Consider the following 144179-nt stretch of genomic DNA (forward strand, 5'->3'; position numbering starts at 1 on the left):
CATTAAAATGATACCTGGTGCTGATGTGTGTTTGCTGCTCAAGAATGTTGATGTAACACCTATCCGATGTTCTGTATGATTATTCTCTTGTGCAAAATAAAATAATAAAAAAAAATGATACCTGGTGATCCTGCTATGAAGCATAGCTCCCAGCTGTCCCTGATTTCGAGGGACTGTCCCTGATTTGGAGCAATGTCCCTCTGTCCCTCATTCCTCCTCATTTGTCCCTCATTTTGGTCTGATCTATATAGTTGTATATAAAATGCACTTTTTACCTTTCAGAAAGTGTTTCCCAGAGCTAAACTTTTCATCCAAATTCTAAATTGCTGCATTTGTACATTTTAAAAGCCAATATAAAGGAATAGTAGTGGTAAATAAAAGCCCTTGTGGATTTAATTAATCTTTTTGTTTGTTAATCCTCCTTTCAAGGGGGTGTGGCAGGGGGCGTGTCCTATGCCTACATACAGTTGTTAGTAGGTGTCCCTCATTCCCATCTCAAAATGTTGGGAGGTATGTATGAAGGCACTTCCTGATATGGGGTGACAACTGTCTCGGTTGTGCTCCTGTGTTGTCACCATGTCACATTCATCCCAGGTGGAGACACACATTGAGCAGACATGGTCCTCTGTTGTTCTATCTCATCGCTCTCAACTGTCCCTCATTTCTAACCCAATCTATGACCCTCTTTCTGCCGCAAGTCTCTCTCCCATAGATCTGTCACCCAGACCTGTATAGAGATTTGTTGTCCCCCTCAGCACACAGAAGGTATATAAATCAAAGCTTTACAAAAACTACGGTGAATGAAGAGCCAATTCCAATGTTTTGGGGTACATGCTATCCCCCCTTCTCAAGGAGTCCCTACCTAGGGGAAGAGGCTGCTGGAGCACCTTATGAAGATCATCCCCCGGCCGTTGATAGGGTAATGTGTACATCCATGACGGGGGTTATATATGCATACCTCCCAACTTTTTGAGATGGGAACGAGGGACACCTATTAGCAAAAGTATGTAGACATAGGACACACCCCCTGCCACACCCCTTAAAGAAGAATTATACAAAAAATTATTAGTTAAACCCACAAATGCTTTTTTTACCACTACTATTTCTTTATATTGGCTTTTGAAATTAGCAAATGCAGCAAATTAGAACTTGGGTGAAAGGTTTAGCACTGGGAAACATTATTTGAAAGATAAAAAAGTGCATTTTAAATACAAATATATAGATTAGACCAGAATGAGGGACAAATGAGTAGTAGGAATGAGGGACAGAGGGGCGTTGTTCCAAATCAGGGACAGTCCCTCGAAATCAGGAGCAGTTGGGAGCTATGTGTATGGGATCTGCGAGGTGGAAGTGAGATCACCCTTCTTTATTTAAAGCACCCTATTCAACTTTAAAATTGCTTTGTTTTACAATTTAGTACATGACAAAGGTCTTCAAAAACAATCTTTTTAGAACAAAGGAGTAAAGGAGACAGAAGAAAACATTGAAAAAGAACCAAAGTGCCACCTGCTGGCTCAAAAGAAGAATGCAAAATATGAATATGCAATATTTTCTATTTAGACTGCAAGGGCTACTAACTGCTCGTTTTGTCTAGGGAAGAGGATAAGTACTTTAACTTACGTGATCCTTCGCTCCTCTGTCAGATGGAGATGCCCATGTTCCTGCAGCGTCATTACAACAAGTACAGGGCTATGGACCCTGCTTTGTTCTTGATGAAGTCAGTACCTAAGACCAGTGGAGTGTAGGGAGAAGATGCTACAGGGACCAGTCTACCAACATGGAGGAGCGGTTAGGTGAATTTTTTTTAAAGAAGTCCCTTAGATAGAAATGTGTAATTAACCCTTGCAGTGCAGGGACAACCCCACTGCAAGGGATCATTTTTAAAGCTCAACTCCAGGCAAAAAAAAAAGTTTTTCCTTGCAGTGGGGTTGTGCCCGCAGTACAAGGGCTAACTGCTTGTTTTGTCCAGGGAAAAATAGACAGCCTATACTCACCTGATCCTTCGTTCCACTGGCGAACAGAGCTCCCCCATGATCCAAAGATGGACTGTTCCTGACGTTCCTGAGCAGGGCTATGGGCTTGATAAAGTCAGGAGCAGTCCACCATACAAGACCTTGCGGGGAACTGGTCTTGTGTGGGGAGGATCGGAGGATCAGGTAAGTATATGTCCCTTCTCCAGTTTCCTAGATATAAACTAGCAAAACTTTTTTTTTTTTGCCCAGAGTTATGCCCTGTACACACGGTCGGATTTTCTGATGGAAAATGTGTGATAGGACCTTGCTGTCGGAAATTCTGACAGTGTGTGGGCTCCATCACACATTTTCCATCGGAATTTCCGACACACAAAGTTTGAGAGCAGGCTATAAAATTTTCCGACAACAAAATCCGTTTTCAGAAATTCCGATCGTGTGTACACAAATCTGGCGCACAAAGTGCCACGCATGCTCAGAATAAATTAGGAGACGAAAGCTATTGGCTACTGCCCAGTTTATAGTCCCAACGTACGTGTTTTACGTCACCGCGTTCAGAACGATCGAATTTTCCAACAACTTTGTGTGACCGTGAGTATGCAAGACAAGTTTGAGCCAACATCCGTCGGAAAAAATACCATGGATTTTGTTGTCGGAAAATCCTATGGTGTGTACAGGGCATTAGACTTAAAACTTTCCAGAGTTGGTCATTAGCTACCAATATGCTGCCCATCATCTTTAATGGTCTTCTGACTCAATGGTTTTAATATTTTCACTAACGTCACACAAATACGCAGATCAGAAAAATCCTAAGAGCTTATCTGTATTTTATTTCAAGTCAGTGACGCAAAGTATTGAAAACAGAGATAGGAAAGGGACAAATATTTTCAGGGGCGGCCAGCAGTGGCAGTCTAAATGTTTCTCTCATGGAAGGTTTACTGTAATAAAAGGGATGTGGAGTCCGGGAATGAGGAATACTCAGTGTGATAATAAAGATGCAATTTGTCATGGCTGAGATCAGATTCTGGAGCCCCGGGGCCCTAGAAGAAAGTGATTGCAGCGTGCCAGATTGATTCTTTCTCAGAGATCTGACAATACATACACCTTACCTGACCGCTGTTGTACATTATTCCACATTCTCAATATTTCCCATTGCCAGCTTTTCCACCAGCATCTCTGTAATAGGATTGTTAAGATTAATAAGGGGACTCTAAAGTTTAATAATATTCTTCCTATATTACTAAGGAAGTTTCCAGACAGGAAGTGATAGGAAATCTTTTCAATGGGGACATGACGGAAGGCTTAGAACCTCTGACAATATTTTTATTGTCCCCATGCTGCCCATGCTGTACTGTCCCAATGACTGCTACTCCCTTCACTTCTTGTATGGGTGTCACAGGAACAGGAAGGGAGCAAAAAATCTACCTCATTCTATGCAGTCGGACTTTAAATTTATATATACAGTGTCTCACGAAAGTGAATACACCCCTCACTTTTTTGTAAATATTTTATTCTATCTTTTCATGTGACAACACTGAAGAAATGACACTTTGCTACAATGTAAAGTAGTGAGTGTACAGCTTGTATAACAGGGTAACAAAAGTGAGTACACCCCTAAGTGAAAATGTCCAAATTGGGCCCAAAGTGTCAATAATTTGTGTGGCCACCATTATTTCCCAGCACTGCCTTAACCCTCTTGGGCATGGAGTTCACCAGAGCTTCACAGGTTGCCACTGGAGTCCTCTTCCACTCCTTCATGATGACATCACAGAGCTGGTGGATGTTAGAGACCTTGCACCCCTCCACCTTCTGTTTGAGGATGCCCCACAGATGCTCAATAGGGTTTAGGTCTGGAGACATGCTTGGCCAGTCAATCACCTTTACCCTCAGTTTATTTAGCAAGGCAGTGGTCATCTTGGAGGTGTGTTTGGAGTCGTTATCATGTTGGAATACTGCCCTGCGGCCCAGTCTCCGAAGGGAGGGGATCATGCTCTGCTCCAGTATGTCACAGTACATGTTGGCATTCATGGTTCCCTCAATGAACTGGAGCTCCCCAGTGACACTCCCACCACCATGCTTGACTGTAGGCAAGACACACTTGTCTTTGTACTCCTCACCTGGTTGCCGCCACACACGTTTACCACCATCTGAACTAAATAAGTTTATCTTGGTCTCATCAGACCACAGATTATGGTTTCAGTAATCCATGTCCTTAGCTTGTTTGTCTTCAGAAAACTGTATGCGGGCTTTCTTGTGCATCATCTTTAGAAGAGGATTCCTTCTGGAATGACTGCCATGCAGACCAATTTGATGCAGTGTGCGGTGTATGGTCGGAGCACTGACAGGCTGACACCCACCCCTTCAACCTCTGCAGCAATGCTGGCAGCACTCATAAGTCTATTTCCCAAAGACAACCTCTGGATATGACGCTGAGCATGTGCACTCAACTTCTTTGTCCAACCATGGCGAAGCCTGTTCTGAGTGGACACTGTCCTATTAAACCGCTGTATGGTCTTGGCCACCATGCCGCAGCTCAGTTTCAGGGTCCTGGCAATCTTCTTATAGCTTAGGCCAGTGATGGCGAACCTTGGCACTCCAGAACTACATTTTCCATTATGCTCATGCACTCTGCAGTTTAGTTGAGCGTCATGGGAAATGTAGTTCCAAAACATCTGGGGTGCCAAGGTTTGCCATCACTGGCCTAGGCCATCTTTATGTAGAGCAACAATTCTTTTTTCAGTTCCTCAGAGAGTTCTTTGCCATGAGGTGCCATGTTGAACTTCCAGTGACCAGCATGAGAGAGTGAGAGCGATAACACCAAATTTAACACACCTGCTCCCCATTCACACCTGAGACCTTGTAACACTAACGAGTCACATGACACCGGGGAGGGAAAATGGCTAATTGGGCCCAATTTGGATATTTTCACTTAGAGGTGTACTCACTTTTGTTTCCAGCAGTTTAGATATTAATGGCTGTGTGTTGATATTTTGAGGGGACAGCAAATTTACACTGTTATACAAGCTGTACACTCACTACTTTACATTGTAGCAAAGTGTCATTTCTTCAGTGTTGTCACATGAAAAGATATAATAAATATTTACAAAAATGTGAGGGGTGTACTCACTTATGTGAGATACTGTGTATATATATATATATATATATATATATATATATATATATATATATATATATAATTTTTTTTTCTCATTTATGCCACCCGTATTTTATTAGGAAGAGTTCCCTTCGCTGTTCTGCTGACTCAACAGGAATAGAGAGGACATATTTTCAATGTGTAAATACTGTATATACACATGTAAGTGGGACTTTAACCATGCCTCCGATCCGAATATGCCTAGAGAATATGAATATACAAACCAGTCAACAGCATATTTAAAACTCCAACAATTTTTATTATGGAAAAACATAAAAATAGCCAAAGGGCATACTTAGAATTAGAACATTATCATTAATATACTGTACAATACAATGCGATGAGCATAATTTATTTATTATAAGTACTTATATATAGCGCCGTCAATTTACGCAGCGCTCTACATATATATTGTACATTCACATTAGTCTCTGCCCTCAAGGGGCTTAAAATGTAAGGTCCCTAAGGCTGCTTTCACACTGAGATGTCCTTTAAAAACTGCACTGCAAATGTGGTAAAATTGCTTAAACGTTTTTTGTGCAGATCAGTGTGAATATAGCCTGACTCACATTCATAAATATAGTAAGGCCAGTTTAGACAGGATCCAATTAACATACCAGCATGTTTTTGTAGTGTAGGAGGAAACCAAAGTGCCCAGGGGAAACCCACCCAGATACAGGGAGAACATGCAAACTCCAGGTGGTGCCGTAGTTGAAATTCAAATCTATGACCCCAGTGCTGCTAGGTGAAAGTGCTAACCACTTAGCCGCTGTGCTGCCTATATAATCAAGGGTATAGTGAGGTCAGTGGTCTACACGTTTTGCAGAACAACTCGCTTCATCAGGACCTTTCAAGCCTTAAGAATACTTTTAATGGTGGATATTGTACGCCTCTCCGGGGTGAGCACAGTCCAAAAAACAGGAAGTGGATAATGACTGAGCCCCCACCGGCCTGAGGGCGAGCCATTTTGGAAGTAAATACTAAATATAGCTGTTATAATGGCCAGAATGATATCTGATATTTGGGCTACTTTAATTGTATAGGGTCACTGCCTCTGACATTCTTGAGGGTATTCCCACTGGCCGGTGGGGGCTCATTATCCACTCCCTGTTTTTTGGACTGTACTCAAAAGTAGTCTTAAGTCTTGAAAGGTCCTGATGAAGCAAGTTGTTCTGAAAAACATGTAGACCACTGATCTGACTATACCTTTGATCAAGCTCATCACATTGTATTTTATTTTAAAGTGGAAGTTAACTTCCATGCATGACTTTTACCTATAGGAAAGCCTATAATAAGGCTTACCTATAGGTAATGCAATTATCTACTAAATGTGCACCATTTAGGAGATATTTACTTTCAAAATATTCTATTTTTAAAATACATAGAATATAGTACGATACATTTAATAATTATTTTAAATGTTCATTTTTAGGAGATATTTAGCGTACATTCAGCATTTCTTCAGAGCCCCGTGCCATGACCCGCGGCTCCCGTGGGCATGCGCGGGAGTGATGTCATCATGGCTTTGGTCAGTCACAGAGCCGGAGTCCGCGAACCCGGAAGCAAGTTGGGTGAACATGGAAGCGGCCTCCAGATCCGACTTACCTGAGAACAAAGCGCAGTAGGGCTTTGTTCTCAGGTAAGTTTACCATAATGTGCTAGTATGCGATGCATACTAGCACATTGTGCCTTTACCTTGCAGGGTAAAAAAAAAAAAATGTCCAGCGGTTTGCAACTGCTTTAATGTTATAATTCTAGATATGCCCTTTGACTATTTTTATGTATTTCTATGTAGCCAAATCCGGGCCTCTCCAGGCCCAATGGTGACCTCCAGAGTTAAGGACAGCTGAGCTTCTTCTGTGTAGAGTGGGTTACGAGGTATGATGGGTGCAAAGTAAAGTAGATTCGTGGGCGCCAGACACTTTTTGAATGCAAAGAGATTTATTTTCTCTTAAACAGAAATGTGGGAGAGGGGGTAAGGGCCAGGACACCCTTTAGTAGTTGCAATGTTAATTAGCAGACTCAGAGACTTCTATAGGTAGACATCCATGCAGGAATAGGCACCCAGCCAGACACCACATCTGCATGTGTAGACACACTGTCTCCTATGGCAACAATCTTGAACAGTTTCTAATAAAGGTTGTAATGAACTCTTTCACTTCCTCCACAATCTCCATTTTAGATCTTCACTCAACTGAGCTCCCAGTCTATCACTTAGACCCGCTGATCCACTGCCACTGGATCTCCTAAACTCTTCCAATCTCCTTACTGAGTATCTTCCTCAAGCGTCACCCCCGCCTCCCTGATGGGTCCCTAGCTTGGCATTCAGAGATACTCCTTAAGCGCTCCTTAACCCTTCTGGCCTGCTCGGTCCCTGGCTTGGCACCGGCTGAAGTTTTCCAATTCTTCACCTTTCCCGGTTCGTGAGAGTACTGCTCTGGTACTTGCTTCAGCTACTCACGGTGGTCCCTGGTAATAAGGTGGATGGTCCCTCAATAGCACAGCTTCCCCTCTACCTCCGACCACTTTTGGTTGGACTGCAAGCCGCAGTCCCAACCCTGCACTGCTTTCTCTTGCTTCTGGATAGGCCTTCAAACAGACTAGCAGCCAGATGTCCTCGGTCTAGCAGCCCGGGGCAGTACAACACACATCCACCCAGACAGCCGTCCAGGTGGCACAGAACAGAGATCACCTGACCTCACCCAAATAAATAGGCTATCCCAGCAGGCCAAGGGACCCAAGAAAATCCCTGCCCATTGGCTGAGACACTGCATCTATTCCTAATCTGTCCTTCTTAGTTGAAATGCATAGGGCGTTCCAGCTTCCCACGTTGCCACCATTTTAACTACTAGTGATCACTTTTTATTCTGTAAAGGCTTTTTATCCAATAAAATCCCTAATTTTTTTTGACCTACGCCATGTGGAGCCTTTTCTCTCTTTTTTCTCAATGACTTCATCCGCAATTGGTTTCTTTTGACCTTTTTTGGTCCCAGAATTGGAGAGTGTGCGAGTGAGCTGATAACCTCCACCTGTGACAACCCTGCCTATCGGTGATCGTGACCCAAGGGACAACACCTGGGTGGATTCCACGGGAGGTCACCTCCACAAGCTCTGATAGACGTACTGCTATATGGCAGATATGTCCTACAAGATCCGGTAAGAGTACCTAACCCTAGATGTCTATGACGTGTTCCCTGTGGTTGTCTTATATTACAGTCTTCAGTCAACATCCTTTGTTCAAGCATCTCCTCTGTTTGAGAAGACTTCTTTCATTTATATTTATGGACTCTGATTTCAGAGCATAGCACATTGCATTACAGACATTTGTGTATATTCCACAGGTTTTTGTATTGTGTTGATTCACAATTATTTATAGTTTTTTTAAGTCACAGATTTATTTTTGTTCCATACACGATTTCAGTTTTGGTTTGGGACTCTAGCGCTGCACTTGTTTTATATACACTTGCAATGCCCTTGTCTTATCTAATGCCACCAGATATGTGGCCATCTAGTAACAGAAGAGAGAAGTGCAGCAATTCCAGAATTAGTGTGAAATCAATTAATCTCCTATCAATTGGCCAAAGCAACTATGCTTGGCAGGTAAATTTACTAGCAACCCTGCCTAAACATCAGGGTGCTACATCTATAATAAAAATTGTTGGGGTTTTATTATATGCTGTTGGCTCTTTTGAATATTCACTATCGGAATCACGGTCAAAGTCCCATCGTATTTAGTTTGTTACGTGGGGATGATACCTCCTTTAGCGTGATTATAGGATAGCATCAATTCAACATTCCATCTATTGTTTGGAATCTTTATATATTTTCAATGTAAGGGATATCAATACGCCCCCCCCCGCCCCACAAGTCGTCACAGGAACAAGTGTCTCCATTATTTGATTTCCCCTCTATTCCCGTTTTGGTGGCAACTCAAAATTTTGGCTTTCCCATCTCTTTCACTCTTGGTGACATTGGTGTTTAAGACATTTAGAGAGAGTGATTCTGCCTAACATAACACAGACAGCAATAAAACCTGATAGTGATTCTAACCAGTGTTTATTATGTAGTAGAAAATATTTTTGTAGACTAAATTAACACTATTTTAGTCGACTAATATATGACTAAAACAATTCAGATAACTAAAATACAACTAAAACAAAACTAAATCAAAATTTGACGTCAAAATGAAAAGTCACTGCTTCTAATGCCCCGTACACACGGTCGGATTTTCCGATGGACATTGTCCGATCGGAGCGTGTTGTCGGAAATTCCGACCGTGTGTGGGCGCCATCGGACATTTTCCATCGGATTTTCCGACACACAAAGTTGGACAGCAGGAGATAAAATTTTCCGACAACAAAATCCGATCGCGTCAATTCCGACCGTGTGTGGCCTGTTCCGACGCACAAAGTGCCACGCATGCTCAGAAGAAATTCCGACACGGGACAGCTCGTTCTGGTAAACTTAGCGTTCGCAATGGATACAGCACTTTCATCACGCTGCAATGTAAAAAACGGTTTAATACAGCGCACTCTCTTCTTCTTTATAATGTGACAAGAATTAAGTAGTTTTGCTGCTCATATTCACACACACTTCTCACAAAGTTTTATTTGTGTTTTTTTAGTGGGATTCCCTCAATATATTGTTATTAGTTGTCACATCTGACAGTTTTATATTTTTTATGTTTTTTTTTTTGTTTTTAAGCCTTTTTTTTTCTTTAATGTTTGGATTTTTTCCAAGGCTGATCTTTGTTCAATGTTATTTTTATTTTTACTCCAGAATATTTTTGTGTGTGTTTTGTGTGGCAAGTTACCCCAACACCATTGATATCTTTTATTATTTAATCTCCATGAGATTTTTTGTTGTTGGTGTCCCTTGTTCATTTCACATTGTATATTAGAAATGTACCTGAATCCTCACAAACAAACCATCATTTTTGAAGTAAAACACATAGGAGAGTATAATTCAAAACAAAAATCCTTTATTAAGGGCTCAGAACCAAACAAAGAGGAAGGCAACACTGGATCAACAGGAGAAATTAGTGAAGCCTGGGACCCCCACGGCAGACATCAATTCTTAAACCTCAAAATTGGTGGCCTGAGGAGTCCATATGTAAGGGAGAGCAGTCTGGTCCGGGATTCACAGAGATCCGGATAGCAGCAGATGACATCAGTGTCCCCAGGCTGTGGTACCACAAGAGGCTGCATCTTTTGGCCGACCAGACTGGATCCAGGGTCCTCACTGTCTGGTCTTCCTTTCACACTTCCTTCCGGGCTGTGGCTATGCAGTTGGAGATGTGGCAGGAGGAGGAGTAGGACCTGGAGGAGGAGTAGGACCTGCAGGAGGAGGAGGAGGACCATCGCGAAGGTGTGTTTGAGGTGTAATTTGGCCCCTCATACCTTTCGCCAGAGCCTCTGATATGAGGGCCTCACACATGGCTTTTTGGCCCTCCTCCATCCTCTGCATTTTATAGGCTATGAATGCAGCAATGTTCTCCTGCCTGGTGTGGGGTGCTCCCAGGACCTCTGTAGCCCTACAAAAAAATCTGATAGCAGCCTCCTCTAGGGTACTCCTCCTACTGCCACTTTCTGTTTCCAGGGGGGGTGGAGGGACCTGCAGATCAGCCAGCTGGCTCGGCCCGGCCACCTCCTGGCTGAGACTTCCCTGTGTATGAAAAAGGGACATGGTTTTAGTTTTTGCATCATCAATCACAATCATAAATTAGTACTCCCAACTAACATATAGTTCACATCATTGATTGGACAAGCAGAAATATTTAGAGGAATGCTATACCTGGCTCAATCTGGGCTCCTCCACATGTTGCTGCCTGGAAGGCCCAGGTTGGGCGTCAGAAGCCTCAGCCGGGGGGGAAGGAAGCGTGGAAGGAAGACTGGAGAGTGATGACCTGGGTTCAGTCTGGCCTGCCAGAAAGTGCAGCCTGTCGTAGTACAACATCCTGGGGACATAGATGTCATCTGCTGCTCCGGATCTCTGTGAATCCAGGACTTTATTGCGCTCCCTCAGATATGTGCTCCTCAGGCCACCAATGAAAATCTTTAAAAAAGTGATGTCTGCCGTGGGGATCATCTGCTTCACAATTTCACACAATTGCTCCAGTGCTGCCTTCCTCTTTGCTTGGTTCTTGTAATGGGGGTGTTAATCTCCCACAGACAGGGCAGCTCCCTTAGCATCTCTATGAAGACTGAAATGAAGTCCTGATCTTTCAGTACCATATCCATGTTCACTGCAAGACACAACACAAGACAAAGCCTAATGTCACACCAAACTCTCCTAATCTTGTTACAATATAGGCCTCAATCTATAGAAGCAGTATAGGCCCAAGTTTGTCTCTTACCTTCGTTCTTACGATCGCCGCGTTCAATGCTCCTTCCTCCGCTCACAGATCAAACGTAATACGCACGCGTGTTACGCTTTATATACACTGCGCATGCGTGTAACTCCGCCCGCCCCTGACGTTCTTTCTAGTGTATTCCCCGCCCCTTTTCGTTCGGCGCAGTGGGGGAAGAGCATGATGGCGGACATACAGCAGGTGCGGGCTAATTGTAGCAACGAGGAGGAGGAGGAGGAGGAAAGGGCGGATCCAGGCACGTCCCTATCCAGAAGGAGACGTTTTAAGGCCACAAATATGTCGTTTGGGGAGATGTTGGAGATGGTCGACATCATGAGGAAGTCCGACTATGACGGAAAATATGGGCCTTACCCCAACCCCAATATCCGAAAGGCCAAAATCATGGCGAAAGTGGTCAGGAGTCTAGAGCGGAATTTCGGGGTACGAAGGTCTAAAGATCAGCTCAGGAAGCGGTGGTCGGACCTGAAGTTGAGAGAGCCAGAGCAGTACCGAAAGATCCGGAGAGTGCTGCAAAAAAGTAAGTAGTTGTGCTGTGTTCCTATTCTTTCTGTCTTTATTACTTTCGTTCTGCTCCATATGCTTTGATTAGTTGTAACGTTTCCAAAGGTCAACTTTAATGTTCATGGGCACATTATTAGTTCGTATCAAACATTTTTCTTTCGGCCTCTAGAACACCATTGTTTAGGCCATATGCATTTTCACACATTTTTGGGGGCCTACTTGGATGCCAAATATTTGTTTGTGTAGATGGGTTTGTTACTAGAATGAAATGCAAACTAGATTGTGTGTAAGGAGAGGACACTGAGCAGCTGTTTTCACATCTGGACACTGGAGCACTAGTGTGGGACACAAGAACACCATTTTTATTAGGGGGCCACACAGGTGCTCCAGTGTATACTATAGGGGGGTCTCCATCTGTGAAGCTTGTACCAAACAGGTAAAGTATTGCAGCTTGACAAAGGGCAATAAAAAATATACATCTTGGAACTCGGCTAAAATAGACAATTGTACCCCACTTCCAAGCAATGTTTCCTATTTCTATAGTTCTGCCATCAAATATCTGTGTGCTAAGTATACCATTTTTGTTTTACATAGGGGAGAAAAGACTCGGACACCCCTCATCCCAGGAGACCAGAGACCCCCCCTCTCTGGAAGAAGGGGAAATACCAACCCAAGAAGCTGAGCAGGAGGAAGAAGAAGACGTGGTGGAGATTGGCACCACAACAGGTGAGTGTCTGCGACCACAGACTCAGGTAAAAGAGATGGCTGGTGGCAGATTTTTGAGACCTTTTTTTTTGTTCTTTATCTCTTTTTAGGTGATCGTGATGTGAGGGATCCAGAACGCTTTACATCTGAAAGTGCCCAGATACTCATCGGGGAGATCATGGGGTGTAATCTCCAATTGCAAAACATACATCAACAAATCAGTGATGTTATTAAAAAAAATAATAACATCATTGATGTTTTGGGGCGAATTTAAACCCCACAAAATCACCTGTTTTATCGTACCAAACTTTTTTCAATGTTTAGAAAAGCCAAATTTGGAGGATGCACACAGTGTGCCAACATGTGCTATCTGCCATCACGGGAGATCAATGGACGCGTTTTGGGGGGGCAACCCCTTCCTCAATTATAAAGTAGCGTTGAGGAAGGGCTTGCTCCCCCCAAACACGTCCCTTGATCCTCCATGATGGCAGATAGCACATGTGGACATTTGTAAATTGGTGTGCATCTTCCAAATTTGGCTTTTCCAGGGGTGATTTCCCCCCATCTGAACGCTATATCAAACCCAGTTCCTAAATACTGATGTCTGATATAGCCTTCAGGTTTTACCTAATGTGAACTTTGTAAGTTCAAGTTTTTTGGCTTTCTTGTTGGTTTTACACAGGCCTGTTTTATCTGAAATGGATATTTTGATTTTTCATAATGCTACTGCAAACATTGTTATACAACAAACATGTTGGTTTGTTTTAAAAACCTTTGGTAAATGCGCATGTGATTGTGCAGGTATAAAAAAGTGCCTTACTCAAGAATGTGTGGATTATTGTCTCAACACTACAACACTTTTGGGGTGATGTAATTGTTGTTTTATGCACAAATGGGGGTTATTTCCTAAGGGCAAATCCTCTTTGCACTACAAGTGCAGGTTCAGTGCAGTTGCAAGTGCACTTGTAGTGAAATGTGTTTTTGCATTTAGGAAGTACCAGCCAACACTGTTTTTTATAAGGTTACCCAATCACGACATTTTCTGCACTCAACACATTTCTGTCAGGGTCAGCTAAAACAAACACAAGCAGTAAATGTCCACCAAGAATTTCTTTTGGTTGTTTTTTATTTGAAAAAGGTGTCACATATTGTCTGGCATATTGATAGCCCCCCTACCCGCAAAGAAATCCAGGTATCGTAACCGGACATCACGGGCATTCAGGGAGGGCAAGCCAGGACGGCCGCTTTCAAGTGCCGTCATTGTTGATGTATTTGGGATTCCGGCCTCAGGCCCAACTGAGCCAGCATAGTTGGCTGAATGTTTTCGTAGAAAATTATGGAGAACACAGAAGGCAAGTATTATATGGTTCAGTTTATACTCCGCCATATGGATGGGTGTCATAAATAATCGGAACCGGCTGGCCAGGATTCCAAATGTGTTCTCCACCACTCTTCGGGCTCTGGCCAGCCGGTAATTAAAAACCCTCTGTTCCGAGGTGAGGGTCCTCATCGGGAATGGCCGCATCAGGTGGTCCCCCAGCGCAAATGCTTCATCAGCAACGAACACAAATGGGAGACCTTCAACATTGTCCTCTGGAGGTGGCAAGTCCAAGCTGCCATTCTGGAGACGCCTGTAGAACTCTGTCTGGGCGATCACTCCACCATCGGACATCCGGCCATTCTTCCCCACGTCCACATACAAGAAGTCGTAATTAGCCGACACCACCGCCAACATCACTATACTATTAAACCCCTTGTAATTATAATAGTACGACCCCGAGTTGGGTGGTGGGACGATGTGGACGTGTTTCCCATCAATTGCCCCTCCGCAGTTAGGAAAGTCCCACCGCTGGGCAAAGTGGGAGGCCACAGTCTGCCATTCCTGTGGCGTGGAAGGAAACTGTTGAGGAAAAAACAATAAACATTACTATTTTTTCACAGAAACCTGGCAAGCAGATTAGACACAAACATTATGGGGCAACCTCCAGATAGCATTTATTAAGGGGAATTTAACAACAACAAAGTATAAGGTACACCTATCATATCCCCCCCCCCTCTCATGGGCCATTTCTAACATTATGGGGGGGGGGAACTCTTGGACAGGTAACCCTCTTCACTTCATTGAGAGATGAATGCCTAAATACAGGGTATTACTTGGAACAGCCCCTCCTTAGTTACACTATTGGCAGCCCACTGGACAGGTAAGAAGTGTCATAATACAAAGATATAAATATACACTGTACACATTTGAGCACATTTGGACATTCTGCTATTACCTATCAAGATCATAATAGGATACAAGAACTTTAAACAGTACCATTGGAAAGTATACAGGCAGGCCCTTGCACTACATGCTTTGGGGAATTCATCCATAAATCTGACCAGTAAAGAGGTGGGTATAGTGTGTATGGGTTTGGCAAAGTCAGCAGATAGATGATTGAGGATAGAGAATTGGGATCAGCTGACTTAGCAGTTGGGGGAGGGAGGGTTACAAAAAATTTGGGGACACCACAAAAAAAAGCCTCTGGCCCTCTGCCTGAATTTAAATCAAAAATAACATTTCAAAACATTTTAGGGGGTGTTTGGGGTAAAGCACTACTATGGAGCTGATAAAATACATTGTTAAGTAACTACATGAGGTGAATATAGGGCAGGAGACACCATGCTGGGGAGGTTATTGAAGGGCAAATATGTATGAAGGACCTAAAATAATAATTACATAAAAATCCAGCATGCATGAGGACAAAGGGGACATTCACAGCATAATACAATCATGGTAATTAGGGAATGAGGAAAGAAATACAATATATTATCAAACATTCAATACAATAAAATGTGATATAAAAGGATAAAAATCTTACCTTCATATACTCCTTCTGATGGCAGAACAGGTCTCTGGGATAATGATCCCCAGAGCCTGGGGGGAGATGCCTGTCGAGAACTTGAGGTCCTGCAGGCTTCTCCCTGTGGCCAAATACCGCAAGGTAGCGACCAACCTCTGCTCCGGAGTGATGGCTTGCCTCATGCAGGTATCCTGCCTGCTGATATAGGGGGTCAGCGAAGCCAACAAACGGTGAAATACGGGGTCCGTCATCCTGAGAAAGTTCCTGAAATCATCAGGATTATTCTCACGGATCTCACGGAGCAAAGACATATGACAGAACTGGTCACGCTGAAGCAACCAATTCTTGGTCCATGAACTCCTCCCCACCCTGTTCATGGACTGGACTTGTGTCAAGGTCAGGACCCCAACACCAAGCCCCTGCACAGCACGAACTCTACGAGGAGTACGCATACGCAACATGGCTAGAAAACGGTCGGCTGCTCAGAACGAAGTAACAGAACGCACTGAAGAACAGCAAGGCCTGTGAAGAGCGACCTGAAAAACAGCAACGAGCGGACAAGATCGCACAGAAAACTCCAATACGAACTGACTGCACGCACTGAAGAGCAGATACAAACCCACAAGCACAAACTGAACGGCAGAAAACGATCTGAAAGCCACGAGTCTGAAAAAGCACGAATCGTCTCTCACCAAACTTTTACTAACACGAGATTAGCAAAAGGAGCCCAAAGGGTGCCTCGCTTGGTTCTGAACTGGCCTTTTCTAGTCTCGTCGTACGTGCTTGACGTCACCGCGTTCTTGGCGATCGGAAATTCCGACAACTTTGTGCGACCGTGTGTAGGCAAAACAAGTTTGAGCCAACATCCGTCGGAAAAAATCCGAGGATTTTGTTGTCGGAATGTCCGAACAAAGTCCGACCGTGTGTACGGGGCATAACCCTTATTCATTTATCCAGCTTAGCTTAGCTTTTACTTACACTTTAATACTTTAAAAAAGAACTATAGACAAAACTTTTTTTTTCATTTTGTATAGAGTAAGGGAGGGTAATAACTAGAGGTGGTCTCACAATCGACTCGATTACGATTATCCTGTCAACGATTCGATTCACTTCCGCTATGCATCACGATTACTGCTCATGGTTTTCATCAAGATTCATGATCCATCTGACAGCAGTGATTGATGGTGGGTCTCCCCGTTGCTGGCAGGGGGGGCAGGAAGTGCCAACATAGAAGCCGCCATCTACAAGGGGGAGTGATTAATGAGCTTCACCTGTCTGGGGTCCCAGTAGGACTTTCACTGCTGCCAGCCCGGTGTCCTCTCCACAACCGTAACACCACCGCACGCCAGACCTTGAGCAGCGTCATCTTGGTGACGTCACTTTGGCATCTCTGAACGGCCACACCCCCCTCCGAATCACGTGACCTGCCGAGAGCCCCACAAATCCTATTATTTCATGCCGCTCATTGGTCCGGGGGGGAGTGTAACCATGTCCGCTCTAAATGGCTGGGGAGGTCGGAGCTCCCTGCTTGTTAAAGCATGCCACTGGGAAGGGGAGGAGCCGAGGCAGCTCCTCATGCAAGCGCAATTCATCTGTGTTCTGCATCGATGCGGAATCAGTTCAGGCTGAATTGTGATACATCGATGCACCGATTTATTTTCAACACTTTTTGTCACAATCCCCGCAAGATTTTTTTTTTCCACATCTGTTTCCCATTATAGGGATTTCCCTTAAATTCTTGTCCCATAGCCCAAAAGAAAGTGGGAGGAAATCCCTACAAATTAATGGAATCACTTGTGGACCTCCAGGTCACCAGAACTAGTGTCCCCATTGGACGATTTGCCCTCTATTACTTTTCTGGGGACAACCCAAAATGTGGGATTTTCTTTCCTTTCACTTTCAATGATAATGATCAGCAGCTCAAATAGGGTGAATCCCCTTAACAGGGGCACAGACAGCAATAAAAACTGACAGGGGTTCTAAAGCCTTTGATTATACTTTAACTAACAATCCTGAAACATTTTTTTAAATATAACTAGCATTAGTATTTGCAGCATGCTGCAGGCACATGTGCTGACACAAAACAAGTTGACAGGAGGAGAGAGCAGAGAGATGACTTCATCACTCTGCTGCTTCTCCTTCCCTGACTAATTACAGGCTGGGGGAGGAGTGCAGGACAGGCTGAAATAAATGCAAGGGATAAAATCAGGTCATGGTGCTGACTGTGCTGCGTGGCAGGACTGTGTAAATCTCCGCACTAATTCAAAATATAAACCCTTTGGCAGATAAATTCATTCCACAAAGGCGTTTGAAAAGTGTATTTAACTGTTTTCCTGAAGTTCAGCTTTAAGAACCGTCATACTTGCTAATTGGTGATTGCCAAAAATAGGTTAAGCTATGCATGTGGCAGAAAACCATGAACATATGTTTCTCCAAATAATAATTCATACCAAAAAAAAAAGATGAAAAATAAATTCTGTATATTTGTAGAGTGAGTGCTGAGGCCGCCTGTGTCTGCCATTTATTAAAGAACAAAAACATTCCAGATCATTAGGCAGTTCCTCATGCTGAATAAAGGCGGACAACCCAGCGATACTTTGTAAAAATGTATACCACCTCCTAACTAGAATTTCAAACACTGTCTGGGAGGGAAAGGATAGATTTTGTAACTGTTTAAAATATAGTTAAAAAGAAATTCTATTCAAGTATGTATTAATGTACAAATCTCCAAATCCCTTTTTTTTTTGTTTGCTGCTGTGATCTGTCTTCTTGCTAAAAGAGGGCTACATTCATTCTCCATGGTCTTACTGTGTGTAGAAACATGGGCACTCTCTCTTGCTATAGACCAGTGATGGCAAACCTTGGCACCCCTTATGTTTTGGAACTACATTTCCCATGAGGCTCATGCACTCTGCAGTGTAGGTGAGCATCATGGGTTCCCAAACATCTGGGGTGCCAAGGTTCACCATCACTGCTATAGACTAATAGACTATGGGATTTGTAGTTAGGGTTGCCACCTGTAGGGGAATGACCTAGGCAGTCCAGGTTTTGACATGCGTGCCCGGGTAACTGTCCTCCTGAAACCCGGACACAGCAGCATAACCTCCAGTCTCAGCCAGTGTGGGAAGTTGGGAACTCAGTGGGGTGTTCATACCTCCAGCCCCTCACCAGCATCAGTGCCACCACTCCTGCAGGACTTCTGATTTCTGGCTGTGGCCTCACCTCAGTGGTGAGCACTCCCCCCCCCCCCCCATCAATGTCCCACTAAGCAAATGCAGCCTGGTGATTAAAGGTAAATCCTATCTGAAAGACAGTAGGCAACTGATTACAGAGCTGAGAAATTTCAAAATAAACGAAGAAGACATACTTGACTATTGACATAAACTCCTTGTATACAAACATCATACAAACAGATGGCCTTAGTGGGGTAGAATGGGCATTACATCTACAAACTGATCTAAGAGAAGAACAAATTAAATATCTACTAGAAGGATTAGAATTGGCCATGAGCCATAATTACTTCTGGCATAAAGGGGACTTCTGCACTCAAGTAAAAGGCGTAGCCATGGGGGCCAAATATGCCCCCAGTGTAGCTAATTTGCTCCTCAATAAATGGGAAGAAGAACAAATCTATAGTATCAATAGGAAAAACATGAAACTATATCGACGATATATAGACGACATCGTCATAGTGTGGGGCTACAAGTCTTTTTCGATGAAATCAACCATAACATCTATGGACTCACTTTCTCTGGTAATTGGAGTAAACAAAATATAAACTACCTCGACCTACAGATATATAAGGATAACGGACATCTCAACACCAGAACGTTCTTTAAAATCACGGATAGGAATGGTTACATCCCAACCAGCAGCTGCCACCATCCACAGTGGATTGGGAACATTCCCAAGGGGCAACTTATGCGGATACGCAGAAATTGCAGTAACGAAAACGACTTTGAAGGACAAGCAGACATTCTAATCAATCGATTCATGGAAAAAGGGTACAAAAGGAGGGATTTAACATCATTGAAAGAAAAGGTGAAAAATATGGACAGGAATAGGCTAATAGAAGGAACACTGAAACCCCAAAAACAAGAAAGGAATAAAAACCTGAGTTTCGCCTTTCTAACAGGATATAATAGGCAATACAAAACCATGGAATCTATAATTAAGAAATACTGGCCTATCCTACAATCAGATAAAGTCCTAAATTCGGTATTACCAAAAAAAACCATTTTCATCTACAGGAAGGCTCCAACCCTTAGGAACAAACTAGTGCACAATGCCCTTGACCCTCCAAACAAACAACCTAAAAGGATTTTACAAATGTGGAAAATGCTTGCCATGTAGGGTCAGCAAAAAAACAAATAAGAGGATAACCAAATTCAGGTCGACGTCTAACGGAAATAAATACAACATTAGGGAACTAATAACGTGTAACAATACACATGTCACTTACGTACTAGAATGCCCGTGCTGCAAACAATACGTAGGACGAACAACTAGGCAGTTACATGTAAGGATCAGAGAACATATCACGAACATAAAAAACGGTTTCAATAAACACAGTGTCTCCAGACATTTTAGAGACTATCATAATAGAGACCCCACGGGCATGACATTCTACGCTATTGACAAAATCAAAGGACATTGGAGGGGTGACAACAAAAAAGTTAAAGGGGTTGTAAAGGTAAAAATTTTTTCACCTTAATGCATTCTATGCATTAAGGTGAAAAAACTTCTGACAATACCGCCGCCCCCAGCCCCCCCGTTTTACTTACCTGACGCCTCGAAAGTCAGCTTCGCGTTCCCGACATCTATTCCTCCGCTCACCCTGGCCGCTGATTGGCTACAGTGGATGGATTGGAAGCAGCGCAGCCATTGGCTCGCGCTGCTGTCAATCACATCCAATGACGCGGCGCGCTGGGGGGCGGGGCCGAGTGATACAGTGAGCGGCTATAGCCGCCGGCTGTATCACAGGAGCGCGCCCGCAAGCACTAAACACCATGCGAGGGAGCTCGCATTAAGGTGGTTAATGCTTGCGGGGAGGAGCTGAAACAGCCGCCGAGGGACCCCAGAAGACCAGGTTCGGGGCCACTCTGTGCAGAACGAGCTGCACAGTGAAGGTAAGTATAACATGTTTGTTATTTTTAAGAAAAAAAAAATTTACCTTTACAACCCCTTTAAGGTCTCTCAAAATGAAACCAGGTGGATTTTCCAGCTGAACACACTTCAACCAACAGGAATGAACATAGATGTCGACCTGAATTGTTTCCTTACCAATTTTTTAAACAGCATAAACGATCAAAAAACGCCCCTTCCGTCTCCTGAATAACATTTTTGTTCTTCCACTGTAAAAATTCCCTCTGCTAAAGGGGTTAAGTTGAGAAAGTCTAGCAAGATCCCCCCCCCCCCAACCAACCTCTTTCACTATCTGACCCAATTTTCAAACAATGGGCACACAATGATTTTTTGGAACTACCCCTAAGAGGTGTCCTCAATTAGCCGGGCATTGAAATGGGAATTCCAGTATTCTTACTATTAGAATATGTTCACCCCATTCTTAGGCAATTTATAAACATCTTTTGTCCCACAATCCAATCTCAATCTGGTTTCCTCATTTGGGTAGCCCCAACTAAAGTTCTCGATAATACTGCTCCCTACTGAATAGTTTACAGGATAATGTACACAAAAAACATAGTCCATTCCTTCCCTTACATAGTCCATTCCTTCCCTTACATAATAACCAAAGGGTATTAGTCAGCTCCATTTAAGTATAACAACTTACCACCAAAGTATTCCCTGGTACAAGTTTTTACATATATATTTTTACATATATTTTTATACAATTTTTTTATATAATTTTCTTTATTTTAATTTTATTTATTTTCGTTATTTTTTCTTTCTATTTCCTTTTTTTAATATATTTTTTATAGATTCTACTTTATTGATTAAAAAGATATATATATTTTTTGTGATTTTACCTTTTGAAATTGTAATTTTATGTGTATTGTTGTGTATAGCCGTCAGGTAACAAAAGTATCTGGTTATAATGTGCGGAATCGTAGTAGTCCATTATTTTTACCAAATAATATACCTATTACCTAGAGTAATGGTGACACAAATGCGTGCACCAAAATTGTTCTTGTGGAGTCACTAAATACGGCCATGTTCCGCAAACGTGCGGCAGAGATACGGCTTCGGTCTGCAATGTACATAGGCAATATGGCCGCCAGCAAACTTCGGTCTGCAAGAAACATAGGCAAAATGGCCGCCGAAGCTCTGTAAGCGCATGCGTGAAACGAACACAGCACAATATAAATGGATGGGAGGTGTAGCAAGGGTCATGCTCCCGTAGATGTCCTATGACGAAACGCGTAGAGTGTGGCCTAATCCTACGTCTTGCATCATCTCCCAGGGAACACAGGATTTGAATCTGATGGTTCTACTGATGACAATTTTTGCCTTATATGAGCTAGCAGTATGTGAGTACCGCTCTGTCATCTCTTTCAAATAAAACTTTTTAATAGTTTTACGCTATGGGCATTCCTTTTCTCTTTTATGTCTAAATGCCACCTCGATCCTGAAAGTGCCAAGGACTGCCACACAGTGGCATAGACTGTGACTGCTTGTCACCCCTGCAGGGGTAAAGGAAGCTGGTGAGTGTTTGCATAATAAGAGCACGAGATACAACCACTTGGTCACCACAGAAAATAAAGACTAGAAGATGTGTTTTGGATATACCTGTTTATCTTAAATGCCAGCAAAATTTATAAGGACTGTTTGAAATTACTATTGCTGCACTGAGCACAAGTCACTTTTTTATATATGCACTTTACGATTATTTTTAGCAACTACTTTCTATTTATATATATTTTTGGTTCACTTTTTCCCTGCATTTCCTCTCCCACCCCCTTCCTTCCCGCCTCCCCCCCATCCCTTTATGCATCTACCTACCCTGTTTCCCCGAAAATAAGACAGTGTCTTATATTAATTTTTGCTCCCAAAGGTGCGCTAGGTCTTATTTTCAGGGGATGTCTTATTTTTAAATGAAGAAGAATACGGTACACATTTTTTGTTGAACAAAAAAAAGTAAATTTATTACCTGTATACGGTACGGTAGTAGTGGTCATCACAAACCAGTATAACCAAACAAACGGTGAATCCTACGGTATCAAGAATTTCTTGTTACTACCATTTCCATGTACAACAATCTATGGTACATTTACTGATACTGATATTTAATGGTATGAACACAAAGTAAGATTTATTCAATGACAGTCATGTCATCATCTTCCAGAACATCATCATAACAATCCAAACCTTGAATTTCTTGGTGAATTTCTTGTGACTTCATTTCTTTCAGAATCAGTGGACCAAATCTCTCATGTTTAGCAATAGCACTGTCCTTAAATGAGTACTTCTTGTCAAGGTAGCCTGCTCGTAGTGCATTTGCAATGCAACTGTCAGTGATTTTCTCCCATGAATTCTTCACCCAAGTCACAACCTCTTGCAGTTTAGGTTTCACAAAGTTTCCACGCTGATTTCTCTCCATTCTATTTTCAATGTAGTCGTTAATTTCCATGCGCAAATTGTCCTTGAATGGCTTGTTTATTGCAATATCAAGAGTCTGGAGATAGGTCGTCATTCCTGCGGGAATCATTATTTGATCTATTTTTCTTTCGTGAAGAAATTTCTTCATGTCTTTAGCGCGGTGAGTGCTGGCTGCATCCCAGACTAGCAGACCTCTTTGGCTCCCTCGCATAACAAGCGGCAGCATTAAATCGACCCACTTCCTTATAACTGCTTGTGTGGCCCAGGCTTTTTCAGTTTCAAGAATAAAAATGCCCGAAACACGTTCAATCTTTTCCTTCTTGCCCTTAGAAATGATTAAAGGTGGGATTTTAGTGCCATCCAGACGAATTGCCAAAATACAGGTAACATGTGCACTTTCGTAAGCAGTGGAGGGAATGTACACTGAGGAGACACCCCGCTGTTCAATTGTTGTTTGAGATGATTGGCCCATAAACACTGCAGTTTCATCCATAGCAATCATGTTGGAAAGATTGTATTTAGAGAAGTCAGTATCATCAATAAAGGACTTGAATGCAAGTGCTCGCTGAATAACTTGAGCATCTTCCAGCCTAAACAGTGTTGTGGATCTTCTTAAAGACAGTTCACTTCGCTGAAGGAAATTATCCAGCCAGTGTTGTGATGCTTTGAAGTCTTCGGGGGCTATGTCAAACTGTGGTGCCATTGCAAGAGCAAATTCTTGAATCTGAGCCCTATTCACAACCAAAGCCTTTGCTCTCCTGTCAACAACACATTCACAGATCAGGTCTTCCAGCTCGGAAAATAATGGTTGCCGACCTGATCCCTTGTCCACTTGTTCAATGAGGTTACCGTACTCTGCTCGCCATTTTCGGACCAATCGAATATTCAACATCTTCTCTTTGCAGAAAGCAGTAAGATTTTGGCCCCAAGAGTCTTCCATGATTCCTTGCTTGTACTCCATGGAGTAGCTCTTTCTTTTTGCGCTCATGTCTAGGGGTAAAAATATACCAGCACTGTTTACCAGTATTTCTTGTATCAGCAGAAAAGCAGTCACCCCCTAAAGTGACACACTGGATCAGAGGGGGGATTGAAATGGGGGGATCACTTAAAATGACACAGGGGGGATCAGAGGGGGAGATCAATAAAAATGGCACAGGAGGATCAGAGGGGGGATTACCATTTTAGAACCTCCTGTGCCATTTTGATTCCCCCCTTCTGATCCTCCTGTGCCGATTTGATTCCCCCCCCTCAAATCCACCATGTGTCATTTTAAGTCATTTTAAGCCCCCCTCCCCCCACCCCTGTGCCAGTGGACAGTTTAGTCTCTCCCCCCTCCCACCTTCACCAGACATCCTCCCCACACCTCAGTCACCCCTGTGGCGGCGAGATTACACACAATGTGCCCGACTCCTGTGTCTGGCAGTGGCGGCGCGGGCTCTCTGACAGGCGACGTTCCCCTGCGCAACATCAGGGACGTCACTCGTCATCCAGAGAGCCTGCCGCAGCTCACTGATTTGAAGAGACCTCGCACTGCCTGAACAGCTGCGGCCAATCAGTGAGCTGCGCTGCGGTGCCTGCCGCTACGAGTCCAGAGTCAGATGCCTTATGTTCAGGGGATACCTTATGTTCGGTGGATGCCTTAATATCGGTGGATGCCTTATTATCGGGGGGTGCCTTATTATCGGGGAGGTCTTATTATCGGGGGGATGCCTTATATTACAACGAGAGGCAAAACTGGAAGTAGGCCTTATTTTCGGAGGATGTCTTATTTTCGGGGAAACACGGTATGTACGTTTTGGATATCATGTGTTAGAGTGGATTATATTAACTTCACGCATTATATATATTTTTCGTGCACTACTGTTGCAATAGCCTATTCGGATATGGCACCATTTCACATTTGTAATATGTAACTGGTTTTTCAATGGTATAGTTAGTTCACTATCACAGAGATAGCACATATACTAGATGATTTCATTCATATTTAAATCTATATTTGCACATGCGTTTTAATTAGGACAGCGCCACACCCACACATTAACATTTCTTTAGCCTGAATGCTGCAGCACACACTGAGTTTCCAACTTCCCACATTGGCTGGGACTGAAGGTATGCTGCTGTGTCTGGGTGTCAGGGATCTGTCAGCACCAGACCGGCGCATGTGCGTACGCCTATGCGCCGGCGCGCCCCTGTTCAGGCAATACAGCAATCTCCAGCTGTTACTGTGCATCAGCGCGGTGCTCGGGCACGCGCAGGTGCGCGGCGCGTGTGTGCGGGCGCGTGTGCGTGCGCGCACGGGCGCGCGCGCGTTTGCATTAGCGCCGTTTGGCGCCAAAAGGTGCATAAAAGTTCTCCTACTGCAGGGATGCGCTGCTGTTTCGTCTCAGCTCTGTGGATCTGCTTAACCTGTACCTGATTGATTGATTACCCCTTTGACCCGGCTTGTCTGACCATCCCTCCTTCTCCAATCCGACCCGGCCTGCCTGACCCTGCTTCTGCATCTACCAATACCGTTGCCGACCTCTGCCTGCCTACCGACTCTGCTTCTGCCTGCTGTATTAACCGCCTTGCTACCTGCTGATCCGGACTGTCTGACCCTGCCTGTGCCTGCCGTTTGCTGCTGTGCTGTTGCACCCTCAGCTCCTGCTCCAGGGACTTCTGCATCTGCATCCTCAGCGCTGCAACCTGCTGCTTCCTGTTACCACCTCACCTGCAGTCCAGCCATCCCTGGAGGGATCTCTACTCTGCTCCAGCATCAGAGCCTTTCATCTCAACAGGCACTCCTACCCCACTGTGCTCATGAGACCACTGTCCCCACTCCAGTGGCTCTTGAACCAGCGTTGTATGAGAGGTCTTCTCCTACAAGTCAGGCTTGCTACCAGGTACCTAACACCGGGTTTCAGGAGGACAGAAACCTGTCAGGGCTGGGCTCAGCCCTTCCTTCTCTGAGCTGGCTGCTCAGCTGTCAGCTAATTGCCAGCTCCTATCTCTCCACAGTTACTCAGCTGTTGATGATATCCTGCTCATCAGTCCTGCCTACTTAAGCCGTCCAGTCCAGCGGAGCTCTGCCTTCCCCTTGGTCAACATCACAGAAACTGAGACGCTCTCCTGCGATCCTCTTCAAGACTTGCTTTGCTGATGTCCCTTCTGGCTCCAGAACCTGCTTGCTGTTCCACTACATTGATCCCTGACTTCTGGCTTGGCTGACTATCCATTCCAGTTACTGAACTACGGTTATGTTTTGATTATATTTGTTCTTTTTACTTTTATTATTAAACAAGTGTGATTTAACTGTACTTTTGTCTCGGCCTGATTTCATGGTTTCTGACAAAACCCAGGCACAGCTATCAAAACCCAGATGGTCCGGGTCATTCTCGTAGAGGTGGCAACCCTATAGTGCGCATAGAGCGGTGTACATGATCACAATTAACGAGCATGGCTGGATCCAAACAAAGAAGAGTAAGGGGGAAAAGGAGAGGTTCAGGTGCTCATATTGTAAGGAAACAGAAAGAAACATTAAAGGAATTGTAAAGGCAGAAGGTTTTTTTATCTTAATGCATTAAGAGAAGAAACCTTCTGTGTGTAGCAGCCTCCCCAGTACCCCCTAGTTACTTACCTGAGCCCCATCTCTCTCCAGCAATGTCCACAAATATCTAAGCCGTTCAAGACACTCCTTCTGATTTGCCGAGACACAGCAGCAGTGCCATTGGCTCAAAGTCAGTCAGCCAATCAGGGGAGAGAGGGGATGGGGCTGGGTCGGGGCTCCGTGTCTGAACAGATACACGTAGCTCTTACTCGGCTCAGGTGCCCCCATTGAAAGCTGTGGACTGTGGGGGCACTTAACAGGAGGGAGGGGCCAGGAGCAGCAAAGAGGGACCCAAGAAGAGGAGGATTGGGGCTGCTCTGTGCAAAACCAACTGCACAGAGGAGGGAAATATAACATGTTTTTTTTTTTTTTTTTTAAACAAGAGTTTACAATCACTTTAAGAAATGATTTCCTGAAAAAAAGATTAACTAGTGGATGTTTTTGGATAATTAAAATAAGTATAATAAGGATTTTGTAGTAGAAGAGTCCAGGTGCTTAGCAGTTAGAATCCTTTATCAGGCAAGAATGGGGCAATATTCCTCTCCCAAAACTCCAGCGACTGGTCTCCTCTGTTCTCAGACATTTACAGAGTGTTACCACTTGACCTCTGGAAGGTTTTACCCCCTTCATGACCAGGGCATTTCTTTCTATTTGGCATTGTACTACTTTAACTGGCATTTGCACAGTCATGCAACACTGTACGCAAATTTAAATTATACAATTTTTTCACACAAATAGAGCTTTCTTTTGGTGGTATTTGATCACCACTGGGTTTTTTTACTTTTTATTATATAAATGAAAAAAGACTTACATTTTTGAAAAAAAAAAGTGTATATATATAATTTAGGCCAAAACTTATTCTTTTACATGTCTTAAAAAAAAAAAATTCAATAGGTATATGTTAAAGTGATATTAAAGACTTTTCTTATTCTTTTTTTTTTAATAACAAACATGTTATACTTACCTGCTCTGTGTAATGGTTTTGCACAGAGCAGCCACGATCCTCCTCTTCTCAGGTCCCTCGCCAAAGCTCTTGGCCCCTCCCTCCTGCTGAGTGCCCCACAGCAAACATCTTGCAATAGGGGCACCCAAGCAGGCTTGTTCCCAAGCCAGGGCTGTGCCTCTCCATTCTCACACAGCCGCTGCTCGCCCCCCCCCCCCCCCACCCTGTCTCTCCTTATTGGCTGACTGGCTGTGATTGACAGCAGTGGGAGCCAATGGTTCCCGCGGCTGTCTCCTCCATTGAGAAGGGAGAGTCCCTGGAGAGCCGAGGAAGATCGAGCTCAGGTAAGTTTTAGAGGGGGGCTGCTGCACAGAGACACTTTTTTACCTTCATGCATTCTATGTAAAAAACCTTGAGCCTTTAGAACCACTTTAATTGGTTTATGCAAAAATTATAGCATCTAAAAACCATGGTAGATATTAGAATGTATGCAGCTATAGATGCTATACTGTAATGGCTGTGATCAGCGACTTATAGTGGGACTGTTATAGGGTGGCGGACTATCTGATGATAACAGACACCGAGATTTTCAGTAACTGACACTGACGTCACTGGATTCTCTGTATCAACGAAAGCCTAACTCCATGTCCAGGAATACTATGACTTCTTGTCCCATTCCTGGAACAAAATCGAGTCGGAATGAGTGCTCCTCAGCAGTTCATAGGTGAATAAAAGTGGTTCTTAAGGCAGAAGGTTTTTTATCTAAATGCATGTGCATTAAGATAAAAAAATCCTTCTGTGAGTTGCAGCCCCCCTCAACCCCCTTAATACTTACTTGAGCCCCATCTCGATCCAGCGATGTTGCACAAAAGCCTCGGCTGCCTGGGACTCTTCCTTGTGATTGGCTGAGACACAGCAGCGGGCGCCATTGGCTCAGTCAGTGAGCCAATGAGGAGAGAGAGCAGGCGGGGCAGAGCAGCGGCTCAGTGTCTGAATGGACCCACAGAGCAGCGGCTTGGCTTGGGTGCCCCCATAGCAAGCTGCTTGCTGTGGGGGCACTCGGAAGGAGGGAGGGGCCAGGAGCACCGACGAGGGACCCAAGAAGAGGAGGATCCAGGCTGCTCTGTGCAAAACCACTGCACAGAGCAGGTAAGTATAACATATTTGTTTTTTTTTTTAACATAAAAAACAAGACTTTAATATCACTTTAATACAAGACTTCCTCTGACGTCACAATCTCCACCTCTAATCATAGGCAGCCCTGTATTCATTCATAAAAATACAAGGCTTCCTGTAAATGGCTCCCATTGAAGGAAGTCCCTGACTCACTGCTCTTTTTTCTGTATGTAGCTCATGCTACATACAGTTTACACGTCACTGACAGCCACTGCATTGATCAGTAAAGAAAATTGTTTATTTGGGCCAGTTTGGCCCAAATTACGTATTTAAAACTATAGTATTCTTGGATTAAGACTTTAAGAACATGATGATGTGGAGGCTGGCAGTAGGAACCACCAAAACCAATAGTTTGGTTCTGTTGATTTACAGGCTATTTAAATGACATGCTGGCATTTTTGCTTTCCAGGTGGTATGCTCCCATGATGGATCCTCAATGTGTTGGCAGGAGTATAGACAAAGAAATGGGGGGACTCTCATCATTGGACTTTTCAAGAGATACAAGAAGCCAGTTCATGATAAAACAGGACTTTTACAGCAATACAAATTCGACCACTATACAGTCTTACCACTACCAAAACCCCTTGGTGTCATTAGTATTGGGATGTCCAATAGACACTTACTGTATATAAGAATTTTACAGTGGTATAAACAACTGAATTATAGTTGTGATATTTACGTTTGTTTGTTTTGGGTGAGTTGCTTTTTGTGTAATCCAAAGAAAAAAAAAAAAGAAAAAGATCAGTAGACGACTATATTGTTTTATAAAATAACCAATCACATAATAATTAATTGTGTATTCACTTAGGCATATTACAATGACAAAATGATCTAAGACGATAATACAATAACATCTCAGTTAGCAGACCCTTTTCTTGCCAGGGTTTTATTTTAGATCCTTATCTCAGTTGCTGTGCATGTAGGTACCCCAGTAGGAGGCCACATAAATCTGTTTTGTAGGCTGTAAAAATCTGTTATGTAGGCTGTACAAATCTGCTCCATTTAGTCCTTTGTTTATGTACAATAACACGCATGCAGCTTTTGGGTTCTTTCATGTTCTTTTTGTATAGACCAAGAATCTTGAATCACCCACGTGCTTTTTTTTTCTGCACCCACTTGTCATAGTTACATCAGAAATCTATCTTCCACAATTGGTCCACCACAGATGTGTTGATAATAGCCAGTTGTTAATCTCCCTTATAAAAATCCAGCATACTGAAGCTCACAGTTAACTTCTTCATGTCAGTCTTGGAAGCAAAGCAGGACTCTCCTTTATCATTCCAAAGCATTTTGCAAAATTCACATAACATGCCGCCACATATGAATGTCATCGGGTTCAAAGGACTTGAGAAGCAGGAATAGAGATGGACTTTCTGTAGATCTTTGAGTCAATTACAGCTCCTGGATAAGGAGGTGGTGGAACCTCATTTGGGGAGACCATTGCCACAGCTTGTTCATAGGATGGTGGTGCATTTTCCACTGGTGGAGCAGTGGGATGCAGTGCAAGAAACTCGTCTCTTCTGGACCTGATGGAGATGCTTCGGCATTGATGTTGTTCATCTTCTGGTCTGTAGTGATGGAAATAAGTAGTTAATTAGTAAGTAATGTAGGAACATTTCAACAAGGGTGCATACAAGTGAAGTTACCAGGCAGATAAATGTTTCTTCTTGATAATACAGATAGATTGCAACCCACAATGCTAACCGTGAGCTACTGACTTCACCTGCAACCTTTCGGACCTCTGACCGGAGCAGCAAGAGCTACTGCAGAACCAAGCAAAGTCCTAGAATCCTCCTTGGCTCTGATGTGTCATGACATAGCCAAGGAGAAACCTAAGAGGATTTCCCTCACTTTTCGAGCACCACTGCTTCTGGTCTGGTTAGTGTATTTTACAGGGAGAGAGAGAGGAGAATTTATGAGGTGGGTAATTTTAGCTCAGGGGGGGTAAAAGTTTTTACCAAAAGAGGGGTATTTTTGAGTATATTTTTTTTGGGGGGGGGGGATGTTATGTACTACTGACCTCTACACTGTGCATTACATACGAATGACCTCTGCACTGTGTGTTAAATGTTACTGACTCCTGCATTCTGCGTTTCATATTACTGACCCTTGTACTCTGCGTTACATATTACTATATCCTTGTGTTCTGCGCTACATATTACTGACCCTTGTACTCCGTGTTACATACTGCTAATCCTTGCATTCTCTGTGTTACATAATACTGACCCTTGCACTCTTTGTTACATTTTAATGACCCTTGCACTCTACATTACATATTAATGACCCTTGTACTCTGTTACATATAACTGATCCTTGTGCTCTTCGTTACATATTACTGATCCTTGTCCTCTGCGCTACATATTACTGACCCTTGTACTCTGCGCTACATATTACTGACCCTTGTACTCTGCGCTACATATTACTGACCCTTGTACTCTGCACTACATATTACTGACCCTTGTACTCTGCGCTACATATTACTGACCCTTGTACTCTGCGCTACATATTACTGACCCTTGTACTCTGCACTACATATTACTGACCCTTGTACTCTGCACTACATATTACTGACCCTTGTACTCTGCGCTACATATTACTGACCCTTGTACTCTGCGCTACATATTACTGACCCTTGTACTCTGCGCTACATATTACTGACCCTTGTACTCTGCGCTACATATTACTGACCCTTGTACTCTGCGCTACATATTACTGACCCTTGTACTCTGCGTTACATACTACTAATCCTTGCACTCTGCAATACATATTACGGACCATTTTACTCTGTGTTACATAGTATTGATCCTTGCACTCTGCTTTACATGATACTGACCCCTGCAGTCTGCATTTCTTACTCTTGACCTCTGCATTGTAGCATTATCACTGGAAACATCTGAACTCAATCATTTTTTTTGGGGGGGGGGGTGTCCACATGATTATGGCTAAATAATGTAAAAGCTTTCATTGGTGACCATATGCTTAGAAGACATCCATGCAGTCAAGAATGCACTAAAATACACCAGGATCCAAGTTTAATGTATTCTATGTTCCTGGTCACAATTATGTATCTTAAATATGATAATCCGCTAAAAGTACAACTGCACTACAGACTAATATTTCACAGTTGGGTGGACACCAGTGGGAACTGACAGCTGTGTGAGCATGGGAGGACGTGGGCACTGTATTTTTTTTTATTATTATTAATTTATTTTAGTTATTTTTCACTGTTGCTTTAATTTTTTGTATCACTTTGTATCACTTTTATTGCTGTCACAAGGAATGTAAAGCAGGAATGCTTTAGATTTTAAAAAAATGGTGCGGATAGTTTTCAAGTAAACCGGAAGTGATGTCATGTCATCGGTTCCAGTTTACTGTTACAAACAGCCGATCCCGGCTTTGCTTGGCTGTCCAGCCGGCTAGTTGTTTGGGTCTTCCGGTGGGACTGTAGAGCCCAAGAGAGCTGCAGAAGGCGGGGGGGGGGGGGGGGGGGTGTCTCCTACCGCTACTTGTAATAGAAATCGAGTGGCTCGTAAGTCGCTCTGATGGCTATTACAAGAGAGCCAACCACTGGCTCTAAAAAACGATAATGTGTTGATGCCTGCAGCTGTAGGCATCATTCCGGTACAGGTGCTGCCCCCCTGAAGAATTATAGCAGAGTTGAATTCCACTTTGCATGTTACGTCCCTATTTATAAGATGTTTTTGTATGGTACTAAAAACCACTAATAAATGCGTTTTTCAAAATGAATAGCCCATTACCAGAGGAATTAACAAAACCAGCTTTTGCTGTAGAAATCTCTTTGAAAAGGTTTAAAAGGCAGCAGGTTTTTTTTACCTTCATGTAGTCTTAACGCACACGAGTGCCCCCATAGCAAGGGGCTTGCCTTGGAGAGGAGGGCACTCAGCAGGAGGGAGGAATCAGGAGCACTGTCGAGGGACCCAAGAAGAGGAGGATTAGGGCTGCTCTATGCAAAACTACTGCACGGAGCAGGTATGTATGAAATGTTTGTTATTTAAAAAAAAATTTTTTTCCCCTTTACAATCACTTTATTCCAGAGGTTTCCCCTGCAGTTCTTTCTTCTGCTGCTAGATGTCCTCAGTCTCATGGCCAGCATCATTCAACATACTTCCTCTGAGCCCAGTTTGTCCTGGACCCTCCCCAGCCTGTGACTAGACAGTGAAAGGAGAAGCAGCACAGTGATGAGCTCATCTCTCCGTTAACGTGTTCTCTTCTCCAATCAGCATGCTTCTTGTCAGCACATGAACTGATTGACTCTTTGTGTGTCTTTTTACTCTCATAGTCCATCCCTCTAGTACAGAGACTACAACGGGGTGAGACCAGTTTAACCACTTCCCGCCCGCCCACGTCATATGACGTCCTGGGCTTTGGGCGGGTATATCTGAATGATGCCTGTAGTTACAGACATCATTCAGATATTGCCGGTTTCAGCCGGCGAATCTCTACACCATAGGAACGATCATAGCGGCCGTTCCGCCGCTTGATCGTTCCTATGGGAGGCGAGAGGGGACGTCCCCCCCCTCCCGCCGCCCTCCGGTGCTTGCTCCGACTCACCGTTACGATCGGTGAGGCAAAGAGTGGATCCGCCGGCGTCGGATGTAGATCATAGAGATTTCCGGCGGACCAGATGGTCGCCGGAGTCTCTATGATAGTCGGAGGCCGGGCCCGATGTTATGACGTCACGCCCGGCCTCTCCATTCAAAAAAAGGGCGCCGCTTCGGCTGGGAAGCGGCGATCGTTTTAATTTTTTTTTTAATTTCAGGCTTCCCAGCCTAGTGGTGAGATATGGGGTGTTATTGACCCCATATCTCACTATTAAGAGCACCTGACATGTCATATTGCTATTACAATACATTGCTATTACTCGTTGGAGCGAGAGCAATAATTTTGGCCCTAGACCTCCTCTGTAACTCAAAACATGTAACCAGTAAAAAAATTTCAAGCGTCGCCTATGGGGGTTTTTAAGTACCGAACATTGGCGCCATTCCACGAGCGTGTGCAAGTTTGAAGCGTGACATGTTAGGTATCTATTTACTCGGCGTAACTTCATCTTTCACAAAATGCAAAAACATTGGGCTAACTTTACTGTTTTGCTTTTTTTTTAAACACAAAACTGTTTTTTTCCCCAAAAAAAAACGCGTTCGAAAAATTCCTGCGCAAATACTGTGTGAGTTAAAAAGTTGCAACAACCACCATTGTATTCTCTAGGGTCTTTGCTAAAAAAACATATATAATGTTTGGGGGTTCTATGTAATTTTCTAGCAAAAAAATGATGATTTTTACATGTAGGAGAGAAATGTCAGAATTGGCCCGGTAGGGAAGTGGTTAAATAAGGTACTTATACTTCTTACACATTGGTTTGCATCTTTCATATCTGCCTAGAAATTTGTGTTAATTCTTTTAATTTTAGCCTTTTTAGTGTGCGTAGCCTATTGCATTAGGGTGTGTACCCCAAAGCTCAAACACACATGCACGTGTGTGCATCTACATATATATGACCCTGGAACATTGATCTCCCTCCCCAGTAAAAGAGAAATGGCATAAGAGGGAGATCTTTCCCATCTCCCTGCCTGCACATAGAGTGCAAATGCTAATGCGCACAAGGTGATTAGGGTGTGCCCAGGCACATCCGGCACACACTGTGCACACGTCTATGTCTAGCCTGCACTTGCAAAATGACATCTGACTGGCTGCTATGTAGAACATGTTCTTCCTGCTGTGTAGAATGATTTTTAGAATGTGGAAATGGAAAAACTTTTGAACATTTCTGCTTGCCTCTTATGTTATCTGTGTGCAAGCAATGGATGACCATAAACTTCCAAAAAAAAGAAGGATGAGAAAAATATTAGATATGCAGCTAGATGTCCCAAGCGCTGTAATTACAAGAGGATAATTGCAAGCTTTATGTGTTTTGTCAGTCAAGCAAAGCTATTATTCTGCCGTAATTACACAGTTCTGGGCTGTCTTACTGCAGGAGCTTCAAGACAACAAGAATGTCTGTGGTAAACTGCACTTAAGTGGGATGTGATCACTCCTGTGAGTATGAAAAAGAACTAAATCCGCTGCACATATCATGGTCCCTTGGCCGTGTATCAAATTCAAAAGTCTCTAATGGACAATAACCCAAGTTACTGTCCATAAAATATGAGCTGCTTGGAAAACGCACCGACAAAGAATGGCCACTAGAGGTGCTATTGAGCTTCAAAAAGGAATGAGTGCACTTTCATCCTCTATGCAGGTGTTACCCTGTGAAGGTGAAAGGGACCATAAATTAATGTTTGTATTTATGCAAGTTTTTACCAAACCCACTGCAGAAGATGTACAGAACCAAAGACAAGTTACTTAGTCATTTCACTGGGCTGAATCATCCAGCTTGTGTGGCCTTGTTTATATGTGCACCTGTTCTTTTTACAGCTCAGAAATCCATCTGTGATAGAAAGTTTTTTTAGATCTGGTTGACAGGCAGCTTGGGGGTGATATGCCAGCTCCTGGACGCCACAAACTTGTTGCAACTTCGTACATGAGGGTCACTATATACATTACAATCTGACTGCTCAATTTTGTAAAGTCAACTTTGAATTTACGGAAACAATGTAATTTAACTTACCTAAAGTATCCAGCCGAACAGTGCCTGCATCCAATCAGATGCAGTCACTGTTCAGATATTCTGACATCCACAGGTTCCTGTGCACCCCTAAAGTGTTACTAAACCCAGGACCCTGCATTTATTGTATCTGGTCTCCCACATTACACAGAACATGGAAATGCAATTATTTTAGTTGGTAAATATAAACTGCTAAAAACCTTTTCTCGTCAGCAGTATATAGCAGTCTTGTGACTTCTATGAGTGTCTGGTTAAAGCTTGTAGGAGGAGTTTTCATTCTGCTCTGGCTATCCTATCAGGATGCAGGACCCCTGACCCTCTGTCTGGACATGGCTGATTGGCCCTTTGCTGATCACATGCACTCTCCCAAGAAAAAGAAAAAACTCTCTAGCAATAGACATCAAACTGAGCATGTGCAGAGTGACTCCATTTACTCTGTCTTATCCGGACATGTTATGGGGACAATGCAAGAAAAGGAGGATCTGTGCATACAGGATCAAACAGCCTTTTTACACAATGCAGAGGATTAACCCATTAGGTTCCACGGTGAGTATAACAAGCATGCTTTTCTGCATATACAGACTGATTTTACTGTTGTGGTTTTAGTAACACTTTAAGCCAGCCATACATAGATCGAAAGGCGACTGGTTCAGCAGGGACCTCCTGAATTTCAATCCATGTCTGGGCAGACTGGTTGTACAGAAGTCGATCCACTGATAGACTTCTGTACAACCAGCCAGTCAGATTATCCCTGCTCGATCAGCGTCACCGGCTGTAGCCAGCAGCGCCAATCAGTGTATTCTGACATCTGGGAAGTCTCCTCACTATCAGAATACAAAAGCTCAGCGGGGAGGAATCCCTCATCCACATCGAATGTGCCAGTGGAGGAATCACATTTTTTTTTCTTTCAACCTGCTGGATGAACGGGAAAAAATGTCTCATGTATTTGCTTTAGTTAGTCAGTCAGCAAAAGTTAGTGCCGGTTCACACTAGACGCGGCACGACTTGCAGGTCGCCTCACCGAGGCAACCTGCACACGACTGCCGGGGCGACTTGCAAGACGACTTCTGTATGGAAGTCTATGCAAGTCGCCCCCAAAGTAGTACAGGAACCTTTCTTCTAAGTCAGAGCGACTTGCGTCGCTCCGATTAGAACGGTTCCATTGTACAGAACGGGAGGCGACTTGTCAGGCGGCTAGGTCGCCTGACAAGTCGCCCCCGTGTGAACCGAGCCTAAGTTTTGTTATTTATTATTATTATTTATTGTTATTTATCTTTTAATGAGCTATTTATAAATCAATATAACTCAACACACAGCCATTAATGTCTAAACTGCTGACAACAAAAGTGAGTACACCCCTACGTGAAAATGTCCAAATTGGGTCCAAAGTGTAAATTTTTTGTGTGGCCACCATTATTTTCCAGCACTGCCTTAACCCTCTTGGGCATGGAGTTCACCAGAGCTTTACAGGTTGCCACTGGATTCCTCTTCCACTCCTCCATGACGACATCACAGAGCTGGTGGATGTTAGAGACCTTCTGTTTGAGGATGCCCCACAGATGCTCAATAGGGTTTAGGTCTGGAGACATGCTTGGCCAGTCCATCATCTTTACCCTCAGCTTCTTTAGCCAGACAGTGGTCGTCTTGGAGGTGTGTTTGGGGTCGTTATCATGTTGGAATACTGCCCTGTGGCCCAATCTCCGAAGGGAGGGTATCATGCTCTGCTTCAGTATGTCACAGTACATGTTGGCATTCATGGTTCCTTCAATGAACTGTAGCTCCCCAGTGGCAGTAGTACTCATGCAGCCCCAGACCATGACACTCCCACCACCATGCTTGACTGTAGGCAAGACTTGTCTTTATACTCCTCACCTGGTGCCGCCACACACGCTTGACACCAAGAGAACCAAATAAGTTTATCTTGGTCTCATCAGACCACAGGGCATGGTTCCAGTAATCCATGTCCTTAGTCTGCTTGTCTTCAGCAAACTGTTTGCAGGCTTTCTTGTGCACCATCTTTAGAAGATGCTTCCTTCTGGGATGACAGCCCTACAGACCAATTTCATGCAGTGTGCGGCGTATGGTCTGAGCACTGACAGGCTGATCCCCCACCCTTCAACCTCTGCAGCAATGCTGGCAGCACTCATACATCTATTTCCCAAAGACAACCTCTGGATGTGAAGCTGAGCACGTGCACTAAACTTCTTTGGTCGACCATGGCGAGGTCTGTTCTGAGTGGAACCTGTCCTGTTAAACCACTGTATGGTCTTGGCCACTCTCCTGCAGCTCAGTTTCAGGGTCTTGGCAATCTTCTTATAGCCTAGGCCATCTTTATGTAGAGCAACAATTCTTTTTTTCAGAGAGTTCTTTGCCATGAGGTGCCATGCTGGACTTCTAGTGACCAGTATGAGAGAGTGAGAGCGATGACACCATGGAGGGAAAATGGCTAATCGAGCCCAATGTGGACATTTTCACTTAGGGGTTTACTCACTTTTGTTGCCAGCGGTTTAGACATTAATGGCTGTGTGTTGAGTTATTTTGAGGGGACAGCAAATTTACACTGTTATACAAGCTGTACACTCACTACTTTACATTGTAACAAAGTGTCATTTCTTCAGTGTTGTCACATGAAAAGATATAATAAAATATTTACAAAAATCTGAGGGGTGTACTCACTTTTGTGAGATATTGTGTGGGTGTGTAAATAATATATTTTAAGCCTATTTTTTTTATTATTATACGTCAGATGAATGCTCACTAAATATTGTTAAAACAACAGTAGAAATATAAGCACCATGATTGTTGTTCTAAAGATTTGTCCATTTTCTTCCTTCCCGAACAGTAAAACTGATCACATATCTTACAGTCAGATTGTACAATCTTCTTTTAGTTTTACTAAAAGCTTTTTAGTGCAAGGTCCTAGGTGACTGGTTGTATATTTAATTGATTGTTTAGGTAGGCCCTATAGATTAGCTGTTTAGAAATCTAAAGGAGAATGTTCAATTAGATTTTATTGTGTGTAACCTGTTTATAGGGAAATTGAAGACTGGTCAGCGATCAGCAGTAATTACAGAGCCTAGAACAGATGCATGGTCATACTCCTTGAGCTGCACATTTTTAAAAAAAGCTGAAACACTGTCAGAGCCATGACACGGCTGCTTGTGGCAAGGAGGGTGGACCTTAATGTCCACATGCTGCACATATGTGTACATGAGATTTCTGTGGTGAGAGGGAGTTCACTGCACACTCCCAGCTCAGTCATCTAGCTGTCACTGACAGCTTACAATCTCTAGTTATGATTGGTGGGAAAGGCTCCTGATCATGTGACCACTGTGACAGCCGGTCAGACCTCCCCTCCCTTTAGAGGTTTGGAGGTTTAGTGAAAATTTATATATATACATAGATAGATAGATAGATAGATAGATAGATAGATAGATAGATAGATAGATAGATAGATAGATAGATAGATAGATAGATAGATAGATGACTCAAATGCCTGCAGAACTGGGCTGCCAAATCTTGGCTCTAGGAGCAGGCTGGCATCCAGAACCAGGCTGGCAAACAATGCCTCCAGAACCAGGTTGACAAACCTTGCCTCCAGAACCATTTTGGCAAACAATGCCTCCAGAACCAGGTTGGCAAACCATGCCTTCAGAGCCAGGCTGTCAAACCATGGCTCCAGAACCAGGTTAGCAAACCTGCCTCCAGAACTAGGCTGTCAATTGACTATGCTGTCAAAGCAACAACTGCCCACTATGAATCAGGAGCTCTGTGTGCAGATATACAGAACACAGCAGACCTGGAACATTAGTGTCTGAACTCTAGACTAGCCATTCTCAACCATGGTTCCATGGAACCCCAGGAACCTAGAACCTCCAGTGGTGTCCAGGTGTTCCCTTAGCAGTGGCTGATTGACCTCCCATCTGATGGCGCCTGCATAGTTCTAGGGCTAATGTTACTTGGCAGAACCAGCAGCATGGCAGCAATGGCCTTTATATTAACCTCCATAAGGGTTGTAGTCTTCCCACTAACCACCAACAGAAGGGGCATTTTTTTCCACTTGAAAGACTGCTCTAGACCAACAGACATATTTAAAATAACACAAAGAAAAAATATGGTGTAAGCAAGGTACTTACATTTGGCTGTGTCGTCTTGGAAGACAGTAGACGGTATACCAATAATAACCAAGAAGTCCAAATACAACCAGACACGTTCCAGCGCAAATTAGGCCAGTGAGGAGGCCGACCACATCTATTTTTACCCCTATTCCAGGGAAAAGAGAATGGACATATCATATCCTGAACACCTCAAGCACAGAGGTTAAAGCTGAGCTCCAGGGAAAGTAAAAATCCTCCCTTTTATTGAGGTTGCCCCTGCACTGCAAGGATTAAATACTTTGTACTCATTTACATCTAGAAGACTGGGTAAAGTACTTTTAACTTAACTGATCCTCCACACCCAAAGGCTCCTTGGCACTGCTAGGCTGTTCCAGCAGCCTCTTCTACTCAGTGCTCTGGTGGTTGGATGCCCCTGATGCAGAGTCTGTACCCCTGCATTGAACTGGAGGATGCTGAGGAACAGTCCACTGCTGGAGCATATGGGAATGTCAGCTCCCAGAGAGCAGAAGATCAGGTAAGTAAAAGTGCTTTTCCCATTGCTGTAAATGAGCATGTAACCCTTGCAGTGTGGGGAACACCCTCACTTTTTTTTATGTTAACCCTATTAAAGTGAACTCCAGGCACAAAAAACACAAATTAATGCGGCTCTGTAATCATTAATATGTCATTAAATGTAATTTTAGATGCAAGCAGTATAGGTTCCTGAGTCTGATTTGCTGTCAGCCTTTTTAAATCCCCTGTATAGGAAAGCTCCGACTGTGAGAGGGAGCAGGGGCCAAGGAGAAGAAGCTAACTAGTTTTGATGCAGCGCTTATATGCTAACAAGAAGCATGCTGATATGGGGAGAAAGCAAAGTATGATAGAGATGAGCTCATCAGTCTGCTGCATCTTGCTTTAATGTCCTGTCACAGGCTGAGGGAGAGAAAAAAATCTGTGTGTGTAAAGCCGACCATAGACAGTTCAAATTTCGGCCGGTCATTCGAACCATCTATGGGCAGGCTGATTGTACCCAAATTGATCCATCGGCTCAGTGGCTATAGCCGTAAACAATAATCACTGTTCTCCCGGCTCCCCGCAACCCCCCCCCACACACACACACACACACCCGGATTAAAACAAAATTACTCCAAGGGAGGGATTCAAGTGATTTTCTTTCCTGCAACTCGTGGTTGCAGAAAAGATCAAATTTTCTATGGCCTGCCTTACTAAACTGTAGCAAATAAAAATCAGGTCTCCTGGCCTGCCAGACAGGGCTGTGCTGTGTAGCATATTTGTGTCAGTGCTGGATGGAAATAAATAAAATAATTTTGGCAGATAAAGCAGTTCAATTATTTGTAAGTCATTGATCTATTTGGTTGCCTGCCCTGAGTTCAGCTTTGACATTTGAACATACATTTTCTTCCATAGTTTTGTATAATATTAAATATAAAAATGTGCAGATTTGCCACAAAAAGGGAACTCTGGATTTGACTCACTCTGCTTTAAGTGGTTTTAAAGCCTTACAATCCACTTTTTGCTACAGGTAAACCTATAATAAGGCTTACCTGTAGCTACCCCAGATATCTCCTAAACCTGCATGGTTTAGGAGATATCCCCTGTAATCTGCATGTGCCTACATCATCGGCACATGCGCACTGAAGCAATGGCACGTACGTGCCGTTTGCTTCAGTGAGTGTGCCGTTACTGTGATTGGCCGGAGCCGCCAGTGAGTGTTGCCGTTACTGTGATTGGCCGGAGCCGTGATGATGTCACTCCCGCTCATGTGCGCGGGAGTGACGTCATCGCGGCTCCGGCCAATCACAGCTCCGGAGCCACTATACCCAGAAGTAACTCCGGGGAGAAATGTCGCCGGCCAGTGCTGTGTACGGGCACCGCAGGGCTTCGATCTCAGGTGAGTATTATTACATAATGAACTAGTATGCTATGCATACTAGCTCATTATGCCTTTGTCTTGCAGGTCTTTTTTTTTCATGTGGGTTTACAACCACTTTAACAGCTGTTCAAAGGAAGCTTGTAATGAAAGGACTAAGCATGTTTTTTGCTGAACACTTTTCAAAATCCCAACCACGACACTACCTTCCTGGAGTTTGCATGTTCTCCCTGACCCTGCATGGGTTTCCTCCGGGTACTCCGGTTTCCTCCAACCCTCCAAAGACACGCTGGTAGGTCTACAAATTGTCTAAAAATTGGCCCTAGTATGTGTATGTATTAATACGAGTTAAACTGGGTACACACATGCCGAATGTTGGAAGATAACGGTTGGTTTAAAAAGAAACAGCCGACATTCGGCCCAAGTGTATGAGGGTCTGTCTGACAGAAGCCGGACGTTTGTTCGGCTGGCTTCTGTCAGATGTGCATGCTGGAAAACCAGCAGCCAACCGACTCCTGATCAATGCTCTCAGCCAATGGCAGAGTGCGCTGATCGGAATGTTCTGGCGGGGGGCCGATCCCCCTGTCAGAACACAACAGCTCAGAGGGGGAGATCACTGAACTAACCTCGCATGGTTAGTACAGCGGCTCTGACTGGAGCTGACAGTTTTTTTTCATTCATCCTGCAGAGTTGAATAAAAAAAAAACGAATAGTGTGTACCCGGCTTAAGGGACATTAGATTGTAAGGTAATTGAGGGAAGGGACTGATGTGATTGTACAATATATATGTAAAGCGCTGCGTAAATTGATGGCGCTATATAAGTACCTATAATAAATAAATAAAATACTGATTGCCTGGCTGTATTTGGCTTTAATACCTTCTGAATTACTGATCTAGAACCAGAATGCAGATAAGGAAAGTCAGAGTGGGACCCAAATTCTTGATATTCATACTTAGGCTGGATTCACACCTTTGCATTTTTAGTGATTTTTGCATTTTGCAGATTTGCACTACAGAACGTGTTCCATAGGAAACCATGTTAAATGGACAGTAGTGCAAATCTGCAAAATGCAAAAAGCACTAAAACTGCATAGTTGTGAATCCAGCCTTAAAAAGTATTATTTCAACATAACATCCAATCAACTAGCAGTTTCTGGAGGTGGGCAATTGCAGCCTCCATATTCACTTTAAGGCCTGGTTCACACCTATGCATTTTTTAGTGCATTTTCAGTTTTGCAGAAACACACTACAGTCCATTTAATATGGTTTCCTATGGATGTAGTTCACATCTGTGCATTTTATGAAAAGGGCCAGGGATTTTTTTCTGGTTTTTGATTTCATGGACTTCAATGGATCAAAAACGTGTATTGTAAAACGCAAAATGCACCTGGAATATCCAAACTGCAACCTGCATAGGTGTGACTCAGGCCTTAAAAAGTGATCTGCAATGGATAGCTTTTCCAAAGGCATGGGCACATTTACAGGAATACAGGAGAAGATACAGCAGTCTCCGAAATGTCTATTTTTTTCCAATCCCAAGGGGGATTTTACATTTTACTGTGCCACAACCGTGTGTCAAGCGTTTGGTACAGTCCTTGTGGCTTCAGTGAGCAAGTCTAACAAGTGACATCTCTTGCCAAACTCCACATACCGAGTCAAAATTGCTGCACCGCAAAGCATTGCAGCAATGTGAACACACCTGAGCAGCCACCATTTCACATTGTAGGTGAGCGGTTGTATGTATGTGCATGGGAGAAATTTGATGAAATATTTTTTTAATTTCACAAAATATGTTATATGTGCATTTAATATGGCCGCACACAGCCATTCACTCATATGGCAGGTTGTATGCGGCACCAGCACCTCCCCAGGTGTAAGAAAATGCCTGAATTTTGTGCTGGGCATATATTGTCGAACAAAGCCTGGGATCACTACATCAATGCTGACATTGTGATCACATGGCTTTGTTGCTGAATGGCTCCCATTAAAATGTCAGCAAAGTAAAACCTCTTAATTCCTCCCATTCTCAGAACAGTTTTTCTGTCCATACAAGTCGATATAAATGCAAATACAACTCAGTGTAGCTCAGAAGGTGGTATGAAGCAGTTCAGAACAACTCAAATGCAAGATGAAACATGCTGCCATTTATTGTCTATACAAACCCTTACTGATTGATTTGTTTTGCCTGAAATACACCTATAAAGTGGAACTGTAGCAGAATATTCCATCCCTAAATTCAAATATGTTAAAAGTACCCCTAAAATACTCTTCTTTCCTGGAGACTGGGCTCTCCCTACAACAGATCTGCCATTAGTCATGTGATAAGTGTCAATGCCCTATGGGCCAGTTCACACCACATTCAGCCCAGTGCATTTTTGTTTTGCATCAAAAACACATGGGAAGTAGGTTATATGGTTTCCAATGGAATAGCTCACTCCAGTATGGCCAGTTCCAGGGATTTTCAGTTCGAGAAAAGAAAAGTAGAACATGCTGCATTTTTCCTGCACTGGACTATACTGTGGAGTGGATCTGGAGTGTGTTTTTGTGGTGTGAACCAGCCCTAAGTGCCTTCAGCTGGGATCACATGACCTATGTCTGATAATGTATCTAGGAAACAGTTCTATAAAGCTGGCTATACACTATACATTCTGATTGTAAAACTTCTGTGCCATCTCTTCCAGCTTCCCAGATAGCAAGCAATTTTGCTGCAAGTTTAAAAGTGACTTGCTAAGCTATTGCTAGACTTGCCTGACTTCACAAGTTTGTTGCACAATTGCAGCAAGTCCACATTGCAAGACTCCAGATCAACTTTCTTTGCAAACTGTCTGCAAGTCTGCTGCAAGTTTTGGTTCAGTTATGTTGTACAATAGGGATGGGCCAAACGGACCCCTGTTCGGTTCGGACCAGAACGTCCTAACACCGCAAAAGTTTGGACCCGAATAACGAACCCCATTAAAGTCAATGGGACCCGAACGTCAAATATCAAAAATGCCAATTTTGAAGGCTTAAATGCAAGTAATTAGGCATACAATGGTTATAAGGGTCCGGGTCCTGCCCTGGGGGACATGGATCAATAAAAAAAAAGTTTGTGAAAAACATTTTTAAATGAGTAGTGATTTTTTGATTTTTAAAGTGAAAGCCTAAAAATAAAAAATTCCTTCCAATATAGTGCCAGGGGGGTCCCCTTTGTCTAACTGTAAAGTGGCAGATCTATACCATGTCTACAATCTGCTGCAGCAATAATTGCATTTATAAAGCCAAAAAAATGACATTTTTCCTGCAAGCTGCCTTTATTTTGCTCAGCAACAGCTGGGGAGCCAATGTGTACAATGAGGCCACAATGTAGTGAACTGTGAACAAGATTGGAGATTTTTTGGGTACATTCTGGTGTCACTTTGGATAGAAGTAACGGGTGCGTTAAAATTGGTCTTTGGGTGTCGGTGGCGCCTTCCCACCGTAACCCTATAGAGATAATCTTGATGAAAGCAAGAATTTGCCTTGCTGTAAAAAATTGCAATGATATGCACCTGTCAAATAGGTGCAGAAAAATTGGTCTTTGGGTGTCGGTGGTGCCTTCTCACCGTAACCCTATAGCAGTACACTTGATGAAAGCAAGAATTTGCCTTGCTGTAAAAAATTGCAATGATATACACCTGTCAGGTGCAGAAAAATTGGTCTTTGGATGTTAATTGTGCCCATGAAACCCATACCAAAAACATTCTTCCATATGAAATGATTGAACACCCTCAAAGCTAGGCAGCCTCAAAGTCCTGCAGAGATTCCACATCTCAAAAAGACTTAATCAGTGACATCAGCATCAGGAGCTTCATAGCTGGTAATCCAGGACTGATTCATTTTTATAAAAGTCAAACGGTCCACAGAGTCTGTGGACAGATGCGTTCTATGATCAGTAACAAAACCTCCTGCAGCACTGAATGCCTGTTCTGAATGCACACTGGATGCAGGGCAGCCCAACAACTCAATAGCATACTGGGCAAGTTCTAGCCAGTGATCTATTCTCATGACCCAGTAAGCCAGTGGATCCTCAGCTGGAAAGCTCTCCGTCTCTGTTTTGGCCCCGAGGTAATCGTCCACCATGTGATGCAGACGCTGCCGATGGGATGTGGAAGCTGACAGCCCTGGGCGGTGAGGACTAAAAAAATTCCAAAATGCCTCACTTAGGCCTTCTCCAACGCTCCTTTCTTGACCAACGGAAGACTCAAAACAACGTTTTCCACCACACTGTAACCTACTAGAGTCATGAAAAACTTTCAATAAAATCCTCTTTTATGTGTCCTCAAGAGATTTTATCCTCTGCACTCTCTGTGGGGACGGGATGAGTTCAGAGACCTTCCCCTTGTAACGGTGGTCAGGGAGGGTTGCCAACCAGTAATCATCCTTCTCCTTTATGCCACATATTCTTGGGTCCTTTCGCAGGCTTTGAAGCATGAGGTTGCCCATACGCCTCAAATTTGCAGAGGCTTGAGAAGCAGACTCCTCGGGGTCACTCATAATGACAGCATCTGGAACGTCCTCCTCCCAGCCACGTACTACTCCCAAGGGTCCAGGGTTGGAAAGCCATCACTTACAGATTGACGCATGTCTTCCTCTTCTTCAAAGCCTATGAAAGTGCCAGAATCCTCCTCCTCATCCTCCTCCCCTCTCTCCTCCTGTGTGTTCTGTGACATAGGAATGATGGTGTCTGCATAAAGTGGGCCTTGAGAGGTAAGGAAGTCCTCCTCTTCCTCCTGCTGCTCTGCCTCCAGTGCTCTGTCCATAATGCCACACAGAGTCTGCTCCAGCAGGAACACAACAGGGATTGTGTCACTGATGCATGCACTGTCATGGCTCACCATCCTTGTGGCCTCCTCAAATGATGACAATACAGTGCATGCATCCTTAATGATTAGCCATTGGCGTGGGGAAAAAAAGCCGAGGCAGCCTGAGCCTGTCGTCGTGCCGTACTGACACAAGTACTCGTTGACGGCCCTCTGCTGCATGTATAGCCGCTGCAGCATTCCTAAGGTTGAGTTCCACCTGGTGGGCATGTCACAAATCAGGCGGTTTACGGGCAGGTGGAATTCCTGCTGAATTTCAGCCAACCGAGCACTGGCTGTGTATGACCGCCTGAAATGGCTACAGACTCTTCTGGCCTGCTTTAGCACATCTTGCAATCCTGGGTACGTACTTAGGAAACGCTGCACCACCAGATTGAGGACATGTGCCAGGCATGGCACATGTGTCAACCTTCCCTGTCTAAGGGCGGACAGGAGGTTTGAGCCATTATCGGACACCACCATTCCTGGCTCCAGCTGGCGTGGTGTCAACCACCTTTGGGTCTGTCCTTGCAGAGCTGCAAGAATCTCTGCTCCGGTGTGGTTCCTGTCCCCTAAACACACCAGCTGAAGCACTGCATGGCACCTTTAAGCCTGACGTGGAGGCACAACAAGCTGCAGCACTGAGCCCTGTCCTGCATCCTTTCGAGTTGCAAGCAGCTTTACCCAGTGTGCTGTGAATGAAATATATCGTCCCTGCCCATGCTTGCTGAACTACGTGTCAGCAGTAAGGTGGATTTTACGGCTGACTGCCTTGCCCAACGATGCCAGAACATTCCCTGAACGGCCTTACGTGAAAAGTAGTATCGACTGGGAACCCACCATTGTGGTACAGCACATTGTGCAAATTCACGGAAGGGGGCAGAATCCACCGGGCTGAAAGGCAGAAGTTGGAGAGCCAACAGCTTTGACAAGCTTGCATTCAGGCGCTGGGCATGTGGGTGGCAGGGGCTGTATTTTTTTTCCGGTGCAGAAGATGGGGCAGAGAAATTTGCCGGCTACAGTCTACAGCTGGTGGTGTGCTGCTGGTAGATGAGCTGCTAGGACCTTGCACACCCTGTGCTATACCATCATCCCTGTCAGTGGAGGCTGCTGAAAGGTAATGACTCGGTATAGCAGGGGCAGACTGAAGTGGGTAAGGAGGAGGAGGAGGGACAGATTTGTTCTCCTTTTGTGTGGCTTTTAGGTGCTCTTGCCAACGGGCTGAGTGGTTGGATGTTAAATGCCTTGTTAGGCATGTGGTACCCAAATGGTTGGTGTTTTTACCACATTTGATGTGCCTGTGACACAGTTTGCAGATAGCAACAGTGCAATCTGCTGCACATGTGCTGAAAAAGGCCCAGACAGCTGAGCTGTGGAGAGTGGGCCGGGAGATAACAGCTGAAGAATGTGATGGAATAGGGTGGCTGCTCTCTACTCTTTCTTGATGCCGACCTCCTTGGGGTTGTGCCGCTTCACCTTCAGTTTCCTTCTCTGCTCTATCTGGCACTCAAGTCGCATCAGTGACCTTATCATCATCATCATCTCCATCTCCTCCATGTTTATCATTACCACTGGAGACAACTTGGCAATACGCTGCGGCTTGGGGAACATGAATGTCAATTTGTCTACCAGTGTTCCTCCCTCTCTCTAGGCTCATGTTCCTGTCATCCTCAACCTCAGAACCAGCATCTGAATCCAGTAATGGCTGGGCATCATCAAGGAGCAAGTAGCTGACGCTGTGGTCAAATAACTCAGCTGACTCCTCAATGACTGATGTTAGGGCTATGGCAGGAATAGATGTGGACAAGAAGGCAGGTTTATCCACTCTGGCAACTGCAGGGGACTGCACACTTGTCTCTGCTTGTGTGACAGAGGATGAGGAGGATGAGGAAGGTTTAGTAAGCCAGTCCACCACCTCCTCTGCATGCTGTGGCTGGATAGCACGGGCAAACTCACTAAACAGAGGAAATGATGCCCTGCCTGAGGACTGACCACCACGTCCACCTTTGCCTGTAGATACATTTGTTGCTGGCCCCCTTACAGTGCCAAGGGAACGTCTGCCTCTCCTTGTTGTTCTCCCAGACATTATTGGGAGGGAGGGGGCGGTGCTTATAAGCAAATGTAAAGGAGAAGTTGAAATCTGTACGTAGATGCACTTTAATCGATGTAAAGAGGTGTTTGGTGCCCTTTAATTTGAGTACTCACACGACACAGACACACTCCACGGATACAATATAATATACTGCAATATAATGCGCCAAACATACAGTGAGGCACAGAACTATATGGTGTTAAACTGGCAGTAACGCACAAAACTATATGGCGTTAAACTTGTAGTAATGCACACAGAACTATATGGCATTAAACTGGTAGTAACGCGCGCAAAACGATATGGCGTGAAACTGGCAGTAACGCACAAAACTGTATGACGTTAAATATGTACTAATGCACTCAGAACTATATGGCGTTAAACTGGCAGTAATGTACGCAAAACGATATGGCGTTAAACTGACAGTAACGCACGCAAATCTATATGGCATTAAACTGGCAGTAACGCACGCAAAACTATATGGAGTTAAACTGGTAGTAACGCAATCAAATAGACGGTGTTCAACCATCACTAAACTGAAGCTATCTGAACTGTCCCTACTCTAGCTATATACTAATGTCAAGATTATTGACACGGTCTCACTACACTACATTGAAACTATCTGCGTTGTCCCTACTCTAGCTGCACACTATGAAAAGCTGAATGATGGTCCTCCTCACTACATTCACACTATCCCTAGACTGACACTAAACTAATATTCTCCACTGACAATTGAAGCAAAATAGCACAGTATAGCACACTAACTAATAGCACTGAACAGAGCCTTGTTCTATCTCTCTCCACGCCAAAATCACACTGAAAATGGCTGCCATTGAAAGAATACTTTTAGACTGTGGGGCGGGAATGAGCCATGATTGGATAAAGTCATGATGACAGTGTCCAATCATGACTCTGACAGTGCTCTGTGCCCTGATTGGCTGAAGCTTTCACTGCTTCAGCCAATCACGGCTTGCAATGCACTGTTCAGTGCCGCAATGCCTTGTGGTGGGTTCGGGGGGGCGAACAAACGGTCGAACGACCCGTTTGTTCGGCTGTTAGCCGAATGTCCGAACAACGAACGTTCGGCCCAAACTTATGCTCAGGCCGAACCGTTCGCCCATCCCTATTGTACAATGGTCCTCCCACCACAGGGGTCACTGTGGCTGAATTTTTATGCTGTAGACTTGCAGAGCTCTTGCTGTAGACTCACCACTGCAACTTTGCTCTTGCTAGAGACTTGCCACACAAATTTGCTACGCATTGGAAAAGTGTCAACTAGAACTTGTGCTTCAAGTGCTCTGTAAATGTACAACTTGTCAGTGAAAATGTGCAGCAAGTTAACAGTCTTACAATTCAACACTGCCACAAATTTGTGGCAAGTTATCCTTGCTATCTGGGTTTACCACAACTTTTGACTAAACTATCCACTCAGTTTATTTTCAGACAAGCAGGCCCTTGCACTGCATAGTTTTTGGTAGATCTAAAGGAGATTGTACAATCAGAATGCATAGTGTATGGCCAGCTTAATGGACCATACACTCAATGATGCTATAAAAGTATATTGTTTGATAATAATCCATAGATCCAATCATATTATCCGATTGTGTGAAGAATTTGTTCAATCAGATTGTTATATGTATGTGAAGCAAAGGTCAGGTAAACATTTCAGGACTCCATTTAACCTTAAATTAACAGGTTCGCTTTAATCGCAGCTCCTGCAATTACTTATATCTCTAGTGAAAGGAGAAAAAAGAGCTTCAGCCCTCGTTCACATTGGAGCGACTTGTCATGTGATTTGACCGGTCAATTCGCATGACAAGTCACACTGCACTACTTTTGGTGATTTTGGGTGCTACGTGCATAGATATCTGTGCATGAAGCCGCACAAGTTGCACCTGAATTCGGCTTTGAAATTGTGCAATTTCAGATGAAGTTGCACAATTTCAAAGCCGCAATGTGAACGAGGGCTCAATAACAATTTGAACTTTATACAGGAAGGGGACTTTCTTCTCTCCACCTTGTGATGGAGGTATAGGTAGCTGAGCAGCCAATCACCATGCACCAACGCAGTCACATTGGAGACGGAAGAGAGTAACATGCTCTCCCATACCCATATATACATCTTTAATATACATTTGTGCCAGAAATCTCGGGAATTTGCATTTATTTTACTACTACTACTACTACTACTACTATTACTACTACTACTACTACTACTACTACTAATAATAATAATAATATCAACTCTTACCTTGAGTAAATGGATCTTTGGAGTACTCCTTCCAGAATTTCATCTTTAGAAAACAAATTAAAAAATAATATAAAAATAAAATACTACATTTCATGTCACAGTACAATGAAAGGATCTATTTAATTCCATGGTGAAACACTGATTTAAAGGGGTCTATTTATAAAGCAGTGAATGCAATTTTCAATAAACTTTCTCCAGGTGGGAATCAGGGCTCATTTACACGGGTGTACTCATCTCTACTCCTGTGTAAAGGGGCCATCCCTACCTACGTAGGATGCACAGTGTTCTGTACAGACCCATGCAGGCAGCCTGTATAAATCAATGACAGGTGACCAGTTGCATGGATCTCCATGCACATCCTGGCATGTTCATCTGTGCAGGTCCGATGTACAAATCAGAACGCAGTCTGTTTTTTTTTTAATTTTTTTGCTGTTGGGACATGGAAGGTTTGGGAGGATTTTACTGGGCCCTTGTTCCAATAAGGTTGAGAAGCACTAGATTAATGGAAAGCTGTCATATTAATGCTTTCAGGAATTTCATATATTCCTATATTATTACAGTGTTAATTCTCTCCATTAAAAACACTGGCACGCCACCTAGAGGACATTATCCTTAGCCAAGGAAAGTTTGATATACTGTTCAGATAGCACTACTATATGATGCGCTGCAAGTGAAATGCTATACATGAATATTGTGTTCAATATATTCTTTTTTTTTTACCATAATGCTTTAGGCATTTCTACAAATGGGCAGTTATAGGGGCTAATCTAGGCAGGATGCACATTAGTGGCCTGATTAATCTACAGCAAACCCCCAAAACCAACACCCCACTCCCAAATGTACAATAAGTACTTTCTCATGGGCTCATGTCATGTCTTTTTTTTGTAGCTTTTAGAAGTGAAAAAAATTGCTCAGGTGTGAATAGGGCCTGAAAGCCAATTCTTGTGTTTTGATACCCAGATAGCAAGCAATTGTTCTGCAATTTTGAAAATTACTTGCTAAGCTATTGCTAGACTGGCCAGGTATCACAAGTTGGTTGCACCTTTGCATCAAGTCCGCATTGCATGACTCCAGATCAACGTTCTTTGCAAACATTCTGCAAGTCTGCTGCAAGTTCTGGTTCAGTTATGTTGTACAATAGTCATCCCACCACAGGGGTCACTGTGGCTGAATTTTCATGCTGTAGACTTGCAGAGCTCTTGCTCTAGACTCACCATTGCAACTTTGCTCTTGCTGGAGACTTGCCAAGCAAATTTGTGAGCAAGTGCTCTGCAAGTGTACAACTTGCCAGTAAAAATTTGCAGTAAGTTAACAGACTTACAGTTCAACACTGCCACAAATGTGTGGCAGGTTATCCTTGCTATTTGGGTATGTGCTCCCCTTGCCCACCACATGATGGCATTTAGATCAGGCCATTGGCCACTAATGCCAGACATAGACCCAGCAATTTTCTTTCCTGCAACTACAGGTTGCAGGAAATAAAATCACTTAATTCCCCTTCAACAGAGTCAGTGTTGCATGTAAAATCCAACAGACTGGTTGTACCCAAGTTGATCGATCGATGAACTTGGGTACGTTCAGACTGCCCATTCATGCTTTGAATCTTGGCCGGTCCCTGCTGAACCGGCTGAGAATCGAGTTGTCTATGGCCAGCTTAAGGCATCAAGTGCTGCATTGCGTGAGTGGGGTTGAGTTACTAAAGGGAAATAGACTGTGTACTTTGCAAGTGCAGTTGCATTCACTTTCCCCACAGCTTAGTAAATGTGGTAAAGCTCTGCTGGTTTCCATCATCCAATCATGCACAAACAAAACCGCTTTTTTTTTAATTTTTGCACCAGATTGGGTATTGTTGAAGCTTTGGGGTGTTAAATAAATCTCTCGCGCTGGCAAGGAACAGTAAACAAAACTAATACAGAACTACAGTGTAAAATTAAAATGCAGCAAAATCTCTAAGTGTGTCACATAACACTAAAACTGTTAGGGTAAATCAGGTGATCTTGTGCCAATTGATATTAGTAAATACACTAAATAAATTGTAACGCTATAAATGAATAAACGTGTCTATATAAACATCTACATAAAGTGACAGTGCACAATATGTGATATTGCATAAATATACAATAAATTAGGTGATAGTGAATCATATAGTGATTACTTCCAAAGTATCCTAATTTAAAGAACTAAGTGAAAAAATGTCAATAAATTGACACCGTATGTGAAAAATTGGTCAAAAATAAAAAATGATAATAAATAATGATAAAGTCCTCTTATGTGAACAAATAAGTGGATAAAACTTCTGCTGCTGTCAAAGCTTAAACATATACTTGACAGATAAGAGTGTCCATATGTTGTCTTAATATGGCTTCTTCAATATTATAGTCTCCCAAAACTCTCACCTTAATGGTATGAATACAAAGCAGTCAACATCCGAGATCTCTACTATCCTCCATGGGTGGGCAGACCCTTCGGTGTTCCTCCTATGGGTGCATTGATTCACTCCAATATCCCAATATGTATAAGGGAATACCTGTTCTTTTCACGGAGACCCCATTGACCAACTGCAATCAACAAGTCGCCTGGAGCATGACCAATAAAAGAACCTATTGTATATTTATGCAATATCACATATTGTGCACTGTCACTTTATTCAGATGTTTATATAGACACGTTTATTCATTTATAGTGTTACAATTTATTTAGTGTATTTACTAATATCAATTGGCACAAGATCACCTGATTTACCCTAATTGTTGAAGCTTTATCACATTTACTAAGAAAAAAGAATGCAACTGCATTTGGAAAGTGCACAGTCTATTTGCCTTTAATAAACCCACCCCTTTGTGTTCCATACGTGAAGCAGGGCCGTCTTTAACACAGGGCAAAAGGGGCAGGTACACGGGGCCCAGTCATTGTTGTGGGGCCCAAAGCAGCTGCCCCTTGAGCCTGCACTGCCCACAAACAGTTGACAAGTAAATTCGGGAGGGCCCAAGAAAATGTTTGCCCAGGGTCCAATCAATATTAAAGACGACCTTGACCTGAAGTGTCATTTAAGAATGAATTTAAGCACAGCACCTGGGGGGGACTGTAGTAATGGATAGGAAAGGGGTTGGGATTTCTTACTGGTAGGTTGCTTTGTTCATTCAAACACTTTCAGTTGCAAATTTTCTCAAAGTAGCCACAGCAAAGATTAAATTGCCCATACATGGCTTGTGGGCAGTGGCGGCCCGTGCATTAAGGGCACACGGGTGCCGCTCCCTCTCTCCTGCCACCCCCTCTATCACCAATAGATAGATTCATGCATTGCATGAATCTATCTATGGCCGCCACTGCCAACCCCCATTCAGGCGCCAATCCCCTTTTCGGGCGCAGGGCGCCTGAATTACAGTGGCGGGGGATGGTTTTGAAGCACCTGATTAGAGCCATAGGCTCTAATAGGCATCAAGAATCGTGACCTGCGAGCGCCATGCTGGGCACTCGCAGGTCACTCAGCTGTGTTAGAAAAGCGAATGAACATTCACTTTCCTAACACTAAATCGCCTCTCCGTCAATCAGGTGCCCGGATCTGTTACCCGTCACCTGATTGGCTGAAACAACAGTCACTGTGATTGGATGCCAGCCGTCCAATCATGTCAGAGGATGGGAGGAGAGGACAGGAGAAGAGATCGAGTAGCTGTCCCACCAAGACAGGTAAGTGCAGATGGCAGGCCAGCGGGGGGGGGGGGGGGGGGCACAATGGCAGCATTTGATATGGCTCAGTGGCTTCGTTTGATGGGGCACAGTGGGAGCAGTTGATGGGCACAGTGGCGGCAAATGATGGGCACAGTGGGAGCAATTGATGAGCACAGTGGGAACAATTGATGGACACAGTGGCTGCATTTGATGGGCACAGTGGTGGAAATTGATGGGCACTATGGCGGAAATTGTTGGGCACAGTGGCTGCATTTGATGGACACAGTGGCGGCAATTGATGGGCACATTGGCTGCATTTTATGGGGCACAGTGGCTGCACTTGATGGCACAGTGGCAGCGTTTGATGGCACAGTGGCAGCGTTTGATGGCACAGGGGCAGCGTTTGATGGCACAGGGGCAGCCTTTGATGCCACAGTGGCTGCGATTGATGGCACAGTGGCTGCAATTGATGGGTTTTTTTCAGAATTTTTCAGTTTGTTTGCGCCCCCCCAAAAATTTTGAGCACCGTCCACCACTGGCTGCAGGTGTCACAGCTGTTTGAATACAATAGCAAGCAGCAGAGATTCCTTAATCCATGCTGTTTAGTGTAGACTGGAAAATCTGTGCATGTGTGGCTAGCTTTACAGCATTTGACCCTTCCACCCACATCACCCAATGCTAATAATTTCCAACCAACTCAGAGTAAGGTCAAGAAGAGAATGTAAACACAGCATATAAAGAACATGTAGTGTACCTACCGTCACATCGTGATCTTCATAGATCTCCCTGGCTTCCTCATAGTTGCACTGCTCCTCATAACACTCCCTCTCCAGGTTTCCCGGAACGAACATCTCAAAGTCAAACTGGTTGTAAAGCAAGTGTCGTCCCAGGAAGCTGCTGGCGTCCTCCCCATCTTTGAACACTGAAACAAGGATAAATAAAATACCATTTGAAATGCCAGAAAAACCATCATTCCTTTTATGGTGAAGTTATTGACCTTACTGGGAAATTTGTCTTTGGATCCGCAGAGCTGAGGAGACCTTAGAGTCTCTACAGTACAGTTCTTACAAAAAAAATGTACAAAGAGCAAGAATGATGTACAAAGTATATAAAGCCATAGCAACCTATCAGGTTCCAGTTCACCATCCGCCATAGTCCTTTAAGAAGTTAAAACTTGGATGTTTCTCTTTTAATATTCTTTGTATTGTTTGTAAACTAGAGCAAAGGTCTCCAAACTGTGGCCCTTTGCTTGTCTTGATCCGGCCCTTGGGGCTCTATTCTTCCCACAGATACAAGGCACTATTCCTCCCACTAACACTAACAATGGGGCATAATTCCTCCACTGACACCAACGATAGGGCACTTTTTTCCCACTGACACCAACAATGGGGCATAATTCCTCCAACTGACACCAATGATGGGGCACTATTTCTTCCACTGATCCCAATGATGGGGCACTATTTCTCCCACTGATACCAATGATGGGGCACTATTCCTCCTACTGACAACAATGATAGGGCACTATTCCTCCCACTGATAACAATGATAGGGCACTATTCCTCCCACTGACACCAACAATGGGGCATAATTCCTCCCACTGACAACAATGATGGGTACTATTCCTTCCACTGACCCCAACGATGGGGCACTATTTCTCCCACTGATACCAATAATGGGGCACTATTCCTCCCACTGCACTGACACCAACAATGGGGCACTATTCCTCCCACTGACATCAATGATAGAGGCACGGTTTCTCCCACTGACACCAACAATGGGCATTATTCTTCCCACTGATACCAATGATGGGGCACTATTCCTCCCACTGATACCAACGATGAAGCCAACTAGTGGCAAAGTAGCTAACTGCACCTGCCTACACACTCCTACAATCAACAGTAGTGCTTGAGGAGGGAGAGTGCTGTTAATTAGAGTTTTGTTTAGGGGGCATGTCAGACATCTGAAGAGCCGGGGAACTGTGCTGTGTGTAAAAGCAGTGGTCTGACTCTCCTGTGTACTGCCAAAACAGCGTATTTTAACCCTTGCTGCACCACTTAAATAGAAAGGTAAAATAGAAGCATGTTTATTACTTTGTATGCTGCCTAACTGCATTACAGTAATAAATTAAGCATTGCAAAATGTTTAATTTACTTCGCAATGCATGCAGTTAGGCAGTATACAAAGTAATAAATATGCTTCTATTTTATCTTTCTATTTAAAGGGGTTGTAAACCCTCCTGGTTTTTCACCTCCATGCCCCCGTTTTACTTACCTGAGCCCTCTTTTTCTCGCACCGGGGACAAGCACACCAGCTATAGCCGGTGTCGCGTGTCCTGATTGGCTAGATTGATAGCTGCGCAGCCATTGGCTCCCGCTGCTGTCAATCAAATCCAATGACGCGGGCGCCGGGGGGCGGGGCCGAGTCATACATTCGGCGGCTATGGATGCCGAATGCTGGACTCGGGAGCGCGCCCGCAAGGTAACCCCCTCAGGGAAGCGCTTCCCCTGGGGGGGTTATCTGATGCGGAGAGGAGCTGCGAGAGCCACCGGGGGACCCCAGAAGAGCAGGTTTAGGGCCACTCTGTGCAAAACAAGTTGTACAGTGGAGGTAAGTATAATATGTTTGTTACAGTGGAACCTCGGTTTGCGAGTATCGCGGTTAATGAGCGTTTCGCAAAACGAGCACTGTATTTCTAAAAATCCTAACTCAGTTTGCGAGTGTTGTTTCGCAATACGAGCAGGATTCAGGCCAAAAGCGTTGTGCAGTACCGCTTTTGGCCTGAGGTGGGGGGCGCCGGAGCCAAACATCGCCGATCGTTGGTGTTCGGAAATGCACGGAAAGGCCCGAGGACAGTTTGGCTGACCTCGGCAAACCTTGGAAAGACTCCATTCACAAGCCTATCCGAGGTTTGCCGAGGTCAGCCGAACTGTCCTCGGGCCTTTTCGGCCATTTCCGAGGCTCTCCGGCACCCCCCGCCTCTGACCACATGCGGCATTGCATCCCATTGAAGTCAATGCGGAACAAATTATTTTAGTTCCCATTGAATTCAATGGGAAAACTCGCTTTGATATGCGAGTACTTTGGATTATGAGCATACTCCTGGAACAGATTATGCTCGTAATCCGAGGTTCCACTGTATTTTAAATAAATTAAAAAATAGAACCCTTAAGCCCCATACACACGATAGGACTTCGTACAAACTTTCCCTTGGATTTTTGTACAAAGGGCGTTGGCGATAAGAAGGCAGGACTTTTCTAGCCAACCTTCACCAAATCACATGGTTTTTCAGCTCTTTACCACCACCCTTTGGTCAACTTCTGTATTGTTGTCTGATATTGTGTCAATCTCGCCGCTTTTATCAGTGAGATTGACACCTTGCGAGCCGGGCTCACACTGTTGCGGGGATCCGACTTGGATCCCCGCCAGTGCCAGGCACTGTGTTTGGTATGAATCTTGAGGGGGAACTCCACGCCAAATTTTAAATAGAAAACCGGCATGGATTCCCCTCCAGGGGCATACCAGGCCCTTACATCTGGTATGGATTTTAAGGGGAACCCCTACGCCGAAAAAATGGCGTAGGGGTCCCCCCAATCCATACCAGACCCTTATCCGAGCACGCAGCCTGGCCGGTCAGGAAAGGGGGTGGGGACGAGCGAGCGCCCCCCCCCCTCTGAACTGTACCAGGCCACATGCCCTCAACATGGGGGGTGGGTGCTTTGGGGGAGGGGGGCGCCCTGTGGCCCCCCACCCCAAAGCACCTTGTCCCCATGTTGATGAGGACAAGGGCCTCTTCCCGAAAACCCTGGCCGTTGGTTGTTGGGATCTGCGGGCGAGGGGCTTATCGGAATCCGGGAGACCCCTTTAATAAGGGGGCCCCCAGATCCCGGCCCCCCCACGCTACATCGTACCCCTACCCATTCACCTAGGGAAAAAAGTGTCAATATAAAAACACACTAGACAGGTTTTTAAAGTAATTTATTAGGCAGCTCCGGGGGTCTTCTTCTGACTTCGGGGTTTTCTTTCAACTTCGGGGGTTTCTCCGGCGTCTTCTCCCGATGTTCAGATCTTCTGCCGCTCTTTTGCTAGCGGTGGCCCGGTCTTGTACATTCTCTTCTTCCCTCTTCTTTTCTTCCGATGTTGACACGACTCTCTCTCCCGCTGGAATGCTCTCTGAGCGCTCCGTAATGACTTATATAGGCAGTGGCCCGCCCCCTTATGAGGTCACAGTCCCGAGGCATGCTGGGACTGTGACCTCATAAGGGGGCGGGGTCCCCGCCTATATAAGTCCATTACGGAGCGCTCAGAGAGCATTCCAGCTGGAGAGAGCGTTGTGTCAACATCGGAAGAAGAGAAGAGGGAAGAAGACGATGCAGAAGTCCGGGCCACCGCTAGCAAAAGAGCGGCAGAAGATAGCGGAGGAGCCGGCAGAAGAACCGAACACCGGCAGAAGACGCCGGAGAGACCCCCGAAGTCGGAAGAAGACCCCCGGAGTTGGAAGAAGACTCCCAGAGCTGCCTAATAAATTACTTTAAAAACATTTGTAGTGTGTTTTTGTATTGACACTTTTTCCCTAGGTGAATGGGTAGGGGTATGATGTACCCCATACTCATTCACAAAGGGTGGGGGACCGGGATCTGGGGGCCCCCTTATTACAGGGGGCTCCCGGATTTTGATAAGCCCCCCGCCTGCAGACCCCGACAACCAACGGCCAGGGTTGTCGGGAAGAGGCCCTTGCCCTCATCAACATGGGGACAAGGTGCTTTGGGGTGGGGGGGCCGCAGGGTGCCCCCCTCCAGGAGGGGGGCCACTCGCTCGTCCCCACCCCCTTTTCTGACCGGCCGGGCTGTGTGCTTGGATAAGGGTCTGGTATGGATTTTGGGGGGACCCCATGCCATTTTTTCGGCGTAGGGGGTTCCCCTTAAAATCCATACCAGACTTAAGGGCCTGGTACGCTCCCAGAGGGGAATTCCCTCTCGTGCTCGCCGCAATAGGAAGATGTGTTTTTCCTATTGCAGCCAGTGCGAGATGTACAGTACCCTTCCGCTGAGAACCAGCGCTATCGGATCGCGCTGGAAACATTCTCGCAGCTGCGTACTGTAGTTTTTACAAAAGTCAGACAGCTTTGTGTACACACAATTGGACTTTGCTCCATCCGACTTTTGTTGCCGGAAAGTTTGTCCGTTCGCACAGCCAACAAAAGTCCGATGGAAACTGAAGCAGTTTGTCCGATGGAGTGTACACACGGTCAGATGTTGCTCCAAAACAGCTCATTTGCATGTTTGTTGTCAAAAAGTCTGATCGTGTGTACGGGCCTTTACAATCACTTTAAGTGCTGCAGGAAGGGTTAAAATACGCTATGTTGGCAGTACACAGGAGAGTCACACCACTGCTCTTACACACAGCACAGTTCCCAGGCTCTTCAGAGGTTTGACATGCCCCCTAAACAAAACTCTAATTAACATCACTCTCCCTCCTCAAGCACCACTGTTGATTGTAGGAGTGTGTAGGCAAGTGCCTACAAAATATAACAAATACACAAACCATTTTGTAACTTAAAGCCAATTTGTAACAAAAAAAAAAGGCAAGCAAAGAGCAAGGGACTAGCCAACAATATTTTCTGTGGTCCCCCTACAACTGATCTTTAATTCAACAATGACTTGTCATGATCTCTGCCGGGTTAGCCCCCCCCATATCAAATTTAAAAAAAAAATCTTATGCAGTTTGTTAGATCTTTGTTAGATCAGGTTAGATCAACAGTTGTTTGCGTTAGATCTCACACAGAAGAAGCAATATTAACAGTTATTTGCTGGGGGGGCTAACCCATCAGCCCCCTTATCAAAAAATTGACCAGTTAGCTATTTTGGAAGCAATTTGTTAGATCTGGTAAGATCAAGTGGTTTTAACGTTAGATCTCACATAATTAGAGACTTATTAAGTGATTAATGAGGGGAGCTGGCCCCCCTTATCAAATTTTCTAGCCAAAAATCATTCAGGCTAATAGATATTCATTAGATCCGGTAAGATCAAGTGTTTTTAACGTTAGATCTCACATCATTTCAGAGATATTCCACATCAAAATAGAGATATTAGGTGGTACATATGGACGGGCTGGCCCCCCCTTATCAAATTTTCTGGCCAAAAATCATTCAGGCTAATAGATATTCATTAGATCCGGTAAGATCAAGTGGTTTTAACGTTAGATCTTACATAATTAGAGACTTATTAAGTGATTAATGAGGGGGGGCTGCCTTATCAAATTTTCTGGCCAAAAATCATTCAGGCTAATAGATATTCGTTAGATCCGGTAAGATCAAGTGGTTTTAACGTTAGATCTCACATCATTTCAGAGATAATCCACATCAAAATAGAGATAGGTGATACATATGGACGGGCTGGCCCCCCCTTATCAAATTTTCTGGCCAAAAATCATTCAGGCTAATAGATATTCGTTAGACCCGGTAAGATCAGGTTTTTTTAACGTTAGATCTCACATCATTTCAGAGATATTCCACGTCAAAATAGAGATATTAGGTGGTACATATGGATGGGCTGCCCCCCCTCCCTTATCAAAGTTTCTGGCCAAAGATCATTCAGGCTAATAGATATTCGTTAGATCCGGTAAGATCAAGTGGTTTTAACGTTAGATCTCACATAATTAGAGACTTATTAAGTGATTAATGAGGGGGGCTGGCCCCCCTTATCAAATTTTCTGGCCAAAAATCATTCAGGCTAATAGATATTTGTTAGATCCGGTAAGATCAAGTGGTTTTAACATTAGATCTCACATCATTTCAGAGATATTCCACATCAAAATAGAGATATTAGGTGGTACATATGGACGGGTTAGCCCCCCCACATGCAATTTTCTGGCCAAAAATCATTCAGGCTTATAGATATTTGTTAGATCCGGTAAGATCAAGTGGTTTTAACGTTAGATCCCACATAATTTCAGAGATATTTCACATAAGCATAGAGATAGTAGGTGGTAAATAAAGACTGGTTGGCCCGCCCTTTTCACATTTTCTGGCCAAAAATCATTCAGGCTCATAGATATTCATTCGATCCAGTAAGATCAAGTGGTTTTAATGTTAGATCTCACATAATTTCAGAGATATTCCACATAATGATAGAGATATTAGGTGGTACATAAGGACGGGTTGGCCCCCCCACATGCAATTTTCTGACCAAAAATCATTCAGGCTAATAGATATTCGTTAGATCCGGTAAGATCAAGTGGTTTTAAGTTTACATCTCACATAATTTCAGAGATATTCCATAAAAAATAGAGATATTGGGTGGTACAGAAGGTACATCCATCTTCAACCGTCTCTGGATGGTCTCTGGAACCTTCTTTGCATGGTTCTTCAGCGGGTGCCTGTAGTCTCTCCTCACACCTCCCTTCACCTCCCTGCCTTATGGTGATCTCTCCTCAGATCAACAAGCTTAAGTCTTTAGCTAGCCCCCCCCTTCTTGCAAAGCAGGCTGGGCTTGGTAGTTCCACCCCCTGCAGAAATCAATGGGGCTGTATTGTGGGCCATGGTCCTCTGCTACTGCTTGATTGGCTCCCTCTCCCTGCCAATAGGGACACAGTAAGAGGAGAGGGAGGGGGAGAAATCCCCCACAGGGACTGACAGGCGTGCTCTCCCTCAGTGAGTGCCTGTGTCAGTGTCTATTCAGTCCGGCGGTCGCTGGCAGGAATGGCGGGAGGTGCGGGACCATGGGTGATAGAGTAGCCCCCGCTACACACTCCCCCCCACCAAAGAACCTTTGGTCCGCCAAAGGAGGTAAAGAGTCTATGACCTTTTACATGCTTTTGATATACACACGGAAAAAAAAACAGGTTAGTGTGCACAGGAAACCATACAATTTACATCTGCATAAAACCCTGGCAGAGGAACATCCCACCAATTAGCATAGGAGGGGAGGTTAACTGGGATGGCCTAGCTAGATGTGCCAGGGGCTGAGTGTCAGAAACCAAGAAATCAGGCCGAGACAGAAGTACAGTTAAATCACACTTGTTTAATAATAAAAGTAAAAAGAACAAATGTAGTCAAAACATAGCCAAAGTTCAGTAACTGGAATGGATAGTCAGCCAAGCCAGAAGTCAGGGATCAATGTAGTGGAACAGCAAGAAGGATCTGGAGCCAGAGGGGATGTCAGCAAAGCAAGTCTTGAACAGGATCGCAGGAGATTGTTTCTGTGATGTTGACCAAGGCGAAGGCAGAGATCCTCTGGACTGGACAGCTTAAGTAGGCAGGACTGATGAGCAGGATATCATCAACAGCTGAGTAACTGTGGAGAGATAGGAGCTGGCAATTATCTGTCAGCTGAGTGGCCAGCTCAGAGAAGGAAGGGCTGAGCCCAGCCCTGACAGTGAGTTAGAATTGTCCACCACCAAATCTGCGGTGGAAGGGTCAGTTTCTTCAAGAGTCCTTTTTGTACTGAGAACGACCTCCTCAGAGCTTTCACCCAAAGGATCATATGTTAGTCTTTTGGGTGGGTGAATAACCCTTCGCTCTCGCTGTTCTTTAGGTTCTGGGGTTACAGGCACACTGGTCTCTTCTTCTTCCTGCGTATCAGCTTCAGCTTCCTCAATGAAGGATGGAAAGTCTTAGGGGTCTCTTCTCAGCAGGGAAGATTGATGGTCTTCCAACTCTTCAAAAGGTGGACTTTGAGGTGCAAACTCAGGAGCCTCTGGCCTGAGAGCCACCTCAGTCACCTTGGGAGGAGAAGAAAGAGGGTGGGGGTGGGTGGCAGGCCCTGGCATTTGAGATGGCCACAGACAATCTTTCTCTTCATCCTCGCTGTTTTCATCTTCAGCAAGGGGTACAGAGTGAGATCTAGTCACTGGCCAGGATCTTTGCGAGGCCGTGGGTGTGGACTGTAAATCTGGCTGTGGTGGCACATGAACTGCTTCTGACAGAGGCAACAGATGATTGTGATGCTAAGTCTTCAGCAGGCCTGTGCTTCCCTCTGGCCGGAGTTGATATACTGGGTGTCTGGACAGATGCTTGCAAACGACATAGGGCTGTGACTTTCAGTGGTTAGCCAACTTGTGCTTTCCAGGGACACCCAGGCTTCTCAGCAGTACCTTGTTATCCGGCTGTAGGTCCTGCACTTGTACCCTAAGGTCAAAGTTTATTTTGTTTCTCTGTCCTCAGGCGTATGAGGCAGCTTGAGCCTTATCAAAGGTGGTTTTCAGACGTCTCTGCAGGCGATCCACATACCCTCTGTGGAAAGTTGCTAAGGTACGGTCGAGGAAAGTGCCGAAGGCCAAGTCTACTGGCAGCCGGGCCTATGACCTGAACATCAAACTATAGGGAGAGTAACCTGTGGCATCATTGGCGGTGCTGTTATAAGCATGCACAATAGCCACTATATGCTTGCTCCAGTGCTGCTTTTGTTCTGAACTTAGAGTTCCAAGTATATCCAGGAGGGTTCAGTTGAATCTCTCTGGTTGAGGATCTCCTTGAGGATGATACGGGGTGGTTTTAGACTTCCTGATGCCCAACAGGTCTGTTAGGTTTCACTTCAGCTGCCTAAAACCTCTTCACACTTCAGAGTCAATTGTTCCTGAATTAACTCTCTGGGTTTTCTGGGCCCTCCAGCTGGTCTGACAGGCTTTGCCAGATCAGGGTCAGCGTCTTAGCGAATCCCTTGACAAATCTTCTGTAATAATCCCAGAAATGACCTAAGCTCAGTCACGTTGGTAGACCTTGGCCAGGAGGTCAGTGGCCACTTCATCAGCAGACACAATGTGACCAAGGTAGTTGACCGAGGGTTGATAAAACTGGCACTTTTCCAGAGACAGCTTCAACCCCCTCACCATGGAGTCTCTTAAGGACCTTCTGCAGAAACTCTTCATGCTCTTCCAGGGTCTTGCTGAAAACAATGATGTCCTTTAAGTACACCAACACCTCGATCAGTTTCATGTCACCCACGGTCTTCTCCATTAGCCTTTGGAAGGTGGCTGAGGCACCAGAGAGGCCTTGATGCATATGGTCAAATCCAAACATCCCCTGCGGGGTAATGAAAATGGTCTTCTCCCGATCCTCAGGGTGCATGGGGATTTGGTAATACCCACTCTTCAAATCCAGCATGCTGAACCACTTCGCTTCTGACAGGCTCTGCAAGGCATCTTATATCCTTGGGGTGGTATATTGGTCAGGAATGGTCCTTCAGTTCAGCGTCCAGTAGTCAATACCCAGCCTCAGTGACCCATTCTTCTTTCGTACCACCACTATTGGGGATGCGTATAGACTCTGGGACTCTCGGATGATACCTGCCCTCTTCAACTCTGCCAGTTGTTCATGCAGATCCTCCAAGTCCCCTAAAGGAATCCATCAAACTCTTTCCCTGAATGGCTTATGTACTCGAAGAGATGGATCTGGTATTGGGCACTTTTTGTACACCCCACATCAAATTCACTCTTGGAGAATGCAGCCTGCCATCTCAGGAGCTGAGTCTTGGTCCTTTCCTTCCATTCAGGCAAAAGGGGAGTATTTTTCGGATAGAACTCCTCCACAGAGATCCCATCCTTTGCTCCCCCCACCAAATCAGACAGCGCAACTGGGGTGGCCAGATTCACTTGTTCACTTGTCCCAGCAACATCTGAGCCGGCATCTTCACTGGAGAGGCTGTTATGTTGCGGACACTCACCAAGATCTTCCCGTGACTTCATTGCAACCCTTTGGTTGAAACCACCTCAGGAATTATCTCCACTCCCATGTCTTCTCTCTGTCCGTCTGATTGAAGGACAATGAAAGGGCCTGCTTGCTTCCAATTTAGCTTGACAAATGCTCGTAAATAGGCCACTTTACCAGGCTGTAACACCTTCTCACACTTGTCCAAGCACCAGATCTTTCCCTTCTGTTGTTGTACCAGGTGCTGGTAGGCTTGTCTCAGCATGGGGTGCAAACTTGTAGTTGAAGTGCCCGGCTCCAGAACAAGAGGAGTCAACAGCCTTCTGACAAGATCAGTATTGGTCCCTATGATGAGAGAACTCTTACTGGCCCCTGGTGGGCAAGGACAGACCACTGCCTGAGTTTCAAAAGTCCCGGCTTTCATAGCCATGGAGGGATCGAAGGTCAGCTTGACCGGTAGATAGCCATCATAGGGAAAGTTCTGAGTCACAATGCCCCATATCTGCAACTTCTGCAAAGGCAGGTGCTTGAGGTGCCTGTCATAGAAGTCTCTGTAGAGAAGGGTCACTTAAGCTCCAGTATCCAGAAGGGCCTTGGTGTAGACTCCCTTTACTTGGTTGGGAACAACAGGAGAAGGTCCCACCAGCTTGTCAGGGAGCATGGAGGAAGTGGTGGCCCTGGCCTGTTCGGTGGTTTGTATCTGCGCTCCTCTCTGCAAGGTTCTGATTGGGCTTAAGTCTGCGCTAGTAAGTTCTGGGAGTCTGGTGTGCATTGACTCTCTGACACCAGGCAGCATTTGTCAAAAGAAACACAAAACAAAGGGTTCCCCTAGGTGGACTTTTCCGGCACTTGCAAAGGCAAACAGGTGGGGTGTGCACAAAGTAAAGGGCATTTATATAATGATAAAAGGTATAATTTTATTCGTATAGGAAAATACATCGAGTAAAAAACAAGCAATAAATGTACATAGTAACACAATGAAAACTACATAGTAGCTATGATGAACAAAAAGCAATATATGATGAAAAAACTCTTCTCAGGTCCGACGCGTTTCGGGGTACTACATATCTGTACGGTCCTTCTTCAGGGGTAAAACTAGGAGAGAGGGTTGTCAAAAGAAACAGAAACAGGACACTGGGTTGCTTGGAGGCAACAACGGGGGCCCTCTGCAAGGTTTTGGACTTTCGCTGCTGGTTTTGAGCCAGCTACCATAGATGGGCACCCGGTTGGCTCCTTCACCAGAGCCCTCCGAAGTTTCCCTCTGACTTCTGGCACTGTGCTTCAGGCTTCACTGGGCTTGGACACACCTGTTGTTTAATGTCCCACATAATTTCAGCATACCTCGGTATGCTCAATAGCACTCCTCACTGGTACACATAGTCACTAGTATGGATATACGTGCATCACTACCAAATATCCATAATATCCCTGTAATTATGGATAATCAAACATTAAAATCACTTGATCTTATCGGATCTAATGAATATCAATTAGCTGGGGTGATTTTTTGGCCAGAAAATTTGATATGAGGGGGCCAGCCCCCCTCATTAATCACTTAATAAGTCTCTAATTATGTGAGATCTAATCTCATCCTTATGTACTACCACCTAATATCTCTAACGTTAAAACCACTTGATCTTACCGGATCTAACGAATATCTATTAGCCTGAATGATTTTTGGCCAGAAAATTTGATAAGGGGGGGCCAGCCCATCCATATGTACCACCTAATATCTCTATTTTGATGTGGAATATCTCTGAAATGATGTGAGATCTAATGTTAAAACCACTTGATCTTACCGGATCTAACGAATATCTATTAGCCTGAATGATTTTTGGCCAGAAAATTTGATAAGGGGAGGGCCAGCCCCCCTCATTAATTACTTAATAAGTCTCTAATTATGTGAGATCTAACGTTAAAACCACTTGATCTTACCAGATCTAACAAATTGCTTCAAAAATAGCTAACTTTTTGGTCAATTTTTTGATAAGGGGGGCTGATGACGGGTTAGCCCCCCCAGCAAATAACTGTTAATATTGCTTCTTCTGTGTGAGATCTAACGCAAACAACGGTTGATCTAACCTGATCTAACAAAGATCTAACAAACTGTATAAGATTTTTTCAAAAATTTTGATATGGGGGGGGGGCTAACCCGGCAGAGGTCTTGTTCTGCGCCATGTCGCTGTGTGGACATTGCTATGGCAGCCATCTTAGTGGCAGGGTTTTTTCATCCTCATGTCAGAGCCTCCACCAAGAAGAATACTCCGTGACACCACCAAATCTCACTCCAAATCTGGTGAGACTAGGGTCAGCAGCAGTGCCTTAGATTTCTCACTGATTATATAAAGCAATAAACCTGTAGGTACAGGATTATCTAGGCCAGTGTTTCTCAACTCCAGTCCTCAGGGCGCACCAACAGGTCATGTTTTCAGGATTTCCCTCAGATAAAATGGCTGTGGTAATTACTAAGGCAGTGAAACAGATCAAATCACCTGTGCACAATAATGGGTAACCTGAAAACATGACCTGTTGGGGCGCCTTGAGGACTGGAGTTGAAAAACACTGATCTAGGCACCTTCACATAATGGGAAATGCAATGCTATTTTTTAGGAGCAATGCAAGACAAAAAGGAAAATTTCAGGGTACTGCTTTAGACACAATTAACATTTAACAATTAGATTCCTGGGCATCTCAATGCAATGCATGGGCTGGTGGAGGGGGTGGTAGCATACTATAAATAAAGTAGCTTCCTGAAAACTACCATTGAGCCCTGGTTCACATTGATGCTACTTTGAAATGGTGCTACTTCACTCGATCTGAGAAGAGAAGAGGAGCCTGTGCAAGAGGAAAGCTAAGGCTGGAGGTTAGCTTTTTAAAGGCAACATGATGAGTCTACCTGCTATACAGTTGCAATACATTTTGATTTGCATTATTGGCTAATGGTTTCACCTGTTACCTATTATTAATACTAACCTTGTCTATTTTGTCTGGATCCCACTAAATTTTTCACACAATGTGGAAGTCCAAAAGCCAAGGAGATTAGCTGGTAGATGAGGAACAATTGTGGAACCAGAATCTGGTATCTGTGAAACGAGAAGTACACATTACATGACCACATTGTATAACTGCATAATGATGAGCTTCTGGGCATTGTCTATGTTGTGATTCATCATATAATAGAAATAATTTCTAGCAGTGGCATGGCGAGTGTTAATAGTGGGCAGAAAAAAAATGGAAACCGTGAAATTTTCTGTATGTAAATGTTATACAATCATATTGGTAAAGAAAATATAACTCAGGGGTTCTCTAGTCTAAACCAGTGTTTTTCCACCTTTTTTAAACCAAGGCACACTTTAAAACCTGGCAGAATCTCGAGACACAGCAACCAAAAAATGTAGAAATGTAATGGTTTTTAATTCTATTGGACATCCCCACCCGCTGCTTCTGAAAGCATTCCAGTTAGGGTTGCCACCTCATTGCTTTAAACCCGAACACATATGAATTACACAGGTTCTGAGGCTGATTAAGGTGGTAATTAAACTGACTTGTTGCCTTATCTGCATTAAATTAGCCTTCAGAGCCTGTGTAATTCATATGTGTTCGGGTTTAAAGGGATGAGGTGGTTTGGAATTGGTATGATTGGGGATTAAAGTTAATATTAAAATGTGGTGAAGTATTTTATTCAATATTAGGGGTCTACATAAGCTAATATAATCGGTTATATGGACCTGATTATGAAAATGATGATATATGCAATAGATAATAAGTGGATATGTATGTGTTGTATAAAAATTGTAAAAATGTTTGTTAAATAAAGATTATAAAAAAAAAAAAAAGGGATGAGGTGGCAACTCTAGTTCCAGTGGTTCTCAACTCCTGTCCTCAGGACCCACTAAAAGGCCAGATTTTAAGTATTGCCTTGGGGAGATGCAGACTAGAACACTGCAATCACTGAGCAGCAAATTAGATCACCTGTCTTGTATTTCAGTTATCTTGCAAATCTGGCCTGTTAGTGGGTCCTGAGGACAGGCGTTGATGACCACTGTTCTAGAGCCTCTTGGAACGCTTTCATGAGAAAGCCAGCCGACGGCTATAAAAAACAATACTGAGGTTATGGCTGATATCTTCAGCCATAACCCCGGTAAACCATTTCAAAGACGCAGCGTACATATACGTATTGCAGTCTTGAAGTAGAAAAAACACAAACCCTACATAACACTTGTTACAACTAGGGCACTTTCACATTGACTCGCTGCAGTTTGGCCGCAGCGCAGGTGCAGCACGGGATACCCACGGTTTTCATGTGCGTTACCTGCAGTTTCTCATAAACTTCTATTATGTCCTACATTTTTGGTGCATTTTCTGGAAGCATACCAAAAATGAGGAACCTAATAGAAGTCTATGGGAAACCACAGGAAACGCCGGAGGTGAAAACCGGAGGTATCCTACGCTACACCTGTGCTGTGGCCAAACTGCAGCAGAGCAATGTGCAAGCGGAATATATAGTTACCATTACCAATAATAAAGTAATTAAAACCCACATATCTTATGTTTATTGCATTAAAAAAAAAAATCAATCACCATGGCTGCAATTAAACTTATTACAAATACAAATGTAGGCAAATTACAATTACAATTCCTGTACCTTACGGAGCTCAGAGGAGCTCATATGCAGCCACTGGTCCTCCTCCCTGTTACTCCTCCTCTCCTCACATGCACTGCTTCACCCCCCTTGGGGAAAAGCACGCCAGCCAGCATCTCCCAGACCCACGGTTCACACATCCCAGCAAGCCCCATGTACGCCCAACCCGCCCTTAACAACCGATGACGTCATCAGTTGGCAAGATGCGGTCGGGAAGTGAGATTTAGACAGCGGTCCGGTGTATCGTCACATATGGCGACCAATCACATTTGGCTACCCGCTGGAGTGCACATGCGCAACGCGGCCATATGTGTTCCAACACTTTTACGACAAAACAGCACACTAAAACCGTCAGATAGTGTGACGTTGAACTGCGCTTTCGCAGTTATTATGTGGCTCCACCCCTAAGTCCAGGTTCAAGCCCCACCATCCAAGTGGACATAGAGATAGATTATAATTATGCCGAGCGAAGCGAGCCCGCGAGGGGCCTTGTTGCAAAGTGGTGTCTTACAATCAATAAATATACAGAAGAAGAGCTTGTCTGTAACGTCACTTCCGTTTATCATTATCTGACGGTTTCGCTTCTCTGTATTGTCGTAAAAACTTTTGGAATGCATATCAGCAAGTTACGCATGCGCAGTGCGAAATTTCTCAGCGGATCGTCACTTCCGTAGAAAAATGTGATGGGTCACCATATGTGACCCCTGTAACAAACAGGCTTGACCGAGTGGCCAGCAGTGTTTTATGATCACATAGCTGCCATAGCTGCCTAAGTTGGGGTCATTTTGCCGAGGCACACCTGGGGACTCTTCACGGCACACCAGGGTGCTGCAGCACACTGGTTGAGAAACCCTGTTCTAACCAAGCCTCTTCAACTCCTTATACCTTGGAGGAATCCTTGGAAATATATTTCTGGTGTCAGGGAACCCCTGCTAAAAATAATTTTACCTTCAGTTCACTGTACATTAACATGATCACTAAATTATAAATTAAGAATAAGAAGAATACATAATATGGCACAACTAGCATATTGACATCTGGGCAGATCCTGCCCCATCCGCACCATGTGGCTCTGTAAATTTTGATCTGAAAATCAAAGTAGTCAGGCGCAAATATTTTGTCTGAACAGGGTTTAGATGATACCATACAGAAATGTAAAATAAAAAAAATGATTTCAAATAATAAAATGTATAAGATAGAGGGTTGTGCCTCGGTCACGTTGATAACACTTTTTGGAATGTACAGCTGATAGTAATGATGTGTAAGCAATACATTTAGATGTTACCTAATATTACCTGTTACGAAATTTAGGTTGTGGTCATCTGACTAAAGCTTGAACTAAGCCATGATTAATACTGTTGTGTAACATCAGTGCCGGATTAAATTCTGTGGAGGCCCCTTTGCAGTCAAAACCTTGGGGCCCCCCTTGCAGGTTTCTGGAGGTTTTTGATGGACGTGCTCTAGTGGGATAACATTGAACTAAGTAATGTGCGCATTGGCCACTAGATCAAGATGACCACACGTACGCAGGTTGCACCAAAATTTCTTACAAACTGACAGCTGAAAGAAGATGGACTGACTTCTGTGATGGGTCACAGGAGTGCAAAACGAACTGCACTCTTATGACCCATAGGAGAAGTACAGCCAAACGAGCTTTGGCTGTACTTATCCTTTAACCACTTGCCTACCAGGCACTTACACCCCCTTCCTGCCCAGGCCATTTTTCAGCTTTCAGCGCTGTCGCATTTTGAATGACGATTGCGCGGTCATGCTACACTGTAACCAAACAAATTTTTTATCATTTCCTTCACACAAATAGAGCTTTCTATTGGTGGTATTTAATCACTGCTGGGTTTTTTATTTTCTACAAAAAAAATACCAAAAATGTTGAAAAAAATATGTTTTTTACTTTTTTCTGTCAGTAAATTTTGTAACTTTAAGTAATTTTTCGCCTTCACTGATGTGCGCTGATGAGGCGACACTGATTAGGTGGCACTGATGAGGCACCAATATGCCGCACTTATGAGCACTGATATGTGGCACTGATGGGCACTAATAGGCGGCACTGGTGGGCACTGATAAGCGGCACTGGTGGGCACTGATGGGTGACACTGATGGACATTACTGATGGGCATTGACTGACAGCAGTGATGGGCATTGATGGGCAGCACTGATAGGTGGCACTGATTGCCAGCACTGACTGGCATCACTAATGGGCACTGATTGGTGGCACTTGTGGGCTGTGGTGGGCACTGATTGCTGCCACTGGTGGGCACTGATAGCTGGCATTGGTGGGCAATGGTGGGCACTAATTTGTGACACTATATCGCAATATTGTAATCGGGGCACTGATGATTAGTGCCCTGATTACATTCCTAGATGTCCCCCTGTGTGGAGATGCCGCTGATCGGCTCTCCTCGCCACACACTCTGTCAGTTTGAGGCGAGGAGAGCCGATTACTGGCACTTCCTTGTTTACATGTATCCAGCTGTGATTGGACACAGCCGATCACATGGTTAAAGAGCCGCGGACATGGCTCTTTACAGAAATCGGGGTCGCGCCATGTCCTAACGCCATGTCATATGACTGTGTCCCAGAACGAGAGCTGCACTGCCCCGCCGTCATTTAAGGGACAAGACGTAATGTGAACCTGATGTCTACGGATTGTGTACCTTAAGGTAAGGTAGTAACGAAGTACACAATCCATAGCCATCAGGTTCACATTACAGTTTGTCCCTTAAAAGACAAAGTACAGCCAAAGCCACACATGTAAGGTTTATTTTTGCCATCTGTGTCCCATTGGGGAGATTTACTTTCACTTCTTGTTCACTTCTTGTTCCCTGCAAATTAAGGAAATCTCTTGGGGACCCCCAGGACACTAGAACTAGTGTACACCATTAGAAGATTTTACCACTATTACTTTTATGGGGACAACCCAAAATTTGGGATTTTCTTTTACTTTCACTTTCACTGATAATGGTAAACAGAACAAATATCGAGGGGGAATCTACCTAATAGAAGCACAGACAGCAATAAAAATTGTCATATGTTCTAATTCCTCTCCACTTTATTCAAAACTAAAATTCAACTCTGTGAATGGATGAGACAAATACATTGTATCTTTCTCTGTCCTTGCAGAGATAGAAAAAAAAGTGTGTAGAAATAAAAATAAAAAAATAAAAAAGCCCCAGGGTTAGTGTTTGGGTCAAGGTCAGGGTCAAAGGTCAAGATCAAAGGTCAGGGTCAGTATTATTTTTTTTAAATTAGTATTAGTGTCAGTGTCCGTGGTGTGTTTTAGGTAGGATTAAAAAAAAAAAGCAAAATCGTTTCTGGGCTGTACTACAGGTACAAACATACACATATGTGGTATCACTGCGATCATCTATTTTGGGCCAGTTTTCCTTAGATAAAAAAAATATATCATTAGATACCCATTACCCTTTGTCACCAAATGAAAGCCCAATTTGTTCTGAAAAAACACAGTATAATCCACCTGGATTCACAAAATAGTTGTGATGATATTTACAATTTTACTAACATATGTCAAAGTTGCAAAATCGGGCTTAGGCATTAAGATTTGTTTCACCCTTAGGCATGAAGGGGTTGAGTTGTTATTGGGTACATTACATTAATACAATATTTTCTCTATAGAGTCTTTAATATAGTCTTCGTTTTTTATGAGTTCATAAAATTCATTTTTTTTTATCTTTTGTAAACAATTTAAGAAAGCTTCATTGTAATTTTCTTTCAAGATCAAATACATTTTATTTTGATCCATTGTCATGGGGCCCTTAAACAGCTTGAAGCCCATTGGCTGGTGCCTATTTGGTAATCCAGCACTGTGTAACAGAAGCCATGTGATGGGCTACATGTTCTTCATGTGTTCATCCAATAAAGTTGTGGGGGAGCATGTGCATTCTTTCACCCATTCCTGCCCAAACAAAGGATGATCACCCCCCCCCCAAGACCTACTGGGGCACCATGGACACAGGATCCTCCCCTGGTTTCCTCTTAGAACCTGCCAATGTACAAGCACACCATAGAAGGCTGCTGACCTGGCCCAACCGAGACCCACAAAGTAGTCCATCTTATACCTGCTTCAGGCCTTACGGCAATGGACCCAATAGCAGTCTCATACAACACCAACCAATTCCTGAGGACATCCTCGTATTGAAGTTAGGAAAAGGAAGAGGCCACACAAGGAAAGCTTTTTTACTGTTTACTGAAGGCAATTGATTTACATAAATCCTAGAGGTGACGGCATGATCCTTGAGGTTGCAAACGATAATGAGAGCAATAAAAAGAAGAGAGCCGAGTTGAGGAACCTGTACCCTTTAGGGGGGGTTGGCCTGCATTCCATGCAACAAGAATGTGAGTAGTTCATCCAAGCGTAAGCTCCAAGATATAGATCCTCACAGCATATGTCCTTGCTGTAGTTTGGTCCTCCAGACACTTCCCATGACAACCCCTTGATGGCCACCTGCCAGTCTATTTACATTGCATCTGGAAAGTATTCACAGCGCTTCACTTTTTCCACATTTTGTTATGTTACAACCTTATTCCAAAAGGATTAAATTCATTATTTTCCTCGAAATTCTACAACCAATACCCTATAATGACAATAAGTTTATTTGAAATCTTTGCAAATTTATTAAAAATAAAAAATCCCATGCATATAAGTATTCACAGACTTTTCCATGACGGTCAAAATTGAGCTCAGGTGCATCCTATTTCCACTGATCATTCTTATAATGTTTCTACAACTTGATTGGAGTCCACCTGTGGTCAGTTCAGTTGATTGTGCATGATTGGGAAAGGCACACACCTGTCTATATAAGGTCCCACAATTAACAGTGCATGTCAGAGCACAAACCAAGCGATGAAGTCCAAGAAATTGTCTGTAGACCTCCGAGACAGGATTGTATCGAGGTACAGATTTGGAGAAGGGTACAGAAACATTTCTGCAGCATTAAGGGTCCCAATGAGCAGAGTGGCCTCCATCACCTGCAAGTGGAAGAAGTTTGGAACCACCAGGACTCTTCCTAGAGCGGTCTGCCCAGCCAAACTGAGCATTCGAGGCAGAAGGGCCTTAGTCAGGGAGGCATTCGAGGCAGAAGGGCCTTAGTCAGGGAGAGAGGAAAACCTTCCAGAAGAACAACCATCTCTGCAGCACTCATCCATTCAGGCCTGTATGGTAAAGTAGCCAGACGGAAGCCACTCCTCAGTAAAAGGCACATGACAGCCCACCTGGAGTTTGCCAAAAGGTGCCTGAAGGACTCCCAGACGATGAAAAACAAAATTCTCTGGTCTGATGAAACAAAGATTGAACTCATTTGCCTCAATGGCAAGCAACATGTCTAGAGGAAACCAGGCACTGCTCATCACCTGGCTATTTCCATCCCTACAGTGAAGCATGGTGGTGGCAGCATCTTGCTGTGGGGATGTTTTTCAGCAGCAGGAACAGGGAGACTAGTCAGGATCGAGGGAAAGATGAATGCAGCTAATGACTGGCTTCTGTTGACAGAGAGGGGTACACACAGATCGAAATTCGCGCCTATTCCTACGGAACCAAAATGAAAAAAACATACAGTATCCCACAAAAGTGAGTATACCCCTCAAATTTTTGTAAATATTTTATTATATCTTTTCCTGTGACAACACTGAAGAAATGACACTTTGCTACAAGTAGTGAGTGTACATCTTGTATAACAGTGTAAATTTGCTGTCCCCTCAAAATAACTCAACACACAGCCATTAATGTCTAAACCGCTGGCAACAAAAGTGAGAACACTCCTAAGTGAAAATGTCCAAATTGGCCCGAATTAGCCATTTTTCCTCACCGATGTCATGTGACTCCTTACTGTTACAAGGTCTCAGATGTGAATGGGGAGCAGGTGTGTTAAATTTAGTGTTATAGCGCTCACTCTCTCATACTGGTCACTGGACATTCAACATGGCCCCTCATGGCAAAGAACTCTCTGATTATCTGAAGAAAAAAAATGTTGCTTTACATTAAGATGGCCTAGGCTATAAGAAGATTGCCAAGACCCTGAAACTGAGCTGCAGCACGGTGGCAAAGACCATACAACAGTTTAACAGGGCAGGTTCCACTCAGAACAGGCCTCGCCATGGTCAACCATAGGAGTTGAGTGCACGTGCTCAGCGTCATATCCAGAGGTTGTCTTTGGGAAATAGACGTATGAGTGTTGTCAGCATTGCTGCAGAGGTTGAAGGGGTGGGGGATCAGACTGTCAGTGCTCAGACCATACGCCGCACACTGCATCAAATTGGACTGCATCAAAATGGCTGTCGTCCCAGAAGGAAGCCTCTTCTAAAGATGATGCATAAGAAAGGCCGCAAACAGTTTGCTGAAGACAAGCATACCAAGGACATGAATTACTGTAACCATGTCCTGTGGTCTGATGAGACCAAGATAAACTTATATGGTTCAGATGGTGTCAAGCGTATGTGGCGGCAACCAGGTGAGGAGTACAAAGACAAGTGTGTCTTGCCTACAGTCAATCATGGTGGTGAGAGTGTCATGGTCTGGGCCTGCATGAGCACTGGGGAGCTCCAGTTCATTGAGGGAATCATGAATGCCAACATGTACTGTGACATACTGAAGCAGAGCATGATCCCCTCCCTTCGGATACTGGGCTGCAGGGCAGTATTCGAACATGATAACAACCCCAAACACACCTCCAAGATGACCACTACCTTGCTAAAGAAGCTGAGGGTAAAGGTGTTGGACTGGCCAAGCATGTCTCCAGACCTAAACCCTATAGAGCAGTGATGGCGAACCTTGGCACCCCAGATGTTTTGGAACTACATATCCCATGATGCTCATGCACTCTGCAGTGTAGTTAAGCATTATGGGAAATGTAGTTCCAAAACATCTGGGGTGCCAAGGCTCGCCATCACTGCTATAGAGCATCTGTGGGGCATCCTCAAACAGAAGGTAGAGGAGTGCAAGGTCTCTAACACCCACCAGCTCCAGGATGTTGTCATGGAGGAGTGGAAGAGGACTCCAGTGGCAACCTGTGAAGCTCTGGTGAACTCCATGCCCAAGAGGGTTAAGGCAGTGCTGGAAAATAATGGTGGCCACACAAAATATGGACACTTTGGGCCCAATTTGGACATTTTCACTTAGGGGTGTACTCATTTTTGTTGCCAGCGGTTTAGACATTAATGGCTGTGTGTTGAGTTATTTTAAGGAGACAGCAAATTTACACTGTTATACAAGCTGTACACTCACTACTTTACATTGTAGCAAAGCGTAATTTCTTCAGTATTATCACATGAAAAGATATAAAAAGATATTTGTAAAAGTTTGAGGTGGTGTACTTGCTTTTGTGAGATACTGTATATACACAGCTTATATACTGTATATGCCAGGATTATATTGCTGTCTGTCTTCAGTGGACAGACATCCCTTCACTTCCTATCAAGATGATAGCTTTGTCTGGACAGGAATGAGGGTAAATCTCCCTAAAGGGCCAAAAACATCAATTAAAAACTTGACATAGGCTCTAACTGTTCACAATTCGATCCAAAACTAAAAACACATATTTTTGCATGGCATTACATTTTAATGTGCTCATAGTCAGCATTAAAACATTCATTACCCATGATGAACATCTAGACTAAAGCCTAGTACACACGGGGTAAATGTCAGTCGGCTTCTTTCGAAGGCCCCTGGTCAGGGCTCACAGCCAATGGCTGACAGCACTGACCGGAGTGTTCTGGCAGGGAGCCGTCCCCCTGTCAGAACACAATAGAACAACAGAGGAGATCGCTGTACTAACATTGGACCTTTTTTTCTAGCGGTGTGTAATAGGCTTTAGCCTGAAGAATTGATTGCTTGTTGGCCACTTACAGCATCAAACACAATTTGCATACAGCGAAACATTTGATCTCATCTCTTAAAAACAATATGCGGTATAATCCTACTTCATTTTCATATTTCCACAGGAAGAATATTGGACATTTGATAATGTGATCAGCACTAGAGAGAGCCCCCAGAAACAGCATTTGCTCCAGATGAGGTGTTTCAATCTGCTGTGGACTTTTCTTTATCCACATCAACAAGACTGAAAGCAGCCAAACTCAAGACAAGTATTTTTTTTTCTTTTGTTTTGGATAGAGTGAAGAAAGGTTAAAGCCTCTGTCAGGCATTTATTGCCACCTATGTTCCTAATGGGAAGATTTCCCCTCACTTTCTGCCAAGATAGGAAGCCGTGGGACCTTCCAAGCCGGGACACAGATAACAACTAATTTTTGGGTCTGCTTTTATTAGTGTGAATATTCAACATTTATTTACTCCTAATGTGAATGAACGCTGCAGTTCTATAACATTTGTATGGGCATAATTACAGCATATTAAAGTGACACTAAATAATATCTGTATTTTCCAAAAATAATCATTACATTTCCACTACCCAATGGCCCTTAATTTCCCCTTCACTTTTGTTGTGGTTGTGTGAGCTGCTCTATGCACACTATAAATCCCACAGTCTATAGTCCATCTCAGGGGCAAGCAAGAGAGGGTGGCTACATTCCTACATACAGTGGGACTATGAAGAATGAACGTAGCCACCCTCTAACAGGAAGTCAGATCAAAGCAGCTAAAAAAAAAAAAAAAAGAATTTGGAGATTTGGAGGAGGCTAAGAGCAATAGAAATGACTTTTTGAGCTAAGAGTACACACTTGAAAAAGATTTGTTTTTTTTTTAAAAACAGAGTTTAGTATCACTTTAACCACTTCCCGCCTGGCCTATAGCAGAATGACAGCTGTATGGTGGTTGCGTTATCTTGACTGGACGGCAGAATAAGCCACGATTGCGTGCCCGTGGGGGTGTGCAGCGCAGCGATCGGTGTTGTGGTGTGTCACTCTGACACACCGCAACTCTGATCGTGGTAAGGAGCCAATGACGTAGGCTCTTTACCACATGATCAGCTGTGACCAATCACAGCTGATCACAGCGTGTAACCAGGTAGCGCCGATAAACGGCTTTCCTTGGTTTGAGCTGACAGGTAGAGCCGATCGGCGGCTCTCCTGTCAGAGGAGGGGTCTGCGCATTGATTATCGGTGCAGCCCCCATCAGAGGTGCCCACCACAGCTGCAAATCAGTGCCCATCAGATACCAGTCAGTGCCCACCAAAGTGCCAATCAGTGCACATCAAAGTGCCAATCAGTGCCCATCAGTAACGCCTGTCAGTGCCCTAAACAGATGCAGTAATGACTGTCAGTACCTCTTCATCAGTGCTGCCTATCAGTACCATCTATTAGTGCTCATCAGTGCCAATCAGTGCCCATTAGAGCTGTCTGTCAGTGCCCAGTGCCGCCTCGCAGTGCCACCTATCAGTGCCCATCAGTGCCACCTATCAGTGCCAATCAGTGCCACCTATAGGTGCCCATCAGTGCTGCATATCAGTGCCGCCTATTAGTGCCCATCAATTCTACATATTGGTGCCTCCTTATCAGTGCCACCTTATCAGTGCCAACCCATCAGTGCCATCTTATCAGTGCCAACTCATCAGTGCCCATCAGTGCCACCTTATCAGTGCCAACTCATCAGTGCCCATCAGTGCCCATCAGTGCCACCTTATCAGTGCCAACTCATCAGTGCCCATCAGTGCCGCCTCATCAGTGCAGCCTCAACAGTGCCCATCAGTGAAAGAGAAAACAAAATTTTATAATGGAGATGTTTGTTTAGCAAAAAATAAAAAAAACCCAGTGGTGATCAAATACCACCAAAGGAAAGCTCTATTTGTGTGAAGAAAATTATAAAAATGTAGTTTGGGTACAGTGTTGCATGACCGCACAATTGTCATTTAAGGTGTGACAGTGCTGAAAGCTGAAAATTGTCCTGGGCAGGAAGGGGGGAAGTGCCCGGTATTGAATCGGTTAAGTAAGCGATGAATGACATCATGAGATGAGTGACTCAGTTCTTTCACTATTCCCGTGTTCTCCCACATGTGCACACGGCTGTGCAGTCATGTCCCGTCTGAACCCAGGTGACTATGTAACATCATCCATCACTCATTAATGAGACGCTCATACACACCTTGGAGCTAAGCATTGTGGGTAGGAGTAGAAAAATAAAAGCAAATTGCTCAACTGCTGGAGTGAAACCAGGAAAACTCCCACACCCCTTTCCATTCCTAGTAAATCTATTAAAGTTAAAGCCTATACTTGTCATTGGCTGATAATAGCAGGTTGTACTAAGAATTACAATGGAATGAAGACATAGCAAGCTTAGAGGACCACTATCATAAAATATATTGCATTACAATAACTGTATAAGACTAGTACATGTAATGGTTGTATTCGTTATATCAAAATAGATCTAAACCATAACAGTGTGACAGTGTATCATAAACAGGTAATTTTATTCTTCTAGAAAATACTGTTTTTGCATGTAATTGCTGCTGATCTCCGCTAGACTTTTTCAGGAACTTCCTGTCTACATGCATTGGCTGCACATCACTGCTTATCCCCTTCCAGCAGTCACCTCTTGGCCCTTTAAGAGTTTCTAAATGTCGGGAGGCGGGTATTTCAATCATGTGACTGCTGTGATTGGCTGTCAGTGGTTACATGATTGCTAATCTCCCAATCACAAGTAGGCATCAGGAGCTTTCCAGTACGCCCTGATAACTGCACTGGGAGTGTTTTCAGCATAGAGATAGGTTTACATTTATGCGGCCCCTCTGCATTAAAATACATCTGCCAAGAGGCGGCATATATGCTTAGGGCTAGGGTTGTCACCTGTCCGGGATTCACCCGGACAGTCCGAGTTTTGAATCATGTGTCTGGGTTTCAGGTAGACTGAAACCCGGACACATTATTCAGACTGGGATGTGTCTCCCCAAGCAACCAAGATAGTCACACACAAATCTGCTGCCGTCTGGGAGCTGTGGGCAGCTGTCTGGTGGCAGGTTTGATATCACTGGGGGGCAGGGCGATGATGTCAACAAGAACTATTTAGCCACACCCACTGTTTGCTGTGGCATGCTATGGGCACCGCATTACTACTCTCCTTGGGGTTTGGCTTGAAGAAAAGGTGGCAACCCTACTTACTGCCAGCGGGAAGAGGTTAAGGTGGGCTTCTGACAATGACCATGCCTGTACTATAAGCATTCGTACAGCCATTTAGGGTTTGATTTACTAAAACTGGAGAGTGCAAAATCTGGAGCAGCTCTGCATAGAAGCCAGCTTCCCGTTTTTTTGGGGGGTTTTTTTTTTTTTTTGGTCAAAGCTTAACCACATGCTGACCAGCCGCCGCAGTTGTACTGCGGCAGAATGGCACAGCTGGGCAAAACAACGTTATGTAACGTCGCTTCGCCCTGTGGCCATTACGAGGCGTGCGTGCTCCCCCCCCAAGCCGTTGCGAGTGCCCAGCGGTCTCGATCACCGCCGCGCTCCCGCGATCGCTCGGGGCACACCGAGAACCGGGATCTGTGTGTGTAAACACACAGTTTCAGGTTCTCTGAGGGGAGAACAGACAGATCGTCTGTTCATACAGAGTGATCTGTTATCTTCTCTGCACTGTCCCCTCCCCTCTTCAGTTAGAATCACTCCCTAGGACACACTTAACCCCTTCACTACCCCTAGTGTTAACCCCTTCACTGCCAGTGACATTTTTACAGTAATCAATTTTTATAGCACTGATCGTTGTATTAATGCCAATGGTCCCAAAAATGTGTCAAAATTGTCCAACATGTCCGCTATAATTTCGCAGTCATGATAAAAATCGCAGATCAATGCCATTACTACAAAAAATTTAATTAATTAATTAATTAATTAATTAGGCCGGGTTCACACTGGTGCGACACGACAGCCCTCCTACTTTGGATCCGACTTTGCCCTGAGACTAGAAGCCGACTTGCGTCCGACTTTCAATGAATGGGGATCCAACTTGGATCCCCGCCAATACTAGGCACTGTGTTTGGTATGAATCTTGAGGGGGAACTCCACGCCAAATTTTAAATGAAAAACTGGCATGGGTTCCCCCTCCAAGAGCATACCAGGCCCTTCAATCTGATATGGGTTTTAAGGGGAACCCCCTACACCGAAAAAATGGCATGGGGTCCCCAAAAAAGGGGTGGGGACGAGCAAGCGCCCCCCCCCCTGAACCGTACCAGGCTGCATGCCCTCAACATGGGGGGGTAGGTGCTTTGGGGCTAGGGGGGCACCCTGCGGCCCCCCAATCCCAAAGCACCTTGTCCCCATGTTGATCAGGACAAGGGCCTCTTCCTGACAACCCTGGCTGTTGGTTGTCGGGTTCTGCGGGCCGCTTATCGGAATCCGGGAGCCCCCTTTAATAAGGGGGCCCCCAGATCCCGGCCCCCCGCCCTATGTGAATGAGTATGGGGTACAACGCACCCCTACCCATTCACCTAGGGAAGAAAGCATCAATAAAAAAAACACACTAGACAGGTTTTTAAATAATTTATTAGGCACCTCCGGGGGTCTTCTTCCGACTTTGGGGGTCTCTTTGTTCTTCTCCGCGCTCTTCAGCCTCTTCTCCGTGCTCTCCGGTTCTTCTCCCGCTCTCCGGTACGTCACAGTCCCGGGGCATGATGGGACTGTGACGTAATAAGGGATGGGGTCACCGGGTGACATCACCCTGTGACCACGCCCCATCCCTATATAAGTCATTGCGGACCACGCACACAGCATTACAGTGGGAGAGAGCGTCGTGTCAACATCGGAAGAAGAGAAGAGGGAAGAAGATGGCAGAGAAGACTGGGCCACCGCTAGCAAAAGAGCGGGCAAAAGAGCAGGAGATAGTGGAGGAGCTCGGCAGAAGATACCGGAGAGCGGGAGAGGAACCGGAGAGCGCGGAAAAGTGGCCGGAGAGCGCGGAGAAGAAGGAAGAGACCCCCGAAGTAAGAAGACCCCCGGAGCTGCCTAATAAATTATTTTAAAAATCCGTCTAGTGTGTTTTTTTTATTGACACTTTTTCCCCTAGGTGAATGGGTAGGGGTTCGATGTACCCCATACTCATTCACATAGGGCGGGGGGCCGGGATCTGGGGGTTCCCTTATTAAAGGGGGCTCCCGCATTCCGATAAGCCCCCCGCCCGCAGACCCCGACAACCAACGGCCAGGGTTGTCAGGAAGAGGCCTTTGTCCTCATCAACATTCCCCTTAAAATCCATACCAGACTGAAGGGCCTGGTATGCTCTTAGAGGGGGAACCCGTGCCTTTTTTTTATTTTAAATTTGGCGTGAAGTTCCCCCTCAAGATTCATACCAAACACAGTGCCTGGTATTGGCGGGGATCCAAATCGGATCTCTGTTCATTGAAAGTCGGACGCATGTCAGCTTCTAGTCGCAGGGCAAAGACGGATCCAAGGTAGGAGGGCTGTCGTGTCGCACCAGTGTGAACCTGGCCTTATTGTCTCCATTGGAGGCACATGTGACAACACAGAAGAGACATTGGGACAAAGCATTGTCATCCTATAACAGGACGTTCTTGAAATTTGACCTTCCTGGCGGGATAACTAGATATCCCAATAATGAAAGGTGCACATTTAAAGCCTAAAGCCCAACTCCGGGCACATTAAAAAATATCCACTAGCAGTGATGCTGTGCTCAGACCCCAAGGATTAATTGTTCATTGTGTATTTCAACAATAAAAGGAGATTTATTTACCCAAACCTCCACACCTCCCCACAGCTAGATGGATTCCCGCAGTGTCTGCTCCACAAGTGTGGAATCTTGACATCATCAAGATCAGAGCGGGGTCCATAGCCCTGCACTGGATGTGAAGGTGTCGGGGGAGAGTCCACCATCAGATCATGGGGGAGCGCAATGTGCTTGGAGAGCGGAGGATTGGGTAGGTAAGGCCTGATTCACACCTATGCAGTTTGCATAAAGAAGGTGCATTTCGCGTTTTTCAATACACGCTTTTGATCCATCGAAGTCTTTGGAACCAAAAGCCAGAAAAAAGTCCCTGGTCCTTTACATAAAATGCACAGATGTGAGCTACATCCATAGGAAACCATGTTAAATGGACTGTAGTGTGTTTCTGCAAAACTGAAAACGCACTAAAAAATGCATAGGTATGAACCAGTCCTTAAACTGTTTCACCTCTCCCCTAGGCAAAATTAGCTATTAACCTTTGCAGTGCTGGCGCAGCCCCACTGTAAGGGATAATCTTTTATTTGCCTGAAGTTGGGCTTTAAGTTTCTTTTATTTTTTTTTACCAGGGACAGTACTTACATTACAAGGGAAGTATCCTTTGTGCTAGTGGCTACTTCGTATGTTGAAATATTCATTCTTCCGACACACCACCAAAACCCCCTCCCCCGATACCCCCCCGCAGCTGTGATTTTCTGGTGCCACAGGGTTTACAATGAGTCGCTGGACTTGTCACAGGCGCTTATCAATTGTGGTGACTATGTCTGCCTCCCCCCCCCCCCCCCGCATTCATAAAATCCCTATTTTCGCTGGATCTATCCAGAATGAAAAGCACTCGATTAATGAAGGAAGGGCTGATGAATGAAAGGTTCCCCTCCGCCATTCATAGACCACATTCAATGTGGGAACCAACAGTACAGCTTCTATGAATGGAAGAGGAGGGGCAGAGAGGGTGGGCATAGTTGGAACATTTGACGAGAGCCTGTGACAGGTGCAGTGGCTCATATTAACCCCCTGCAGCATCAGGAGATCATAGTTGTGGGGGTATCGGGGGCAAAGAACTGAAGATTTCAATGAATCGAGCAGCCAACAGCACAAATGACATTTTCATTCAAGGTAAGTACTGTCCCTTGTGCTGATTTTAAAAAAAAAAACAATAATTCTTTTAAAGTGTTAGTTCACTTTTTCAGGAAAAAGTAAACACAGTACACCCTCCCCATCCTTCCGGTCCCTGCTGTATTTACCTCCATGAATGCTAAGGAACAGAGATGCTCTGTGATGTCACTGACCAATCAGAATCACTCTGATCCGCCCTGGAAGCTCTGCACGGAGAAGAGGAAGAAGAGCGGGGATTTCAAATCTCTGGACTTCTGCACCGGCTGTATGGGCACTGACAGCTCATCACCCACAGAGGTAAGTACAGCGGTACTGGGGTAGGGTGGTGAGGATGTACGGTATTAGTTCAAATTAAAAAAAATTCAGAAAAGGTAAAATAATACTTTAGGATTTAACTTTTTGTTACTGGTGTAATGCACATATGCATCAGCACAGTGCATGGGCCGTAATGCTGGCTGATGAAATGTCTTTACTGGCACAGGCAGCAGTGGGCTACTTGTACTGAGGGTTCTAGGCTGTTTTCAAGTCGGGGCCCCCCCACCATTTAAAAAGATCATGTATAAGTGTCTGTGAGCGTAGATCCATTTTTGGTTCTAACATGTTTGTGAAAATTTCTGAAGATATTGGAACACAGTGGTGGAATTTTGCATAGGATATAATGCAGTGGTATATTGTACTGTGGATGCTTCAGGTAGAGTATGTATTATCATTGGTTACGTTGATATTTCTGACCTCCTTTTGAAAAATGTTTAAATACTTATTGACATTGAGTTACTATAAACTCACTAGAATTAAAAAGTTTATCCTTTAGAATCTTTATGGACCCTCTGAAATCTGTGTTTTTCCCTTATTATAATCCAACACCTGAGCGCAGGTAAACCGCAACAGCCTATTCACACCAGCAGGCTTGTATTATGCTCTGTATAATGCATGGCCATTGCTGTGATCGATGAAGGGGCTGTGCAATGCGTTCTTACAATGCATCGCACTGTATACATTTTATTTTTTAACTTTAATCAAAATGTCACAAAATGTTTTCCTTTCACTCAACTTTATGCACTGCAGCATGTTGTGATGCGCTGCACTGTATAAATATGCATCCTGTAATACTTTTTTTATAGCAAACACCAACATAGAGCTTTGGTGTAAACTAAAATATTAAAACATAAGTCAGATTGCCTTGTCTATGTGTTGGGACTGCGTTAGGCACCCTTGCCCAACACTTATGGTGTGAATGTAATGCTATTAACAACATGATTGTTTATTATATAAAGCCGGGGTCTCCAAACTACAGCCCTCAGGCCACATAGGGCCCAGCACTGATTGTAGATTAAGTTCAGCGGAGGCTGCCTATGGTCTCCACTTCTGATGTAAGATGGGACTCTAATGGGGACCCTAGTGGAGATTCTGATGTAAGGGGCCTCTGATGGAGACCTGATTTAAAGGAGAACTCTCATAGGGAACCTGGCATAAGGTGAAACTCTGATGGGGAATCTGATGTAAAGGGGAATCTATTGAGGAACCTAATGTAAGGGAGAACTCTGATGGGTAACATAATGTAAGAGGGGACTGACGGGGAACCTGATGTAAGGGGGATTCTGATAGGGACAATGAAGTAAGGGGGCACTCTGATGGGAATTCTGATGTAGGGGTGTAAGCAGGTGCAGTTAGTTATTCTTCCACTAGGTGGCTCTGTCCCAAAATAGTGTGGTAATGGAGAACTATGTAAGTGGGTGTTCAGTTCCCTTTTAGATAGAGCCTTCCTGCAGTGATATGATGGGTGGAGTTAGTGGCCATATATATGCCAGGTTGGGAGGAGCCCAGTGCAGTTGGGGCATGGCAGCTAAACACCCCAGACACCTGTAGATGTTGTCAACTCCTACAAAGGCCCTGGTCAGGTCAGAAGGTCTGGGTGAGATCAGCCTACACCCATAAGAGCCAGCTGTAGTCCTGTCTCATGAAACATGGTTCACTTGGACTGGCAGTGGGATGCAAAAGGCCTTTAAGGCCAGGCTAAGTGTTCTCTGGCATGAGTGCTAATCCACATGACTATCCCAGGAGAAGTGTACAGAATCTAGAGGTGCAGCTGCAATAGTTCAGTCTCTGGAACGTCATGAAGGGAGTTGTGAGCTAGATGCATAAAGCCTAATGGACATGAGCCATCTGGCGTGGCACTGCACAGGTTAATGTATGACTTCTGTGTGAAATCTAAGAACTGACACTTCCTGTGAAGAAACTATATATCTCACAGTTCCTGGGTCTCTCAATCTAGTGCTCTACAGGTGATAGCTACACAGTAATTAGAACTGACACAGACACAAGCAGGCCAAGCAATTAAACTAGAGATCACCATGCAGTTTTATTTCACTAGCACTCTCACATTTGTGATGCAATACAGAGGAAATTGCAAGTCAAGCATTGGATGCTGGGTGGCCCGGAACAGGAAGTGGTCTTGTCCCTTTAAAAGAGAAGCATGGGATTTTGTTTTTATTGTAAAATCATACTTACCTAGGTGGTGCTGCATCTGTCCCCCGCCGACTCTAAGACTGAGAACCAAGCGATCAAACACCGCCGATCGCTTGGTGCTCAGAGCTCCCCGAGCAGAGAGCTGGTGACTGTCAGTCACTAGCTCTCTGCTCTGCCCCCCATGTGCTCATTGGAGCACTGGGCTGTGGAGGGGGTGGGTGGGGCAAGCTCAAGCTGTCAGCGGTATACAGAGACGGGTCCAGGCATATGGGCAGATCCCGACCATATGATCGCAATATTTCCAGAGCTTGGACCGGCTCTATGACATCAGCCCACAGCGGCTTTAGCCCGCTGTCTGCTGAAAATGGGTCACAGGAGTGCAGAACAAACTGCAGTCCTGGGATCCACAGGAGAAGTACAGCCAAATGAGCTTTAGCTGTACTTCTCTTTTAATGAATAGGGACAGGCTAGCTGCAGCAATACATGGACGTAGGGAAAATGATCAGCCAAGACACTACAATATGCAGCCACAACATGTGAGCCCATCATTACAAGGTAAGGTAAAAAAAACAACAAAAACATTTGAAAGGATCACACACTTCGACTCACAGCAGGAGTCCGGTGCGTCTCCATTCACCGTTTCGGCTCCGATTTCAGCCTGAATTTTGGGCTGAATTTGGACCTAAATTGGACCAAAAGACGCACAAGGCTCCTGTGCAAAACTGCGGTCATGTGTGAATAGGCTCCATAGAGAGCCGCTCACAATCTCTTGCTATGTAAATTGGATGCGGGGGAAACCTGCATCCAATTCGCAATAGTGTGAACCCAGCCTTAAAGAAATTTTGTTTTCTAGCGCTGCGTGGGCTGCTGAAAGCTCAACAGGTAAGAAATGATTAATGAATGGGCATAAAATGCTGCTTTATTCTGTACACAATGTAATCTAAGCACACATCTGGTAAATGAAGGGGAAGAGCAAATTGGTTTAGTCTAAGGAACTGCATCCCCTTTTGCAAACCTGGCACTTATACTTTTGGTACAAATCAATAGGTCATGGAGCAGACCAACCTTACTCTGGCCAGCCCTGTTGATACTGTCAAATCTCAACTATTATGCAGAAATCTAAAGCTTTTTTTGGTGCAAATGCTAGGTTGAATTTTCTATGAACAAATGAGAGCGGATATGTAAAGAGCATATTAGCTGGTCTCATATTGCTCATAAAGAATATCAAAATTTACTAGATATATTTAGGGATTCAGCATTTTAAAGTACACCTATCATAAAAAAGAGAGTAAAGTGAAGTCTATAATTGCTGTAACTGCTGCCTAATAGCAGTTTTTTACCCAAATGCACTGCTAAATTGGACTACCAAAATGCAAATGTGTGACATTATGTATCATATGTATAACACACATAGCCTGTGATATTATATACAGTATGTGAAAGGATAGGCTCACCTTCTTAACAAGTTACATGTAATTTAGAGCGTAACATGTTCAAGCAGATTCCCTTAGCCCCACTTCTCTGTGACAGCGTGGTTGTCCCCCCCCCCGCAGCCACTGTCACATTTGAAATCGGTGCAGCTGTGTGGGTGGAGCCTGCACAACCGCATCATTCATTTACAGTGATCAGTGAATGAATAAACTACAAATCCCATATGCCACTGTGGGAGATAGACTTGTATTTTCAATGGACTGCGAGTGAGCTGATCAGCGTTCTCATAGTCCATTCACAATTGCTCTGAAACTAATAGATCATACAGAGGTACAGGTAGGGAGCTGTAGGAAGAATCTGCAGGAGCCTGACATTTCACCCACGATCCACTGATCGCAGGTGCAATGCTCTGCAGGAGCCTGTGAAAAAAATATTAAATGCGTGTTTTTTTTTCCTGCAAAACTATGAGCATTTATTATTTATTTTTTTCAGAAAAGTGTTTTCAAATTTTAATACTGTATCAAAATTAACAACATAAAACAATTTATATATTTATATTATAAAACAATAATACATTTATATATTTTTATTATAAAACAATGATATAAAATAACCACCATTTTCTTGTTTGGCCTATAGGAAAACTCCAGACTATTTGTTTCGATGGAGTGGGTAAGAGTCACGATTTGTATTAACTTATTATTTTTTTGTTATGTTTTTTATTTTTGTTTGTGACTCCATTGGGAACATGTTCCCTCATTTTCTGTCCCTGTAATGTCTGTAAAAGAAATGGGGAGTAAACAGGCATCATTGGGACAGGAAGACACTGACAGCAATGAAAAACATTGTCAGAAATTCAAACCCTACACAACTATCCAAAAAATGTGACCCCTTTGAAGAGATTTACCATCACTTCCTGTCCAGACAGGACACAAGAGTAAAAACCGAGAACAATATTATTTGGCTGGAGATGGGCTTACATTTCTTCTCTTAATCAGTAACTTGGTATATAGTGTTAGGTAAAGCTCAATCGAGCCATTTCCTTCCCTCCCTTCCCCCCCCCTTTTTTCCTCCCTTTTCCCCTTTCTCCCCACTTCCCCTCCCTTCTTACCGTCTTTCCCCACTCTCTACTCTCCTTTTCTCTTGTTTTTCCCCATCTTCTTGCCTTTTTTCCGCCTCTCCCTCTTTTTTCTTTCTTCTTCTTTTTTCGGGTTCTTTATTCTCCTAGCAACATATCTATTTACTTTTCATATACATATTTAATTTAGTTATTGCGGAAGATTTATCATCAACCTGTATACATCCCCCATATCCGCCGTAGGGGAACCCTGCGGCATTCTGGCTGTGTTCCCACGTTTGGACTCTTGGGTAATCAGCTGTGCACCCATTCTTTTTGCTCTTCCCCCCTATGTTATTAAAAACACTGTATACCCAATAAATATGCAGCCACTGTCACATGTGCAAGGAGACATGTGTGGTCCCACTACACCTATGTACAACTACTTTCTTTTTTAATTATGCCTGTGTTTTAAAATTTGTTACTTCTATTGAAGATTTATCCTCCTGATGAAGTGGTCATAGACCATGAAACATGTAGAGGACCACATGTCCCGCGAGGACCTTCCATACTTTTGACTTCAATCTTGGAGAACATTAAGTATTTACATAACTGTATCAACACTTCTTGATTTTTTATCGTTTTGCATTGATTATTGGAAATCATGTATTGTCTTTTTTTATATGTAAAATAAAATACAACTTTTAATACAACTTTTATCTTTAATGTGTATTGTCTTATCGGTACCGACATTTCCACAGTGGAGACTAGTTTGGGAAACTGTCTCTTCCCGCCAATTTGCAGGAAGTCAGGTTAGAATGGGGGCAGAGGCTCAGTGTTGTAGACCCCATTGGAACACCCTTTAATTGGGATGGAGCTACAACCAACACAAACTTAGAAAATGAGGTCTTTTTAATGCAAAATGCATTCGTGTATCAGAATGGGACCAAGTGCTACATCCCAGACAGCAAGCAATTGTGCTGCAAGCTTGAAAATGACTTGCTAAGCTATTGCTAGACTTGCCAGGCTTCCCAAGTTTGTTTCACAATTGCAGCAAGTCCGCATTGCATGACTCCAGATCAACTTTCTTTGCAAACATTCTGCAAGTCTGCTGCAAGTTCTGGTTCAGTTATGTTGTACAATAGTCCTCCCACCACATTTTCATGCTGTAGACTTGCAGAGCTCTTGCTGTAGACTCACCACTGCAACTTTGCTCTTGCTAAAGACTTGCCACGCAAATTTGCTACAAATTGGAAAAGTGTCAACTAGAACGTATGCTTTAAGTGTTTTGCAAGTGTACAACTTGCCATTGAAAATGTGCAGCAAGTTAAAGTCGTAAACCCTTACAATCCACTTTTTGCTACAGGTAAGCCTATACTAAGGCTTAGCTGTAGCTACCCCGGATATCTCCTAAACCTGCACGGTTTTGGAGATATCCCCTGTATCTGCATGCGCCAACGTCATCTGCACATGCGCACTGAAGCGATGGCACGTACGTGCCGTTTGCTTCAGTGAGTGTGCCATTACCGGTGGCTCCCACGCGCATGCACGGGAGTGACGTCATCGCGGCTCAGGGTAATCACAGCGCCGGAGCCGCGATACACGGAGGTAACTCTGGAGAGAAATGTCGCCAGTCGGTGCTGTGTACGGGCACTGCAGTGGGGGCTTCGATCTCAGGTGAGTATTACATAATGAGCTGGTATGCTATGCAAGCCTTTGTCTTGCAGGTCTTTTTGTTTTTCATGTGGGTTTACAACCACTTTAACAGACTTACAATTCAACACTGCCACAAATTTGTGGCAAGTTATCCTTGCTTTCTGGGATACACTTGGTCACCGGGGAGACTAAAGTTGACCTTCACTTAAAAGTAAAAGTACCGTTCAGCCTCCCCCCCCCCCCAACCCATCCCCACCTGTAACATAATTTTTTGTTTTTGTTTTTATGGGAGCTGGTACCTTTTTCTGACAGGTACCCGCTCTCACTTCTGTAATTTTTGCAGGAAGTCACAGCCAGCTCCCATAACAAAGAAGCCAGTGCAGGGATTTCAAAGAATTGACTCCGGTGAAGACAGCGCTGGACTCCAAGGGCTGGTAAGTGTCTGTTTCTTAAAAGTCAGTATCTGCAGTATTTGTAACTGTTGACTTTTCATTTTTTTTAAATTAACTAAAGTTCTTCTTAAAATAGTTTTCATTGAGAGTTCTTTAAACAGCAACAATGGGATAGTTTATTGCGCTGGTTTATTGTTGGAATTTGTACAAATTATAAAGTAAAAATTCAATTAATAAATCTATCTCACCTGGATAGCCAAACCTGCTCTGTATCTATTCTAGAGATATCATCATAATAATTCTATGATCATAGTTTAAAACTACACATTGCGCAATCAGGCTCCATACAGTCAGTCCATGTGCACAACCCTGCTAGTGGCAGAAAACCGAAGACTGTAAAGTGTGATCCTTTCTCCTGTCATGGGTCACCCTGTTCATGGATCACAGTCTTTAACCACTTATCTACCGGGAAAATATTTTACTCTTTCACATATGTTAAATTCTGTATTTTGTGCTAGAAATTACTTTAAACCCTCAAATAATTATATTTTCAGAAAGCAAAGACCCTGGAGAATAAAATAGCGTCACTTGCAATTTTTTTTTGCACCATATTTGCTCAGCTATTCCTCAAACGTATTAGTACACATATTTTTTTGCTAAAATAAAAGATGGGGCTGCATCGAATAAATAGATACGAAACATGTAAAGCCTTAAAATCACGTGAGCCCATGAAATTGCTAAAAAACTGGTGCCCAAAATTGACCATAGGTGATGCTTTAAAAACATTTACAGGTTATTACTTTAGAGTTAAAGTAGTTATAAAGGCAGAAGGTTTTTCACCTTTATATTCTATGCATTAAGATGAAAAACCTTCTGGGTGCAGCTTCCCTCCCAGTCTTTCCTTATACTTACCTGAGCCCCATCTCGATCCAGTGATGTGAGCAGCAGCTCTCCCAGGTCTCTCTCTCCTCATTGGCTCACACAACAGTGAGAGCCATTGGCTCCTTCTGCTGTCAATCTCAACCAGTGGGCCAATGAGGAGAGACCAGGGGGCAGGGCCAAGCCACACTCTGTGTGTAAATGGACAATGTCCATTCACAATAGGTGGGAGCGAGTCTGCTTGAGTGCCCCCATAGCAAGAAGCTTGCTATTGGGAGCACGCGGTAAAGGGGAGGAGCCAAGACCGCCAAAAAAAAAAAAAATGAAGAGGTCGAGACTGCTCTGTGCAAAACCAGTGCACTGAGAAGGTAAGTATAATGTTTCTTTTTTTTAATATTACAACCTTTAGAAACAATTTAACCAACTATGGCCTTAGAATTATTGCTGCTGCTGGTGTTGGGGTGCCCATGGCGTAAATAGATACCAAACTGTAAGGGCTGGGCTCAGCCCTTCCTTCTCTGAGCTGGCCGCTCAGCTGCCGGCTAATTGGCAGCTCCTATCTCTCCACAGGTACTCAGCTGATGATGATATCCTGCTCGCAGTCCTGTCTACTTAAGCCGTCCAGCCCAGAGGATCTCTGCCTTCACCTTGGTCAACAACACAGAGACGCTCTCCTGCATTCCTGTTAAAAGACTTGCTTGGCTGACATCCCTTCTGGCTCCAGATCTTGCTTACTGTTTTACTACGCTCATCTCCGGCTCCCTGACGTTTGGCTTGTCTGACTATACGTTCTGGTTCCTGAACTATGGCTATGTTTTGACTATGTTTGTTCTATCTACTTTTATTATTAAACAAGTGTGATTTAACTGTACTTCTGTCTCGGTCTGATTTCATGGTTCCTGACACAAATGTCAAGCGTTAAAATCACATAAGCCCATGAAATTGCAAAAAAAAACCCACTATGGCAGCTAAAATTCTCCATAGGCGATGCTTTAAAAACCTACAAGTTATTACGTTAGAGTTAATCATGAATTGTGGCCCTAGAATTATCGCTGCTGCCAGTGGTGGGGTGTATACCTCCATAGCCCTGTTAGGCTTCGTGCACTCTAGATGTTTTGCTAACTCTCAGACTCCTTTCCTCCTGGCAGCAACATTTTGGCAGAACAAACGCATGATACTTGCAAACACATGTAACGCGTTTGCATTAATTCATTTCATTGCCCAGAATAATAATTTATTCTGGCTAATGAAATGAATTGATGCTCAAGCGTTAAATGCGCCTAGCATTACAGCACATTGAAGCTGGGTTCATACTATTGCGAATTGGATGCGGTCTTTTCCGCATCCAATTCGCATAGCAGGAGATCTCTATGGAGCCGGTCCACACATCTCCGCAGCGGCTCCGGTGCGAATTGCACATGAGTCCTGTGTGACTTTTGGTCCATTTTAGGTCCGAATTCAGCACAAAATTTGGGCTGAAATCAGACCAGATACAGTGAATGGAGACACACCAGACTCCTGCGGTGAGCCGTTGCATTTTATAGTGTCAACCCAGCCTTAGGTGCATTTATACGTGTTTACAGGTGTCAAGCGTTGGCAAAAATGTTGATGTTCCTGGATGCATTGGCTGGGGTTTTTTCTTTTTTAACCTGTCTCTAAACTCCTCTAAACGCCTATGTATGCACGTACACATAAGCTACCATGCAGGGGTGTTTAGACCATACCTCCCAACATTTTGAGATGGGAATGAGGGACACCTACCCTGTTTCCCCGAAAATAAGACCTAGCGTGATTGTCGGTGATGGCTGCAATATAAGCCCTACCCCCCAAATAAGCCCTAGTTAAAGTCCTTGTAGGTCTTATTTTCAGGGTAGGGCTTATTTTCGGGGGAAACAGGGTAGGCTTATTTGGTGGGTAGGGCTTATATTGCAGCCATCACTGACGATCACACTAGGTCTTATTTTCGGGGAAACGGGGTACTAGCAAATGTATGTAGGCATAGAACACGCCCTCTGCCACACCCCCTTAAAGGAGAAATAACCAAAAAAAAAAAAGGTTAATTAAATCCACAAGGGCTTTTCTTTTAGTACTATTATTCCTTTATATTGACTTTTAAAATTTACAAATGCAACGGTTTAGAATTTGCATGAAAGATTTAGCACTGGGAAACACTTTTTGAAAGATAAAAAGTGCATTTTATATACAACTATATAGATCAGGCCAAAATGAGGGACAAATGAGGAAGAATGAGGGACAGTCCCTCCAAATCAGGGACATTTGGGAGCTATGATTTAGACAATAAGTGCCAGATGCCCCTAGGAGCAGCAGAAAAAACGTTCAGCATTCATGAGGCCTAAAAGCGATCAATGGCTCTAGAGCCACCTGTTCACTTTTACCTAAAAGCTGTTCAGTGGCTCTAAAAATCAGTGCACCTTGCTTTAACCGCTGGAATACCAGGACATTTGAAAACGTACGCTGGTAGACAAGGAGTTAAACAGTTTGTAAGTTGGACAGTAACACAAAATTTACATACAATATCTCTTTATTCTAGCAAGTCTAAGCAACTAACAAAATAATATGGTACTAGGAGGGTTGTTGAGTGGAGGCCATATTGGCTATTACAATGCAAATCCACAAACGTTGAACTCTTACCTTAACGTGAGAGCCAGGTAAACATTGTTGAGTAGACTCATCAGTACCTGGAACACTGAGATCTAATAAGGCGTGTACTCAGTTCCCTTGTTATTCCCGTAGAAGAACAGGTTCCGATCAATAGAGAAAAGCAAAGTCCAAGTAGTAGTATTCAATAGTTCTGCTCATATGTCTTCCTATGAAAGGCAGAGAATCCAAGAAACGGTCAATCTGTCTCCTGGGATTCTCTAATAATGTCTCTTCTGTTCCTCTGGACGCCGACTCTCATCCATACCAGGAAGTCAGCAGCCAGGTGATACATCCAGGTGACTCCTCCTGCCAGAGGTGGAGTGACATAAGATAAATGTACCTGTCTTGTCTTGATCTGCAATACATCTGTGTCACTGAACAGGAATCTACAGAATGAGATTAAGTCCTGCTGTACAGGTTTTGATAATATAATAATTGCCATTGATGAGTGTATTTAGAATAACAGTTTAATAATGGAGCGATGAAAAAATAAATATTGTATAGACAAATGAATAGATTGCATTATCTATACATTCCAGTGTGTACATTTCCCCTGGTGATGAATATGATTACTTCCTGTCAAACCACATTGCAGTGGGTATAAGTGGGTCAATTCTGCTCCTATGTAGAGAGATGGGAATGAGTTAGACCCCTTTCCCACTGATGGGGGTGTGCTTTTGTCCCGCTGGAAAGGTGCGTTACAGAGCGGCAATAACGCATCAAAATTATTTCCCGTTAGAGACTTTGCACATCGCTGCGCTGTGTTTGTGCTGTGGTTTGAAAAGTCCTGCATGCGCTTTTAAAAAGCTCACCAAAGATGCACCTTCCATTGAAGTACATGGGAGACGCACCAAAAATGCACGCAGAGTTTGTCTTTAGGTGCGTTTTTGGGGTCATGTGGCAAAAAGATGCTGGCTGGTTAAAGAGCGGGCACCCGCAAGCATCCTTAACAATCAGTGAATAGCTGATTGGTAAGGAGCTGGAACATGCTGGCTTCCTTAACAATCAGCAGGGATGTAAACAATGCCTCAAGCACAGCCTTCTGCCCTCCTGGTGGTCACCAGTAGCAGCAGCCTTCCATATCCAGCCTTCCCCCGCCTCCTTCCCTCAGATTCCCACCCCATCTCTCCACATTTCCCCCCCCCCCCCCACGGTGGTAGCATCGCTCCTACACAAGAGGAGCTGGAGCATGCTGACCACTGGAGGGAGGCATTATCATTGGTTTTCAAAGCGAAGCTCCACCCAAAAGGGGAAACTCTGCTTGTCTACTTCCAACCCCCCCCCCCCTCTGCTGCCCCATTTGGCACCTATTGGGGAGGGGGGGAACGGGTATCTGGTTTTGCAAGGAAGTTCGACCCCTTCCCCCACAGCTGGCCCATTCACAAAGTGCAGCAAGATTCGCGCATGCGCAGTAGGAAAGCAGCTGTGAAGCAGCAAGGCTTCACTGCAAATTTCTCTTAGCCAAGATGGCGGCAACAGCACTAAGAATTGGCTCAGGTGAGAACACCGCTGGATGGGACAGGTAAGTGCCCTAGTAGTAAAAGTAGTAAAAGTCGGCAGTTGACTTTTGGGAGGGGAGCCCGAAACTTCTTTTTAAGGGCCCCAACGGGTTTCGGCTCCTTAACATTCACCTGCTGGTGTCCTTAACAACCAATGAATAGCCGGTTGTCAAGGAGCTGGAACTAGACGGCGTCCTTAACAACCAGCTATTCACAAATATGCGCTGTAATGCATCGCATTTAAAACCCACTGTGCATTTTTTTTAAAAACCCAAAGTGCGTTTTAGAAGCGCTGCAGTATGAAAGAAGCTCCTCTGCTGTGTAAAAGCAGCCTAAAGGTACATTCACACCTTGTGCGTTAGGACTGTGCTGGGCAGCTATTCCATTGCAGTCAAAGCAAAATGCCTTGTCTCCTTATATGCCTAGTACTGTGTTCAGTACTTAATTTTAGTATGAGGCGACCCTGCTTCTCACCATGTGGCAGCCAATAAAAATTTATGAGATGTCCGTGTGACATTTCAAATAAGTTTGTTTAAAAGTTGGTGCCCTGACCACTGCATCAATCCAGCAGAATGGACCGTGCCAAACACCAGCCGCTGCATTGTAATACCTAATGTGATACTGATGCATCTATCTATGCAGCTTTATCTATTATAAGAAAAACAAGGAGCAAAATGAATAGAATTCTACAAAAAAGGTAAGCACATCCGATTAAGTAACGCTTTTTTCTTTTTTCAAACTGGTGCTTTCATTCACGGATTTACCCCCTTAATGACCAGGCTATTTTTTGCGATTCGGCACTGCGTCGTTTTAACTAACAATTGCGTGGTCTTGCGACGTTGTACCCAAACAAAATTGATGTCCTTTTTTCCCCACAAATAGAGCTTTCTTTTGGTGGTATTTGATCACCTCTGCGGTTTTTATTTTTTGTGCTATAGACAAGAAAAGAGCAGCAATTTTGAAAAAAAACAGTATTTTTTACTTTTTGCTATAATAAATATCCCCAAAAATTATAAAAAAAAGTTCTTCCTCAGTTTAGGCCAATATATATTCTTCTACATATTTTTGTTAAAAAAAAAAAAAAAAAACAACAAAATAAACATATATTTATTGGTTTGCGCAAAAGTTATAGTGTCTACAAAATAGGGGATAGATTTATGGCATTTTTATTATTATTGTTTTTTTTTTACTAGTAATGGCAGCAATCTGCATTTTTTAGCGGGACTGCGACATTTCAGCGGACAGATCGGACACTTTTGACACATTTTTGGGACCAGTGACATTTATACAGCGATCGGTGCTATAAAAATGCACTGATTACTGTATAAATGTCACTGGCAGGGAAGGGTTTAACATTAACACTAGGAACGATTAAAGGGTTAAATGTGTTCCCTGGGAGGTGTTTCTAACTGTGTGGGGGCTGGGCTGACTGGAGGAGGAGAGAGATCGCGGTTCCTAATCACTAGGAACAGACGATCACTCTCACCTCCCCTGTCAGAACAGGGATCCGCCGTGTTTACACTGGCAGATCCCCGTTCTGCCTCTGTGTGGAGAGATTGCGGGTGGCCGGCGGACATCGCGCCTGCCAGCCACGCCAACGGGCTCCGGGGCCACACGCCTGCTATATCTATTACACAAGGCGACATACAATGACGGCGATTTGCGTAATCGAGCCAACCTGCTGCAGTACAACTGTGGTTAAAATAACACCTGGTGATCCTGACTTTAAATTGACACTTTAACTCAACCTAAAAGTCCCTTTTATTGCTCTCAGCCTCCTCCAAACCTTCAAAATCCTTATTGTTTTTTTTATGCTGCTGTAATCCAAATTCCTGTTAAAGGGTGGCTATGTTCAAAAGGGAGTAAACCCTGGTGGGTTTTTTTCTCCTTTCTTCTTCCCTGCCAAGTAAAGACATAATGTGCTAGTATGCATTGCATACTGGCACATTATGTGACACTTACCTGCAAACAGAGCCTGCGTCGTCACCACTGCAGGCCACATCCATCTTCGCCTGTCTTCCTTCCAGGGCCGCTGACTCCGGCTGTGTGACTGGCCGAAGCCACATAACGTCACTCCCGCGCATGCGAGCCGCCGGTCACGGCAACGCTCCTGAAGAAACGACACGAGCGGCTGCTCCTTCAGAGCACATACACCAATGACATCATCTGCGCTGTATACAGTAAACATCTCCTAAACGCGCACGTTTAGGAGATATTTACAGTACCTATAGGTAAGCCTTATTATAGGCTTACCTATAGGTACAACTTACACAGGGAGGTTTACAACCTCTTTCATTCTCTATGGACCCACTTTTTGTAGGAACATAGCCACCCACTCTTGCTTGCTCCCGAAATGGACTTTGGACTATGGGATGTGTAGTGTTCATAGACTAGTGCACATGACCACAACTAATGTGCACATCTCATTCACAACAAATGGAAGCGAGGAGGAAAGGCGAGGATCTGGAGCTCATGGAAAAAGTTACAAGAAGTAAAAAAAAAGGTAAGAAATTATTTTATGAAAAATAGATTACAGGGCCATAAGGCAGTGGGTGTGTATGGCTTATTTTTTGGAAAATAAGGATATTGTTTGATGTCAGTTTAAGGTCTTTGTTCAGACACTTTTGGTTATAGGGTGACAACACTGCTGCTATTTTCTGTATTGTCACCCTTTGCAGGGGTGTGCTGCCAATGAAGTGATGACACTCATGGTGAGGCCATAGTGTCCATAGCAGATACTCCATCCTGCTGCAGCTTAGTAATGTAAGGCTGGGTTCACAGCAGCTGCAGCTGCAGCTCGCAGCATGGGGTCCAGTTCGTCCCTGTTCTCCATTTCCGGGGCGAATTAGGCCTGAATTTTTGCCTGAATTCGGACCTGAAACGGAGCCAAAGACACACAGGACCCTTTTCCAGTGTGGACCGCAGCTGCCCCGGAGGTGTCTGAACCTGCAAGTAGAACCAACTAAAAATAGAAAAGATTTAATATGAATAATAATATAACACTTATGCCCCATACACACAAGCGGATTTTCCGTTGGAAAAAACTTGGATGGTTTTTCCAACAGAATTCCGCTCAAGCTTGCCTTGCATACACACGGTCACACAAAAGTTCTCTGAACTTTCGACCGTCAAGAACACGGTGACGTACAACACTACGACGAGCCGAGAAAATGAAGTTCAGTGCTTCAGAGCATGCGTCAAATTGTTTCCGAGCATGTGTAGGAATTTTGCTCGTCGGAATTTGTACAGACGATCGGAATTTCCGATCGGAACTTTTTCCGACTTAAAAATAGAGAACCTGCTCTGAATCTTTTGCTGGCGGGAATTCCACCGGCAAAAGTACGATGGAGCATACATATGGTCGGAATTTCCAACCAAAAGTTCACAGCTGGGTGGATATGTGTCGTCTGCCCCAGGCTGCTAGGCCAGAGATTGGGCCTATCCCAGGGGCATCTGGCTGCCAGGCTGTGTGAAGGCCTATCCAGAAGTAAGAGGACAGCGCAGGTTTGGAAATGCGGCTTGCAGTCCAACCAAAAGTGACGGTTCTGCCGGCCAGAGAAACTGTTGTGGTCAGAGGTAGAAGGGGAGGTGTCGCCACTAAGGGGCCAACCACCTTTACCAGGGACCACAGTGAGTAACTGAAGCAATTACCGGGGCAGTATTCTCACCGAACGGGCACGGTGGAGAATCGGGAAACTTCAGGCAGTGATCAAGTCAGGGACCCAACCAGCGGGGATGACGCTTGCAGAGTTGTCGCTGTTTAGCTGTCCATGAAGGAGGTTGGTGGTTTTTCAGCAGTGTCTCCTGCAGGACATCCCCTGTGGTCCATACATCTCTACTAAGCCTGTTTTGACCCCCCTGAATAAGGGTGGTCGCAGGCTTTCCGGTAAGCCTCCATTACTTTATCACCAGGTGGTGGGCAGCACTAGCGGTGGAATACTGACCCCGGGTCCCGCATTGAATACCATAAATTTTGGACTTTATTTCACTTTTATCATATGAACTATTTTCTCACTACATTATATATTTTACTATGTCCTTGCAACATTTCATGAGCACTTAGTTGATTTATTATATATCAGCCAATTTGATATTAATGTTATTGTATTGGATGCTATCCACCGTTGTTGGTTATTTGATTCATTGATATGCCACTGTTCACAATTTTTTTGTCATATGTCCAGCCCTGCACTGTCCATTGTATATCTATCTTTTGTGCCCTCATATCAGGGTTATAGTGTTCAGCAGCAGGACTCTCTTCACGTTTTCTTTATATAATTTTATAATTTTTTGTTTACGCACCTAGCGCAATTCTTTCTCTTTATTTTGTGAAGCTTAAAGGTATCTGAAGTGCCAAGCTAGGGACCCAGCAGGGAAGCGTGGGTGACGCTTGAGGGAGATACCACCGCAAAAAGCCTTGAGGAGCTTGAAAGATTCAGAGTCAGTGAATCAGAGAGTTCAGTGAGAGACTAGGAGCTCAAGGGGCTGAAGAACTACAAGTAGAAGTTGTAGTAAAGTTGAGAGAACTGTTACGTTTGAATTAGGAACTGTTAAGTACTGTAGCCATAGGGGACAGCAAACCTGCACATGCAGAAGTGGCACCTTGCTGGGTCCTTTCCCTGTAGGACTGTCCTCCTATTGAAGTCTCGGAGTCTGCCTATTGAAATTGCAACTACTTAAGGGTGTCCTGGACCTACCCTCTTTCCCTTGCAAAATATAAAAGGACTGTTAAAAGAAATAAAACCTCTTTTTCACCCACTATGACTCACACCCACTACATATTGAAGGATGTCAGCTGTCTGTGGCCTCAAAGGTTCTCATTAGACTGGAAGAGGTTAGAGATTCTGCTACACATTGATGTCACATTATTTGTGGACTGTTTGATTCAACTTATATGATTGATTAGCGCGACCTATTTAATAATGTAAACAGGCATATAATAGATAACAAACAAGGCAAAAGAAACAGCCTCAGAAAATAAATTCTACAAATAACACAAAGTAAAAAAAAATATTGATATCTAAAAATGAACTCTAGAATGAAAAAAGCTTCCATTGTGTGTACTGTGCCCGTACTACAAGGTTTACCGTTTGGTTAATTTAGGTCTCCAAACTGCGGCCATGGGGCCAAATGTAAGCCTGTGCTTGCCTTTATGTGGCCCTTGGGGCATTATTCCTCCCACTGATACGAGACACTATTCTACCAACTGACAGCAACAATGGGGCACCATTTCTCCCTCTGGTGTTTAATTGCACTGATGCCAGGAAAATGTCCACTCCTGCGGGCCATAGTCTGGCCCCTCTAAAGTCTGAAGGACAATAAACTGGCCCTTTGTTTAGAAAGTTTGGAGACCTCTGTTCTAGGGAACAGTAAAAGCACTGTTCAGCTGGTCATGGATAGATAGAATTGTAAATGAAAATTCTTAAATTAATGGACTTTACCGAACGAAAACCACATACACTGTTATGCCGCGTACACACGGTCGGACTTTTCAGCTACAAAAGTCCGATGGACTAAGTCTGGCGGACAATCCGATCGTGTGTGAGCTTCCCCGGACTTTCAGCGGACTTTTCCAGCCGCAAATCTGACGGACTTTAGATTTGGAACATGCTTCAAATCTTTACGTCGTAACTCCGCCGGACCCAGAAATCCGCTCGTCTGTATGCTAGTCCGAAGGACAAAAACTGACGCTAGGGCAGCTATTGGCTACTGGCTATCAACTTCCTTATTTTAGTCCGGTGTACGTCATCACGTACGAATCCGTCGGACTTTTGTGTGATCGTGTGTAGGCAAGTCCGGTCGTTAGAAAGTCTGTTGAAAGTCCGCCAAAAGTCCGTCGAAAGTCTGTCGAAAGTCTGTCGGACGAGCTGTCGGACTTTTGTAGCTGAAAAGTCCGACCGTGTGTACGCGGCATTAGAAATTAGTTTGAAATGAATGTCCATCCTGCTCCTTTGAATTTTCTCCTTACTACAGTTGAAAAAGAACATCAATTTGACCCACTAAAGATTAGTAAAATGAACAAATTTTTTAGAATATTCTTTTCCTAAGAATTTTTGTTTTCTACCCATTTATGGCCAGTTTAAGGGCTCGCTTAGACTTACTGTTGGGGGTGTTCATACTCATCCAACTTCTCCTCATTCTTTCGCAGCTGTCCAGACCTGGGATCATACTTTCATATCTGCTGGGTGTGCCCGGTGGTACATGCGTTCTGGACTCCAGTCTATCACATTCTCTTGCAAAAATCAATACCCATGTTACCACAAAAAGCCCTTCTTAATTCCTGCCAATCCTCTCTGCACAAGACCGGTCGGACACCCCCGCGGTCTTGAAAATGGACTGTTCCTGACATCAGCACGCTCCATAGACAGCAACAGTCCACCGCTGGACCGGGAGGAAGGGCGGTTTTCTGGAGGATTGCCGGATCAGGTGAGTATGAACTTTGTGCTCACCCATAGAAAAAACAAGCAGTTGACCCATGCAGTGTGGGCACAGCTCCACTGCATGGGGAGAAAAACCCCATTACTTCCAGGGAATTTTGATTGCCATCTCCTCAAGCTTTCATTGATCTTACCTAGACAAGGACATTACACTCCATCTCAGAGCCCCCCTGTCTGTCTCCCCCGCTCCTCCTTTCCCACTCCTTCCTACTCACCCCTTCTTACTCAATCTCTTTTTACTCTTCTCCAGTCTCTCTATTGCCTTAAGATAGCCCGTTTCATCCCCCAACATGTACCATGCCCATATGTTGGGCCATGTGTTACTGATATTATCAATGGCAATTCTCATTCTCGCATCTGTTGACACTCTTTAATTGTGTCTTTGTGTGCAAGGCTGACAAGCCACTTTTTACAGTTATACTTGTTACAATGCAGTCCAAAAATTTTTGTGGCATCTTCAATCTCTTTACAGAAGCCTTTTTGCATTGTTGGATTATCTGTGTATAACTAATAATAATATTGAACAAAAAGGAATTGTGTGGCTGAGCTGCATTTTAGTACGCCCCCAACCACTCCCCCTTAAAGTGGAACTACAGCGCATCCGGAAAGTATTCACAGCGTTTCACTTTTTCCACATTTTTTTATGTTACAGCTTTATTCCAAAATGGATTAAATTCATTATTTTCCTCAAAATTCTACAAACAATGCCACATGACAACGTGAAAGAAGTTTGTTTGAAATCTTTGCAAATTTATTAAAAATAATAAACGAAAAAAATCCCATGTACATAAGTATTCACAGCCTTTGCTCAATACTTTGTTGAAGCACCTTTGGCACCAATTACAGCCTCAAGTCTTTTTGAGTATGATGCTACAAACTTGGCACACATATTTTTGGGCAGTGTCCCCCATTCTTCTTTTCAGGGCCTCTCAAGCTCCTTCAGGTTGGATGGAGAGTGTCAGTGAACAGCCATTTTCAGATCTTTCCAGAGATATTCAATCGGGTTCAAGTCTGGGCTTTGGCTGGGCCACTCAAGGACATTCACAGAGTTGTCCCGTAGACACCCCTTTGTTATCTTGGCAGTGTGCTTAGGGTCGTTGTCCTATTGGAAGATGAACCTTCACCCCAGTCTGAAGTCCAGAACACTCTGGAGCAGGTTTTCATTAAGGATGTCTCTGTACACTGCTGCCTTTATCTTTCCCTCGATCCTGACTAGTCTCCCAGTTCTTGCTCCTTAAAAACATCCCCACAGCATGATGCTGCCACCACCATGCTTCACTGTGGAGATGGTATTGGCCAGATGATGAGCAGTGCCTGGTTTCCTCCAGACATGATGCTTGCCATTCAGGCCAATGAGTTAAATCTTTGTTTCATCAGACCAGAGAATTTTGTTTCTTGTGGTCTGAGAGTCCTTCAGGTATCTTTTGGTAAACTCCAGGTGGGCTGTCATGGTCCTTTTACTGAGGAGTGGCTTCCATCTGGCCACTCTACCATACAAGCCTGATTGGGGGAGTGCTGCAGAGCTGGTTGTTCTTCTGGAATGTTCTCCACTCTCCACAAAGAAACACTGTAGCTCTGTCAGAGTGACCATCGGGTTCTTGATCACTTCCCTGACTTAGGCCCTTCTACCCCGATTGCTCAGTTTGGCCAGGCGGCCCGCTCTAGGAAGAGTCCTGGTGCTTCCAAACTTCTTCCATTTATGGATGATGGAGGCCACTGTGCTCATCGGGACCTTCAGTGCTGTGGAAATTTTTCTGTACCCTTCCCCAGATCTGTGCCTCAATATAATCCTGTCTCAGAGGTCTACAGACAATTCCTTGGACTTCTTGGCTTGGTTTGTGCTCTGACATGCGCTATTAACTGTGGGACTTTATATAGACAAGCGTGTGCCTTTCCAAATCATGTCCAATCAACTGAATTTACCACAGGTGTACTCCAATCAAATTGTAGAAACATCTCGGGGATGATCAGAGGAAACAGGATGCACCTGAACTCAATTTTGAGTGTCATGGCAAAGGCTGTGAATACTTATGTACATGTAATTTTTTTTTTGTTTTTTATTTTTAATAAATTTGCAAAGATTTCAAACAAACTTCTTTCACGTTGTCATTATGGGGTATTGTTTGTAGAATTTTGAGGAAAATAATGCATTCAATCCATTTTGGAATAAGGCTGTAACATAACAAAATGTGGAAAAAGTGAAACGCTGTGAATACTTTCCAGATGCACTGTACACTTCATCTGAGCATTACAAATCAAAAATGGTATTTAATGTATTTTTAATATTCAAAGCAAACGCTCCCATTTATCCATGCTTTATTTTATTGAGGAAGCAATTTGAAAAGGGCAGATGATTCATGTAGTATTTACTTCCTGGAATCCATCTGCCCTTAGCTCAGGCATGCAAGCAGGAGAGGGTGTGCTTAGCTGAGAAAGCCCCTCCTTCCCCACTGAAGACTGCTAGGATGTATGACATCATTCGCCTAGGCATGGAAGCCAGGAAGAAACTGAAGGAATTAAAAAAATAAAAGTTTAAAACAAGCAAATATGATATACTTTCCTATTTACTAATGCTAGCAGCATAAGGATTCAAAATAGTCAATGTTGATTGACAGAATGAAGGCAGCAGATGATGTGTTTATATGCCCGCAATGCTCTGCTTCGTGCCTGCTACAAAGATGATCCACCCTTTCACGTTCAGGTGGGCAGAACACGCCCCATTTAAGTGAATGGGGGTGCGCAGCAAATGCCCCGCAAGTGCAAACAATGCATGCGGTTGTGGCAGTGTTAGTGCTGCATTTATGGGGTTAAAACAGGTCTGCATCATATCGCCTTCTCACTGCCTGTCAAACACCTAAGAAAAGTGATCCATGCTCTGGCAGTGGACTGTCCCTCAGCCTCCTCAAATCCAACATAGGGCTATGGTCCCTGCATTGGTCTTGACATCAAAGTACCTTAGGCCACCAGAGTGCAGGGAAAAGTACTTTTTATCTACAAGAAAAGTAATAGATAAGGTGAGAGGTAGGGCATGATGTCATAATCCTTACCTCGTCCAATCAGAGAGCACTTTGCAGGCATTAAAGCGGGGGTCCACCTATCTATCGTTTTTTTTTTTTTTTAGTTCATTCACAAACTTTTCTTCTCAGCATTACATACTCACATATTGTGTGTAATATGTCCGCCTGTGTCAGATTTCGTCAGAAAGAATAACTTATATTATTCACTGCAGGCGGTTTCCATCTTCATTGTGGGCATTTGAAGCCCACAAGCATTTATTTCCTGGATGTGGTGAATGCTGTGCTCCCAGCATTCACCGCTTGTTCCCGCACATGCTCAGTGGCATCCTGGGAAGCCTGAGACTAGCTCCCAGGAGTCTGGGAGAGGCTAGAAACACGCCTACTCCCACGGGAGGAGAACCCGGAAGTGCAAAGAAGAATAGAAAAATAAAAGGTAATTACAGCGATTTAAATTTTTTTAAACGGCATGTCAGCATCTAGGCAAGGAAGAGAAGACATACAGATATTGTTCAAAATTTGGGTGGAACCCTGCTTTAAGAAAATGTAAAGTGTTCTCTGAATGGGATGGCACATACAGTATCTCACAAAAGTGAGTACACCCCTCACATTTTTGTAAATATTTTATTATATCTTTTCATGTGACAATGACACTTTGCTACAATGTAAAGTAGTGAGTGTACAGCTTGTATAACAGGGTAAATTTGCTGTCCCCTCAAAATAACTCAAAACACAGCCATTAACGTCTAAACCACTGGCAACAAAAGTGAGTACACCCCTAAGTGAAAATGACCAAATTGGGCCCAAAGTGTCAAACTTTTGTGTGGCCACCATTATTTTCCAGCACTGCCTTAACCCTCTTGGGCATGGAGTTCACCAGAGCTTCACAGATTGCCACTGGAGTCCTCTTCCACTCCTTCATGACGACATCACAGAGCTGGTGGATGTTAGAGACCTTGCGCTTCTCCACCTTCCATTTGAGGATGCCCCACAGATGCTCAATAGGGTTTAGGTCTGGAGACATGCTTGGCCAGTCCATCACTTTTACCCTCAGCTTCTTTAGCAAGGCAGTGGTCATCTTGGAGGTGTGTTTGTGGTCATTATCATGTTGGAATACTGCCCTGCGGCCCAGTCTCCGAAGGAAGAGGATCATGCTCTGCTTCAGTATGTCACAGTACATGTTGGCATTCATGGTTCCCTCAATGAACTGTAGATCCCCAGTGCTGGCAGCACTCATGCAGCCCCAGACCATGACAACCCCCACCATCATGCTTGACTGTAGGCAAGACACACTTGTCTTTGTACTCCTCACCTGGTTGCCGCCACACACGCTGGACACCATCTGAACCAAATAGGTTTATCTTGGTCTCATCAGACCACAGGACATGGTTCCAGTAATTCATGTCCTTAGTCTTCTTGTCTTCAGCAAACTGTTTGCGGGCTTTCTTGTGCATCATCTTTAGAAGAGGCTTCCTTCTGGGATGACAGCCATGCAGAGCAATTTGATGCAGTGTGCGGCGTATGGTTTGAGCACTGATAGGCTGACCCCTCATCCTTTCAACCTCTGCAGCAATGCTGGCAGCACTCATACGTCTATTTCCCAAAGACAACCTCTGGATATGACGCTGAGCACATGCACTCAACTTCCTTGGTCGACCATGGCGAGGCCTGTTCTGAGTGGAACCTGTCCTGTTAAACTGCTGTAAGGTCTTGGCCACTGTGCTTCAGCTCAGTTTCAGGGTCTTGGCAATCTTCTTATAGCCTAGGCCATTTTTATGTAGAGCAACAATTCTTTTTTTTAGATCCTCAGAGAGTTCTTTGTCATGAGGTACCATGTTGAACTTCCAGTGACCAGTATGAGAGAGTGAGAGTGATAACACCAAATTTAACACACCTGCTCCCCATTGACACCTAAGTAACACTAACAAGTCATATGACACCAGTGAGGGAAAATGGCTAATTGGGCCCAATTTGGACATTTTCACTTAGGGGTGTACTCACATTTGTTGCAATGGTTGTGTGTTGAGTTATTTTGAGGGGACAGCAAGTTTACACTGTTATACAAGCTGTACACTCACTACTTTACATTGTAGCAAAGTGTCATTTCTTGAGTGTTGTCACATGAAAAGGTAGAATAAAATATTTACAAAAATGTGAGGGGTGTACTCACTTTTGTGAGATACTGTACATACTTACATTGGTCTAAGGTGAATGAATGTAACTATGTAAAAAATGCTGGTGAGACTTGTCACGTGATTTGACAGCACCAAATTGCATGACAAGTCTACCCCATTGCGGCAATGGAACCGTTCATATCGTTGCTACTCACGTCTCAGCGATTATGAAAAAGGTTCCTGCACTACTTTTTGCCGATTTCATGGCAATTTACGTAGACTTCTGTTAAAAGATCGGCAGTGCAAATTGCACTAATGTGCGGCTTTAAAATTGCGCTGAATTAGTGCGATTACAAAGCCACACCACTGTGGACGGGGGCTAAACCAACCTTTCCCTATATCTGTTCATGACCAGGAACTTTTTCTATGAGACAGATGTGTACTGGGTGAGATGGAAGGTTACAGGCTCTTATCTAATAGGTAATACACTGTATATGCTTATTACACTTTGTACTTATCCTTTTATTGCATTACACTTCTAAAAGAAAATAATTACGCTTTTATAGGCTGCAATGGAAGTATTGTGGTGTAAACTTTATTGTGTGTTCATGGCTAATGCTCTTCATTCTACATTCAGTTTTACAACTCAAATCCAAATAAAACTGATAACATCACTCAAGTGTCAGCAGTTAGCCCAGAACTGATATTCCACCTGAAGTATTTGGAGTCTCTGACCCTGATCACATAGCAATGGTCATACAGCTAAACTACAGGTAGATATAAAAGACACATTAATCCAACTCTGTATTCATTATTTTTTTTTTATATATAAAATAGAGCAAAATGCTCTACTTTATACTGGTATCAAACTTTTACAGTCCCTGTATAGCAGACCTCAGGTTGGGAGGGGAATAAGCAGTGGGGTGGGGGGGAGGGGGGGTTAATAGCAGTGGGCATGCTGACTGTAGGAGAGATCACAGTGACAGAGGATTGACCTTTTTAGGCTGCTGCTTCTCCTTTCCCTGTCCAATCACAGGCTAGGGGCAGGACTAGACCTGTAAATGTTACTGAATTTCGTCAGAGGAAGATTAGGTCTTCTTCCCTGCCAGACAGAGCTGTGCTATGTGACAGACCTGAGTCTATCTCAGGAGTGGATATAAAGATATCCAAATCCACTAGTAGGTAAAACAGCTCACTTATCTGTATTTAATTTATATTTAGTTTTTTGCCTGGAGCCCCGATGGCTGGTGCTCAATATTTTGGGGGGGGTAGGGGGGGTGGCAAACCCCCCTCCCCCACGGGAGACAGAAGGGAATGCAGTGATAAACCCCCCTCCCCCCAGTGGGGGATGGAGGGGAAATGCGGCGACCAGCCCCACCCCCCGTGCGGGAGACGGACAGGAATGTGGCGGCGATCAGATGCCTCCTTACTTTAGGAAGGAGGCAGATCAGGCAGACATGGATCCGGGCTGCAGCTCCTCCCTCCTGGTGCCATCGCTTCTCCTCCAGGCCGAACAGGAAGTAGGTCCTGACTGAGACCCGATTGACCAGGAGTCCTAAGACTCCCTGGCCAATAAGGTCTCAGGAACTGCTTCCTGATTGGCCAGGAGGAGAATCAGGAAGACAATAGTGAATATGAATGCACTATTGTCACACAAGTGGGTGGGTGCCCGTGCGTCCCCTATGGACGGGCCGCCACTTGCCTGGAGGTCAGCTGTAAAGCAGCCATAAACCCATGATGAATTTTTTTTTTAATGCATTTAGGTGTGTGTATGTCTGTCTATCTATCTATCTATCTATCTATCTATCTATCTATCTATCTATCTATCTATCTATCTATCTATCTATCTATCTCACAAAAGTGAGTACACCCCTCACATTTTTGTAAATATTCTATTCTATCTTTTCAGGTGACAACACTGAATAAATTACACTTTGCTACAATGTAAAGTAGTGAGTGTATAACAGTGTAAATTTGCTGTCCCCTCAAAATAACTCAACACACAGCCATTAATGTCTAAACCGCTGGCAACAAAAGTGAGTACACCCCTAAGTGAAAATGTTCAAATTGGGCCCAATTAGCCATTTTCCCTCCCCGGTGTCATGTGACTAGTTAGTGTTACAAGGTCTCAAGTATGAATGGGGAGCAGGTGTGTTAAATTTGGTGTTATCTCTCTTACTTCCTCATACTGGTCACTGGAAGTTCAACATGGCACCTCATAGCAAAGAACTCTCTGAGGATCTGAAAAAAAGAATACATAAAGATGGCCTAGGCTATAAGAAGATTGCCAAGACCCTGAAACTGAGCTGCAGCATGGTGGCCAAGACCATACAGCGGTTTAACAGGACAGGTTCCACTCAGAACAGGCCTCGCCATGGTCGACCAAAGAAGTTGAGTGCACGTGCTCAGCGTCATATCCAGAGGTTGTCTTTGGGAAATAGACGTATGAGTGCTGCCAGCATTGCTGCAGAGGTTGAAGGGGTGGGTGGTCAGCCTGTCAGTGCTCAGACCATAGGCCGCACACTGCATCAAATTGATCTGCATGGCTGTCTTCCCAGAAGGAAGCCTCTTCTTAAGATAATGCACAAGAAAGCCTGCAAACAGACAAGCAGACTAAGGACATGGATTACTGGAACCATGCCCTGTGGTCTGATGAGACCAAGATAAACTTATTTGGTTCAGATGGTGTCAAGCGTGTGTGGCGGCAACCAGGTGAGGAGTACAAAGACAAGTGTATCTTGCCTACAGTCAAGCATGGTGGTGTCATGGTCTGGGGCTGTATGAGTGCTGCCGGCACTGGGGAGCTACAGTTCATTGAGGGAACTATGAATGCCAACATGTACTGTGACATACTGAAGCAGAGCATGATCCTCTCCCTCTGGAGACTGGGCCGCAGGGCAGTATTCCAACATGGTAACGACCCCAAACACACCTCCAAGATGACCACTGCTTTGCTAAAGATGCTGAGGGTAAAGATGATGGACTGGCCAAGCATGTCTCCAGACCTAAACCCTATTGAGCATCTGGAAGGTGGAGGAGCGCAAGGTCTCTAACATCCACCAGCTCTGTGATGTCGTCATGGAGGAGTGGAAGAGGAATCCAGGGGCTACCTGTAAAGCTCTGGTGAACTCCATAAGAGGGTTAAGGCAGTGCTGGAAAATAATGGTGGCCACACACAGAATATTGACACTTTGAACCCAATTTGGACATTTTCATTTAGGGGTGTACTCACTTTTGTTGCCAGCGGTTTAGACATTAATGGCTGTGTGTTGGGTTCTTTTGAGGGGACAGCAAATTTACACTGTTATACAAGCTGTACACTCATTACTTTACATTGTGGCAAAGTGTAATTTCTTCAGTGTTGTAATATGAAAGGATATAATAAAATATTTACAAAAATGTGAGGGGTATACTCACTTTTGTAAGAAACTGTATATATATATATATATATATATATATATATATATAAATTCAAAGACCCCCCGAAAATCAAAGTGAAAAAATAATGCAGCAGGCTAGTTCATTTTGCTGAAATTTCATTGCAGCAACTCAGAATGGTACTCAGTAGTTTGTATGCTCCTAATGAGATGACGGATGGTGTCCGGGGGTATTTGCTCCTAGATCTGGACCAGGGCATCACTGAGCTTCTGAACAGACTGAGGTTTAACCTGGCAGCGTCAGATGGACGGAAACATAATGTCCCAGAGGTGCTCTATTGGATTTAGGTCAGGCGAGCGTTGGGGCCATTCAATGGTATCAATTCATTCATCCTCCAAGAACTGGCTGCATACTCTCGCCACATGAGGCCGGGCATTGTCGTGCACCAGTAGGAACCCAGGACCCACTGCACCAGTGTAGGGTCTGAAAATGGGTCCAAGGATTTTATCCTAATACCTAATGACAGTCAGGGTAGGGTGCCATTGTCTAGCCTGTGGAGGTCTGTGCATCCCTCCATAGATATGCCTCCCCAGAACATTATTGACCCACCACCAAACCGGTCATGCTGAACGATGTTACAGGCGGCATAACATTCTCCACAGCTTCTCCAAACCCTTTCACGTCTGTCACATGTGCTCAGGGTGAACCTGCTCTCATCTGTGAAAAGCACAGAGCGCCAGTGGTGAACCTGCTAATTCTGGTGTTCAATGGCAAATGCCAATCAGGCTCCACAGTGCCGGGCAGTGAGCACAGGGTCCTCTAGAGGACGTTGTGCCTTCAGGCCACCCTCATGAAGTCTGTGTCTGATTGTTTGGTCAGAGGCACTCACACAAGTGGCCTGCTGGAGGTCATTTTGTAGGGCTCTGGCAGTGTTCATCCTGTTCCTCCTTGCACAAAGGAGCAGATACCGGTCCTGCTGATGGGTTAAAGTGATTGTAAAGTCTTGCTTTAAAAATAAATAAATAACAAACATGTTATACTTACCTCCTCTGTGCAGTTGGTTTTGCATAGACTCCCTCTTCGCTGCTCCTGACCCCTCCCTCCTGTTGATTTCCCCCACAGCAAGCAGCTTGCTATGGGGGCACCCGAGCTGAGTCACAGTTCCGTGTCTCCATTCAGACACGGAGCCCCGCTCCTCTCTCTTCTGATTGGCTAACTGACTTTGATTGACAGCAGAGGGAGCCAATGGCGCAGCTACTGTATCTCAGCCAATCAGGAGGAGAATCCCGGATGGCTAAGACACTCATGGACATCGCTGGAGAGAGCTGGGACTCAGGTAGGTGATTAGGGGGTCTGGGGATGCTGCTATATACAGTTTTTTTTTAATCTTAATGCATAGAATGCATTAAAGCGGATGTATACCCGCACATCAAAAAAAAAAAAAAAAAAAACTCTGCAGGGCAAAGGCATAATGAGCTAGTATGCACCGCATACTAGCACATAATGAAATACTTACCTTAGATCGAAGCCCCCGTATCGCAGCCCAGTCCAGGCCAAGGGAGCTGACAACTTGCCCTTGGCGTTTCTTCCAGGTTCGCGCCTCTAGCGCCGTGAGTGGCCGGAGCCGCGGTGACGTCACTCCCGCGAATGTTCGCAGGAGTATTCTTCCCGCTGCTGGACCTTCCGCCGGGCATTCGGAGTGCATGCGCCACTGAGATCAGCGGCTGCATGCAAAGGGAATATCTCCTAAACCGTAGAGGTTTTAATTTTACCTACAGGCAAGCCTTATTATAGGCTTACCTGTAGGTAAAAATGACAAATTAGGGTATACAACCACTTTAGGATAAAAAAAACTTCAGCCTTTACAACGCCTTTAAGGACCTTCTACGGCCCTTTCCAGCTCTCCTAGAGTAATCGCCTGTCTCCTGGAATCTCCTCCATGCTCTTGAGACTGTGCTGGGAGACACAGCAAGCCTTCTGGCAATTACACGTATTGATGTGCCATCCTGGAGGAGTTGGACTGCCTTTGCAACCTCTATCGGGTCGGGTCCAGGTATTGCCTCATGAGTCAGAGAAGAGGAGTAGGGAAAATAAAATGTCAGTGGCCTCCACCTGTAAAACCATTCCTATTTTGGAGGTCGTCCCATTGTTGCCCATCTAGTGCACCTGTTGTTTTGAGCAGTGTATATATCATATATATATATATATATATATATATATATATATATATATATATATATATATATCCAACTATAATTAGCTTACTAGGCTTGCAGGCATGCCATGTTTTAGCATGGTAGCCTCACTACAATCAGGCAAGTCAGGGTGACAACATCATTAATGCAATGCAAGGGCTTTTTTACTCTGATGGCTTGTGGGGGGCATTCTTTAAAACAGACAGCTGAGCCATGGCTTTACTGCCCCCAGCCACTACCTGTGATTCAAACATCACAGCTTGACAGAACTGTACATATGGTGCGGTTGTAATGCTTTGCTTCATGGCCGGGGCATGCGCCGCAAGCATGGTCTAGCAATGTTAAATTTCCAATCAGCAAAAAAATTAAAAAAAAAGACATCAGGAGGTGTCAGTAGTGCCTCCTAAATGCCTGACAGCCACTGCTATAGTGCCCTCTGAAAAGCAATCTGCAGTGGTACAGGGGTGAAATTGGGCAGTTGCAGCTGTGACAGGCACTTGTCAAATGTCAGCTTTGGACCCTTTTGGACTTGTCAGCTTTGGACCCTTTTGAGGAATCCTTGGTGTGCTGATGACATTTTCTTCACTTTGAAACGGTGAACAGGGACGCACCGGACCCCATGCTGTGAGCTGCGTCCGCAGCTAGTGTGAACCCAGCCTAAGTTACATAGTTACATAGTAGACGAGGTTGAAAAAAGACACAAGTCTACCTTATGTGTGTGATTTTATGTCAGTATTACATTGTAAATCCCTGTATGTTGTGGTCGTTCAGGTGCTTATCTAATAGTTTTTTGAAATTATCAATGCTCCCCTCTGAAACCACCACCTGTGGAAGGGAATTCCTGATTCTTACCGCTCTTATGCCCTGTACACATGGTCGGATTTTCCGACGGAAAATGTTCGATGGGAGCTTTTTGTCGGAAATTGCGACCATGTGTAGGCTCCATCTGACATTTTCTATCGGAATTTCCGACAAACAAAATTTGAGATCTGGATCTCAAATTTTCCAACAACAAAATCCGTTGTCGGAAAGTCCGATCATGTGTACAATTCCGACGCACAAAGTTCCACGCATGCTTGAAATCAAGCAGAAGAGCCACACTGGCTATTGAACTTAATTTTTCTCGGCTCATCGTAGGCGTTGTACGTCACCGCGTTCTTGGCGATCAGAATTTCCGACAAGATTTGTGTGACCGTGTGTATGCAAGATAAGTTTGAGCCAACATCCGTCGGAAAAAAAACATGGATTTTGTTGTCGGAATGTGCGATCGTGCGTACGGGGCATTACAGTAAAGAACCCTTTACGTAGTTTAAGGTTAAACCAATTTTCTACTCATTTTAGTGAATGGCCGTGTCTCTTATTAAATTACTTTTCGCCGAAAAGTTTTATCCCTATTGTGGGGTCACCAGTACTGTATTTGTACATTGAAATCATATCCCCTCTCAAGCATCTCTTCTCCAGAGAGAATAAGTTCAGTGCTCGTAACCTTTCCTTGTCCTCCAGTCCCTTTATTAGTTTTGTTGCCCTTCTCTGGACTCTCTCCATTTCCAGTACATCCTTCCTAAGGACTGGTGCCCAGAACTGGACAGCATACTCCAGGTGCGGCCGGACCAGAGTTCTGTAGAGTGGGAGAATTATCGTTTTATCTCTGGAGTTAATCCCCTTTTAAATGCATGCCAATATTCTGTTTGCTTTGTTAGCAGCAGCTTGGCATTGCATGCCATTGCTGAGCCTGTCATCTACTAGGAACCCCAGGTCCTTTTCCCATCTTAGATTCCCCCAGAGGTTCTCCCCTAGTAAGTAGATTGCATTCATATTTTTGCCAACCAAATGCATTATTTTGCATTTTTCTACATTAAACCTCATTTGCCATGTAGTTGTCCACCCCATTAATTTGTTATTGCCCTGCTTAGCTTAGTATCATCAGCAAATACAGAGATTGAACTGTTTACCACATCCTCCAGGTCGTTTATGAATAAATTAAATAGGATTGGTCCCAGGACAGAACCCTATGGGACCCCACTACCCACCCCAGACCATTCCGAGTACTCCCCAGTTTATCACCACCCTCTGAACTCGCCCCTGTAGCCAGTTTTCAATTCATGTACTCACCCTATGGTCCATGCCAACGGACCTTACTTTGTACGGTAAACATTTGTGGGGAACTGTAACAAATGCTTTTGCAAAAACCAGATACACCACGTCTACGGACCTTCCTTTATTTAGATGGTAACTCACCTCCTCATAGAAGGTTAATTGATTGGTTTGGCAAGAACGATTCTTCATGAATCCATGCTGATTACTGCTAATGATACAGCTGTCATTACCAAAATCTTGTATATAGTCCCTTATCATCCCCTCCAAGAGCTTGCATACAGTTGACATTAGGCTAACTGGTCTGTAATGCACAGAAATTTAACTTGGCCCTTTTTTAAATATTGGTGCTACATTGGCTTTTCTCCAATTAGCTGGTACCATTCCAGTCAGTAGACGGTTCGTAAAAAATTTTGGAAAAATGGTCTGGCAATTACTTGACTGAGTATCTTAAGGACCCTTGGGTGCAAGCCCTCTGGTCCCGGTGACTTATTAATGTTAAGTTTTTCAAGTCTATTTCTAATTCTGTCCTCTGTTAGCCATGAGGGTGCTTCCTGTGACATGTCATGAGGATAAACATTGCAGTTTTGGTTAATGAAGTCCCCCGATTCCCTTGTGAAGACTGAGGAGTAGGGATGAGCCGAACACCCCCCGGTTCGGTTCGCACCAGAACCCGCGAACGGACCGAAAGTTCGCACGAACGTTAGAACCCCATTGACGTCTATGGGACTCGAACGTTCGAAATCAAAAGTGCTCATTTTAAAGGCTAATTTGCATGGTATTGTCCTAAAAAGGGTTTGGGGACCCGGGTCCTACCCCAGGGGACATGTATCAATGCAAAAAAAACTTTTAAAAACGGCCGTTTTTTCGGGAGCAGTGATTTTAATGATGCTTAAAGTAAAAAAAAAAAAGTGAAATATTCCTTTAAATATCGTACCTGGGGGGTGTCTATAGTATGCCTGTAAAGTGACGCGTGTTTCCCATGTTTAGAACAGTCCCTGCACCAAATGTCATTTTTAAAGGAAAAAATCTAATTCAAAACTGCTTGCGGGTTTAATGTCATGTCGGGTCATGGCAATATGGATGAAAATCAGTGAGACAAACGGCATGGGTACCCCCCAGTCCATTACCAGGCCCTTTGGGTCTTGTATGGATATTAAGGGGAACCCCGCACCCAAATTAAAATAAGGAAAGGTGTGGGGCCACCAGGCCCTATATACTCTGAACAGCAGTATACAGGCGGTGCAAACAAGACAGGGACTGTAGGTTTGTTGTTAAGTAGAATCTGTTTGTAATTTTGAACATTTTTAACGTGTTTAGCTCCAGCCAAAAAATCTTTTCTAAGCTTTTTGGAAAACATAGGGAAGGGTTATCACCCCTGTGACATTTGTTTTGCTGTCTTTCCTCCTCTTCAGAAGATTTCACCTCACTTTTTTGTCCCAATGAAAAATGTTTTTTGAAAATTTGGGTTTTTTTGTGGAACAAGGATTGGAAAGCATCAGTGGAAAGGAGAAATTGTTTTCCCATATTAACTCTTACAGGAGAGAATTTCCCTTCCTAGGGGTAGATTTCATCTCACTTCCTGTTGTCTCCTTCCGTTTGCAAGTAGGAGTCGTTTGTAAGTTAGATGTTTGAAAGTAGGGTCCTGCCCTATATACTCAGCAGAAATTTGGGCCTTAGGTGTTGCTGTGGCCACAACACTGTAAGCCCTCACAGGGCCCTGCTGTGAAATATTAGATCAAGAATTGTAATTACATGCCCCTGTTGAACAGGAGCTGAAAAATTAGGCCTTAGGCACTGGTGCTGGTGCCACAACACTGCAACCCCTCACAGACACTCTAGTTGGAACGCAGGAACGAGCCCTGCTGCAAAGTATTGCTTCAAAAGTTGTAATTACACGCCCCTGTTAGACAGGGGCAGAAAAATTGGGCCTTAGGCACTGGTGCTGGTGCCACAACACTGCAACCCCTCACAGACACTCTAGTTGGAACGCAGGAACGAGCCCTGCTGCAAAGTATTGCATCAAAAATTGAAATTACACGCCCCTGTTAGACAGGGGCAGAAAAATTGGGCCTTAGGCACTGGTGCTGGTGCCACAACACTGCAACCCCTCACAGACACTCTAGTTGGAACGCAGGAACGAGCCCTGCTGCAAAGTATTGCATCAAAAATTGTAATTACACGCCCCTGTTAGACAGGGGCAGAAAAATTGGGCCTTAGGCACTGGTGCTGGTGCCACAACACTGCAACCCCTCACAGACACTCTAGCTGGAATGCAGGAACGAGCCCTGCTGCAAAGTATTACATCAAAAATTGTAATTACACGCCCCTGTTAAACAGGGGCTGAAAAATTGTGCCTTAGGCACTGGTGGTGGCGCCCAGAACCAAAAATGTTCTTACAAGCTATCAGCGTGATGATTGAGGAGGAAGAGGATAATTACTCAGGGATAGTCACTCAGCATCAGCATAGGCAGTCTTTGAAGGGATCTGAGATTTCAAAAAAAATTATTCGGTTACATCAGCATCAGGTGCTTGGTAGCTGGTGGTGATCCAAGACTCATTCATTTTTATGAAGGTCAGCCGATCGACCGAGTCGGTGGACAGACGCACCCTGTGATCGGTTACCACGCCTCCAGCAGCACTGAATGTGCGTTCCGAAAGAACACTGGATGCAGGACAGGCCAGTAGCTCAATTGCATACTGTGCAAGCTCTGGCCAGTGATCCATCCTCAAGACCCAGTAACCCAGAGGATTTTCGGTGGGAAAGGTGTCCAAGTCTGATCTTGCCCCTAGGTATTCCTGCACCATGTAAAACAGACGCTGGCGATGGTTGCTGGAACCGATCATACCTTGGGGCTGCGGACCAAAAAATTGTCTGAACGCATCGGTCAGACGGCCACCTTCTCCACCGCTCCTTCTTTGACTGACCGAAGCCTCAGCAACACGTTGTCCAGAAACAGGAGTTTGTAACCTCCCAGTCTCTGGGAACGCGTTGCACAGACCTTTCTGCAAGGCCTCCCGAAGATGTTTCATCCTCTGCTCCCTCTGCGATGGCAAGATAAGGTCCGCAACCTTACCCTTGTAACGTGGATCAAGGAGGGTTGCCAGCCAGTATTGGTCCTTCTCCTTGATACCACGAATACGAGGATCCTTACGCAGGCTTTGCAGGATCAGGGAGGCCATGCAGCGTAGGTTTGCTGAGGCATTCGGTCCGGAGTCCTCTGGGTCACTAAGAACGACATGGTCCGCAGCCACCTCCTCCCAGCCACGTACAAGTCCATGTGTTTCTTGGGACTGATCCCTTAAAGACTGCTGCTGATGCTGAGTGCCAGGCTCCACCTCCATACTGACACAATCTTCCTCCTCCTCCTCTTCCTCCTCCTCCTCTTCCTGTGTGATCGGCGGGCACGCAGGAACACTGTCTGGATAAAGGGGGCCTTGAGAGCTAAGGAAGTCCTCCTCTTCCTGCCTCTGTTCTGCCTCAAGTGCCCTGTCCATTATTCCACGCAGCGTGTGCTCCAACAGGTGGACAAGGGGGACAGTGTCACTGATGCATGCACTGTCACTGCTCACCATCCTCGTGGCCTCCTCGAATGGTGACAGGACAGTGCATGCATCCCTGATCATGGCCCACTGGCGTGGGGAAAAAAAACCAAGCTCCCCTGACCCTGTCCTGGTGCCATAGTCGCACAGGTACTCATTGATGGCCCTCTGCTGCGTGTGCGTGCAGCCGCTGCAGCATGGCCAACGTTGAGTTCCACCTGGTGGGCATGTCACAGATTAGGCGGTTCTTGGGCAGGTTAAACTCCTTTTGGAGGTCCGTCAGCCGAGCACTGGCATTATATGACCGGCGGAAATGCACACAGACTTTCCTGGCCTGCCTCAGGACATCCTGTAAGCCCGGGTACCTGCCCAAGAACCGCTGCACCACCAAGTTAAGGACGTGAGCCAAACAGGGCACATGGGTCATTTGTCCCTGTCGGAGGGCAGAGAGGAGGTTGGTGCCATTGTCGCAAACCACCATTCCTGCCTTAAGTTGGCGTGGCGTCAACCACCTCTGAACCTGCCCCTGCAGAGCTGACAGAACCTCTGCCCCAGTGTGGCTCCTGTCCCCCAAGCACACCAGCTCAAGCACCGCATGGCATCTTTTGGCCTGCGTACTTGCGTAGCCCCTTGAACGCCTACGGAGCACCGCTGGTTCCGAGGAAGAGGCCATGGAGGAAGAAGAAGAGGAGGGGGTGGAGGAGAGAGGTGTGTCACAATCATTAGCATTTTGGAGGCGTGGTGGCGGAACAACCTCCAACACTACTGCACCTTGTCCTGCATCCTTCCCAGCTGCCAGCAGAGTCACCCAATGCGCCGTGAAACTTAGGTAACGTCCCTGTCCATGCCTGCTGGACCATGAGTCAGCGGTAATATGCACCTTACCGCTGACCGCCCTGTCCAGCGAGGCATGGACATTGCCTTCCACATGCCGGTAGAGAGCCGGAATCGCCTTCCGTGAGAAAAAGTGGCGTTTGGGTACCTGCCACTGAGGAACCGCACATTCCACAAACTCACGGAAGGGGGCAGAGTCTACCAACTGAGAAGGCAGCAGTTGAAGTGCTAGCAATTTTGCCAAGCTAGCATTCAACCGCTGGGCATGTGGATGGCTGGGAGCAAACTTCTTTCGGCGGTGCAGCAGCTGGGGCAGGGAAATTTGCCTGGTACAATCTGACGTCGGTGTACCAAAAGCAGATTGCCCACAAGTACTTGGCTGTGACACACCTAATTCTACACCTTCATTCCTCTCACTGCAGGTCTCAGAGAGGACTGAAGGTCTAGTGGGGTTGGAAATCTCAGCTGATGAGGAGCAAGGAGAGATCCTCTTTGTTCTTTGGTGTGGGTCTTTTAGATACGCTTGCCAACGAACTGCATGGCAGGTCAACATATGTCTGGTCAAGCATGTGGTACCCAAGCGGGAGATGTTTTGGCCACGCGAGATACGCTTGAGACATATGTTGCAAATAGCAGCGGTGCGATCTGATGCACTCGTCTCAAAAAAGGCCCACACCAAAGAACTTTTTGAATAACGCGCAGAGACTGCAGCGCCCTGCACATGTGGAGCTTTGGGGTGTGATGCAGTCAATGTGCTGCCCTTAGGCTGGCCCCTGGAGGGCATCCTGCCTCGTTGGTGATGTGCCGCCGCCTCCTCCTCCTCCTCCTCCTCCTCCTCCTCCTCCTCCTCTCTCCTATCAGGCACCCACGTTGAGTCAGTGACCTCATCATCCCCTCCCTCCTCATCACTGGAGCAAACCTGGCAGTATGCTGCAGCAGGGGGAGCATGACTGCCAGATTGCTGTCCTTCTTGGGCACCCCCTCTGTCCGTGCTCATGTTACTGCCTTCATCGAGCTCAGTATCGTCATCAGAGCCTTCCAAACGCTGGGCATCCTCCTGGAGCATGTACCCAACACTGTGGTCAAACAGTTCGAGGGAATCCTCATGAGGACATGGTGGAGCTAGGGAAGGAGTCACTGATGACATTGAGCTGAGGGAAGAGGCCGCTGCTTTGCCAGACAAAGCACCCTGGGCATGGGTGAGAGAGGATGAGGAGGATGAGGACGGCTTGGTCATCCACTCGACCAAGTCTTCCGCATGTTGCGGCTCAACACGGCCAGCTGCCGAAAAAAAGGCCAAGCGTGTCCCATGGCCACGTGCTGATGAGGATGCACCGTCTCCACGACCAGCACTAGACACAGAGCCTGCTTGCCCTCTCTTATTGGCTTGTGACTGTCTGCCTCTCCTTCTTGGCCTTCCAGACATACTAATGGCCTGTAGCTGCACTAAGCTGGGATAGAACACCTGTAATTTTCTTCAAGTAGCTTTATATACTGTAACCAGACAAGCCTGCCTGTCAGTAGGAAGATAACAGGAACGGATCTAGCTGAACACTGTGAGCAGGACGCACTGTACTAAATGTTAATAGTCTAGCTGCCTGACCGTGGTACTAATAGGATCAAATAGAACACCTGTAATTTTCTTCAGGTAGCTTTATATACTGTAACCAGACAAGCCTGCCTGTCAGTAGGAAGATAACAGGAACGGATCTAGCTGTACACTGTGAGCAGGACGCACTGTACTAAATGTAAATAGTCTAGCTGCCTGACCGTGGTACTAATAGGATCAAATAGAACACCTGTAATTTTCTTCAGGTAGCTTTATATACTGTAACCAGACAAGCCTGCCTGTCAGTAGGAAGATAACAGGAACGGATCTAGCTGAACACTGTGAGCAGGACGCACTGTACTAAATGTAAATAGTCTAGCTGCCTGACCGTGGTACTAATAGGATCAAATAGAACACCTGTAATTTTCTTCAGGTAGCTTTATATACTGTAACCAGACAAGCCTGCCTGTCAGTAGGAATTTAACAGGAACGGATCTAGCTGAACACTGTGAGCAGGACGCACTGCACTAAATGTAAATAGTCTAGAAGATAACAGGAACGGATCTAGCTGAACACTGTGAGCAGGACGCACTGCACTAAATGTAAATAGTCTAGAAGATAACAGGAACGGATCTAGCTGAACACTGTGAGCAGGACGCACTGCACTAAATGTAAATAGTCTAGAAGATAACAGGAACGGATCTAGCTGAACACTGTGAGCAGGACGCACTGCACTAAATGTAAATAGCAGGAACGGATCTAGCTGAACACTGTGAGCAGGACGCACTGCACTAAATGTAAATAGTCTAGAAGATAACAGGAACGGATCTAGCTGAACACTGTGAGCAGGACGCACTGCACTAAATGTAAATAGCAGGAACGGATCTAGCTGAACACTGTGAGCAGGACGCACTGCACTAAATGTAAATAGTCTAGAAGATAACAGGAACGGATCTAGCTGAACACTGTGAGCAGGACGCACTGCACTAAATGTAAATAGCAGGAACGGATCTAGCTGAACACTGTGAGCAGGACGCACTGCACTAAATGTAAATAGCAGGAACGGATCTAGCTGAACACTGTGAGCAGGACGCACTGCACTAAATGTAAATAGCAGGAACGGATCTAGCTGAACACTGTGAGCAGGACGCACTGCACTAAATGTAAATAACAGGAACGGATCTAGCTGAACACTGTGAGCAGGACGCACTGCACTAAATGTAAATAGCAGGAACGGATCTAGCTGAACACTGTGAGCAGGACGCACTGCACTAAATGTAAATAGCAGGAACAGATCTAGCTGAACACTGTGAGCAGGACGCACTGCACTAAATGTAAATTGCAGGAACGGATCTAGCTGAACACTGTGAGCAGGACGCACTGCACTAAATGTAAATAGTCTAGAAGATAACAGGAACGGATCTAGCTGAACACTGTGAGCAGGACGCACTGCACTAAATGTAAATAGCAGGAACGGATCTAGCTGAACACTGTGAGCAGGACGCACTGCATTAAATGTAAATAGTCTAGATAGAAGATAACAGGAACGGATCTAGCTAAACTGAATACAGTGTATATATATATATGCAACACCTGGGATGCATATATATACACAATACACTGTAAGTGCAGCTAACTGACTGACTGTTCTGCCTAATCTATCTAACTCAAATCAAATGACACTGTCTCTCTCTCTCTCTACACACCGGAACACACACTACACAGGGCCGCCGTGCAGGCGGCCTTATATAGTGTGGGGTGTGTACTAAATCCCCTGAGCCATAATTGGCCAAAGCCACCCTGGCTTTGGCCAATTACAGCTCTCTCTACTGACGGCGCTGTGATTGGCCAAGCATGCGGGTCATAGTGCATGCTTGGCCAATCATCAGCCAGCAATGCACTGCGATGCCGCAGTGAATTATGGGCCGTGACGCGCCACACGAATTTAGCGCGAACGGCCCATAACGTTCGCAATTCGGCGAACGATCGAACAGCCGATGTTCGAGTCGAACATGGGTTCGACTCGAACACGAAGCTCATCCCTACTGAGGAGAAGAAAAAATTCAAAACCTTCGCCATCTCTCCATCCATAGCAACTAAATTCCCTTCATCAGTCTTTATGGGACTAATATGATCTGACCTCCCCTTCTTACTATTTATGTACTTAAAGAATTTCTTGAGATTTTTTTTACTCTCCTCCGTTATGTGTCTTTCGTGTTCTATCTTAGCCGCCCTAATTGCACCCTTACATTTCTTGTTGCATTCTTTGTAAAGTTGGAATGCTGATGATGATCCCTCAGCCTTGTATTTTTTGAAGGCCTTCTCCTTTGCTTTTATATGCATTTTTACGTTGGAGTTAAGCCACCCAGGACTTTTATTACCTCTTTTAAATTTATTTCCCATTGGGATACCTGGCTAATGCCCTTTTTTAATATGCTCCTAAAGTATACCTATTTTTCTTCCGTGTTCTTTGTTCCTAAGATTTTAGCCCAATTATTATCCTCTAGCAAGGATCATAGTTTAGGGAAGTTGGCTCTTTTGAAATTAAGTGTCTTTGTATTCCCCTCATGTTTCCTATTTGTGTGATTAATACTAAAACTAAATTGACCTGTGATCGCTGTTTCCTAAATTGCCCCGTATTTCCACAACCGTGAACAGGTCTGTATTGTTGGTAATCAGTAGGTCTAGTAATGCTTTGTTTCTAGTTGGTGCATTTACCATCTGACCCATGAAATTGTCTTGCAAGACATTTGGGAAACGGCAAGCCTTAGATGAATGCGCGGTTCCTTCCACCCAGTCTATGTCTGGATAATTAAAATCTCCCATTATAATGACACTTCCCATTCTTGCCGCTAATCCGCCTCCTCCCTCTGGTTAGGGGGCCTATAGCATATTCCCAGTATTACTTTCCCCTTAGTTTCCTCCCTTTGTAGCTCTACCCATAAGGATTCCACCTCCTCCCTTGCTCCCTTAGTGATGTCATCTCTTACATTCACTTGTACATCATTTTTGATATATAGGCATACCCCTCCTCCTTTTTTACCCTCTCTATCCCTGTGATATAGGGAATACCCTTGAATGGTTGCCAGCCAATCATGAGAGCTGTCATACCAAGTCTCTGTAATTCCTACAAAATCTAAATCCTCCTCGTACAACAGTAGCTCTAGTTCCTCCATCTTGTCCACCAGACTCCTGGCATTGGTGAATATGCCACATAGTTTAGACTGGTCGCATAATATCTCCTTATTGGGTGCTCTGGGGTTGCAAATAGGACTTGGTACTATACTTACCTCAGGTCTAGGTGCTTTAGTCAACCTACCACTAATGCCCCCAATACAACCCTCTGGGATATGTTCCGCGATGGCTATCTCTACCTCTGGACCCTCCCCCCCGTCGCCTAGTTTAAAAGCCCCTCTAACTTTTCAGCCATCTTCACTCCCAGCAGATCTGCACCCTCCTCATTTAGGTGCAGTCCGTTCCTTCTATAGAGCTGGTAACCGACAGAGAAGTCGGCCCAGTTCTCCAGGAACCCAAACCCCTCCTTTCTACACCAGCCATTTGTTTACTTCCCTAATCTCCCTCTGATTGGTGTGGCTTGAGGTACTGGTAGTATTTCTGAGAATACTACCTTGGAGGTCCTTTTCCTCAATTTAGCTCCTAAGTCCCTAAAATCATTTTTTAGGACATTCCATCTTCCTCTGACTTTGTCATTTGTGCTAACGTGCACCATGACAGACGGATCTTCCCCAGCCCCTCCCAATAATCTGTCCACCAGATCCATAATGTGCCAAACCCGAGCGCCCGGTAGACAACATACAGTTCGGCGCTTCGGATCTTTGTGACAGATGGCCCTCTCTGTCTTTCTAAGAATTGAGTCCCCTACAACAAGAATCTGTCTTTCCTTTCCCTTGGCTTTACTCCCACCCTCACTGGAGGAGTTATTCCCCTGGCAGCTAGAGGAGTCACTCAGTTCCAGCAGTGCTGGTCCTTGACTGGTTTCACCAATGTTACTCAATGGGGCATAATTATTGGGATGTTCCAGCCCGGGACCGGTCTCCCTGGCACTTTCCCCTCTACCCTTCCTGACTGTCATCCATCTACTCTGCTTTGGTGCCTGCCCCTCTTTATCTCCACCCGCCTCTGTGCTGGCCCTTGCCAGGAACCTGCTGGGTACGATCCCAACTCTCCTTTAGTATGGAGAGTCTTCTCAGTGCTGACAGTTGCTTCCCTAGATTCAGAACCTGGGCTTCCAGAGAAACAATGTGCTTACATTTTGCAAAGCAGTATTCGCCCTCAAACGGGTGATAAACGAACACATACATGCCGCAAGATGTACACCGAGTCGCATCTCCACACCCGCCGGGCATCGTACATGCTAATTTAATGGGGATTGGGGATTATACCCTGTCCAAATTAACTAACAACTAGCTTCCTGACACTAATACTCAACAATACAATACACAGGTACTCGCAACACACGTGCACTCACAGCCCACGTGCGCAAGAATATTGTATTATGAAAAATGTAAAAAAAATATAAAAAAGCTGAAGCTAAAAACTTACACATACCACTGAACCCTTGGGACACACACTTGACTTTTTTTAATTTTTTTTTTACAGTACATTCATAATACAATATTTTTAAGTAGTTCATTTTCTTCTGGGGGGGTTCCTGCGCATTATGAGTTATTTCCGGCTCTTCTACTATAGGATTGTTAGAGGGAGACATTGCGCGCTAGCCTCCATTCCCAGTCCATGCCTTCTGAGAGGAAATGCGTCGGGTCGGAGATAACAGAGTGACGTCAACACGTGCGGATCATTCTGCAGGAGGCCATGCATGACATTTGTTAAACTGCCCAATTCTAAATTCTTTGATGTAAGTACATTCTTTGCTTTTAATAAAACTGTTTTTTAGGCCTGGTTCACACCTATGCAGGTTCCAATTTGCATATTCCGGGTGCATTTTGCATTTTTTATTACACGTTTTTGATCTATTGAAGTCTATAGAACCAAAAACCAGAAAAAAGTCCCTGGTCCTTTCCATAAAAAGCATAGATGTGAACTACATCCATAGTAAACCATGTTAAATGGACTGTAGTGTGTTTCTGCAAAACTGAAAACGTGCTAAAAAATGTATAGCTGTGAACCAGGCCTAAGGCCCCATTCACACTAGCGCGTTTTTTGATGCATTTTGCATTTTGCAGAAATGCACGGGAATTTTTTAACATGGGTTCCTATGGAACATGTTCACATCAATGCTTTTTTGTATCTCTGCGTTTTTGGAAAGGGTCGGGGACTTTTTTTCATGCAAAAAGCAGCGTTTTGCATGTAATGGTTTTCAATGGACAAGCATCAAAAACGCAAGTGCAGCGTTTTTGCAGCGTTTTTGGTGCGTTTTTGGTGCGTTTTTGCCGTTTTTTTTTTTTTTTTTTTTTTTTTGTAATTTTTTTGTAAGACTGTAAAAAAAAATAAAAAAAAAAAAAAAAAAAAAAACGCAAAACGCAAATCGCGGCAAAAACGCGGCAAAAACGCAGCAAAAACGCGGCTCAAAAACGTGGCAAGCATGAAAAAAAAACCTCCAAAAACGCTCAAAAGCAACATGCATAGGTGTGAATCGAGCCTCAGGCTCGATTCACATCTATGCATGTTGCTTTTGAGCGTTTCTGCAGTGTTTTTTGTGATGCTTGCCACGTTTTTGAGCAGCGTTTTTGCAGCGTCTTTGTCGCGTTTTGCGTTTTTTTTTTTACAGTTTTTTTTTAGACTGTTTACAGTCAAAAAAAAAACGCCCAAAACGCAAAACGCTGCAAAAACGCTGTAAAAACGCTGCACTTGCGTTTTTGATGCTGGTCCATTGCATTCTATTACATGCAAAACGCTGCATTTTGCATGAAAAAAAGTCCCTGACCCTTTCCAAAAATGCAGAGGTACAAAAAGGCATTGATGTGAACATGTTCCATAGGAACCCATGTTAAAAGATTCCCATGCATTTCTGCAAAATGCATCAAAAAACGCGCTAGTGTGAATGGAGCCTTAGGAGACACACAAGCCTGGATCCATTCCCTGAAGACGGCTGATTACCTTCCTTAAGGACTGGTTCGCACCTATGCATTTTTTTGTGCATTTTCAGTTTTGCAGAAACACACTACAGTCTATTTAACATGGTTTCCTATGGGTCATTTCACATCTGTGCATTTTATGGAAAGGGCCAGGGACTTTTTTAGGCTCGATTCACACCTATGCATGTTGCTTTTGGGCGTTTTTGGAGGTTTTTTTTTCATGCTTGCCACGTTTTTGAGCAGCGTTTTTTCCGCGTTTTTGCCGCGATTTTGCCGCGATTTGCGTTTTGCGTTTTTTTTTTTTTTTTTTTTTTTTACAGTTTTTTTTTACAGTCTAAAAAAAAAATAAAAAAAAAAAAAAACGGCAAAAACGCATCAAAAACGCTGCAAAAACGGTGCACTTGCGTTTTTGATGCTTGTCCATTGAATTCTATTACATGCAAAACGCTGCATTTTGCATTAAAAAAGTCCCTGACCCTTTCCAAAAACGCAGAGAAACAAAAAGGCATTGATGTGAACATGTTCCATAGGAACCCATGTTAAAAAATTCCCGTGCATTTCTGCAAAATGCAAAATGCATCAAAAAACGCGCTAGTGTGAATGGAGCCTTATGGTTTTTGGATCCATAGACTTCAATGGTTCAAAAATATGTATTGAAAAACGCAAAATTCATCTGGAATATGCAAACTGCAACCTGTATAGGTGTGAACTAGGCCTAAAAGGAGATTTCACACACATGCATATGATCTCTTGGTGGGATCATTCCATTTGGTAAGCGGCCAATCTTATGTTCAAAACACAGTGGTAATGCACCTGCACTTTGGAATACAGTAAGGCTCGATTCACATCTATGCATGTTGCTTTTGAGCGTTTCTGCAGTGCTTTTTGAGGTGCTTGTCGTGTTTTTGGACAAGCAATTTTGCGTTTTTTTTCTTACACTGTATATAGCTGATTGCTAAGGAGGGGGCTGGGAAGCCGTCCGCCGCGTCCCTAACAACCGATGAGTTATCAGCTGTCAGCGGGCTTCCCCGCTGAATGTAAAAAAAAAAAAAAGAATTGCAAGCTAAACAAATCGGGAAAAAAAACAGCGTGGGGTCCCCCCCCCCAGGTCCATACCAGGCCCTTGGGTCTAGTATGGATTCAGAGGGGACCACCCCACACCAGAATTAAAAAACAAAATGGCGTGGGGGTCCCCCCCAAAATCCATACCAGACCCTTATCCGGGCATGCAGCCCGGCATGGTCAATGGGTAGGGATAAAATGTACCTCATACTCATTCACATAGGAGGGGGAGGCCAGGATCTGGGGGCCCCCTTATTAAAGGGGGCTTCCAGATTCCGATAAGCCCCCCCGCCCGCAGACCCCGACAACCAACGGGCAAGGGTTGTCGGGAAGAGGCCCCCCCTGCCCCAAAACACCCATCAACCCCCATGTTGAGGGCATGCAGCCTAGTATGGTTCGAGGGGGTGCTCTCGCTCGTCCCCTCTCTTTCCTGACCTGCCAGACTGCATGCTTGGATAAGGGTCTGGTATGGATTTTGAGGGGGGACCTCCACGCCATTTTTTAAAAATTTTGGCGTGGGGGGGGTCCCCTCTGAATCCATACTAGACCCAAGGGCCTGGTATGGACCTGGGGGGGACTCCACGCTGTTTTTTTTTCACGATTTTTTTTAAGCTGGCAATTCTTTTTTTTACATTCAGTGTGGAAGCCTGCTGACAGCTGATAACTAAATGCCAATCTACACAAAGGCGGATTACACTAGAAGTCATGTGATTTCTCATCAGCCGCAGTTATTGCCTGGGGCAGTGAGGTACAGTCATGCAAATCTTCTATTTTCTCTAAACAAGGGAAGGCACTTCTGAGATCATAATGGTGAAACAATTATAATGACATCCGTAGTGACTTTAACCACTTAAGAACCAAGCCTCTTTTTGAGATTTGTTGTTAAAAAACACACTTTTTTGCTAGAAAATTACTTAGAACCCCCAAACATTATACATTTAAAAAAAAAAAAAAATTTGGCGTGGGGGGGTCCCCTCTGAATCCATACTAGACCCAAGGGCCTGGTATGGACCTGGGGGGGACCCCACGCTGTTTTTTTTCACAATTTTTTTTAAGCTGGCAATTCTTTTTTGTACATTCAGTGTGGAAGCCTGCTGACAGCTAATAACTCATCGGTTGTTAGGGACACGGCAGTCCGCTTTCCGGCCCCCTCCTTAGCAACCAGCTATGTGGATCCATTGAAGTCTATTACATACAAAATGCTGCATTTTGCGGGAAAAAAAGTCCCTGACCCTTTCCAAAAACGCAGAGGCACAAAAATGCATTGATGTGAACATGTTCCATAGGAACCCATGTTAAAAAATTTCCATGCATTTCTTCAAAATGCAAAATGCATCAAAAAACGCATTAGTATGAATCGAGCCTAAGGCTCAATTAACACCTATGCATGTCGCTTTTGAGTGTTTCTGCAGTGCTTTTTGCGGTGCTTGCCGCGTTTTTGAACATGCGTTTTTTCCACGTTTTTGCTGCGTTTTTTTTTTTTTTACAGTTTTTTTTATACTGTATACAGTGTTTAAAAAAATGAAAGGAAAAAAAAAAACGCAAAACGCGGTAAAAACGCGGTACTTGCGTTTTTGGATGCGGGTCCATTGAATTCTATTACATGCAAAACGCTGCATTTTGCATGAAACAAAAGTCCCCGACCCTTTCCAAAAACGCAGAGGCACAAAAATGCATTGATGTGAACATGTTCCATAGGAACCCATGTTAAAAAATTCCATGCATTTCTGCAAAATACAAAATGCATCAAAAAACGCATTAGTGTGAATAAAGCCTAAAACCTTGGATTGCGAGCATAATTTGTTCCAGAAACATGCTTGTAATCCAAAAGCACTTGTATATCAAAGCAAATTTCCCCATAAGAAATAATGAAAGTTCAAATTATTCGTTCCAGGTATACACCTAGGACTAAATGCCAATCTATACAAAGGCGGATTACACTAGAAGTCATGTGATTTCTCATCAGCCGCAGTTATTGCCTAGGGCAGTGAGGTACAGTCATGCAAATCTTCTATTTTCTCTAAACAAGGGAAGGCACTTCTGAGATCATAATGGTGAAACAGTTATAATGACGTCCGTAGTGACTTTAACCACTTAAGGACCAAGCTTCTTTTTGAGATTTGTTGTTAAAAACAGATTTTTTTGCTAGAAAATTACTTAGAACCCCCAAACATTATACATTTTTTTTCTAACACCCTAGAGAATAAAATGGCGGTCGTTGCAATACTTTCTGTCACACCGTATTTGCGCAGCGGTCTTACAAGCGCACTTTTTTTGGAAAAAATACAATTTTTGAATTAAAAAAATAAGACAACAGTAAAGTTTTTTTTTTTTTTTTTTTTTTTTTTTTTATATTGTGAAAGATAATGTTACGCCGAGTAAATTGATACCCAACATGTCATGCTTCAAAATTGCGCCCGCTCGTGGAATGGCGACAAACTTTTAGGCCCCGTTCACACTTATGCGAATTAGATGTGGCTTACACCATATCCAATTCGCAGGACATTTTAAAATACCTTCATTTGAATGCATCTGGTTCACATATATGCATTGCATTCGCACTGCGGTGCGAATTACAAGCACATTATCTTCTATGGGAACGCATCTGATTCGTAGATGCATTCCGTTGTGTACAGGCATTCTCTCCTTCTCCTCACTACACCTCCCCCTCTCCCCCCTCTTCCTGCTCAGCTGATCCGCAGACAGAACGGAGAGGCACCACTGAACAGCTGCTTTTTCTCTTCTCAGAGAAAATGTAGCTGGAATTCGCACCGGACTGGTGTGAACCCGGCCTTACCCTTAAAAATCTCCACAGGCGACGTTTACAAAATTCTACACGCTGCATGTTTTGAGTTACAGAGGAGGTCTATGGCTAGAATTATTGCTCTCGCTCTACCGATCGCGGCGATACCTCACATGTGTGGTTTGAACACCGTTTTCATATACGGGCTCGACGGGACGGGGGCGTTTAAAAAAAAAAAAAAAATCTTATTTATTTTACCTTTTATTTTTTATTTTTACACTGTTCTTTTTAAAAAAAAAAGTTCTGTCACTTTTATTCTATTACATCCCTTGAAATAGAAAAAACGCATGACCTCAAAGACCTCAGATCTCATATTTACATTAAAATGCAATAAAAATTTTTTTAAAAAATTGTCATTTAAAAAAAAAAAAAATAAAATGGCCCTTTAAGAGCTACGGGAGTTTTGACGTCGCTTCCACCCTGCAATGGTATGGAGACGGGTGGGGGCCATCTTCCCCTCAGTCGTCTCCATGCCAAGGAAGGAGTAACATCCAATCGCCTCCGCCGCTGCCGACGGCTCGGGTAAGCAGCGGAGGGCACCGGAGTGTGGCGGGAGGGGGGCCACCGATAAAAGTGATCTCGCAGCGAATCCGCCACAGAGACCACTTTTATCTGAAAGCGGACCGCTGGCCGAAGAAGAGGATACCAGGGTTATGGCAGCTAGCTGCTGCCATAATAACGATATTCCTCTTCAAAGTTAGGACGTATATCGGCGTACGGCAGTCCGCAAGTGGTTAAAATATAGAGGGAGATTTACTGGTGTAAAACTGGTGTACACAGAATTTGGTGCAGATGTGCATAGTAACCAAACCACTTCTAACTTCAGCTTTTTCAGTTAAGCTTTGACAATAAACCTGGAAGCTGGTTATTATGCACAGCTGCACCAGGTTCTGTGTGTACCAGTTTTAGCCCCAGTTCACACCAGTGCGACTTTTCATGCAACTTGACAGTTCAAAGTCATTGACATTTGTTAACCGCTTGCTGACCAGCCACCGCAGTTATACTGCGTAAGGTTGGCTGGGCTGCGCAAATCCTCGTAGCTGCATGTCGGTCCCTATAGCAGGCACACGTCACCGAAGCCAATGCGAGTGACCGGCAGCCGCGATGTCCTCCGGCCACCTGCGATCGGTCCAAAGAGAACCAGAACGGGGATCTGTCAATGTAAACAAACAGATCCCCGTTCTGACAGCGGAGTACAAAGAGATTGTCTGTTCCTAGTGTTCAGGAACAGCGATCTCTCTGTACTCCCAGTTAGTCCATTCCCCCCACAGTTAGAAACACCTCCCTAGGGAACACTTAACCCCTTGATCACCCCCTAGTGTTAACCCCTTCCCTAACAGTGACATTTATACAGTAATCAGTGGATATTTTTAGCTCTGATCGCTGTATAAATGTCACTAGTCCCAAAAAAGTGTCAAAAAGCGTCCGTTCTGTCCACCGCAATGTCCCAGTCCTGCCGAAATCACTGATCACCGCCATTACTAGTAAAAAATAAACTAATAATAAAAATTGCATAAATAACCCTATTTTGTGGACGCATTAACTTTTCTGCAAACCAATCAATATACGCTTATTGCGATTTTTTTTTTATTGTTTTTTACCAAAAATATGTAGAAGTATGCATATTAGACTAAACCAGGGGTGGCCAACCTTTTGAGGAGTGAGGGCCACTTTAGCGACTTGGTAACAGGTCGCGGGCCACAATGAGCGTAGCGGGTGGATGGCAGGTCTGTGTCCACTCTGCATATGTAGAGCAGTGACAGATGCAGCCCGCTCTACCCTAAAGGCCCTCTGATCTGCTCAGACAGAAGGGGACAGATCACCTTCTTTTTTTTTTAAGCAGATCGGATTGCAGATAGGTGGGTGTAAGCAGACAGGAGTCTGCCGCTCTATAGAGGTGAATGGAGGGTCCGATTGGGTCCGCCTGAAAAAAAAAAAACAGGTAGACCCGATCGGACCGATCGTGTGAAAGGGGCCTAAGGCTGCTTTCACACTGATGCATCTCAACTGACCTCTATCTTCACTTCTTCCTCAGGATTCCTGCAGCTGGTTGCTGCTGTCCCCCAGGTGGTTATAACTGGTGGCTGTTGCTGGCTGTCCTCCAGGGCTGGTACTGCTGTTGGGTACTGCAGACAGGTGCTGGTACTGCTGGCAGATACCGCTGGCTGGTACTGCTAGTTGGTACTGCTGGCGGGTACTGGTACTGCTGGCTGGTAGGCTGGTACTGCTACTGCTGGCGGGTACTGGTACTGCTGGCTGGTACTGGTACTGCTGGCGGTTACTGCTGGTGGGTACTGGTACTGCTGGTGGATACTAGTACTGCTGGCTGGTACTGCTGGTTGGTACTGCTGGCTGGTACTGGTACTGCTGGCGGTTACTGCTGGTACTGGGTACTGATACTGCTGGCGGGTACTGGTACTGCTGGCTGGTAGTGCTGGCAGGTACTGGTACTGCTGGTGGTTACTGCTGGTGGGTACTGGTACTGCTGGCAGGTACTAGTACTGCTGGCTGGTACTGCTGGTTGGTACTGCTGGCGGGTACTAGTACTGCTGGTTGGTACTGCTGGCGGGTACTGGTACTGCTGGCTGGTACTTGTACTGCTGGCTAGTACTGCTGGTGGGTACTGGTACTGCTGGTGGGTACTGGTACTGCTGGCGGTTACTGCTGGTACTGGGTACTGATACTGCTGGCGGGTACTGGTACTGCTGGCTGGTAGTGCTGGCAGGTACTGGTACTGCTGGCGGGTACTGGTACTGCTGGCTGGTAGTGCTGGCAGGTACTGGTACTGCTGGTGGGTACTGGTACTGCTGGTGGGTAGTGGTACTGGTACTGCTGGCTCTGGCTCTGCTGGCTGCTCTCTGAGATCGCGGGTTCCCGTGCTTTAGTGTGACAGCAGCATGCGGCTGCTTCCTGTCACAGGCGGAGTACATTTGGTATCACTCCGCCTGTGAAGGAGGTGGCGCTATACAGGAAGCATCGGCTCTGCTTCCTCTAGCGGCGGCTCCGTTCTTCGTGCTGATGCTCAGAGATGGGGGTCGGGAACCCGCGATCTGGGCTTGCTGACCCGCCATCTCAGAACAAAACGTGGAGGGCCACATCGGCAGTTGGGCACCCCTGGCCTAAACTGATGAAGACATTTTTGGGGAAATTTATTATAACAAAAAGTAAAAAATATATATATTTTTTTTTTCAAAATTGTCGGTCTTTTTTTGTAATACATACCGCAGAGGTGATCAAATACCACCAAAAGAAAGCTCTATTTGTGGGAAAAAAAGGAGAACAATTTTGTTTGTGTACAGCGTCACACGACCGTGCAATTGTCAGTTAAAGCGACGCAGTGCCGTATCGCAAAAACGGCCTGGTCATTCAAGGGGTATATCCTTCCAGGGCTGAAATGGTAAACAAAGTCACGCAGATGTCAGTCGCACATGAAATCGCACTGATCGCACTGAAGTAGTACGACTTCAAAGCCACACTGGAGTGAACCAGGGCTTAGTGAATCTCCCCCAAAGAAGGTAAGTGCATTCAGCTGCCCATGCCTACGCAGCACATCACAATTTTAAATGGACCTTTAGGTAAAATCCTAAACTGAAGCTAAACACATCGATTTAAAGTGATTGTAAAGTCTCAGTTTTTTCTTTAAAAATAACAAACCTGTTATACTTACCTGCCCTGTGCAGTGGATTTGCACAGAGCAGCCCCGATCCTCCTCTTCTCGGGTCCTTCTTCGGCTGTCCTGGCTCCTCCCTCCTGCTGAGTGCCCCCACAGCAAGCAGCTGTCTATGGGGGCACCCGAGCCGCTGCTCTGTAAGGTTGGGTTCACACCTCCGCGCAAAGCGGCTCACAGCAGGGGGTCCGGTGCGTCCCTGTTCACCGTTTCTGGTCTGATTTCGGTCCAAGATTTTGTCTGAATTCGGACTTGAAATGGACCAGAAGATGAACAGGACTCCTGTGCAATTTGCTCTGCAGCTGTCCCGGAGATGTGTGAACTGGCTCCATTCAGAGACGGTCACAGGCTCCTGACATGCGAATTGGATGCGGAGAAACCCGAATTGGATAAGTGTGAACCCAGCTTTAAGCCTCGTACACACAATTGGATTTTTGGCAGGGAACTGTGTGATGACAGACTGTTGGCCTAAAATCTGACTGTTAGTACGCTCCATCAGACAATTGTTGTCCAACTTTCCGCCAACAAATGTTGGATGGCAGGCTAGTAAATTTTCGGCGGACAACGGTCTGTTGTCAGATTTTTGTCTCGTCTGTACACAAGTCCGTCACACAAAAGTTGAAAGTACAAACACGCATGTTTGGAATCAATGCTCACCAAACACGACATTAGCAGAAGGTGCCCAAAGGGTGGCACTCAAGAGCTGAAATTCCTCGTAGTACGTCACTACGCTCGTGTTTGTTGGCCGACAATTGTGTACTGTTTGTATGCAAGACAAGATCCAGACACACGCCTTTCGGACAAAAGTCTGACGATTTGTTGGCCAACAATCCGATCGTGTGTACGAGGCTTTAGTCTATTTAGACACAAACCTGCAGTTTGGTCCTGCCCCTCTCTCTCTTCATTGGCTCCCTGGCTTTGATAGACAGCAGCGGGAGCCTATGGTGCCACGCTGCCATCTCAGCCAATGAGGCAAGAGAGTCCAGGGCAGCCGACACTCTCCTACAACATCGTTGGACAGAGATGGGGCTCAAGTAAGTAAGGGGAGCTTCTGCACAAAGAAGGTTTTTTTTTATCTTAATGCATAGTATAAAAAACCTTCTGACTTTAGAACCACTTTAATGGTTTCTCAAAACACTTACAATCAAGGCATGCCATGAATAATAACTGCCACAGTTTTGTTCTCAGCCATAATGTCAAGCCATCAAATGACTGAAAGCTATATAGACATCCCTAAAATGATATCAACACCAACAAAAAACAACCAACGTGACTTTTCAGGGGCTACTAGTGAATATACCAAATATAAACCAATGTAAGAATAAAAAGTTTATTTTGTTATCTTATATTTCTCAACAAAAATTACATACATGCACACTAGCGTTTTTTGTTTTTTTTTTGGGCTCAAAAAAATGCTAGATGAAAAATGCTGATAATAGCATTTTTTGTGCCAGCTTTTAGTAGTGTTTTAGCAACTTTTACAAGCTTTTAGGAGCGTTAGCGTTTCATTAGCGTTTTTACAAAACAGGAAGAAAAAATAAATGCTCAAAAAAAGCTATTAGGAGAGTTTGAGAAGCGTTTAGGAGCATTTAGTGTTTTTTGTTTTTGTGCCAGGAAAATGCTCCCAAAAACTCGACAAAAACCATTTTTTGTCTGCTCCTAAATGCTGAAGCTTGAAAAATGCTTCTAGCATAAAATAGTGTGCATGGACACATAAGATAACGCTATTAGCTTCTAGGAGCAGAAAAATAAATTAGCAGCAAATTCCGCAGAAAGAAGAGCGAGAGAACAACTGATATTACAACTTTTTTAACCACTTAAGGACCAGCCTCGTTTTGGATTTTAGGTGTTTACATGTTTAAAACAGGTTTTTCTGCTAGAAAATTACTTAGAACTCCCAAGCATTATATATGTTTTTTTTTTTCTAACACCCTAGAGAATAAAATGGCGGTCATTGCAATACTTTTTTTTGCACCGTATTTGCGCAGCGGTCTTATAAGTGCACTTTTTTGGGAAAAAATTCCCTTTTTTGAATAAAAAAATAAGACAACAGTAAAGTTATACAAATAGTGGGGATAGGGGAGGGGGGATAGAAGCAAGTTCTGTGCAAACAATTGATCAGACAGTAGTCTGATCAATATCAGATCACGCACCAAGTGTGGTGTTATTGCTGTAACCCATAAACTATATTATTCACAGGGAATATAGGGAGGGATGGGAAAGGGGACTCTTGATATAAAGAATATCAAGTGGAAAAGCGGTTACATCAGCAATAAGTGACCAGAAGGTAGTTACATAAAATTACCAGTTTATTAAACAATTTAAAATCCACAGAATATGTTGAGGCAGTCAAGGAAATGACGCTTACAGTGTGGGTATGGCAAAAGACAACAATTAACAAAGATGTTGCTATACCCAAGACAACAATTAAAACAAACACACACATAACGACACCGACACGGTCCGGACTTAATATGCTGTTCTACAGCTATTGAGTCAAATTGATTTAAGCAATCACGATGGTGTTGCAACCATTTAAATGGTATAAATTTTAGATGGAATATGCTGCTGAGGAGCATATATTGGGAGCGGGGAGGAAAAAGGGGGAGGGTACTATTAGATGGTCACTGGGGGTGGTTGCCTGGCAGCCGGCTGACGGGAGGTGGGTGGTTGGCGTAGATTCAAGCCTGAATTGTCCAGCGTAAGTAGAGTTGTAAATATGGTCACAAAATTGATGATTGGAGCATAAGATGCAGGAAACGCTAGCTGGTCAGGGTGATCTGGTGATAGTAGGCTGGAGAAAATAAATGGCACAGTTCACAGCAGGCTTTGACAGCCTCAAAGGTTTAGGCACTAGTTACGGACATATGAGTTTGAGTATATAAAGCCGGTATGGTGGGCAGCAATGGAGGCAGTGTATCACAGCGTTCAATAATATGCATGTGTCAAACCAGAAATTTGCTGAAATCGCTCACACATTACCGCCCTTCTTAGGCCTGGGGGGCAAGTCCGGAATCGGATCCTCTTGGATAATTGACGGAGTCCCGCGGGCATGTAGAAGCGGCAATGTGCCTGCTGCTGGTGGTGGGAATCAAATGATATGACTTTCGTCTCGTAATGTGCAAACGCCTGTCTCCTTCCCGGTTAGCCAAGCTTCTCAGGTCAGTGTCCGCATATAGGTGAGTGGAACAGCTGAGAGCACCAGCTGAGCGTTCCAGCATATGCGGACACTGACCTGAGAAGCTTGAAGTTGAAGTTTGAAGTTGCTTCCGCCCAGCGGTGTCCTGGAGACGAGTGGGCGCCATCTTAGCCTCACTCATCTCCAGGCACAGGAGGGAGACGGACGCGATCGCCTCCGCCGCTACCGACGGCTCCGGTAAGCGGCGGAGGGCACCAGGTCGCGGCGGGAGGGGGGGGCCCTCTCCTGCCACCGGTAAAAGTGATCTCGCGGCGAATCCGCCGCAGGACCACTTTTATCAGAGCGGACCGCCGCACGAAAACGGGGACACCGAGGTTATGGCAGCTAGCTGCTGCCATAACAACGATACCCCCCTTCAAAGTTTGGACATACATCGGCGTGCGGCGGTCCGGAAGTGGTTACGTTTGTTCACAGAGAATACCCGTCACACTACCCCAGAGTTTGGCCATATACACTCTTTGGAAGAGCTTTACTAAAACTGGTGCACACAAAATCTGGCGCAGCTGTGCATAATAACCAATCAGCTTCACCGTTTTTTTGCCAAAGCTTAATTGAACAAGCTGAAGTTAGAAGCTGATTGGTTATTATGCACAGCTGCACCAGATTCTGATTGCACCAGTTTTAGTGAATCTCCCTCATTGCAGGATAATCAATTGTTTGTTCTTTCAGTGGCCGTCAATTGAGACCCCGGGGTAGGGGAACCTCAATTCCCCCACCCCGGGGGCTACTTAATCTGCTTCATAATTAATACAGGGTCCTTTTGCCTTTCTGTGAGGTAAACAAACAAACAAAAAATCCTTTCTTCTTTCTGTAAAGCTCTAATCCCATGTAATGGATATAATATGAGCAGACAGACATGTTTGCAGTCCAGCTTAGCTGACAGCCATAGCTCTCTCCCTAGATATAGTGGAGGAGTGAGCGTAGACAAACAGGGGCTAAAAGTGTGTTAAGTGCAGAATTACCAGGTGAAAATAAAGGGAAAAGAGTTTGAAAAAAAAGCTGGCACATCAGGTTCCGGTACGCTCTGACAGACTGATTTTGCTTGTTGACTTGAATAGCTCTTTTAAAACATGCGTGGGAGGATGGTAGGTATATGCAGGGCCAGTGCGACGAACGACTAGGCAAACTAGGCAGCCGCCTAGGGCGCAGCCACGGCCAGTTGCTGCTGGGTCCACCCCCCCCCGAGCATCCTTCCCAAATACCCAGTCAGAGTCCCTACTTCAACAGCTCAGGCTGTGCAGCAATCAGGACTGTCCCTGAATGTAAGGTGGCTGACAGCATCTGCCGCTGCCCACTGTTCTCACCCCACTCTGCTCTTCCTTTCTAACCTTGGGGACCCTACTGAAAGGGAATGGGCTCTAGGGACCCTGATGTAAGGTCGCTTTAGGGACCCTGATGTAAGGTCGCTTTAGGGACCCTTATGTAAGGGGGGCTCTGGGGACCCTGATGTAAGGGGGGTGACTTTGGGGATCCTAATAAAAGGGGTACTCTACTGTAAGGGGGGACTCTGGGGTCCTTGATTTTGGGAGAGGGGACTCTTGGGACCCCGATGTAAAGTGGGGGGGTTTGGGGCCCTAATGAAAAGGGTAAATACTGATGTAAGAGGGGAACCCGGGGGGCCCCCAAAATTTCTGATGGGTGGCCTTTTTCCCCACACACTGCACCGACGTTCCGCATAACGCTGCAGGATTGGATGATGTTAGCTGGAGATGAAGCCATTTCCAGCAAACTTCAGCCAATCCGTGAAGAAGAGGTAACCAGCCAATGAGGTGCTGCGTGTAGAAGCTGTATTTGCAGCCTTTATTTTTTTGGGGGGGAGGGGGTGCAAGTAGCCGGTCTTTTCTATGGTTCAAAATAGTCTAGCGCTGGCCCTGGGTATATGTTATGTGTCTAGGCTGCTGATCAGTCGCAGCCCCAGCTCTGAGCTCTGGCCTTTGTAGCATGACAAGCTAGATAAACACACTTGAACACTGTTTACTATTGAAATGATTGCTCAGGGATTGCCTTGTGAAAGTCCTGAGCAGAGTACACATGACACAGTGCTCTTAGAAGATACAATTTTTTTGCTTGCCGTGCAAGTCTGCAGATTTCTCCATCTTTTTTTTTATCAGAATTTCACTACTATTGCTTTTCCAGCACCTTATCCTCTCTTCTTATCTTCTAAGAGTACAGTAGAGTATACAGTATATACAGTGCTGACTGATCACCACCAGGGGAGGCTAGTGAGCTGTACATCACATACATGCTGGTCATGCTTAGTCAGAGGCAGGAGTTACTTTGTTTGGAGCATGTCTGATGATAATTATTTACACATTCTAAAAGTTACAGCTTATTTTTACCTATTGAAGACTAAGAATGTTTTGTATTTTAAAGACTAAGGCTCCATTCACACTTGTGAGACTTGGAATGCAACTTTGGATATTAAAGTCGCATGACAAGTCATTCCCTATGTTTTCTAATGATAAACATTCATGTATGTGTGACATAAAGTTGCTTCAAAGTAGTTCATGCATTACTTTGGTCCGACTTTCAAGCAACTTAAGGGCCATAGACTTCAATGGTAACCCTCAAAAGTGACATGAAAGTCGTACTTGAATGTTATACAAGGCAAAAATTGTCCATCATCACTGGTCAAATCCAAAGTTGTATCCAAGTTGCACCCATCCAAAATTGCACTCTAAAGTCAGCGCAACTTTGGAGTCGTACAAGTGTAAATAGAGCCTAAAGCCGCGCTACTCATAAAACTGTTACATGTACACTGCAAAGATACCAGTCCCTATACACGTCTCTGTCCCTGTGCTATGTGACAATAATGCTGGTCATATGCATAGTAAGTTACAAGATGGGGTTCCACTTTAAGGGTTGAGCGCCGGTGCCAGGCCCTTAAATGTACAGTAAGTTAAACTCCATATATTGTATTGTTAAAGCCGCATTTCAGTTTTTTTTTGCATAGTTACATTGGTGCAGCTTGGAGCAATGTACAGATGCATATGCCATACTTGGCCCATCACTGTGGAAGCAGAGGATCACTGTAGTAGGTTTAACCACTTCAGCACTTTTGCACCTTTCTGCCCAGGCCAATTTTCAGCTTTCAGTGCTGTCACTTTTTAAATGACAATTGCACAGTCATGCTACACTGTACCCAAACTACATTTTTATCATTTTGTTCCCACAAATAGAGCTTTCTTTTGGTGGTATTTGATCACCTCTGCGGTTTTTATGTTTTGCTAAACGAATAAAAAAAGACCAACATTTTTGAAAAAAAAAAAAAATTTTCTTTGTTTTTGTTATAAAATTTTGTAAATATTAGTTTTCTCCTTCACTGATGGGCACTGATAAGCTGCACTGATGGGCACTGATAAGGCGGCACCAATGAGATGGCACTGATGGGCACTGACGATGGGCACTCATAGGCGGCACTGGTGGGCACTGAAAGGCTGCACTGATGGGTACTTATGGGTGGCACTGATGGGCATTGATGGGCACTGATGGCTGGCACTGGCACTGGATTTCACTTATAGGTATCACTGGCAGGCATTTTTCAATGGCACCAATTGGCAGCTGCCTGGGTACTGATTGGTATTTCAGAAACAAAGACCCTAAGGACAACGCTGCGCTAGATATAAACTCAGTAATAAATAAATAATTAAAATATATAATAAGTGTAAAGCAACCAGCACCTAAGTTCAATACCAAAAAACTTCCAATAGAATAAAAAACACAGTGGGTGCAGCGCTAATAATGATATAAAATAAAATATGATATCCTTATGGTAATAAAAATTATAGAGTAATCAATGAATTAGTGATACATACAATAGTCAGTGAAACCAAAAACCACTACATTGAGAAAAGAAAAAAAGAAAAAAATTTCAAAAAAGAAAAAAAAGGGAAAACTAAGGCAATGTCCCATAGTGATCAAATAAGAAAATCCATATATATTGAGCCTCCGGAGGAGAAAAGATGAATTGCAGGAAACAAAAGCTGTGACACCAATCTTCCCAAAGCAAACGTGTGTTCAGGTCAACACCCAAAAGTGAGGTAGCTTGCTTACCAAAAAGCCATGACTGCTGCTGACAGTCTCGCCCAGCACCGGGAATTTATACGTCTCCCCAAAACTTAAGGTCATCCGGACCAGCCGATTTTCTAAGGTTGCTCAAAAATAAAAGATAGAAACTCCCATAGTGCAGTATGTCAATTCAAATGCATTTATTAAAAAAGATTTGCACTTACAGGAACGAAGTGTCATCATAAGCGTTTGTGTCACATAAAAGCCACGGTGTCTCTATTCGCTTCTCCCTATTTCCCTTTTTGGGAGAAGCGAATAGAGACATAATTTTTATTACCATAAGGATATCATATTTTATTTTATATCATTATTAGCGTGATTGGTATTTCCCTGGTGGTCTAGGGTGGCATAACTGGTTGTCCAATGGTGTGGCCATCACTGGTGGTCCCGGCGGCATCTTGGTGGTCCTGGGCGGGCATCCGAGGGGGGCTGCGCTGATAAACAATCAGCACAGACCCCCCCCGTCAGGAGAGCAGCCGATCGGCTCTGCTCTACTCGTGTCTGTCAGACGCAAGTGAGGAAAAGCCGATCAATGGCTCTTCCTGTTTACATCGTGATAAGCCGTGATTGGACACGGCTGATCACGTGGTAAAGAGTCTCTGTCAGAGACTCTTTACCTAGATCGGAGTTGCGGTGTGTCAGACTGACACACCGCAACAACGATCGCCGCGATGCCCGCGGGGGGCTCGCAGCGGCTTGATATCCTGGCAACGTCATATGACGTCTGGTCAGGATATCGCACTACTTTGCCGACGTCATATTGTACACGGTATGAAAATCAGAAGGGAGAAGTCTGAAGACGAGCTGTCTGCAGATTTTCGGATCGTTAGTACGGTGCATTCGACAGACAATTTGACTTTTACATCAGACAAAGGCTGGATGTGCAGGCTATAACTTTTTTGTCGGATGTGAACTCAACGTCTGATTTTCAGATGGTCAGTACAGAAATGCATCACACAAAAGTCGAAAAGTACAAATACGCATGATTGGAATCAAGGAACGACTGGGAAGAGTTTGGTCTTGTAAACTAATGTTCGTAATCTAGAATTAACATTCATGACGCGGCAATTGAAATGTCAAAATTCTCATCTTCTTTAATGGTATAATAATGAAGCTGTTTTGCATGTAGTTATAACAAAAAAACAAAAATAATAGTGCGCCAACCAAGACAAAGAAAGAGCTGCCAACACAACAATCAGACAAATTGTAATGAAAGTATGCTGTGGATAAGTGTGGCGCTAAAAAAAATTTTATAAATGTATGTTAGTGAGCAAAGTCAAACAGAATATCCTCTGAGAGACGGTATGCACAATAAAGTATGTTAGTGAAACTTTATCAAAAGTGGGAGTGACAGCAATATATACCCTAGAGTGGTAGAATAAAAACACCTAGGTGGAACATATATGAGATGTTAGCCAACACTGACAGAAACAAATATGAATAGGATATATAAAAAAATCTTGCGACTACTACACATCCCAATAATGGGAAGGAGTAGTAAAAATAACTAGAGGTGAAACAAGAAAAAGTGAAGCAAAAAAATGAAACAATAAGATATAATATGATATCAGATTTTTAAGACATCCTTAAACTGTAATGTCCCCAAATGTAAAATCGAAACAAATGGTGAAAAAACAAAATCTAAAATGTTGCAATTATAGGCTAGAAACATGTGGACTGGGGCTAGAACACCAGACATAAACTCTTAAGTTACTAATATAACCAGAAGTCCAGAAACCAATGGGTATACATCTGGAAACGCAGACCGAAGAAATCAGCAGTAGCCGAAAAAAGGAATGTGGAAATGGGAGTCCCCCAAATGCAGGGATGGCATCCG

General features: G+C 44.5%; 1 protein-coding gene across 1 annotated transcript; it reads right to left on the bottom strand.

Annotated features, from left to right (window-relative positions):
* Positions 1-29545: 29545 nt before the first annotated feature.
* PRRG4 (proline rich and Gla domain 4) lies at positions 29546-95142 on the bottom strand. The gene is made up of 6 exons (XM_073604476.1): positions 94822-95142; positions 67859-67968; positions 55001-55164; positions 50574-50616; positions 39564-39690; positions 29546-30373 (listed from the first exon to the last, which is right to left on the bottom strand). The coding sequence occupies exons 1-6, from the start codon at positions 94860-94862 to the stop codon at positions 30142-30144; spliced, it is 717 nt and encodes a 238-aa protein (XP_073460577.1). The 5' UTR covers positions 94863-95142; the 3' UTR covers positions 29546-30141.
* Positions 95143-144179: the final 49037 nt, after the last annotated feature.

The sequence above is a fragment of the Aquarana catesbeiana genome, linkage group LG11, assembly GCF_042186555.1.
Source record: "Aquarana catesbeiana isolate 2022-GZ linkage group LG11, ASM4218655v1, whole genome shotgun sequence".
NCBI classification, from domain to species: Eukaryota; Metazoa; Chordata; class Amphibia; order Anura; family Ranidae; genus Aquarana; species Aquarana catesbeiana.

What these genes read in the sequence shown, in the direction of transcription:
- PRRG4 (XM_073604476.1), bottom strand. Translation starts at nt 94,862, where the DNA reads ATGAGTCTACTCAACAATGTTTACCTGGCTCTCACGTTAAG. An exon ending in ATCCAGACAAAATAGACAAG is followed by an intron (nt 55,165 to 67,858) that starts GTTAGTATTAAT and finishes TCCTTGTTTCAG; the next exon opens with TGTTCAAAGATGGGGAGGAC. An exon ending in CAAAGATCCATTTACTCAAG is followed by an intron (nt 39,691 to 50,573) that starts GTAAGAGTTGAT and finishes TCCCTGGAATAG; the next exon opens with GGGTAAAAATAGATGTGGTC.